The 142,345-nt window shown below is 40.7% G+C and overlaps 10 protein-coding genes and 1 non-coding gene across 16 annotated transcripts in view; 4 read left to right on the top strand and 7 right to left on the bottom strand.

The window, feature by feature from the left end:
• The window catches only part of car15 (carbonic anhydrase 15), a 7,259-nt gene extending 5,667 nt beyond the window's left edge, over positions 1-1,592 (bottom strand). The window contains exons 1-3 of the mRNA XM_066689182.1: positions 1,160-1,592; positions 605-634; positions 1-39 (exon numbers count right to left, since the gene is read on the bottom strand). The exon at positions 1-39 is cut by the window's left edge and continues 132 nt beyond it. Coding sequence (XP_066545279.1) covers positions 1-39; positions 605-634; positions 1,160-1,301 — 211 coding nt within the window. The 5' untranslated portion in view covers positions 1,302-1,592. The remainder of the gene's footprint in view (positions 40-604; positions 635-1,159) is intronic.
• A 3,475-nt stretch (positions 1,593-5,067) lies between these two features.
• On the bottom strand, positions 5,068-20,674 carry dgcr2 (DiGeorge syndrome critical region gene 2). 2 transcript variants are annotated; one of them, XM_066688888.1, is made up of 11 exons: positions 20,343-20,674; positions 16,404-16,436; positions 14,365-14,487; positions 11,188-11,277; positions 10,547-10,757; positions 9,991-10,067; positions 9,707-9,889; positions 9,133-9,336; positions 8,684-8,836; positions 8,224-8,460; positions 5,068-7,952 (listed from the first exon to the last, which is right to left on the bottom strand). In XM_066688888.1, the coding sequence occupies exons 1-11, from the start codon at positions 20,425-20,427 to the stop codon at positions 7,717-7,719; spliced, it is 1,632 nt and encodes a 543-aa protein (XP_066544985.1). In that variant the 5' UTR covers positions 20,428-20,674; the 3' UTR covers positions 5,068-7,716. The 2 variants fall into 2 exon arrangements, with proteins under 2 accessions (XP_066544985.1, XP_066544986.1); XM_066688889.1 differs by lacking the exon at positions 16,404-16,436.
• Positions 20,675-21,903: 1,229 nt separating this feature from the next.
• LOC136713052 (testis-specific serine/threonine-protein kinase 1-like) lies at positions 21,904-22,902 on the top strand. Its single transcript, XM_066689947.1, has one exon. It carries the CDS (start codon positions 21,904-21,906, stop codon positions 22,900-22,902), a length of 999 nt encoding a protein of 332 aa, XP_066546044.1.
• Positions 22,903-23,968: 1,066 nt separating this feature from the next.
• Positions 23,969-29,501, bottom strand: ess2 (ess-2 spliceosome associated protein). The gene is made up of 10 exons (XM_066689598.1): positions 29,112-29,501; positions 28,642-28,810; positions 28,024-28,122; positions 27,627-27,787; positions 27,147-27,264; positions 26,583-26,716; positions 26,244-26,346; positions 25,906-26,015; positions 25,076-25,191; positions 23,969-24,792 (listed from the first exon to the last, which is right to left on the bottom strand). The coding sequence occupies exons 1-10, from the start codon at positions 29,256-29,258 to the stop codon at positions 24,513-24,515; spliced, it is 1,437 nt and encodes a 478-aa protein (XP_066545695.1). The 5' UTR covers positions 29,259-29,501; the 3' UTR covers positions 23,969-24,512.
• Positions 29,502-30,327: 826 nt separating this feature from the next.
• On the bottom strand, positions 30,328-31,645 carry LOC136713051 (homeobox protein goosecoid-2). The gene is made up of 3 exons (XM_066689946.1): positions 31,381-31,645; positions 30,675-30,922; positions 30,328-30,423 (listed from the first exon to the last, which is right to left on the bottom strand). The coding sequence occupies exons 1-3, from the start codon at positions 31,643-31,645 to the stop codon at positions 30,328-30,330; spliced, it is 609 nt and encodes a 202-aa protein (XP_066546043.1).
• Positions 31,646-34,174: 2,529 nt separating this feature from the next.
• On the top strand, positions 34,175-54,657 carry LOC136712611 (tRNA (32-2'-O)-methyltransferase regulator THADA). Of its 2 annotated transcripts, XM_066689277.1 has the most exons (31): positions 34,175-34,391; positions 35,114-35,297; positions 35,559-35,645; positions 35,748-35,775; positions 35,962-36,110; positions 36,348-36,449; positions 36,678-36,798; positions 36,996-37,138; positions 37,311-37,395; positions 37,591-37,727; positions 37,806-38,003; positions 38,225-38,924; positions 40,212-40,364; positions 41,791-41,900; positions 42,025-42,185; positions 42,448-42,623; positions 42,720-42,905; positions 43,010-43,158; positions 43,506-43,652; positions 43,756-43,860; positions 44,406-44,606; positions 46,722-46,872; positions 47,326-47,572; positions 47,717-47,953; positions 48,108-48,312; positions 48,538-48,744; positions 49,542-49,780; positions 49,883-50,053; positions 50,926-51,183; positions 51,388-51,593; positions 52,330-54,657. In XM_066689277.1, exons 1-31 carry the CDS (start codon positions 34,261-34,263, stop codon positions 52,581-52,583), a joined length of 5,628 nt encoding a protein of 1,875 aa, XP_066545374.1. In that variant the 5' UTR covers positions 34,175-34,260; the 3' UTR covers positions 52,584-54,657. The 2 variants fall into 2 exon arrangements, with proteins under 2 accessions (XP_066545374.1, XP_066545375.1); XM_066689278.1 differs by lacking the exons at positions 51,388-51,593; positions 52,330-54,657 and having other exon boundaries at positions 50,957-51,071.
• A 7,707-nt stretch (positions 54,658-62,364) lies between these two features.
• pik3ip1 (phosphoinositide-3-kinase interacting protein 1) lies at positions 62,365-70,012 on the top strand. The gene is made up of 6 exons (XM_066689184.1): positions 62,365-62,653; positions 63,025-63,153; positions 64,264-64,380; positions 65,893-66,075; positions 66,196-66,274; positions 67,863-70,012. Exons 1-6 carry the CDS (start codon positions 62,587-62,589, stop codon positions 68,068-68,070), a joined length of 783 nt encoding a protein of 260 aa, XP_066545281.1. The 5' UTR covers positions 62,365-62,586; the 3' UTR covers positions 68,071-70,012.
• Positions 70,013-71,421: 1,409 nt separating this feature from the next.
• Positions 71,422-96,113, bottom strand: limk2 (LIM domain kinase 2). 2 transcript variants are annotated; one of them, XM_066689293.1, is made up of 16 exons: positions 95,854-96,113; positions 94,847-94,943; positions 84,883-85,018; positions 82,235-82,344; positions 79,993-80,175; positions 79,460-79,565; positions 78,371-78,579; positions 77,692-77,878; positions 77,517-77,603; positions 77,188-77,319; positions 76,695-76,751; positions 75,671-75,736; positions 74,972-75,146; positions 74,764-74,819; positions 73,630-73,787; positions 71,422-72,920 (listed from the first exon to the last, which is right to left on the bottom strand). In XM_066689293.1, exons 1-16 carry the CDS (start codon positions 95,867-95,869, stop codon positions 72,722-72,724), a joined length of 1,974 nt encoding a protein of 657 aa, XP_066545390.1. In that variant the 5' UTR covers positions 95,870-96,113; the 3' UTR covers positions 71,422-72,721. The 2 variants fall into 2 exon arrangements, with proteins under 2 accessions (XP_066545390.1, XP_066545391.1); XM_066689294.1 differs by lacking the exons at positions 94,847-94,943; positions 95,854-96,113 and adding an exon at positions 88,621-88,721.
• Positions 96,114-96,692: 579 nt separating this feature from the next.
• Positions 96,693-102,776, bottom strand: rnf185 (ring finger protein 185). 2 transcript variants are annotated; one of them, XM_066689413.1, is made up of 7 exons: positions 102,663-102,776; positions 101,621-101,853; positions 101,359-101,377; positions 100,947-101,059; positions 100,784-100,838; positions 99,442-99,559; positions 96,693-99,025 (listed from the first exon to the last, which is right to left on the bottom strand). In XM_066689413.1, exons 2-7 carry the CDS (start codon positions 101,794-101,796, stop codon positions 98,928-98,930), a joined length of 579 nt encoding a protein of 192 aa, XP_066545510.1. In that variant the 5' UTR covers positions 101,797-101,853; positions 102,663-102,776; the 3' UTR covers positions 96,693-98,927. The 2 variants fall into 2 exon arrangements, with proteins under 2 accessions (XP_066545510.1, XP_066545509.1); XM_066689412.1 differs by having other exon boundaries at positions 102,651-102,772.
• A 759-nt stretch (positions 102,777-103,535) lies between these two features.
• On the bottom strand, positions 103,536-103,643 carry trnal-caa (transfer RNA leucine (anticodon CAA)). Its single transcript has 2 exons — positions 103,606-103,643; positions 103,536-103,581 (listed from the first exon to the last, which is right to left on the bottom strand). It is a non-coding gene; the product is annotated as a tRNA-Leu (tRNA).
• Positions 103,644-105,826: 2,183 nt separating this feature from the next.
• Positions 105,827-128,433, top strand: LOC136712557 (sodium- and chloride-dependent GABA transporter 1). 2 transcript variants are annotated; one of them, XM_066689198.1, is made up of 13 exons: positions 105,827-106,622; positions 112,732-112,866; positions 119,707-119,917; positions 120,214-120,346; positions 121,165-121,299; positions 121,923-122,026; positions 122,812-122,936; positions 124,157-124,269; positions 126,182-126,322; positions 126,526-126,625; positions 126,798-126,898; positions 127,233-127,403; positions 127,741-128,433. In XM_066689198.1, the coding sequence occupies exons 1-13, from the start codon at positions 106,358-106,360 to the stop codon at positions 127,885-127,887; spliced, it is 1,881 nt and encodes a 626-aa protein (XP_066545295.1). In that variant the 5' UTR covers positions 105,827-106,357; the 3' UTR covers positions 127,888-128,433. The 2 variants fall into 2 exon arrangements, with proteins under 2 accessions (XP_066545295.1, XP_066545296.1); XM_066689199.1 differs by lacking the exon at positions 105,827-106,622 and adding an exon at positions 115,309-115,424 and having other exon boundaries at positions 112,731-112,866.
• The last annotated feature ends 13,912 nt before the right edge of the window (positions 128,434-142,345 follow it).

Genomic DNA, 142,345 nt, shown 5'->3' with positions numbered 1-142,345 from the left:
CGTCACATGTTGAGGAAAAATTCGCCCAGTTGGCAGGACCTGGGAATTTATGAAAAAAATACATGGACTCAAGTGAAGCAATGACAATGTTGTTGTTTATGGTTTGTTTGTTTTTTACAAGGAATGCTCCAGTGATATATATATATATATATATATATATATATATATATATATATATATATATATATATGACAGTTATACTGTTCTTTAATAATACTACAGTAACTCTACTACAAACTTTGCTTTTCCAGTACTGAGGACAGTTGACACATTAATATTAACAGTAAATACCTCAACCATTCAATTGTATTGCATAGTCATTCTCTGCAATTACAACAATAGCCTACTATTCATTTAAATGTATTCAATAAAGTAATTACAGGAGAAGCAGTTAACCCATGCCTAGTAGGATCTCAGTCCTCATATGAAATGGAACAAAGCTGCCAAGGTCTTCTGCTCCATTAGATTACTGACGAGTTTAAATGACTGTTATAAATAAATTGTTTTCAAGAGGGACATTCCCCAGAACAATAATAATAATAAAAAAAAATCTACCTAAGCAATATTCATAAAAGAAAGAAAAAGAAAAAAGAAACAGACTTACCACAACTGCTACTGATATCGTAGCAATATTCTAAAAGGAGGGGGGAAATGCAGTTAACATCTGAACCAAATTGAATTGCTCCCTGCATTAAATAGCATACATATTACAAAACCTAGTAAGAGTATGTATAAGCTTATATGTAACTTATATTGTAACACAGATCACTTTTAAGACTATTTTGTCAATTAAAATGTCTAAATATGTTAAGGTACACATCGCACGGTGAAACAGCAAAACAATGAATTACACTCTCCCTAAATCAGTTAAATATATGGTTTGTTCGTTTAAAATTTGTGTAAAGTTGTTTAGAAAGTCAATCATAATTAACTTAAACAATTATGCTAATTACATTCTAAATTCAAATAGATCTTTAGCATGGGTGGAACAGTGCCACCAAGTTGAATTCGAAATTCCAAAAAGTAACATCAATTAAATCAAATAAGCTTTGATGAGCTTAACTGCTGCAGAATAAGCCCACTACAACGAAGCAACAATCTACCGGCACCTAAAGTGGAAAGTTAACATGAATGTTTTAGTTGCGCCCCCCTAACTTACCAGCTGCTAGTGTTGTCCCAATAAAACAAAAAACGAAAACGGGTGTTATCAGGAGCATCGTTAACACGTCGTCCCAGTCTAAAAGGTGGTTGTATATGTTTCCACTGCTTGTCTTCAGAGGATTCCTCGACTTCAAAAACATATGAATAACAACGCCGGCGAGATGTAATGCATGGGATTCCCTTGTTAATCCCTTAGCCTTAGGAGGATCGGAATAATATATTTTATTTTACAAATCACCCGGCAGGTCTAAAAGCTGTCAAGTCCAGATGCCCACAAAAATGCAATTAGCTACCTGTTAAATAGTCTCTGCCACTTGATCCGTCCCCTTAACTTAAGACACATGGATTGTAAAACCTCCTCCGGCAATTGCTGGACCATTCAGGACAGCCCACTCAACTCGGGGTTTGAATGCCAGTTTCATAGCAAAGCTTCAGTGTTTGGTGCCTGAACCATAGGCGGACTGGCAATCGGGCAATTCTGGCAAATGGCAGGGGGACCGATCCATTTTTTGGTTCGGTGGACAGGTGTTCTGACAAACTGAGCGACAGGTCAGAATGAGCGACCTGGCTCAGTACGCATGCGCAGTGAACACGCCTATACATCTGCTGGTAATAAATATGCACATTAAAAATGATTTTGCTCCTGTTATTTCACATAGATGACAAGATGAGCTGCCTAGGTTTTGAAGGCTTCTACGGCAGTGTGAGTGTTGAAAAACAGAGAGTAGCCTATTCTGATGGGTCCCTTGTGTCCGACAGGATGAGCTGCCTCGGTTTTGAAGGGTTAAATACTGTAAGAGTCTTCAAAAGAGCCGGTCGCCCATTCTGCCAGCTCCTCTCTCTGACAGGATGAGCTGCCTAGTGTTTTCAGCCGGGGCAGCTCATTGTTATATAATCCAAGGGCCAATTATCCAACACCAACGTGCTGATTTCATATTCTTGACACCGTCTGAATGTGTTTGTAAGAGACAGCTTTTAAAATAAATTAATTAATACATACATGTTGGGCAATTTCAGCCATTGCAAAATAAATCTTGGTGATATCCAGATACATTAATATGCACTTGAGCACATGTGAATTCATCTTTTGTAAGTAATATGTAAAATACATATTAAGAACAGGGTAAATGTCTAGTTGGCAGCTCTTACAACTAATTTATTATTCTATATTTCTTGGCAGCCGCCCTTGCCCAGAGGGCGTTCAGTTTTCGCAATAAACACATAATATTACAACGTGCAGTAAATACAATCTGCACAAAAATACAATAATACATCCTAGTACGAATCAGTGTAACAAATTAGTGCTCCGATATATTTAATGTCTTTTGTGTTATTATTTTATACTCTGTAATCACAGGTATTGTCAGGAAGGCCTGTGGGGTTAGGGTTTCAGACAGTGAAAGCCTGTTTGCAGTGACTGGTCGGGGAGTACATGGAATTGTGCCATTGCTTCTTTTCTTTTAATGCTTATTTGCAATTAAAAAGACAAGCACACAGCTCAGGTTTTACTTTTACAACTGATCATGAGTGATGATGAAAACGATTTCAGTTAACATCTCATTAAGGCCAGTTTTAGAGCTCTGAGCATTCAAGGGCAAACAACTATGCATTGTGTAGGTATTTATTCAATGAATGTGTACAAAACAAATAATCTAGTATTGTGCATTCTGGGATTTTGTTTTCTTTTCTTTGGTACATACATTAAAATGTGCTTTTCAGTGTGCGCTACATGCCTGGACACTTGGCAGATGTCACATTTCATGCAAACTAATGAACTCTGTGTCAGGATGATGACCTTCTGCAGGAGGAAAAAAAACATTAATTCCAAAGGATTTGATCCATTGGTTTGTGCACAAAATGCAGAGAAATGATGGGAGAATAAACATAGCCCTGGTTCATACAGTGCGTTCACTTTGTAGCATCTACTACCCCCTGGAGGCAGACAGTGTGCATTACAAGAACTGACCAAGGTTCTGATATTTGAGGAACTTGGAAAGAATTTGAATTTGCCTCCCTGTCTGCAAAGCAATTTATTAGAGACCGCAAATAATCTATAACTATATGTAGTTAACTGTAACACACACTGATCAAAACCACTATCTCAAAACATTTACTGAAACTGCACACATTTTTGCATTTAACAATTAGGAACTGTGTGTGATTTAAAACTGGTCTACTAAGCTTTTCTGGAATTTTCTTTTGGTATTGCCTTACACTTTAATACTGAAAGAGGGGATTTCCTTGCTGGTGGGTAGTCTGAGGTGGGCCTACTTGGGTTACTCGAGTAATGCTGCTCAACACGTGCCAAGTAGGTCCTCTATGCGTTTCCATTCAGCGGAACAGAGCCTCCCAGTATGGAGAGGGATTTCCCGGCTGGACCGGAAGAAAGTGGGTGTAGGGGACCCAAGATCCAGCTACTTAAAAAAAACATAAACCCCTCTTAACATTTGCGATGTAGATTTCATAAAGAGGATTTCCAAGATCAGATGTTCAGTACCGGCGTTTTGAGTCCCCTGCCAAACACAGAACAAATTAAAACAGTTGGTCTCTGTCCCCGGCAACTGTGAACTGTTCAGCTACTAACCGATTTCATCATAACTACCTGACTCTGAACTTAGAGGCCTGAATGAAGGATAGGCCTACTGTCCGCCTATATTTTGGTTGTCAAACTTTTTAATCTCTATGTTTTAATCCACAGATGTTTTTTACATTTTTCATTTCAAATTTCAAAAGGTTAGTCTTGACTGAGGGTGTCTAGTCTGCCTTTTTGTATTGCCTATCAGGTGACATTCCCTCTGATGTAAAGATCTGTCATCTGTTGTCCCTGGAACAATGTAACTAGAACCTAACCAAAACCATCTCTGTAACGTTCCACGAATAACAGACACACAACCAAAGCAGGTTATGCAAAGCTTAAGACACTACTGCTATTGTAATACTGAAGGAGCACCCAATGCCTATGTATTAAAATTCAAAATTTAAAAAATAAAATGTATAGTGATATAGAGATAATGCTTATAGCAAACCGGATTGTGCACAGATTTTATCTAAAATCGTTACAAAAAGGGCTTTCCTTAAGCAAACAAACGCTAGCAGGACAGGATTAGTAAGTAATTCACAATCATACCTTCCTACACACTTATCTTGTAAGAGCTGTGGCAGGCAGCCAAGCAGGATCCTGGACAGAGATCATGTAAATTGGTTTCAGAGTCCTTGGCAAATGCTGGTTGCTTGAGGGTGCAAACCAGTATGGTAAGGTGGGACAGAAATCCATCCCACATTGTCTCAGATGCTGTTATAGATACAGAAATTAATTCAACAGCTTTTATGTTGTATAATATCATGGCGTGTCATTTTATCTATTTGGCACTCTAATGCAGTATCACAGTTCAGAATGCAGACAGAACATTATTTATTTTTTAGGCTAATAATTTAATTGAAATGTAGAATTCAATGTTTGGAAGAAACATTCCATCAGTCTAGAGGTCAAACAACTTCCTATTGTAAGAGAAATCTTTCACACGCAATTGCCAGACAATCTGCATTAGTTAACTTAAACTCACGTCAACATCTCTACAAGATTATTTTCACAGAGAACACAATAGTAACAGGTATGCAATGATTTATTCGGAAGACATTTAATGTAAAATTATTAGCATTTGATTATATTAATAAATCATGCAATATTAAGCTTCTGTTGAAATGCAGGAAAGGAACAGATATTACCTCTTCCTCTCTCTGCTCCACCAGACAGGTAACGTTTAGCCATCTTGGTTAACAGCAGGGAGCTCTGCTCCCCTTCTCTCCCTCTTTTCTCATCTTTCAGTCTCTCTAGCTGTAGACTTTTACAGAGTTTTATCTCAACCAATCATATTAAGGAAGAAAAATAAAAAGCCATACCCCATATTCTCCTTCATGGTACAATTTATTTGGCATTTAGATGAAATGTTACAGCTACTTCAGGAAAAACAAAAAAAAAACTATTTCTTAAGTGCTGCCTCAAAACAAATTAATAATAAAAAAAGAGACAAACCTAAGATGAATTCACAGGGATAGAATCAAAAGTATCAAATGCTGTCTACACAGAACTTCATTTAATATCAAAATCTGCGGTCCTTTTTACACCACTTTTTTAATTATTTATTTCATCACAAATTAACTACTTACAAATATTTCTGTAAACCCAACTGTTGTGGGGAAAACAAATCCCAGTAAATCAGTAAAAGTCAGTATAAGAAACATCGTTGGACTGTACAAAGAAAGCTAGGTTTTATTTATGGTAATCTTTTCGATGAGCAGCAGTCAGTTATACCTGAGTAAACAGGTTCACACAATGGTTTCTTGTTGAAAAGGGGGGAAATGCCCCACAAAACATACAGTATTTGCAGGCCTACTGAAATGACGACATGCATTACCTTAGTTCCTCAAATAGCCTGGATCTGCACTCAGACCACAAACAGAACGGACATTTTTTTCACAATACTGTATGATTTTTTTTGTAGTTTTAAAAGACAAGACAAAAAAACATGAAATACGCTTCTATTTCTAAGGTAGATTGTCTATGCGGAAAGCAATTCAAAAAATGAATCACTAGCAACAAAAGATTACTTATAATTACATAGGAATAACCATTGACTTGCTTTGAGTTTTTGTCCTTTATAAACACTCTGCCATTGCCTAGCGAAGATACGCTTTGTGGAAATAAACATATACTCATATCATAGAATTTGGAAATGGCTGGTCTTCAACATTGATCTCACAATGGCATGCGTCCATAAAACTCATGACAGTGTGATCGAATTGCGTTCCTTTTATCCAGCAGCGTATATGTCTTTAGCTGAAGCCTTTCAACTCCAGAGTTGAATTTGACCTGTAGGTGTGTCCGATAGACGTTGTGGACAAAAGCCAGTAGGTTAACTTACTTATCCAGAAGCAATGCAGCCTGGGCCCATCATCTTAGATTACCATTATGGTCTAAACTCTGTATAAAAACAAAAACAAAAAAAACACTGCAATGGCTGAACTATGGTACACCCACCAATATTGAATCCCCACCACTCTACAAAGAAAGAAATGTACAATTTATCTGAACCCTTACAAAATATAAAAGTGTGAAGATGCGTTTAGTCTTAAAGTTCTATTCGTATAATTCTTGACTTTACAAACCAGAAATGCACAGAACCCGCTTCACAAAACAGTGATGTGCAAAAACATTTACATTTTTAAGGTCTGCCGTAAGAAAAAAATGAAAAGTAACAGCCCCCCCAATTGACACGCACCCAAAACAAATGTTAATGAAGACATTTCTAATTTTTAAGCGATCTGAATGACTTACAGTTCCAAAAATATACTGTGCAAAAAAAAAAAAAAAAAAAAAGAATCACAAAACTGACTCGTAAAAATAGAAAATGTTGATTTAATGTACATTTTCCATTTAGAGCATTGCGTAAATTTCATTAGGGGAAATGAGCAGTAAAACTTTGCAAAACTGAAAACGTACAACATATAGTACCTCTCAGACTCATGGATGCATAGGTTATCATGACTTGCAAAGAAATATGAATTTGTTCTAAACCACTATAATGTAATCTAAAACAGAGAACATGTATTAATCCCAGATGTGGAGCTTGATTCTGTACAGAGATTTCAGCACAAAATATTCTGCTTGTTAATTTCTGTTGTGAATTACTCTTCACAGTCAGCAGTGACTGAATTTAATGATGAACACTGAACTGTGTGCACATCACACGCAAACTTAATCTCACTGCTGATCTGACAGTTGATGAACACACTTCCAGGACATATGTAAAACTATCTGCACAACGCACCGTTACAGCGTCAGTGCCCATATTCACCACAGCGCCGGGTATACGAAAGCTTTAACAGAGCTCATCATTTTCGTGTGTACTTTTTGTGGAATACAGCAAATTTGGAAGACTGAAATGTGCACATCAGCTTATTTTACCACCCCCCTATGGTAGGACTTAAGTCAATTGTGTACAGATTCATATTTACAACAACAAAAATTGTATTTTGAATCAAACAACACCTTTCACACATTTCAACAACCAACAAAAACAAAAAAAAGTAAAAGCATCCTCAAATGTTTAGACCTTGCTAACTACATGGTATACATAAAGTACACACTATCACCCTTTCTGTGCAGTTTCTCAGTTTTCAGCCCCCATTTCCACTAGATCAAGATAATTTTTATTCAGGTGCAGACAAACTATTGTATAATAAACAGTCCCAACTTTTTTTTTTTTTTCTAATTGGATAACAAATCCCTTTCTTTGTCTCCAAGTAAACACAGGGATGTCATTATTGGTATTAACATGACAACAACACAACCGTGAGTCTAAATTGAAATAAGAGTAGTGTGTCTGGAAATGAAACTAAAGCCTCTTTAGACAAGTGTGTAAAGTATGTCTCCTAGCTTATATGTCTTCAAACTAATAGCTCTTCTACTCATTTCAGTTGACTGTAAAACAATCTCTCTCTATATATATATATATCTGTGTCTCTCTCTCTCTCTCGCTCTCTCACGCCTCAGTTTTATACAACAGTGCTTAGTGAAGAGTTACTGGGGCAGCTGGTAACTGCAGTCTGTGTCATGGTGGTCTCGTCGCTGGGTGAGTCGGGGGGAACCAAAAGTGTGCTGCTGTCAATGGAGTCTTCGTGCTCCTCTGAGGAGTGTTCTAACGTTGAGGCCTCCTCGCTCGCCTGCTGGTGGAGATTAGTGGTTTCTAATGGTGGCTGAGTGTTCTCATTGGTTGGAGAAATGTTCTCTCCTACATCCCCACCAAATAAAAAGACCTATTAATACACACACACATACACAAAAATCCATGACCTATTAAATTGAAATACTACTTTGTTACTTTGTCTTGAAGGAGCAGAATTGACTCATAACTCAAATGTATTTAAGAAAACAAAAAAAGGTTTCTTGACTACAGGGAGTATCGAACGCCTACAGTCCTGTCCAAACAGGAGCTCTTGCTTTCCACGGTTGTCAGGAGACATACATGGGTACATGCCATCCAGGGAGCACGTCAGACCTACCTAGATCAACGTAGAGAATAGTGTCTGGATTGATGGAGGCTTCATAGGGTGGCGGGGGGTCATCCGGGTGATGTATATCTGGGTACTTGAAAGCTGCATATGGAGGGGGAGGCTCATGGAAATGAAAGGCCCCTCCCTCCCCATCGTCTGACAGATGTAGTGGAGTCAGGCCAGTGCCAAACGCATCGGGGCCGTAGTCAAAACCGGGCACCCTTCTGCCCAGGTTGAAGTGATGCACTGTGGGTAGGAGCGAAAACATCAATAAAAACCGAACCGTAAGGATAAAATCAACCCCCCCACCAAAAAAAAAAGAATTTAAGCTCTTAATCAAACCCTAATCATTGGTTCTAACACCAGGTTCTGACCCACAGCCTGTTTTGCAAGGTGCAGTCGGAAGGTGGGTTGAGGTTTTGAATCAGGCATCAGCTCTTATTTTACAATATGGGGGGGCGGTGCTCACAGTTGCCCCCAATGAGCGTCTCGATGCGCTCCCTGCGCCGCTGCCGCAGCCGGTGAACCATGAAGAGCAGCAGGGAGAGGATGAGGAAGGAGGAGATGCAGCTCACGATCAGACGCATCCCACTGGCCATGGAGTCGAACAGGCTGCTCCCATCTGGGCAGGGGGACAAAAACTGTCAATTGTGAGCCGAGCTGGGCTGTGTAGATTAGATTTCCTATTTAATTTTAAGACAGTCAATCAAATAATGGTTATTTCACTGCACCCAGATATATCTAGGAGTAGTACATCTTCCCTAAGGCAACTGATATGAAATTACTTGAGAGTTGGCACCTGAGCAAATGGACTACATATTAAATACTGGTATAACCATTCACCCGACACAAGAGGACGTGCAAGTAGGTTGGCAGTAGATGGCGTCCTGTGTCTTGGTAAGGAGAGCCGGGCCGTACCTGGGTCAAGGCAGGTGAACTTGCAGCACTCCTTGGGGTCCTTGCGGAAGTGCTGGCAGCCTTGTGGTCGCTCGCACAGTGCCGCCACGCACATCTCCGGCTCGCCATTGTGACACGTGCAGCTCAGGCAGGGGTCGTCGCCCTTGGGGGTGAAGTAGTAGCCCTCATTCACCACGTTGTCCTTGATGTCCACACACGTCTGCCCTGCGGTGTGAACAGAGGTGGGGACATTTTCATAATGCAGCCGTCAGACTGGACAAGCCTGACTAGACAAGACTGAAACCGCACACTCGCGCCCACGGTTCAATACGTCTGCGAAACATCAGCAGTACTGGAGAATAAACCATATTCACGAAGAGATAATCTCCTGTATTGTGAGCTACAGCAAAAATTACTGCTGGAAATGAGCCCGTCAGGATTCTGCCTGAAAATGATTAACAGCACAGCAGGGATATTAAATGTTTTTATGCCGCTGCTACAGCTCGGCTCAGCCCAGCAATGAAACATTGCTGTCATTATGCAATGCACAAATTTGCAACGTGTTTCCAAACAGAACAAATACATTTCAACTTACTTCTTTTACAGAGGAAAGGGAATTTCTTGTAGCAGTTCTCTGCATGCCAGCTGTGCAGGCCTCGTTCGTTCATGGTTTTGATTTGGAATCGCTGTAGCTGTGCGCAAAAAACATTCTCCTGATTTGGCATTGCCTCCCCAAAACTCGTTAATCCTTCAGGGGGTAAAAACACCTGCATGGAACCTAGAGTGAAAAAAAAAATGTTATAAAATAGTCAGGAAAAAACCAAACACTATTCTGTGCTGTGATTGTTTCTGATTCAATATCAATTTTAGATTTCTGACCTTTATATGCAACTTCCCAGCGTCCTTCGAGAGAATGGTTCTGGTTAGTGATGACATACTGGTAGCCAACCCAAAATCTGCAAAAAAAAATTTACATTACAACAGGTCTTGGAACAAAGTGATGATAAAAATAAAATATTTTGGATGCTCCAGTCATTATAACAGTGAGATATAGGAATTTAGCTTTTCAGATGCATCCTTCTAATTTTTTCAGGCAAATTACTAATTATAACTACCAATAACTCATGTATTCTTTCCTGTACAAGTTCTTTCCACTGTACAATTTCCTCTGCTTGAGGATGTCGTGGACACACAACAAAGCCTACATCACTTTTTCTATTGCACAAGGAAGTGCAAAACCCCTGGGTGTTAGGGTTCTTCCATAGGCCATTTTCCCTCAATGTAAATATTGCCATTACATCAATAAATTGCTATTTTCTAACTCAATTAGTCAATTTTTCCCATAATTGCAAGAGGAAATTGCCAATGAATAACATTTTCTCCAGTATTAAGAAACACCGTTGGTGAACCGGACGCCTCCCTGTGTTGTCCTTACTTGCATTGGTCCTTCCGTTCGCACACTTTCTCGTCGAAATCCACCTCTATCTTCAGAATGAACTGCAGCTCCTCGTTCGTGACGAAGGTGGCCAGGGAGCCATTGACTCTCTGGCATGTCTCCACCGCCTGCCAGTAGTTCTCGTTGTTCAGGTAAACCTTGTAACAACTGGCGGTCTTCTCATAGTGATGCCAGCCAGTGGGACACTTCTCTGAAGAATCAGAAAGAAAGTCAGAACAAACCCTGGAACACATATGGATTACAAAATTCATAGCCGAACATGGTTTTCCTTATTCCAGCCATTTCTAGACCAGGTGAGTAACAGGTGCCCGTCAAAACATACAATCAAAGATCTTGGTTGAATTATCACAGAAAAAAAAACAAAATCATAGGCATATTGCGCCATCTAGTGGCAAACTGCGAAATCGAAAACTTCCCTTCAAGCAGTATGAGTTGTGTTTGTTTTAACTTTTTTGTGTTTATTTACCAGTTATTCTGTGATTTTGTGTCTTATTCAAAACTTATGAGAAACCAATTAAACGGAATCGATTTAAATACTTTTCCACCGAGAATACACAAGACAAATTGGCCTAACAAGAAAATAGTACTAAAAACAAAGGAAATCATTGAAAGAGTCTTACTGTTGAAGCGCACTGGCTGAGCCACACCAATGATGTCCTCTACGTTGTCGTAGGCATTGCCGTAGTGGAATCGCTCATCCTTATTCACAGCTGGGGAGACAGCAGAACCAGGAACACGTTAGTAGTAAATTCAGCATGCTTAATGCAGTGGAAATAAAAAATTGGGCAGCCAGTCAGAGCTGGGAGACTGGGAGCCCTAACTGAAGGTGTGTTTTATGTATTCTGTCTTGTGTAGATAACTGCCTGCTCCCAAGGAAACCACAGACAAGATATTGATAGTATGCAACCATTATTTTGTAATAACCTTCTTTCCTGAGGCAAGGAAAGATGAAAAACACCATCCACTACAAAAGCAGTTGGCTTTGCAATCTCAAGCAAGAGGAGTAAACGGGTTATAAACCACGACAATCTGAAGCAGCAGCCCCATGCTACGATACTAACTCAGCAGTTCTTTGGGATTTCAGTATTGCTCGGGTTAGATGGATTCAATTTACATTTTTGACATGTACATGTAGCAAAGACTTAGAATCTATGAAGCTTGCATAGTTTGCTTTTGCTCTCAGGCATCCTGTGTAATCCATGGCTCATTAATCATTAATCCACATCTGCTTACAAACGAGTTCCCAGCACTTTAATGAGCACAGGCCCAACAAAGACACACATCATGAATGGTTTAGATTTACATTTCTGCCAAGAAAATAAAATCTCACTTCCTGACAATTTCTATTCTACTTAAAGTATTCTATCCATTAAATAATGAATACATGTTTTGGTTAGGAACCTTAATAAATGGAGCAATTTTCCAGTGAGTTTCATTACTAATGTGCGCACACAAGGACAGAGAGATCTCTGAGCAGCACCGTACACTAACTAAAGGGTTTTTACATCGCTTTGAAAACTGCTGGTAGACCCCTGGTGTGTTCCCATGCAGAACAGCAGCATTCTTACTGGGCCTGCTTTCACACAAACTTCCAACGACAAGATCTGGAAACTGCTCCTAAGTCATCACATGCATACAGGTATCCAGAAGCTATTCAAAGAAAGGCAGGTGTACTCAAGTATAGTTTCAGTACGAATACACATGAAATACACAACCAAATAATTAGTTTCAAGTAGGGCTGAACGATATATCGTTTCAGCATCGACATCGCATTGTGCGCAACCGCAATAGTCACATCACAGATCGTGCGATGTAGTAAGGTAAACATATCAGTCTACAATATTATAATTTTTTCAAAAGGAAAACTAGCATTATATCCGTCTGATATGACGTAATTGACTCCGATTGATGAGTTCTTGGATACACAGTTTGTTATTATTATTATTTTAAAATACCCTTTATTTTAGGGTAAGCAACATGCATTATTAATATCATAACATGTTAGATCATTGACTTTAGCCTGAATTGATAGAAGAGTATTACATGAATACAATGGGACCATGGCGAATTAAACAGTGTATTAATTATTATAATAAAATAAACTACCCAAAATAAGTCAAAAAGTCATTTTCAGTTTCATTTTTTAATTTTTATTTTCCATGAAGATGCAGTTCCCTACAAAATCACGCCAATCATTCTAGAACAATTAATTCTTCTGAAATAGAGCAATTCAAGTAATCTGGTGAAGTCATCCTGTATTTTTTCATATCACAATATATCGCAATAAAACTATAACAGGTGAGTTATGTAACCACGTGCCATCTTCAGATTACTTCTCTCTCATATTTCTGCATCAATATAATAAAAAGAAATGACAAATATGAGGCACGGATACCAGACATCCGAACCAAAGGGCTGCAGCCAGACTATTCTGGGAGTGCAAGCATGCGGATGTCTCAGTTATGCAGAAATGGTATTCACAACACTTCAAATACTTTGCCGTCTAGCATACTTAACCTAGAATCTATAATTAATCAATGTACAGAGAAATTCAATCACCAGAAATTTGTCACTGCGTTGTAAACGGCTTTCGATTTTAGCAGTTTCTTAAAAATATGTATTTATTATGTCCGTGTAATGATTACATAATTATTCTGTATGTACAAAATAGAATAACTGTAAATTACAGGAAATGTTATTTGAATAATTTCACAGTTTAAGCGTAGAATTAAATGTGTTATGTAATTGTTTAATCCTTCTAATGTGACATGCTATTCAGCAGCATGGCAATATGATTATATGCACTATTCTTATTTTGTATCTGCAATTGATTTGGTTAATTCATTAGGAGAACAGAGACTAAACCAAAAGTGTCAAATAACAATACATCCCAATTTACAAATACACACACAATGAATAAACAAATAAGGTAACACCATTGTCTCAGTCAGATGTGTGTAGTACCTGTAAGCCAAGCTGTGAAAGTCACATGTGGTGTAAATCCTGCCAGTTATTCCTGCTATGCAGTGAAGGATCAAAAGCAAAGCATTTCGACTCTTGAGATTTAGGAAGTGGCAACAATGGGATTTTCCTCAACTCCAACTGCAAGATCGGCTAAGCTTTTTGCTATGAGATCTGTACAATATCCCAGATAAACAGAATTGTAACTCTAAGCAAGTGACCTTGGATCAGCAGAGAGCAACACGATTGCACTCTTCTGCATAAAAATAGTACAAAATAAGACCTATTTTTAACTTTACTGAAGACAGAAAACTATCACTTAAATATTAAAGATTTCCAAGTCACAGACAACGCAATTCACATCAGATCTGAGCGACATTTGCAAAGGTTGTGTTCTGTGATCCTCTCTATGCACATAAAAAATGTTAGGTCTTCCAGAATGTCATTATTGAACAAACTCACAGTGTGTGTGACAAGGAATTTTCTTCCTAAATTTTAAAAATCAAAATAAAGATCAGATCATTTAAATGTAACTACTAATGTTGCATTCAAGTGCAAAATATAAAGACGAGGCAGTGAGAGCTTTCAGACACACCAAGCACAGTATTTCATATGCCCAAATGAAAATGTGCCTGTATACAAGACTATGGGCCAACACCCATTTTAACGGCTTTTTCTCTTGCCAAAATCATTCAATAAAATCTAAAAATACACCACTTTTGATCTAATTTTATTCAGACACTTCAATGGGTACACACCCAACAAATGAGCAAGAGGACTTCATAAATGTTAAAGGTAAAAAACAAAAAAAACAAAACACAAGACATTAGACTTACTAGGACAGTCCGTTTCATCGCTCTTGTCTTCACAAGCCGTCCAGCCGTCGCACTGCCAAGACAGGGGGATACACTGCAACTTTCCACTGCGGCAGGCAAACTGGCCTTGGCTGCACCGCATCTCTGAAACAACAAAGACACGGTGATCATCAAACCACACAAGTCCCGTGTCTCACAGGACTGACACAGCAGCATTGCTCAACTGGAACAGATGGCACAATCCTGACCAAAGAGTGTGGTGTTTACATTGCAAATGGCAAAAAAAAAACAATAAGGCCTTCCCAATCCCAGCAGTTACAAAAGGCTTTGTCCAGAGCAATGAAGTATTCTTATACATACTTTCAGCTTCCTAATGAGAGTGATAGAATGCAATTAACCTCCTTCCAATGGTCATTATGAGAAGCAACCATATTGTGGATGCAAACAGGAATACAGTGACTACATTAGTTGGACAAAGTCAAATTATTCACAATTTCAATTGACATTTTCAGTTAGATTTAAATTGCACAACACTAACACAAAAAACACTACAAATATCAAACTCAGAGTTACAGGTATTAAAGGTATGCAACTGCATATCAATATTGTAATAGTGAAACCAGCTGTGTGAATTAAAAAACAATTATATTTGAGACTGCACTTAATACACCATCATTTATAAAGAAATGTATTTAAAGGGCTGCCTGGCAATTTAATGTAGGCCCTAGTCATACTGGATGTAGCCTATGCATTCCTTTTCAGACTTTTACATCACCTGGTACGTGCATATACATCTATACATAAAAAAATAAAAAAATAATCTGATAAATGTCTTTGTATGCCAAGAACTTCTACTTTGACCACTTTAATAAATGACAGCACAAAATGGTGAAAAATGCTGCATTTCGGAATGCAGACCCACATTAAGCTAAAACCGGAGGGTAACAATAATACTTACTAACATCAGAATAGCTTCAAAGACAAATCTAACGCATATAGACACACAATAAAGATGCAGAGGGAGGAATAGAGGGAAATAACCGATTTCAGTAATTCCTCACAAAATATTCAGAGGCCATTGAAATGGCACAGCCCCACGATACAGCTGTTGTGGCCGAAATCTGTTCAGAAACCTTGAAATGCATGAAAGATTTACAAGGTCAATCCACTCTAATTAAATGCAGTTTATGAACAATTTGAAAGCTGCAACAATCTACAGTCAATTAATTTCGGCTCCTTTCGCTGCTTGGTAAAAAGGCTGTAATAGATCTCGTTTAATTGCTGCTTGTCACAGTATGGGCCACAAGCTCGACTAACCTTGAAAAATGCAACATGTGTGCCCTGCTCTAATTGCAAACCTGCACGGCCAAGCCTGTGCATTCAGAGCTGTTCATTAGAATTAATTAAGGTGGACGAAATTATTACTGTAATGAGGGAAGTGAAACATGATCAAATAAATGGCCGTCTGTAATGCAAAACTTAGGCCTTTCAATCTTAGAGCAAACAGTACGCACAATAAATCATTTTTAACCCCTTCTTCTTCTTCATCATCTTTCTGCAGCAGATCAATGGTTAATTCAATCATTTCCAACCACTATTAGGGAAACTTTGAACAGAAAAACTAAAAATGAGAACAAGGCTGTTGTTTCTTTTCCATCTTGGGAATGCTAATGGCATCCATGTTCTATAACGTCAGAGGAAACTTACAAATCATTCATCCCACATTTTCTCAGTTAATTTAGCTCAAAATAAATTTGCATAATTATAGTCATTACTATTGTTATAGAAACACCTTCCAAGTTACTTGAAGGAAGCTTCCACTAACTATGATTTCTTATATTATGGTTACATGAAAATGATTTACTCAAATCCATCTCCGAGAGACATGACCTATATTTGCAAGTTAATGTCTTCTTTGAAACACTTGATTTATAGTCTGTGATATGCAAACTGTGAATTCTACAGAATACTACAAAAAGCTCTGTGTTCTCTATACTCTGTCTTCTGCAGGGCATAGTGGTTTCAGGCGAAGATACAGCTAAGAGAATGTTACTGCTTACCTGACAACAATCGTGCCAGAGCTAGCCGTGGACCTAAAAAAAACAAAAACAAAAAAACAAAACAAAGAAAACAAAAAAGAAATGGATAACGTATCACATTTAAAATGTAGACAGTTACCTATCTCCATTTCAAAAACCAGAGTTCAATACTGAATGATCAACAGTTTCAGGCCAGGAATGCAAGCAAATCCTTTTTACAAAGTACAAGGAATCTAAGGTCCTAAGAACGGTCAGTGTTTTCAGGGGATCTTGAAAGCCAAGACATTTTCAATCAAATTATTAATAACAATGTTAATAATTTCTTCTTCATGTGGTATTTTTAAAATAGACATTTAGGCCAACCATGCTTCAGCATTAATACATATGTATATATTTTCAATATAGGATGCATGCACGGTTTCCAACCTGTGAAGAACTTTACAAAACAAAGTGGTGGTATGGCATAGCTGCCTGCTGCAGACTACTGCATAACCCTTACAAATGCACTGTAATACACATCTGTATTGATTTTCTGCATATCTGACTACATACGTTTATATTCTCTTTTGTTCCTTCTGTGTGGTCATTCAGGTCGACGTATTACGTATTTTTTACAGTAAAATAAGAAACCAAACCAGCAATACAGCACACCTGACTTCCACCCCCCGCGATCTTGTGTTATTTTTATTTTGCAAAGAACGGAGTATGAAGTGACACAGAACAACCCGGGAGTCAGCTGGCAGTAGCCAACCAGTGACCCCAATAGGGCCTCCCTCTGGGAAGAGGAATACCAACAGAGAGTTGATAGCATTAGTCTGAGGCCAGGAACAGCCATGCAGTGACAAACTGCAGCATCTATCTACTCTGAGCTCAGTCAATGAGCTGGCAGAACTCGCCATGTGATAAAAACCATGCATGTCAAAAGAACATACGATAAATTGATAGGCCTACATATATATTAGTGCAAACACTTTTCTTCAACCAGGATTTTACATTAGTCACCTAAAACCTACAATTGTACAGATTATGCATGCACTGGATTTAATGTTGAATAATCCTCTGCATTAGCTACATGAACTCAGGAAATGGCAGAGTACTCTCTGACTGCTTTGAATGCAATACTTAACAACTAGCCTAATTCACAAACTGTATAGAGAGCTTTTCTTTAATAGTGTCCTACCCATGAAAATGTATACAACCACAACAAACAAAACAACAAATCTATTACAAGAAAAACTAAATATACTCAATGTATAGGCTAAATGTTACTCAGTTGAATTTTCTTGTATAAACAAAAGAATATATACACTAAAGATTGCTACAGATTGATTTCCTTCTCTTTGCAAGTTTATATATTAACCAAGACTTATTGTGCAAAAGAGATAAGCTAACATAATAAGGTACTAATTTTCTTTTAAAATTACTTTATTGTGGCCGTGCATGTGGGCCACGATAAAGCCCCATCAGATTATTACAAGTTGCACATCTTCAACTGCAAAACAATTAGTAGGAGTATGAGCAGCATGAGAAAATACAGCTCTCCGTACATGTCTGAATTTATGAAAAAGAAGCGAGCCTACTGTAGTGTTGCCACAGACTAGCATGGACCATTAAAGCTACTGTCAGACTACTGCAGTCAACCCCCAGTTGACCCTGGCGTGCATTCACATTTACCGTGCTCTACAATCTGACATTGTCCAAAAATCTGTGAGGGGGAAGGTGCCCCAGGGCAACAAGGCAAGTAAAAACTAAACTGAGAAAGTGAGAGGAGTAGTAGTGGCGACTGCTTCAGACAGACATGACACAACTTGCACATTTAATTCAAGCGCTTACTGCCTGGGAGAAATGAGAGCAGGTGAAACAAGCACAATTACATAAGCAACAAGTGACATTAGGTTACCTGAGGAAAGAAGGCTGAGGAAATGTTTTTAGAATAGTTACAAATGTTGTGTTTGTAAGAGTGCTTCATACCTATTGGAGGACCTACACAAAATCACTTGTGAAACAGTTATTTCTGATGCTGGTGTGAAGTCAGCAGATACAAATGTTTCCAGACACTGAAACCCACTGAACTTCATAAAAATAAGAGCAAGGGCGTGAATGCACTTTTTATAGTCAAGCATGTATCAGATTCTACCGTAACTTAATCAAATAAGGATAAATGCCTGCAATTAATTGTGTAAAAGGAAATTAACAATTGCGCTGTTATTTCCTATTGACAGATTTACAATTATTAAAAATGTATGCACACACACACAAAAAAGTTTGTGTTGTTTTATAAATAAAGAAATAAGCTATCTGCACATTCGCTTTACCATCCACACTCCCTGACACTGCTGGAGATTACATTCTCCAGAACAACTACAGACATTAATCACCGAGACATACTGCCTTTGGTCCTTTGACACTGGGACACCTGTCATCATGCCAGACTTCATCTGCCTCTGTGAGCTGAAGACAAGCGAACTCATGCAAAGACAAAAACAGCCTTTCACAAGTCCCATTCCTCCACCACTCGGAATCCGAACTGCAGGTTTGTTCACTGTATTTCACATACGTATCATTTAATAATAATAATAATAATAATAATAATAATAATGTGTATATAAAGTATTTCATTTCACTCTCCAATTTTTTCTTCAGAAATGTCAGTTGTTTCCGCCCCCCCTAACTGTGTGTGCCTGGACTCCGACTGAACACAACAGGTGTACTGACTGCATACCTTGGCTTCTGTCCTGTGTAAATATACAGTCTTAAATCTTTTGGTCTGCCAAGCCACTTAGTACCGATAACCCACTGAAGTGTGCAGTGTGATAAAGGTTTGCCTTTTTTTGAAATGCAATGTGTGTTTTTTTTTTTTTTTTTTACTTCCATCAAAACAGCAAATCCAATAACATAAGGTCTTTTCTCAGTCTTAAACCAGTGATCTTTAACACAAGCCTTGTCAAGTCGTGGGGCCTCAATTAGGCAGATTCCATTGCCCTCTGACAAGCTTTCCTAAGTCTGCCAAAAGACCTTCTGAAATGGTTACAATCACATGCCTTTTCCTTAAGTCCTCCATTTAACTGCACCAGCGAGGCTGAGTTATGTTTTAAACTACAACACGCATTGTATTGATTTTGGAAACCCCCAATGCATTAAATATTACACAGACTGGAACATCCAAAAACTATTTTGCATGCGTGTATGATTTACAGTTAACCACTTAACAACACAACTACACGATAGGTTTGCGTGTGTGTGGAGAATAATATTATATTATTATAAGAATAATATTATTAAAAACAACAATAAAGGTTTTGAACACTTATTCAAGATATTCAGAACATAGCTAGTTCATACACATATGCTTCAACTGTTTTCTCAAAGTTAATTACAGGATTTTATTCTTGTGGGGGTTCATTCATCTGGCAGCTCTTAGTCTACAGTATAAATGTGGTGCTGATCTTCATTTTCTCATACTTCGACGAGACAACTTCTGTGAGTATAAGGAGCTAATTACCGTGCACAGCATCCATTAAAAAAAGCACACGATCTGCGTCGATGCAATGAGATTTGCTCGCCGTGCAAGACAGGCGTTGCAAATGCTGTGCAAACTGCGCTGCACAACAAACTTTTATCGTCCACCCTGCCAACTCCAACACGAACAAATCAAAGCAACCTCAATACCCGAATCAAATCATACTTATTACAAATCACCGTCACCATAATAATGAATACCACCCACTGCTGCACCATCCCAGGACAGGCACTGGCAGGCTGGCCCGGGGGCGGGAGACATAATAAAGATATCTAAATCCCGGCTGCCGGGGAAGGCCTCCGTGCTGCACCGTCCGGCCCCCCGGTCACTCCGCACCAGATCCCGCATTTCACTCGCCATCTGCAAAACCCCCTCCTTCACTACAGGTCGACGCGTTTCGGCCCCATTTTCTACCAGACACGATTTCCTGTCCCTCTTACCTGTCCGTGGAGGGTCTGTCAAAGTCAGGGCGAAGAGAAGAGAGAGGAGAAGGGCGAAACTGCTGCTGTCAGCTTTGGGCAACATTTATCCTCCATTCATCATCATACCCGACACAGAAATAAAATAAACCGACGAGAATGCAAACCCTTGAGCTCCCCGTTGCTCAATTCCCCATGAAGGTTGTGTGGATAAGAAGCGGCGAGGGCTTCGGGTTCACATGCACGTTGTATATTTCTCTAGATATATGGATATGTAGTATGCAATCACAATACCAATCCCCCTTCTCCCTCTTCACACTACAGTCTGTATTCCTGGTTCGTAAAAAAAAAAAAACAAGATGGCTTCCTCCTCCCCTCACAACAATCCCAAACACGCCACTCAGCCTATCAGCTTCAAGTCGAGGGGAGGGGCTTGGTGAGGGCATTACTGCATGGATGTCCGTACTTCTGCGCAGATCTGCATAATCCCACCGCTCCCATTGGTGGAGCAGCGCAGACCCGTCCACAACTGCAGAAAGCTGCGCTACACCAACACGAATAACCGAATAAATATTGGTTTTGGTATGGGTGATGAATGTAGGGACCATTTCCAAAAGCAAGAAAGTTCTAGGACAATCATACGAAATCATATACAACGGAAAGAGATTCACAAAAAGAAAATGAATGATTTAATGGGGGTTAGGTACATTATGGTTCATTGTTTTGACTTAATCTGTTCTAAACCAATAAACGGAAATCATTGATAAAAACAAAGTTATGTTTTGTTGCGGGTTGATGTCGCATCTTTTATTTCCTATTGTTTGCAATTTGAATGTTGATGTACATCACCAACATCATCATCATACGTCTGTGTAGTTCATGTGGAATTGTGTATTAATGATTTTACACACAGGAAAATTCCTCAAGACTGAGTTTTCCCCAATGTTTGACAGCTAAGCACTGTGAAGCACTGTTCTGGGAAATCCCAATGTTAGTTTAGGACCAACAGTCACTGATAATTGCTAATCGAGATTATACGAACACTTTTAAAACAATATAGCCATCAAGGCAAATTTGCAGTTTGTAACGTGTGGTGTACTTATTATGTACTTATTTGCAAACACACATTTATACCACTTCAATTTATTTGACTGGGTACTTCTCTGGAGTAACAGGTTTACTACCTCATAAACATGTTTCCTATGCACTTGTCTAATTGTGGACTTGTAATTATATTAGGTTTTGAACTGTACTGTATTATTGCACTTTTGTAATGCTGTTATATTTTATAAGTTGCCCTGGATAAGGGCGTCTGCTAAAACATTATTATTATTATTATTATTATTATTATTATTATTATTATTATAATAATAATAATAATAATAATAATAATAATAATAATAATAACATATTCGTAATTGTGACGAAATAATGCAGCATGGAACGTTACTGCAGGGCAAACTTAAATACGTCATATAATAGTAATTGCCTTCGAAATTAAGTATATCGAAGTCAGCATCTGGACTGGATGTGTGATAAATCGCAAAGAAATAAAACATTGAAACCACGGGGACATTTTGCCATGGTTGACGCCATGGTGCTAGAGAAACATGGCTACACGCTGGGTAGCACTTTAGGAGAGGGATCTTATGCCAAAGTCAAATTGGCTTACTCTGCCAGGCTGAAGACCAACGTTGCTGTCAAAGTCGTCAACCGAAATAAAGCACCTGAGGACTTCTTGAAAAGGTTTCTTCCTCGAGAATTGGAGATCCTCCTCGTCCTCGACCACCCTAACATCGTAAAGACTTTCGACATTATTCACACATGCTTCGCAAGGGTCTACGTGGTCATGGAGCTTGGTGTCCAGGGAGACTTGCTGCAGTGGCTAAAGCACCACGGGGCTTTGGCCGAGGACTTCTCCAGAAAACTGTTCCACCAATTGTCACTGGCCATTAAGTACCTCCACGACCTGGACATCGTCCACAGGGATCTGAAATGCGAGAATCTTCTCCTGGATCAAGATCTGAATCTGAAAGTCACGGATTTTGGTTTTAGCAAGAGGTGTACCTACGAGGAGGGTACAATCCGGCTGAGTAACACGTTCTGCGGGTCAGCGGTTTACGCGGCGCCCGAGGTTTTGAGAGCCATCCCGTACAATCCCAAAGCGTCCGACGTGTGGAGCATGGGAGTGGTGCTGTACGTCATGGTGTTGGGATCCATGCCCTACGATGACTCCAACATTAAAAAGATGGTTAAAATGCAAAGGGCGCACCGAATGCGTTTCCCCAAAAGGAAACCTGTGGCACCAGCATGTAAAGACCTCATATGCCGCATTCTCAATCCCAGCGCTGCGAGCCGGATTGGAGTTGATGGCATACTGGCTCATGCTTGGCTACAGCAAGGAGCAAAAACGCAAATGGACGGACCTTCCACTTCAGTAGGGCAGACAAAAGAGGAGCCGGAGGGAGAGCAAGTCGAAACTTCACAGGGGAACAAACGAGACAAAGAAACCGAAGACCAGGGCAATGAGCAAGACTCAGGAAAAGAGGACAAGCAGCCACTGGAGAAAGCCAAGTGCTGAACTAAGACACACGGACAACGCAGAAGAATACGAATTACAGCACCTTTGATTTACACAAACACACAATAATTGCACCTTTGATTTAAATGAACAAAAAATAAAAATATTTCAAAAAACTAAAAGAATGATACAATATGGTCAGTGAATTCACTTTTTCATTTTTTTAAATGCAATGGAAATGGCACAGTATTCAAAATACAGTGTTCAGATGTTCAAGAAAAGATAATATGCTATGCTCAAATTTGTCTTAGTTTTGGTTGAGGTTAGCAAAACCTCTTCACTTTTAAATCGCAGGCTAAGGACATTCATTGATCTTACATACGAGACTTCTTTTATTCATTGAATTCAAGGTTAGCATACTTTTTAGCAACCACAACAGAAAAACGTTTTGATCAGTCTTGTGATTAGTGACAGCCATTACACAACAATAATGATCCAATCACCTACAGTTCACCAGTGTCCTGATTCTTATGTTACTTTTACAAGCTAGTGAATGTCCTGAATTGTCTACATATAATTTGTATGTGTAATGTTATGAATGCATTAGATCAATAGATTTAATCTTTAAAAAATGTGGCACCCAGTTCTACACTATTGTAAATCAATGTAACTAAAATATGTACACCTATTAAATTCCACTACTATTAAGTTTAATATTAGTAAACAATAGAAACATATCTGGGAAGAATTACATTCCCAATAAAACCAGGCCTTCATTTACAGATTAAAACCTCTTGCAGAATGTATTGTGTAAATCACCTCAATCTGCGTGACTCTGACCAGAACACAATGTGAAATTAGAATAAATAGGCTCATGAAGCTCTACTGCTTATTTTGTAAAGTGTTAGTAGCCTTTAAATCACCATGAATCATAGCAGGCTGACAACATGGCATTTTCCCCAAGTTCAAATACTAATTGAGGGACGGCTGATTTTGTCATAAGGTTGTTGAAGGACAAGAACAAATCATTTATTTGGCATGCACTTGGGAAAGCGGGCAAAATAACTGATTATTATTTTATTTACATTTTGGGAACACAATTATTTTGACATCGAACACAAATAGCTTCTTCAAATATAAAGTAATGGTTTTATTTCAACCTGGTCAGTTAAAGATGCATGTACATTTACTTTCATATAAATCTCTAACAATTAAATAAAAATACAAAAAAAACCCAATGTGAATGTTTCGTTATCTTTTGACCCCACTAGCTAAGAAACTAGGTTTAATGTGAATTTAACATAACAGACACATTACAAATGTAAGGGATAAAAAAAATATTCCCATTAACTGTACAACATGTTTTAATGCCTGATTAAAACAAAGTCCCATTTGAGTTTTAATTCCAGATCAAAACAATCTTCCACTTTACAGAAGGGTTAGTTTTTTCACATTCTTTTTGAAAAAGCAAAGTTCTGCACAATGAAAAGCAACATACCATCACCACATTGATTCTAGTTGGACTGCTCAGAGTCCATCCACTGAAATATCCTTGTTTTAGCGCAAAAATATGTTCCAGGCATTCAAAGTTATCCGCCTCAGAGTTCATTGGCAGGTAACACATCGCAGGCAGCTCACACTGTAACACTGAGTCTGTTTTCAAATAAAAGTCAAAAGAAATCAGAGGCTTTCTTTCTCTTGGGTAGTTGTAGGAGGTTATCGGTAATGGAGGCTGGGTCCTGAGACGTTGGGGTCCTGGCACTGCTGGGTGTGGGGGTGCCTGTTGGGGTCTGCACCCCTCCCATGGGTGTTTTGCAGCCGGTGCTGCTGTGTGCAGGTGAGGGGGTATAGCTGGCCCTCAGAGCCTTATCTGTATACTTGCTTGATGTCCTATTCACGAGTCTCTGCAAAGCTGGTGACAAGGCTGGGCTCAAACCTTTCGGAGTCAGGCTGTTAACAGAACAGACAACATCACAATGCATGAACTGTAATTAATACAAATAAATTAAATCAAATAGAAAATGAACTACAAAGGCCTAATTAGAGAATGCCTTAAGCTGTTGCCTACCACCTATGATGTAAATGAACCCTAGTCAACATTTTCCAGACTATCTGTAGATTACGTACAGAATCCTATTATGAAGTTGGGCTTTATTCTTCAGGATCAGAATACAATAATGAATGGATTTGTTTTTGTTGCATTATGTCATGTCAATAAAAATGCTTCTCTCACCTCGCCAGATTCTCTGTGACTTTACGTATTGCTTCTTGTTTCTTTGCCCTGTTTTTAGCTGCTGCTTCATTTGCCATTTTTAACCCCAGCCTCTCACGTCTCCCTGGTTCAGGAATCTGCAATGGAAACAAACATTCAGTTCGGTTAGTGAAAACTGCTCATTTCCTATCCAATAGATGCCTGGTTTGAATACTCACAGATGGAAACACTACATTAAATGTGCTGGATCATTATTCACAGAAAATTATTAATTGAATGTGTACCATGTTGGATGCATGTTCTCAAGCAATAAAATAAAAACACTGTAGGGTCATGGAAGACGATGTGTGGTTATAGTTATTGAGAATTCATCACAGGATCTGTATGTACCTTGACATAATGCAGTACCGCATTTCTTGAGGATAATAGAACTGTATTATTCTTCCACTTATTTATGGTAACAATAGGTAAATACAGTTCAGTTTGGCAACGTATATTTATTTTAATATGTTGTTAAAGGTATAGCATGTGATTTAAGACCAGTTCTCAAGTTCCCTGCACCTGGAGCTGTGATCCTGTAATCTTTCTCAATTTTAGAAAGTTGAGTCAGGTTCTTGTTACTGCTTGTACATATGACAAGCTGAAACGTTTTCCAGCTGCCCGCATTTTCTTGCTTCTTGAAGAGTATGTTGCAAGATCAGTATCCCACTTTTACTTTAAACAAAAGTTAATACACAACCAAAATTTCCAAGGAACATCTGGAAATATTTTTACCCCTTTAGCCTTTCTCTGAATAACATTCCCAGAAGCATGAGTAAGGGGTGAGGAGGAGTGGTCTGTGAGATCTCTACCTTAAATGAAGGCCCGTGGTTCCTCTCTATATGTGGCGAGTCAGAGGCGTCCAGTCGGAATGGAGTGCTTTCGATTTCTCCCCAGGTCATGAGAGGAGAATCGGCTACACCTGCAAGAGCAAAAGCACTTTAAGTAGAGCGGCTTGCAGTTAATGGGGACACATTTTGTAATTAGAGTACATAACATTTATGGTAGTAGACTGAATCCTCCAAAGGTTAGCAAGTTTATCTCTTGATATTGTTGCGTTTTAACAATATTAATTCTCTCTTAAAAACAACATAGCAAAAAAGCAATACTATGAACTTCAAAGTAAGCACTAATTGATTGATTGGTTTACCGGGTGCTGGAGATGGACTGCCTTCAAATCCATATCCATTCACTTTGGGTGATTCCTGGGGGATCAACTCTTTGCCGTCTGGACCAACTTTTCCCTGTTTGAACTAGAAAAATAAAATGCGCGTGTTAAAATCTGTAACCACAATGGTCTAGGACACAAAAAAGGCTTGAGTGATGCAGGAACATACATTATAAAAGACACATTTTCATCGTTTAAATTATATTGATAGATGTTCATTGGACCGAAAAAAATTGAGAAGAACTGATCCAATTGACATAGTACAGCTTATCCACTGACACATAGATATGAACCCATTCAAAAAGCAGTATATACACCTACCTGTGCATTAAGTGCGGCAGCCTGTTGCAACTGTGTTTTATTCAGAGCTTTGCTAAAGGGATCTCCAATAAAGCGCGTGTTTTTATGGACAACCTCTCGTGGCTTCTTGAAGATGGCTTCATCGTCCTTCACACCTATTTCAAATACAAAATTACAGGGCAGCTTTAATCACAAATACCTTTATAATGATACTAAAGCCATTAAAAATATATACTGATCAAATATGTAAAACATTTATTCCACTGTTCAATTTATATTCCCCTTAATCATATACATTTCTTGAGGTGTTTATATTTCAATAACTGAATGCAACTGTACATGCAGAATAGATACAATTTTCCCTGAATATCCTTATATTAATAATGAATAATAGTAGTTTGCAAACGCTAGTCTGTAACAAACATGGGAGCCTAGCCACTGACCCATTTCTGTCAGCTGTTCCACTCCCTGCTGCTCAGGACCATGACAAATCATGTGCTGTTCCAGACAGCCCAGCGACCAGATACCCTTGAAACTACAACGCCACAAAACATATTTTACTTTTTCCATGAGAACTCTACTAACCTTCAGGATAATACATCAATGCATTCTTTGCTTTATACTCCCAGGTTTCAACTCCGGCCTTCCCAGACTCAATAGCTTGCTTTTCTGAAGATGGCAGAGCGAGATTTTCATCATGACGCTGTAACAACAAAACAAACGATGACCTCCTTATTTTTATTGTTACTACAGTTTATGAAGAAGAAGAATTTCTTAGTAGACACCCTTACCCAGGGTGACACGCTGTACAAACAGATACTTTCTACAAAGCATTTCATATTACATTATGTGCAATTATGAACACTATACAGCATACGTCCTACTTAAACACAGTGTAATAATTACAACAATGCAGTGGGATCAAAGCAGATTTTTTTTTTCATTTGCCAGAAATGTGAACTAAAATCTAAATTAAATTATACAAAGTATGCTTTGCACAGTGTGTACACAGAGACAGTGGTATGATTGATGTGTTTTTAATTGTTAAATGACATCATAGTTTACCTGTTTGTACTCCACCTCTGCTTCATAAAGCCACGAGTGTCTAACTTTCTCCTTGTCTTCTGCCAGCTCCATGATCTGTTCAAAGGAAGCATTGTCTTCACTGGTGTTTTTTGCAAGGAAAGAGTCTAAAGTGGGCAACTCTTTCTCCTCTTCTTTATCCCCTGAGAGAAATACATATTTGCAATGGGGTAAATATGTGCAGAGTTTTTTCACAATCATAGAACATTCCTAAAACCATCTTGTACGATGACCTTAAGATTCACATGAGCGCTTTCTATTTGAATAATTAAGATATGTAAAAGAGCAAAAACACTGACTGTCAGCGCACCATGTCAAAAACAAGTCAGGAAGACCAAAACTTCCACTAAACTTCAAAACTTCTCATGTTGTTGCTTACCTTCTTCTGGAACTCTCGATGCATATTTGGATTTGAGCGCTGATGATAACGGAGATCCTGGGCGAACCTCTGGGGTCTCAAATGAAGCTGGAGTGACGTCTAATATAGCCAAAAAAAAAAAAAAAAATACAAATATTGATTGATACAGACAAATGAAAGCACTTATTCTGTGAAAGCCAAACATGTAATACTATATCAGTGACTGTATAATGGATGGAGATAAAATGAATACTTGTCCCTGCATGTAACTTACAGCACTTCATGCAATAAAATGAAGAAAATAAAGAAAAAGCATACTTTAATTGCAAAATCCTAGTTCGCAATCTCTTTTCGAATTTCGAACATGGTTTCAGGAAAATGTTGGTAAATTGTGCTTAAAACAAAACAAAAAACTATTATCTAATTGTTCTGAAGGCTTTAAGATCTGAAGCAAATACTCAATAATACAAAGTATACCTTTCAACAACCTGATTAAATCACGTGACTTTAATCTTTCACAATTACAAATGTGGGGACAAACTACAAATAGTTATTAACGATGATCAGCAACTATTACGGTTCTGTAACATGACACAATTAAAGAAAACAGTGCCCTGACAGATGCCACAGCCCACTTACACGGTGCCGTTGAGCGTGGCGTAGATTTAGACATGGATGAGCCAAATCTGATCGCAATGTCTCGCATCTTCTGTAGGTCTCCATTTTCCTCTGCTTCCAAATACTCCCTTTGGGCTCGCAGTTTCTCCACGTCTGGGAAGAAGTCCCTCTGAATGATCTTTTCCAAGCTCTGTGTGCAAAAGTGAAAAGGATATATTAAAATTATTATCTGAATAGACTGAATATGGGCTTTATACACATGTGTATATATATATGTACACACACACATATACACATGTATACATACATATATACCCACATATACATATATATATACACATATATATTTATAAAAATAGATAAACACCTATAACGTTACAATTGTATAAATATAGATCCACAACACATACACCTGAAGCACCCGTCTCTAATGGATTATTAAGGAGCTGCATTACAAACTGAATGGACAATAGATCAATTGACCGACATACCTCGATATAGTTTTCTTCGTCAAGCACTTTCCTTTTCAGATTAGTTCCTTCTCCGGGTTGCGGTTGTTTGTTTAAAGCGAGCGCCGTCTCCGATCTCACAGGCACAAGCGATCCAGCAACCGAGTCATTATCCTGGAAAGCTGCCATCACTCGAACACGGGGACCCGAAAAACTTCTCGGCCTGCTTGCGGTCGTGTTATTTTGTGGGGTTATTGTTATTTGTCGAATGTAATTTAAACAGACAGACCTAACCGCTCAATACCTATGACAATTATTTACCATGGTACGGTTAAAGACTAAAATATGTAAACAAGGAACGGCTCACTTCTATATTCATGGAAAAACATCACACAAGAAACGCATTTCCACTGTTTTGACCGCTGAGATAGACGCACGAATGACGTAAAAGGAAACCAAGTGGCGGATTCTGGCACTATGGGAGATGTAGTTTTTCATCTGATTAAATCTGATCAAAAACTACAATTAAACTGTGCATTGAAGAAATTAAGAAGGGGAATTAATTTAAATACCTAAAACATGTTGGTCTGTACGTTTTATTTCGAAATTTATTTGTAAATGAAGATTGTAATACTAATTATAAAACTAATATAATAGTAATATTTCTACTACTACTACTACTATTATTATTAATAATAACTATAATTTAAAGTATCTAAAGGTACGTTGTTTGCATGTAACAGTACTTATTGCGTAATATATTTTTTTAAATGGAGATAATTCATATTTTATTTGATCATCATCATTTTAATAATACTAATAATACTAACAATAATAATGTGTGCTCGTTGCTTCTGCTTTGAGAATGACGTTTATTATGTTATTATCGACAATAAAATAATAATTTCGGATAATATCATCTAAAAAACAAAAACAAAACACAAGCAACCTATTATGTATGAGACAGAATCACTGTACATAGTTTCCTTGGGTGGTGCAGGGTTTCCTAAAAGTTAAATAAATGTTTTGTTCCAAAGTTAATTTCACGATAGGCAACGTGTTGGCTTATTTTATTAAATCGACAGGTCAAAAGAAAACATTGAATTGAATAGAATACGTTTATAAATAATTGCAAACAAACAATCAAACAAACAATACAAGTATTGTGACAGTATAAAATACCTAAATAAATACAGTGATCTTTATATCGGGAAAGTATAAATGATCTCGAAACGACTCCAGTGTTTGCTATTCACATTCAATCTTCCATTATCTTCCATTGTTCTGGGTCGCCCGGAGCCAAAGTCACCCTTTTTTGTCTCCTCCACTTGGCCCTCCGATTCTTAAACCACACCTGCAAATGTAAAAAAAAAATAAGAAAAAGAAAAATGTTATAAAAATAATAACCGAGATGCCAGAAAATAAAGTCCAGTTATACATCTATGGCACATGTGTTTGAATGTAATTGTACAGCGTCTATCCTACTGGACTCCCAACAAAGTGACTCAGTTGTAAACGTCCATACATTGCAACAGAGTTACAAATACAGGAAACCTAAAGACCCTTGGCATTATATTGGCACTATATAAAGTCCAGAGCCCCTACCTCCACCCTCTCCTCTCGCAGGTGGGTGCGCACTGCCAGCTGTTCCCTGGTGGTGACGTCAGGGTACTGGTTCTGCCGGAACAGGTCCTCCAGCGCTTCCAGCTGCTCCTCGGTGAAGATGGTCCGGTGGCGCCGCGTCCGCCTCTGGATCTGGCTGAAGAAGATCTCCTCGATGTGACTGGGGGAGCGGGGGTCTCCACCTTGGTCTGGGTCAGAGAAGAGTCTTCTGGACCACAGCACCTGGCAACCTGCAGCCAGCAAATACACATTTTATGAAGAGAGTGTGTGAGGAGAGACATCTGACCCCAGTATCAGCATTTGATCATCAATGGACAGTGTTGAGCACGGATTTTGCTTTAAATACTGTACTAATACTAATAACAATCGTTAATTCAATATCACATTAATTTGTTTTCTCTCCTGTCATCAAACTGTAATTTAACTCAAGACAAAAACAACTGTAAGAGGTTTTTAAAGTAACAAAAGGGCATATGAATATTATTTCCTTGCTTAAGTATGTTATTTTCCGCATGTTTAATAATTTTTCATAAAAAAAAAGGTTTAGCATTAGAAAAAACTACAATGGCACCCCAGCCCAGCCTTGTAGTCACAAACAATGAGTCTTTTATTGTATGTGAACACAACTTTACAAAGTGGAGAGGAAAGAAAAGTTTCTAGTTTCCAAGCATATTGTAAAAACACTTACTGGTCACTGGTGGGTATTCTGGGACGCGCATGTCACTACAGTGGATGCAGCAGCAGCAGCAGTAACAAGGGTTGTCCTGAGGTTCTGGAGATGGCACAGGACCGACCTTGAGGACCACGTCTTCCTTGGATTGTTCCCCAGACATGCACACAAGGGACAGAGGGACACCGGGGGCCTCCCTGTCTTCATCACCCTCTGGGAGCTTGGCGAGAATGTCTTCGATGGTGAATGAGAACTTCTTCTTCGTTGACTTCCCGACTTCCATATCAGCGCCACAGAGCACCCCCAAACTGGCTTCATAAAGGGGCCACTGGTGCTCAGTTACGCTATCACCCATGAAGAGAAATAACACAGATTTTTGGTCGCATTAGGCATATCCTTTAAAGCAATACACGAGGTGAAAAGCAGACCAGTTCTCTATCCTTTTGTGTGCCGGGCTTTCTGCAGTCAGCTGGAGCCCCGACTCCTTTTATAACTGAAGTTGACTTGAGAAAAGGAGAGAAAAAAATCATAATCCTCCTGCTTTAAAAACATAAAGCAGTTGAAAATAAATTCCAGCTAATCTGGCCAGTTTTGTTAAGGGGTTAGCGAGGATGGGAGATTTCGCTAATCCTGCTCCATTGCTTTCCAGAAGGAAATCTGATTTCTCCCTCTTAAATTAGGATAGAAAACTACTAAGATCCTTATTGTGGAGGTGTTAGAAAGAGAGAGAGAGAGAGAGAGAGAGAGAGAGAGAGAGAGAGAGAGAGAGAGAGACTGTCTGAGAAAAATGGGCATTAGTAGGAACACTGGAGATGAACCCTTTCATTTTAAAGGTGTATATTAATAGTCTGTGGCAGTGATATTGAGAAGTGGGAATATTACATTTTTATTCTGCACCTACACTAGTTCTTTGTGTTTTTCTGTAAGGTACAAATAAAGACACCAATACCATAGAATTCAAACTGTCATTAAATTAAACCATATTAAGTCTTCAGCAACCTAGTAAGCTTGTCCCAGTGCACAATAACAGGATATCTAAATAAACATTACATATTTAATTATCCCACAGACCATTCAATTATGTCTTGACTAAATTACAGCAATAACCTTTTTAATTTACAACCAGGGGTGGTCAGTCAGTAACAGAAAACAAATGGTTCCAAGTGTAAAAATGCATGTGTAGTTTTACACACAGTTTGCACAGCCAGCTTGTGGCTGGTTAATATGGAAATCTGCAACAACCTCAAGATCAATGTCATTAGTAGAGCAATTCCAATAGCTTGTTTAATTCTCTACCCCCACATGCATACATGAATCCATACATATAAATATTCCCACTAAACTGTAACATGTTGTTAATATCACCTGATTTAAAAAAATACTTTTCAACTGCAAATCGGTTGTTTCACAAATACCGCAAGGAGCATCTAGCGCCTGCAGGGATTAAAACCATTCTATTGTAATAAGGAGAGGATTAATCACACTGCTTTAATGCATTGCACTTTAAACTTTGCATCCCGGTCTCAAGACACATAGAATCTATATCCACATATAACATGCTCTGCATCCACAATGTTCACGGTTCAAAGAGATAATTGCTCTGGACCTGAAGCAGGGTCTGTATAGAGCTATATTGCAGAGTCCTGTTAATGCAAGGGCCGTGTGTTTTAACTGGGGAAATTACTTCTACTCACCATCACTGTTTAAAATGTTTTAATTAGAATGGTGAACATCGTATTTGATTTTTCTTTGTTCTTTAGGCTGAAACAACAGAAGGAAAGGCAGACACTGTTTTGAATCCAGTTGATAGCCACACATGCATGATGTTTTCCGAGTTCTTATTTTTGAATTTCAAGTCCATACAGATGGAACATAGTCATTCATTTTTTATTTATTTTTTCTGAAACTATAATGGCACTCCAGTGTAACCTGCCATGGCTGTTACAAAGCCCTTTATTTCATAAAAGCAATACACCTCTTTTTTTTATCAAAGAATTATTGGGATTTAGAAAATCTGTCCCTAAGCTCTTCAGATAAGGGGTTTCAAAAACCTGATAACAATAAACATCTTTTCACTCCATTCACTGGGTTTTAATAGCCAAAGGATTGCTGATGTAAAAGTCACCCAGGCTGTGTAGATGCTATCTAAACCCTTCGTGATTTATAAAGGCAAGCGTCTGATCATTTCTGTATTGGTTCAAATGGTGGTAAAACCATTACAGGGGATTAATATCAACTAATCTCCTTTGGCTCTGCTTTCTACAAAAGCATATTTGAGGTCTTAAGAAATACAATCCTTTGGCCAAAATAAAAAAGCAGTCTTTTCTATTGTCCTCTAGAAAAATCTGTATACCATATCTCAGTTGGCCCGGTGATATGTTTTGCCATTTTAAACAGAATTTTTTACAAAAAGCTGGACCCAAGTACCCAACCATATGTACAGGACAGATCTTATTTTTTTATGATAAGAAACTTTGAACACTAACTTTGCATATTTCATGTTTATTCACTGGACCTAGATGTTAGCAACAACAGGTTAACCATTTACAATAACAAAGAGCTACAATTTCTAACGTGAAGGATTCATTTTAAGTTGGCTTGCTCTTGCAGACTATATTAGAGGCAGTCGTGACTTTCTAACCCCTACAGACAAAGGGATAAATTGCTGCATCTTGATTTCTGTGTCCCATACTGTCAAGCACACACAGAGAGGTACCTGGCAGGAGACCGCCACACCGACAGGGGGCGCAAGTTCATTCATGGATGAGGCGCGGATAAATTTCTATGGCAGGCTGCAGAGGAAAGCGTGGTTTAGTGACAGCGGTGTTTACATGGTCGCAACGTGTGCATGGCTGATATTTCTCTGTCATCTATGATTTTATATTTATATCAGCAAACATGTTTCTGGACGAATCGGCTCAGAAACAAGCTGACGCCTGTGTGACCTTCTACAGGAGCATAGAGAAACTACCTGTAGATGTTAAGAATAAACTGCTTGAATTCATTGCAAAACTGCAAGAATCCACCAGGTAAGAATGACGATTGCACTATTGCTATTTTAATATAGAAATGTTCTTTTCAGTGAGTATACACAGTTTAACCTCGTTTAATTAACTGACATATCAGTGTTATTTTTTCTGCTGTGATGGTACAATTTTCAGCCTGGCAGCTGAATCAACCTACCTCTGCCGTGAGAAAACACATCTCAGGCAAATTAAAAAAGTAGCAATGACACTAAATAAAGAAACAGAAAGTTAAAACAAATTGTCGTTTCATATTTAAAGTGCAAACTCAGATTGTGTTACTCACGTTTTTTGGGTTTTTTATTTCTCTCCCTGCATGGGATGTTTCCTTCTAATTATGGATCTAATTATGAGATCACTGGACGGCAAAGCAAATCCACAACATTTAAAATGCCCCTATTATCTCAAAAGCCAGGACTACTGCCCTCTGTGTACACTGGGCAAATGATTCAGTACGTACAACTGATCTGGAATCTGAGTGTTTTAAACTGCTTCAATTCTTCAAGATGGTAACTCCTTGAATGTCCACACATTTCTCCACACAACTCCAACTCTAGCTGGAGTTAAATCCCTTCCACAAACCCTAACTGTAACCCTAATATTCCTCTTGATCTTAACTCTAGCCCTTAAAGGCAGTAGTTGTGTGGGCAGACCTTTTGAGAAGGTTGTTGTGTTGGTTATAATTTGATGGGAGCAGTGTCTGAGTTGCATTGGTTGTGTTTGTGCAGGAGCTCCGGGAAGCGCTGCAAAGAAAGACGTCTGGAGGAGGCCCTGGAGAAGCTGAGGGCTGCCTGTGAGCTGGACTGTTGCAGCTTGCTCCAGGTCCGGCACGTTCTCCCGTTGGTGCGGCTGGTCCTTGCCTTCCAGCTGGAAACACTCGGCAACTCCACTGCCTTCCGCAAGCTCGACCAGGTACCTCCCAGACCGACCAGACTCCTAACCCCCGAGTCCGTGTTAATGGACAATTTTACCAGCATGGGTTCACTGTGAACTGTCCACACTAGAGATTCACAAAGTCCATTTCTGAGCCGTGTGTAGGTTTGTTTGGTTTCTGGCGACCTGGAAGATGAGATGGATGGATTAGGACTACCCATTTCATTGCCCAGAGACTGCACTTTCCTGCACGTTTAAAGCTGCATGCTGCGCTGAAGTGTTTTATTGGTTGTATTCCAGATGATGATTAAGCTGTCAGAGATCAACCAGACCCTCGTTTTTGAGGAGGTCCAGAAGTGTCTGAGAAGCACAGTAGACAAGGATGAGGTAAGACTAATGGTGCTCTACTGTTTTACTACACCAGTCAGAGGATGAAAATACAGATTTTTGAGTTTGTTTATTTTTATTGTTTTGTTTTGTCTCTTTCAGATTTTATCATTTAAGGACCTCCAAATAGGTTTGTGTCAGATAATTTCTATTCTAATATGCAATACATTATTATTTTTATTATTATTATTATTATTTTTTTATCTTAGTCATGGTGTATCTGAAATGTCTGCCTGTTACAATAAGCATCTAATAGGTGTTCAACCTCTTTGTGATTGTCTGTTGGCTCTGAGTTACTGTGTTATTCTCCCGGCAGTATCCATGTTTCTGGAGGACAGCTCTGTGGGCCGTCAGTTGTTTAGACAAGCCTTTCCATCGCTGCTGTCCAAAGTAGCCGAGACCTTCCCAGTCATCATGGACCAGGAAGCAGCTAGAAATGGGGAGTGGTGCTATCTCACAGTGAAGGTTGGGCTTCATCATCTTACTGTGATCAGATTTGAATTTCTTAGGTACCCAGTGGTGGAGGATGCTCTTGGATTGGTCGTTTATGTGTATCTGTTGCATAAGTTCTTAAACGGTTGTGTCAGAGGCCTTAGTTTTGATGGTACAAAACCCAATTCTGTAAAAAAAAAAAAAAAAAAAAAAGTATTTATTTGCCCTGAATCATGACTTATGGGAAATTGACCGTTCAGCTGTTCACAGGTTTGCCTACAGATTTTCCAGCTGTTGCCCACTGGTTATAATGAGAGTAACGCAGCTACGGAGGTCATTCTGCAACATCTGCTGCTCATCATCCTGGGGCAGGTACTTCCTCTTTTGTCTCTGTCTTTTAGAGCCAATTAAATCTAGATTGAAGCAGTGAATTGAAGGAAAACCATAGAAAAAGACAGACGCTGAATCACTTAAAGTGAACAAGTAAAAAAAAATGTGTATTATCCAGCCTTCCATATTTGTGTTACTTTGCGTAATCTCATCCCCTGTTCCCCTTCAAGAGACAGTGTTAGTGGCTAAGGCTATAGTGTTTCTCCTCAGAGCTCTAACCGGGACACTCGGCTGCTGGCCGGCACTGCTTCTACAATGGCGATTAACACCGCACCGCAGCCCCTGGATGGCGTGGAGGCCGTGCTGAGTTTCCTAGAGGTAGCCAGCACAGGTGAGTGGCGGCAGCTGTCTCTACTGCTCCTAAGTAAAGGATAACGATGCCCGAGCTTTAACCATGAGCAAGGAAAGAGCCTCATCTCTTGTGGTTTACGTAAAGGACCTTTAGATGTTATGGGAATCAGACCCTGGGATTGTTTTTGTCTAGTTGATCAGCAGTTATTCACCCTGTTCTGTGTCTGTGGGCCTCAGGACCGTCTCGGCTGTGCACGGGCAGTGTGACCGTGGCCTGTGGGGTTCCGAGCCGGGACGGGGTGAACACGCTGGCGGTGACCAGGGGACTCCTGACCTGCTGCAGGAAGGACATCCTACTCAGCCCAATGGACAGGGAAGGGGTACGACCATCTTGGCAAACTCGGTGACGTTAGAGGAGCTTCTCATTGAAGCTGAAGTGGTCTAGTTCTAAGGGCTTGCTTTGTGAAAGAAGGGCCTCATGTGAAAGCATGTCTTAGGTAAAAAGTGATTTTAATTTTATAGTACAAGTGAGTCTCCTTTTTCCTGTGCCAGACCTGCCTGTTGTTAGATGGTGTGTTTCCTGTTGTCTCTGCCTTGTGTGAGGAGAGCCTGGACTGCCATTATTACATCTTCCAAGGTAATGGGTCTTCTAGGGTGTGTGTGTGTGAGAGGATAAATACAAATATGTTGTCGTGGTGTGCTGACATTAGTGGACCCGCTTAATGTACATACGGGGAGCTGGGGGGTTTCCTTAATGGCTCTCTGGCGCTTGTGATCGGTGTCGCTGCGGCCAGGTTTGCTAACCCCAGCCTTTTGCACGTGTCTGTCGCAGTGCTTGCCCTGTGGCTGAAGTGTGTGCGGGAGAATCTGGAGGAGGTGTGGGCAGTGACAGGAGTACCCCTGCTCTCTGACCGCTACCGCCTGAAGCAGCGCCTCACCCAGCTCATCTGGAACAGTGCAGAGAGCCCAGTAAGGTTGCTGCCAAATTTGTGTGTCGGTGTCTACTATTTTAACGATGAAATGTATTGACTTGTGATATTGTTGCAGGTGGAAGGCGTCTCTGAGTTTGTGCACAGCCTGTTCCGTCTGCTCTTGGAGATTTACGAACTGGAGTGCGAGCGCTTTCAAGACCCAGAGAGGCCTCTTTACATGTCCTTGCTGCACAGAGTCACTGCTCTGCCCTGGGAGGCCAAATCAAAGTACTTCCCCCTGTGTGCTCTGCTCCCCTACATTGGCACAGACAAGGTAAAGGTGACCCTCTGAACTGAAGATCTAGAATAAGGCTGAATGTAGAACTTAAGTGTTACAGCCTCAGTCTAGCAGCATTTGTCAGAGTCTATGAATAAGCAGGTAGGCGTAGCATCTGGCCTGGATATGCACCATTGCTCAAAACTCCCTTTGAGTCCAGAGGTGTTGGTATGTGCCCGCTCTGAGGACCAATCATCAGTCTGTCTGTCTGTCATCAGGTGCTGGAACATTTCCCCATGCTCCCCTGCCACCTCCTAAGCTGCCTCTCCACCAATCACCTCTCTCCCTGCGCCTCTGAGGCCTACAAGTGCATCATCAAGCACCAGAGACGGGAACTGTGTGCCAGGGCTGCCCTCTCGGAGACGGAGCTGGCGGAGCAGTGGGCCCGATGGTGGTATCCCACCCTGCTGGAAGCCCTGACCTCGGACGTGACCCTCCTGCAGAACAATGCCTGCAGCTACCTCCTGCCCTGGACCCTGCGCACCTTCCCAGCTGCCTTCGAGCTCCTTCAACACCAGGTCTGCCTCTCCGGCCCGAGGCAGCTCCGAGCCTGGGCCAGCATCCTGGGCGCCCAGAGGACAGTGACTGGGTCTTCGCCCCTGCAGAGCAGCCAGCTGGGCCCGCTGCGCCTGTCTCTGGGCTCTCTGGATGACAGCGTGCGGCTGGCAGCCCTCAGCCTCCTCTGCTGCAGCCCCAAGACCAACCAGCCTCCCACGGAGCTGGAGCTCGCCGAGATGAGGGCCTTCATACCCCTGAACCTCAACTGCGACTCCTCCCCTTTCCGGCAGCACCTCCAGGCCGGGGTGAAGAAATTCCTTGTCCGAATCCGGGACAGCTGCCTGGCCTGCCTCAGAGCCAGGAAGGGCAAGATCGAGGGAGAACAGGAGGAGAAGAACTCTCTGGTGGCCCAGGGAGTAGGTGAGAATTCAGCACGGGCTTTGCATTTTTGGGCAGCCAAAGGAAGTGTATTTATTCTTTTTTTTCCACCACCACTGTCATTGTTCACAGAATAACAGATTGTTGTATTTTTTTGTCACACGATTCTAGAATGATAATGATTGATTTAATTAAAATGAACAAGATCTTCAGGCTGTTGGTGGTGTCTGCTTTAGGTTTAGGGATCCGCACCTTGTGTTTTTCCAGTCATCCTTAAAAAGCTAACATTTCATAAGATTTATTTTCACTACAGGCCGTGGGTTGTTTGGGAGCCTTTTAGTGTATTGCTAATGAGCCCTGCTTTTTCAGATTTATTTATTTTGTTCATTAAGGTTTTTTTTTTAATGGTTTGCTCTCCTTTGCCTGTGCAATTAAATCTGCTTGAGTTTAATTTAATTTGAAGGATAGATCCCTGTACCTTCTTGGTAGGTGTGCATTCTTCCAGAGGGGACAAAATCTTTCCTGGTAAAGCTCTCTGAAGACATCACACAGATAACCTCTGATACTAAGACCTGTTGTCAGCAGGAGAGTAAAACAGCACCCGGGAGATTCTGCATGCCGTCTGCATACCGAAACAGAAAAAAAAAGAAAACGGCCTTTGAGTCTCTTAGCTACTTAAGCTAATCATTTGGGCATTCTGTAGAAATTCTCGAGGAATGAGTGCGTTATAGATCGTTTGTGGGGTCTCCAAGCCGATTACTGATAAGCAGGGCTTTTTTAGCTGCAAAGTATCCAGCAGCAGCTGTTAAGTGGATCAGCTTGCCGAGCGTTCAACCACTGCTTGTTCTGTCTGGCCAACTGTGACGCAGGCTTTTATTAGGCCTCTCTGAAGCGGGCAGGTTGTTGTGCCTGCGGGGGAAGTGGGTGTGTACGGCGTGGACCCATCAGTTCAGTTCATCAGAGGGTAGAGAGAGAGAGGGCTGTTATGGTTCTGGGAAAGGGATGTTTACGACAATTTTTCTTCAACGATTTTCTAAAGCTTGATAGGCATGTAAGTGCCTTCTCTTTTTAATGACATGGAAAGGGAAAACATATCCTGCCCCTCCCCCTATGTACAGTTTTTAAACACTAAATGGTCAATTTGCTTTAGGAATTCCTAATCAAATGGAAGAAACGTTTCCCCTGCAAATAAATATTCCAGATGAAGATGCTGCGCTTCAGCTGCACCTCTTAGTGGTACAACTGCCATCTGATGGGTGACTAGACCTCAGGAAGGCACAGAGGTGTTGAGCAGGAACTGCTAACAGCTGGTGCTGTTCGTGTTTTCAGCTTTTGTAGATTGGCTGGCACAGTTGCCCTTTTACTACCTGGCCCCGGGGCTCACCTACCAGAGAAAGAAGACTGCTCTTCTCCTGTTGTCTGCGGTGTTGGAGACATGCACCGACAGCTGGAGCCCAGACAAGAAGAAAGGCCAGCCACCAGGTCAGTGGGGGTGAGACACAGCTGTAGAACAGGTTGGGGCAGCTCTGTTTTCCACCTCAGTTGTTCATATCTTACTTTAACACATGCCTGGCTAAAAGGGTCAGATTTAAACATTTCTGTTCCAGGTTTTGAAGTATTTGGGTATTGACTTTTATGTAGAGAGGAGTCCATGCCCTTTAGGACCCGCCCCCTCCTCCTTGTTTTGGAGAGAGGTAGCAGTCTATAATCACAGATCTCCTTGAGTGATTCAACCTTCAGCAAGGGACATAGCCTTATCAGTCTGTAGAATGCTTGCTATAAACTAGAAATTGTTCTCTAATGCAAGTATTTATATATATATATATATATATATATATATATATATATATATATATACCGATCAGCCATAACATTATGACCACCTGCCTAATATTGTGTAGGTCCCCTTTTTGCGGCCAAAACAGCCCTGACCCGTCGAGGCATGAACTCCACTAGACCTCTGAAGGTGTGCTGTGGTATCTGGCACCAAGACGTTAGCAGCAGATCCTTTAAGTCCTGTAAGTTGCGAGGTGGGGCCTCCATGGATTGGACTTGTTTGTCCAGCACATCCCTCAGATGCTCGACTGGATTTAGATCTGGGGAATTTGGAGGCCAAGTCAACACTTTGAACTCGTGATTCATCAGACCAGGCCACCTTCTTCCATTGCTCCGTGGTCCAGTTCTGATGCTCACGTGCCCATTGTAGGTGCTTTTGGCAGTGGACAGAGGTCAGCATGGGCACCCTGACTGGTCTGCGGCTACGCAGCCCCATATGCAACAAACTGCGATGCACTGTGTGTTCTGACACCTTTCTATCAGAACCAGCATTCACTTTTTCAGCAATTTGAGCTACAGTAGCTCGTCTGTTGGATCGGACCACACGGGCCAGCCTTCGCTCCCCACGTACATCAATGAGCCTTGGCCGCCCATGACCCTGTTGCCGGTTCACCGCTTTTCCTTCCTTGGACCACTTTTGATAGGTACTGACCACTGCAGACCAGGAACACCCCACAAGAGCTGCAGTTTTGGAGATGCTCTGACCCAGTCGTCTAGCCATCACAATTTGGCCCGTGTCAAAGTCGCTCAGATCCTTACGCTTGCCCATTTTTCAACTTTGAGGACAAAATGTTCACTTGCTGCCTAATATATCCCACCCACTGACAGGTGCCAAGATAACGAGATTATCAGTGTTATTCACTTCACCTGTCAGTGGTCATAATGTTACGGCTGATCGGTGTATATATACAGATCATATATATATATATATATATATATATATCAATGTTCCCCAGCTTTTAAAATCCCCTCCTGATAGAATCTGGTTGTGTTTTTGTGAGGATTTTTTATATTTCATGCTGACTGAAGGTTTCTTTCTCCCGTGTGTGTCTTTTTTTTCTTTTTCTGGAAGTGAACATGTCTGCTCTGATAGGCTGGGCGAGGCAGAGAGGACAATGGGATTTCTTCTCCAGGACCAATCTGCTGGTTCTCCTCCGCTGCTTGGAAGACGGCACCAACGAGGTAATGAGGTCACCGCTGGCCTGGACGAGATGATGAGCTCCAGCCATGTCATGGACTGAAGGAGAACATGAAAAGTTGGCTGAGAGCTGGGCTGTGTGTTGACCGGCACTGTGTTCATCTGTAGATCCGCGACTTGGGCTCCGAGCTGCTGCTGCGATTCTTCCCGCCTCTGCTGCCACAAGACCTGCGCCCCGGCCTGTTCGAGCGTGCACAGAAGCTCATATGCTGCCCTCGTGTGCAGGATGCTCAGGCAGGGGCACTGATGATGAAGATGGTCCTCCAGACGTAAGGGGGAGCATTCTAGGAGAACACCCAGCTCTGCAAAACCAGATCATAGCTTCCCAATAGGCAGCAGATTCAACTGCACAATTATCATCCCAAAAAACTGCATTAGGTGAAGTGTAATGCACGAAAACAATGCAATATTTTAACACTGCCTGTTGTGAACAACCAGAATACAGGACCTGGTTCTGGTTCGGCTGTAATGCAGGGATACTTTCTTTGTTGTTTTTGGTTGGCCATCCCTTTTTCCCCTCCCTGTTTTAAGGTCAGAGGATCTTTCTTCAATCTTGAAGATCGACTGCAAGGCAGAGAGTGACCAGGTGCCCATGCAGGACGTGAATACAGTGTCTCTGGTCCTGTTTCTGCTCCAGGAGCTCCAGCAACACCACCTAGCTGCTGAGGAGGACATGCTGAACGCTGCCAGAACCAAACCAATCCATGGTAAGACCCAGTGCTTGATTAAATGAACGTTTCAGGTCAGATTGGAGTCATTAGCACTTCCTTCCTAATCTTGGGGTTTATGTTTGTCTCTTGAAGGGGTTCTCGTGGCTCTGCAGAGGTGTCTCCTGGATGTCCCAAATGCTTGGATTTCAATGCAGACAGCTGACATCAGCCCCCGTGGGTCAGAGGTGATTCCCAGGCTGGTGGAGACCTTGGAGAAGATTAGCATGTTCCTCCTGGGGGTGCTGTATGGAAACCAGGGGGGATCTTGTGAGGAGCAAGGTAAAGGACAGATGGGCTAACAGACTGGCCAACATTTCACAGCATTTCACTTGCTGTAATATATGGGGAGACGCATGACCCTGTCTTTCCGTGTGCCTTTTCAGAAACGCCCCCATCGTTCTGTGACATGGGGAACGCTATCAACTGGGTGATCGCGCAGGGTGGGGGGCTGGCGGATGGAGAGGGGGACGACTGTGTGCTGCTGTCAGAGGAACACAGCCTCATTATGACTTGCTGTTGGGTCTCCTTGAAGGTAGGCACCTTTTGTGTCAGTAAGGCCCCTTGCAATGGTCACAGGTGTGGCAGCAGTGAGAAGTGACTTGTACATGTTTGGATTTCTACATTGCTTAACCCTCATGCTTATAACATGTCGAAGTTTGGTCTTTTTTTTTTTTTCTCTTTCACCTAAAACATCTCCTTTGATAGTTCCCAGCATGGCTTTACAACAAGGTAACATATATTGTATTGACATGATAACTGAATTTATCAAATCAGTTACATTTTCCTCTGACACATGCTTAAAAGGCTTCAATGTCCACTTCTTGGTAATATACTCTCCGTTTTAAGGGGCAGCAATTGGTCATTTTGGTGTCTTTCTAGGAAATTGGCATTTTTCTGGGCTCACTGGTGGAGAAGGTGTTCTTGGTGGCGCCCTCTGGTGCTGCGACACAGTCCCTGCTCACCATTGAAGATCTGAAGAAGATTGCCAAAGTGTTCAAGGATATTCTTCTCAAGTGTCGCCACTGGGTATGGAGCAAATGTCCATCCAGACTAGTTTTTATAACCCCATATGATTCACACTTCCAGTAGGAAATAATTGTAGTTTTTGCTGTTTGCTCTTTGTTGGCAGGGAGCTGTGGAGGGGTGCTGCGCCGGCTTCACTAAATTTTGTGCTGTTCTTCTGAATAACCCGAACCCAGAGCTACAGGCGATCCCTACAAGCATGCTGGAGCAGGTAGCCTTTGCTTCGCCGCCAAAGGGCTCTTCACGGCATCACAGTTTGTTTGTGTTCCAAATCTGTACATAATGGTTATTATTCGGTAAGCAATTCCATGAAAAGCACTGGGTCTGCTTTTGTTTTTGTCCTTCCAGCCCCAGCACTGTGCTTTTACCAGACTGATTCTTCTCCTTTTGGCAGATGGAGGTTTTTTTTTTTTTTGTGTGGCAGCAGTTCCTAGAAATTGCCATTTAAACATCTGCAGTGTCCCGTCTCAATTCCCAGCTGAGTGGCAGACCGAGCGGCCGAGAAACCTCAGAGAAGCGACACGTTTGCAGAGTGGAATGTGTCCGCATGCTCCTTTACCACATGCCACTTCCATGTGGTTCTCTGAGAATGCTACCAAAAATGGATGAGATACTGAAAGCTCCAATGACATACTTGTAAACATAGAGGATCCCAAAATCCCAAATACCTGGGCTGCCACCTCTTTCATATTCTGAAACACGTGCTTTTTCTGGCTGTCATGTGAGACTCTCTTTGCTCCTCTGCTCTCCTCTCAGGGGTTGTTGGTGCTGCAGACGCCCCGCAGCACGTCGGTGACCCGGCGGGCAGCAGGGCTCCCCATGCTCATCCTCTGTATCGTAGCGGCAGAGAACGCCAGCAAAGCCCGGCCGCTGCTGGCCCACAGCATGAAGACCCTGCTGGACACGGCCAGAGCGCCTCTGCCACTGCACTGGGACCAGACCCTTGACCTGCCACAGGTACACAAACACACGTGTGTGTATATATACATCTATACACAAATGCGTGAGCACAAGTGCATATATACACCTCTACCCCGATATAATGTGGTCCGTGGGAGCCAAAAAATCTTAGTGTTACAGGTTTTATCAAACTTGCTTTGGTCTTGAGCATTGATTAATAGTCAGCAAATCATTTTTGTTACAGCTGACAAGGCTGTTTGCAGTAAATAAATCTGCTGTATAATGGTTAAATTATATCTCCTTTATTTAATTACAACCCTTGTTTAATAAGCTTACTTAAAAGATACAGTGTATTAACAACACAGGTACTAAACACTGCTAAATATAACCATGTGGGCTCTGTTTCATCAGACATCAATCAGTTGGTCTGTGTGTAATGTGTTTAGGAAAATGATAAATTCACACAAAATACCAGAAAACCCTTTTAATTGTACATCCTTAAAAATTGTTGTATGAAAGGATTTTGGTATTTTAGCAATTAGGGGTGTGGGCCACTTTGTCATTTAGCCAACTATGTTATACATTGATTGTTCAGTAATATGAAGCATTTTGGAGTTGGGAATTTTTACTGACAGAAAATATTAAAATTAAGCTAAAAAAGGTAACGTAAGCAATGGTTTTAAACTGTCAACGATATAACTTGAATTAAGACTTGCAGACGATGTTTTTTATTCAATGAAGATTGTAGTGAAAGTTTGTAAATGCTGTAAATGTGCTCTGCTTTGTGTTTTGACACTCATGACCATTTGTGTATATATATACACTCACCTAAAGGATTATTAGGAACACCATACTAATACTGTGTTTGACCCCCTTTCACCTTCAGAACTGCCTTAATTCTACGTGGCATTGATTCAACAAGGTGCTGAAAGCATTCTTTAGAAATGTTGGCCCATATTGATAGGATAGCATCTTGCAGTTGATGGAGATTTGTGGGATGCACATCCAGGGCACGAAGCTCCCGTTCCACCACATCCCAAAGATGCTTTATTGGGTTGAGATCTGGTGACTGTGGGGGCCACTTTAGTACAGTGAACTCATTGTCATGTTCAAGAAACCAATTTGAAATGATTCGACCTTTGTGACATGGTGCATTATCCTGCTGGAAGTAGCCATCAGAGGATGGGTACATGGTGGTCATAAAGGGATGGACATGGTCAGAAACAATGCTCAGGTAGGCCGTGGCATTTAAACGATGCCCAATTGGCACTAAGGGGCCTAAAGTGTGCCAAGAAAACATCCCCCACACCATTACACCACCACCACCAGCCTGCACAGTGGTAACAAGGCATGATGGGTCCATGTTCTCATTCTGTTTACGCCAAATTCTGACTCTACCATCCGAATGTCTCAACAGAAATCGAGACTCATCAGACCAGGCAACATTTTTCCAGTCTTCAACTGTCCAATTTTGGTGAGCTTGTGCAAATTGTAGCCTCTTTTTCCTATTTGTAGTGGAGATGAGTGGTACCCGGTGGGGTCTTCTGCTGTTGTAGCCCATCTGCCTCAAGGTTGTACATGTTGTGGCTTCACAAATGCTTTGCTGCATACCTCGGTTGTAACGAGTGGTTATTTCAGTCAAAGTTGCTCTTCTATCAGCTTGAATCAGTCGGCCCATTCTCCTCTGACCTCCAGCATCAACAAAGCATTTTCGCCCACAGGACTGCCGCATACTGGATGTTTTTCCCTTTTCACACCATTCTTTGTAAACCCTAGAAATAGTTGTGCGTGAAAATCCCAGTAACTGAGCAGATTGTGAAATACTCAGACCGGCCCGTCTGGCACCAACAACCACGCCACGCTCAAAATTGCTTAAATCACCTTTCTTTCCCATTCAGACATTCAGTTTGGAGTTCAGGAGATTGTCTTGACCAGGACCACACCCCTAAATGCATTGAAGCAACTGCCATGTGATTGGTTGGTTAGATAATTGCATTAATGAGAAATTGAACAGGTGTTCCTAATAATCCTTTAGGTGAGTGTATATATATATATATACACACACACAAAGATGCACACAAGTACATGTGGCAAAAGTAAGTTCATATAATGATCATATAAGCCCTTAAACTACTGGTCCACTGGTCTACTCTCTCCTGCTCCTCCTCACAGGTGTGTGCAGTCCATGCCCTCCAGGCCGTGGTGCGATGCTCTGGGCTGGGCGTGGCCGTGTTACAGTTTGCTCCTGCCATGACCATGCTGTCTCTGAACGCCCTGAGTTCCCCCTGCTGGGCAATGAGGAATGCAGCCCTCCAGCTCTTCAGTAAGAACTGCTCCACTCACCAGTTTATATGTGCTGTCCTTTTGAGATCAGGAGTCATTTTTGGTTGCTCCTGCCGTCCTCCCCCTATGCACCAACTTCAGAAACAACATCTCCTCCTCCAGGCATATATATTGCTGTTTTCATTATAATGGTGTGTTTTATTAAGTTTTCTATATTCATATTCACACTCAGCATAGAAATAAAGGCTTAATTTAGATGAATAAGCGTTTACATTGCCGAAAGTACTCTTGATTGACACTAGGTGGCGCAAAGTCTTAACTTTCAATACTAAAGCAAGATGAGGGTACATAAGATGATTTTTAAAGCATTGGCAGCAATGGTAAAATGAAGAGAACCACAACTAGCACAATGTGTGCAATGTTTGTGTGTCTTCTCTTCTCCCAGGTGTGATTGCCACTGGCATGCTCTCAGTCAGTGTCTTTGTTCCTCCAGGTTCTCTGTGCTCTCGGATGCTGGGCCAGCGGCCGAGTGGAGGGGACGGCTCTGTGCGGCACACCATGTCCCCCCCTGCCTTCTTCACAAACTACCCCGCGCTGCAGGCCTTCCTCCTGGGACAGCTAGAGGGCGCCGCCGAGTCCCTGGGCTCACCAGGAGAGGGGAGACTCCACCTCCACCCCTCCCTGCATTCTGTCCTCGCCCTGCTGGCAAAACTGCAGCCTGGAGTCCACGATGAAACTGGGTACAGCAGACAAGCCAAGGCTGCTGGCTGGCTACACATCTGACAGTGGAAATCATATGAATTATGGAGCTATAAATGGATTATACGCTGCAGTTTATGCTGTGTCTTGACAAGGTGTCCCCTCTCGCTCTGTGCTTCTCCCAGGTCTCTGTCCACTTTCCAGGCCCCTCTGCTCCAGCTGGCTGCCAGTCCAGTCTATGCCATGAGAGAGATGGCCTCAAAGGCTTTGCTCGCCATGACGCCCCCTTCTGAGTACATGAGCACTTTACTCCAATTGGCGGGAGAATTACCGGAAACCCGAGTGCCCTTCTGTCACAATCGCCTGCATGGGCAGCTGCTGCAGATACGGGCTCTGCTGGGTAGGACTTTGGGCACTGATGGGTGAGTTTCCGTTGAGCAGAATGTGGTGCCTCAGTGCCGTGTGGACAACGATGTCCAGAACTGTGTGTGATTGGAATAAAAGTAAAAATCCCAGATAGACCTCACTCAATTTAGGAGGGCAGAAGAGTGACATGTAGGGTTGGGTGTCTTCCAGATTGGCAGTGGATACAGTGAATGTCTTGGTGGAGAAGTTTGAATCCAGGCTGTGGTTGATCACATCGACCCCCAAGTGCCCCTTAATCGGGTCGGCCTACTTGTGTGTTGCGGCCCAGCTGGCGAGATTCTGCACTCGCAGCTTCCTGGATCAGCTGCACACCAGCCTAATGATGGAGCTGCATGGCCCAAGGAACAGGCTGCAGGTACAGCATCGTAGTGTTCTTGTCAGTCACTGCCACAGGGAATGAACACAGTAGCAATCATCTCTCTCTGCCTTGAACCCTGTAAACTGCTATCACCAGCACTGTGCCTCAGTCCAGAAGATCAGAACACAAGCTCCTTTTGTTATCCCGCTTTCTTCTTTTACTTTGTACTAGCCACCTTGTGTTGTGTTAATGGTTACTCAGTCACCTTTGCTGCCTGTACAGGTGGGCTTGGCAGTATTCTCCCAGAATGCTGTGCGCTTCCTCTGTGATGAAGCCGTGAGAGCCGGAGACCCTGAGATGGGGGAGCAGGTGTGGCGGCTGCTTTCTGTGGGAGACCCTGACGTGCAGTTGGCTCTGGTCCGCTGGGCAGGGGATGGACAGAGCTGGAAGGACACTGACCTGCAGCCAGTTCTGGACAAAGCTCTGAGGGTGAGATATTTATTATAGTGGGCCGTCTTCCAGTGTTAAAAGTGGGTCTCTCTCTCCTACCTGAATGCTAACATATTGGATCTGTCAGATGCCATTTAAGTAATGGCTGGTAAAGTTATGTTCTTTGTGTGTGAAGTGTGAATGAATACAATGTAAGGAAGTTGAATGAGGTCAAGATAAAGTTAATTTCCACTTGTGAGGTTTAAGACAAAGAACAACACTTTTTTTTTTTCCCCTATTCTCACAAAGAGAGCTTGCAGGCTGCAGTTTTAATAAGGACTGTATTCTGGGAGTTTTTTGTTTAACTCCATACGTGTGGCAAGACTTGAAGTTCCTTCCTCTGAAAAAGTTGCTTTTCAAACACAGTCCCTGTGGACCCGTGCAAGCATAACGAATCTAACTCTAATCAAATCTGCGCACTGGCTTTATTTTCCCATATCCTCTTTTGATGTTTTACCGAATAATTACGAGCAATATGCTGAAAATATTTCCTGTGAGCCGTGCTGATAAGAGTTGAAAATCGCTCTCTGTTGCCAAGACATTGTAAAAAAAGTATTACTTGGCTTTTGTTATTGCTTTGTTAATAGGGAGTTTCATACTGTGGATAAATAAATGATGCTTGGCTTACAAAGGCATTCAAAAAACACAATTTAAGGGCAAACTGTTTTGAGAAACAACCCTGTTCTGTGTAAATGTGTAAAACATTGTTTTGTGACCTCTTCATTCTCAGGAATCCTACCTCACCTGTTTTCTCTGGTTTAATCAGCAATACCTTTGTTACCATTCTGTCTGTCCAGGACAATCTGAAGGCCTTGCTGGAGAGAGGTAGTGTGGAGTACAGGAGAGCGTACCTGGAGGCTTTTGTGGCTGTGGTGACCACAGGTGCAGACAGCCCAGACCCCCAGGCTGCCCTTCCCCCCGGCCCGACCCAGTGGATCTGCACTGAGCTGCTATTGGACCTTCTAGAGAGCCGGTCTGGTGGGCCTGAGCTCCTCTCTCAGCTTCTCTGTGCTGTTGGTCTTCTACTGAGTGACAGGTGGGCCCCTATTCAGAGACAGCAGTGCTGGAGCACAAGGGCAGTCTAGTTGAAGGTCCAGATGTCTAACCAAGCAACCCCTCCCCACCTCTCCTTGTCCAGCCCCGCAGATTCCCTGACCGAGCGCTGGTGCGGGCTGCTGGAGACTCACAGGACCCCTGAGACCTCCGACTCCCTAAGGCTGGGCTGTGCGAAGGCCCTGCGGCTGGGGGGGGCTCCCCTGGTGCGCAGGGCACTGGCAGGCCGGGCCCCGTGCCCCGCTCTCTGCGCCAGGTACTGCTGCTGTCAGTGTTTGTACAGGTGGAGAAACCGAGCCACACTGCGTTTCTCTTCTCTATAGCCGGACATTTTACGCTGAAAACACTGTGCCTGCTTTTGTAGTGCAAACCTCCAGCCTTTCACAAGCACAGTAAGCGCTGTGTTGGAGACGGCACTATAAGGGGTGTATATTCATAGACAGATTAAATTTCATGTTTTGCAAAACGAATACACTTGACTGCCTAAATATCTCCGATAACCAACAATCCACACTGGTCAGAGACATTGATCAGAAAGCCATCAAACAAGTTTAACTGCATATTCTGCTTGTTGTGTGAAAGTTTAGTATAGGATATTCAGTCTAAACAGTTTATAAACCTTTATAATAATACAGTTTTGACATTTTAGGCAGCTGTAGTTCTCGTTTAGCGTACAGTGTGTCGATAGATTGAGGGACAGTCTTGTCTTGTGTTTAAAGAGATGCGTAACGTCCGTAAGCAGGCGGAGAGTTCCACCTACACAGCATTTTACACCCCGCTAGCTTTGCCATGGTAACTGCCTTTATTTGGGTTCTGTTTGCCAAAGCTCTTAAGATGCTAGATGTTATTTCTGCATGTAGAACAAGGTGTAGCCAGGCATAATCCCAGGTAATGTTATTACTTAGAAGTGCTAGTCTGTCATTAAAACCAGCAGGTTTACTAATTAACCCTTCTGAACCCAGCATGACATGTATGACCCATTTAACACAGCCCTGGTGAATTGGCATAATATATTTTGTCAAGCCTGTTCGATGTTTCTGACATCTACATCCCACTGGGCTCTCAATGGATTAAAAATCTAATCCTGACAGGAGCGACTGCCAGATTTGGTCTGTGTTTTTCTTGCAGGTTGATCAATACTGGCCTCTACCTGTTGCAGGACGAGGATCAGCAGGTGAGGACGGAGGCCGCTAGGTTCGGCTCCATGGTGACATTCACCAAAGACGGGCAGCCCTGCTTTGAGATGCAGGCGAACCAGGTGCTGCTCTCCCTCCTAGACCTGCTTCTGGAGGAATTCTGGGATAGGCCGGACAGCCTGGAGGCCTTGCTGTCTCACCTCCCACCACCAGACTTGGACGCAGTGCTGAGGGACACCCAGGACACGCAGTGAGTCGATGGAACTTCCTGCAGACACCTTAACATCCCCTCCAATCACAGGCCACGGGCTCTCTTTTTATGTCAATACCCTGTAACGAGGCCTAATCGATGAGATATATACGTTTCATGGTTATTTACCTGTTTCAAACCCCCTAGATGATATTCTTTGAATGGTTTTGTAAGTGGTTACTGAAGGGTACTTCTCTGTTCCAGGAGCCTCAGTCTGTATGAGCAAGACGAGCCCAACGTGTTTGCAGAACCAGCCGTGATGTCGCAGGTCCTGCTGCCCTATCTCCTCCGGCTGGCTGACCGGGCGCGCACCTCCGCCTGTGTCAGGGAGCAGCTGAGCCGCTGGGCGACGGACAGTACGGCACAAATAATGACCAGCTTTCACCGCTGCCAGGAGCTGCTCACTGCAGGTACTCTGATCTTTTAAATTGGGGGCGGGGGGGAAATTGGATCCTTTGTCTTTACTGGTGCCATCTCCTATTAAGGTAGCTATGGTACTTTTTAATTATGTATTTCCTTATCGAAGACAATAAAAAAACGTTAGATCCCTCACACAGAATAGCACAAACTTCACCATCTTCAAAATGTAAACCACTACAGACCTTCACAGACAGAACAAATATACAGACCTTTTTTTATAGGTTGAAAATGTGTGGTGAGACTAATTTCTACAATATTTAATCAACCTATACATTAAATACATGGATTATAGGCTAAAATACATTTAACAATAGATCCCATATATCTTAAATACACCAACAATAGTGCAGTGTTGCAATTTGCATAAATCTAAAAATTACAAATTTCTGCCATTATATTTAAAGTGTATATTTGTTTCGTGTGGGATAGCTGGGTCCCATCCCTCAACCTAAATTGTTTCCAGTTTTACCTGAATTGTCAGTCTGAGTGTCTGTATCCAGGCAGTAGTGGAGATTGTGGAGCCAGTTGCACAATACAGCCTCTATTTACTCTGTTTCCTTTAACTCTTTGTTGAGTTGAAGCGTTTCCCACACAGAGCCTCCTCTCATCGCAGTCAGTGTGCTAGTTAAGGGCGAAGCTGCTATATTCAATACTTAAGATACTTTATAGGTAATGGTATTTTAAGCAATTGGGCTGAGAGTGGTTGTTTTGGTTGTCCTGTTCCAGGCTGCGTGGAAGTGCAGCACAGGCCCCATTTCCATGGCGTCCTAGCTGGCCTTTTCACGAGGGCTGCTCTCCTCCTGCGCTTCCTGGAGTCCGTGGAAGACCCCCGGCTTCCCTGCCCAGCCCCGTTCCTGCGGTCCCAGCTGCAGGACACTCACAGGCTGCTCTCTCGGTACGGCATCCTCACTCCCGTGGAACTGACTTCACTCTTACTGACACCAGTCAAACTCCCCCTGGAAAATCTGCAGATCTGGTGATTAAATAATACTATATACAAGAATTATGGCATGATATTCCAGGGACTAAACGCTTCTGGAAGAAAAAACGGACCTTTCCCAATGTGTTATGATTCGATTGAAGAAACACATTGACAATTCATGTTTTCTACTGCGCCTCCTGCGTAGGACAGCCTGCCGTCGAGTTATTACGCAATACAACAAGCCCGGCCGTTATTGAAACACATTGAGGAATAGGTGTTTCCCACACAGCTCTTTGAATGTGTTTTAAATGATTCTATTAGATTAATTTGACATCTGCCTGGCCAGTCGAAGGTTTTGAAGTATTTCAATGTAAATAAAAACAATTCACAACAGCTATTTTGAAGTGGGCCTGCAATTAATCTTTATGCCTTCACTTAACGCCGTTCCACTTTCCCCATGTTGTGTTTACTGCTCTGAATTGGCTCTTTGTACACATGTTGTGAACAATTAGTTGTCCGGGGAGCTTTTTAATGTGTGCCAACAAAAAGCCACTTTTTATTTTATGTTGTGTTTTCTTCGCTTCGCACAAAAGCCCCTGTTTATGTGAGCGAATATGTAAATGAGCTGCTCGGAGGATGGGGGTGGTGTGGGAAAGCTCGTGACTAATTGACTAAGGGAGTTATATATTTCGACCGGGGGCTACAGATTCCAAGGAATGGTGGAGAAGCATCCAGAAACAAAACTAAAGCAGCCCTCTTATCTCCTGCTGTAGGATTTTAGTACAACAAAGATGTTTTTTTTTCCTGTTTCCACAGCCTACAGCCGCTCACGATGAGCAGATGCATACAAAAAAATAGGCAGAAACTGCCGGGGACTGGTTTGAACTGCTTTTCAGATCAATATCGTTCTCCTCAGTAGAGCTCTTCAGAGGCTGTTGCTGTCCCCCAACAGTAGCTCACACAGGCCAGGAGAGGGAGCCTGCCCTCAAGACCACCCTCTTGCTAATGAATAATTCAGCCGATCCCCATCCACTTGATCGGTCATTACTGTGCATAAATAATGTCTTGTGCTGCCAAACCTGGATGGTGATGTAATGCATTTGGTGCCTGATGCAGGACGGGTCCTAACTGGCCTGGGAATGGGTTTCTTGTAATCCATTAGATACCTCAACCCTGTTTCATTAGAGGCCATTGTCTGAGTGGGAGAGATGCTCTGAGTCTCCACTGCTGTCCTAAAGAATTAAGACTTTTGAATCACAACAGCAGCAAAGTGTCTGTGTATAAAAGCCCATTGTGGGCCGCTAACTCAAGGCCTTCAATTAAAAGGAAATTTAGATCCTAGAAACAAAACGACATCTGTGATGAAATGTACATCTAGATTTGCTGTGGCTCTCACAGTTTTATCTTTGCTTTATAAATTAGGACTTTTTAAACTGTAAAACTAGTCTGCAAATCTGTTCGTTTTTTTAAAGCAAGTTTTAAGTTAGCATGACACAAATTCCCAGAAATGACTTATTCTCTTTAACTGCTTCTTAAAAATGAGATTTAACAGTGCTGCCTGAAAAAAAACAGTATCCTAGTAAATCTATGCAGACATCTGTGTAGTGTTTAGGCCTTGCAGTGTGCAGTGCTGGTTTACAAAACTGCAAACTCCTCTGGTGTGATTGTGTGACACTCCTAGGTTTCCCCCCCCTTGCGTTTGATGTTGTGGTTTTACTGTGAACTCCGTCCTGTCTCCCTCCCTGAGCTCAGCCTTGCAGGCAGCCTGGGTGCTGTTTACAAGTCTCAAGAAATGGGCTGAGGAGCACGTGGCTTGTCTGAATGCCAGCAACCAGGCCTTATTATGGCAGTTAGTGGAAGACGGGAGAGGTTAGCCGTGCTTTTTTACATTTTTGTTTGTTTTGGGTTATGAAAACAAGTTGCAGCTCCCAGCCCTTTTGCAAATCAGTTTCCACAGCCAGCTTCCTATCAGGGGTTTCCCACTCCAGGCCTCAGGGACCCTCATTGGTCCTGATTTGTATCCACCCATTTATTTGTTTGCATCAGAAATACCTGTATTGAAGTCTCTGCCATTATTGTGACTGACAGAAGTGAGACGTTAAAATAAATAAATAAATGCAAAATAAAAACAATATTAATGGGTGGGGGGTGTGTGTTTTGGATGTCTGATGTACAGCTAAAGAAAAGTGTGAAACCATGACTTCCTGCACCTGCTACTCTTAAGAAGCATGCCTCCCCTGTGAAGTGAACAGTATGTACCAACACATCCGATGGAAGAAAACCCCCACACACGGTCACATGGTTTTTTAAAGAGCACACTGCTAACCACAGATCTTATGCAGTGTTATACGTCAGACAGGGGAAAGCATGTGCAGTTAAAACATGCAACAAATATCTGGACTGATGCTGTGCAGTGGCCGAAACGAAAAAGGGAAAAAAGCCTTGTTGTTTTATACGTGTTCGTGTGTTTCAATCAACAAGAATGGAGACATCACTCTTTTGTATGTTTGACAGTTGATCTTTCTCTGCTGTTTATATTGCTACACAAAGGGACATGCATTAACATATTTTGTCAGTGTTCTCTAGCAGGAAAACAAATTAAAATGCAAATGAGAGCACACAGCTTGCTTTTTAACTTCATGTGCATCTGTTGTGGTGTACCTGCAAAAGCAGAACTAAGCCAACTTTGGTATTGTGCCTGTAGGAGAATACTCAATATGGACTATAAGCTACTGCAACAGCAGTGGGGAATGATCTCTGTTTTTTCTGGCATTTTGAGCCACGGACCGTTTACATTCCTACTTTCCTCGCATTTATATGTATAAAATGGAAGGACTTTTTTACCCTGCTGAAGTTAGCAGGATTTAGACTGGGAAAGTGTAAAGCAACATGGCAAAAGGTTACTTCAGCTTGGGATGCCATTCGAGAAGATAGCAAAGGGGAATCTTTCAAGTATTTTTCAGTGTCTGTTGTTGTTGGTTGGTGTTTGTTTGACTGCTACATAGCTGTGGTGCGTGTTATCCTCTCATTCCCTGCTTGAAATAAACTAGGAAAACATCTCTTCACATCCCAGCAAGTCTTATTGAAGACAGTCATCGGGGAGAGAGAAGAACTTGTAGTTTTCTTTTGATCTACACCATATTCTTGCTCTATTTGATGAATGCGTGAAAAGGACACGACAACATGTTAACTCTAATCAGTGTCAAGTTTTCCAGGGATAAAATAGCCCCTTGGTGGTTGCAGCACAGCCATCCAAAAAACCTGCGCTAGCAAACGATAGATACATAAATAAATAAGCAACACCTCACATGAAACCTGCACTGACCAGCACTCTCTGCCTGTGCTTGAAGCAAATCCTCAAACACTCTGGCTTTCAGAGTGTAGTATTAATAATGCACTTCAGTAGAAACTGCATTACAATGTAGCCCGAAGCAGACCTTGTGACTAGTTCATTACAGCACCCTTAATGACTGTTGTGGGAGTGATTAAACCCTGGTGAACACACCCTGCCTATTCTGTTTTTCTCAAACTGACAGTGTTATATAGCTGGGATAGCTGTTCTATTATTATTATTATTATTATTTATTTATTAGCAGACGCCCTAATCCAAAATATAAGCACAATACAAAGTGCAAAAATACAGTGCAGTTCAAGGCATAAAACATATTACAAATTCCAATTTACATAACTGCAATTCAAAGCATAATACATTTTACGAATTCCAATTTACACAAGTGTATACAATATACACTCACCTAAAGGATTATTAGGAACACCTGTTCAATTTCTCATTAATGCAATTATCTAACCAACCAATCACATGGCAGTTGCTTGAATGCATTTAGGGGTGTGGTCCTGGTCAAGACCATCTCCTGAACTCCAAACTGAATGTCTGAATGGGAAAGAAAGGTGATTTAAGCAATTTTGAGCGTGGCATGGTTGTTGGTGCCAGACGGGCCGGTCTGAGTGTTTCACAATCTGCTCAGTTACTGGGATTTTCACGCACAACCATTTCTAGGGTTTACAAAGAATGGTGTGAAAAGGGAAAAACATCCAGTATGCGGCAGTCCTGTGGGCGAAAATGCCTTGTTGATGCTAGAGGTCAGAGGAGAATGGGCCGACTGATTCAAGCTGATAGAAGAGCAACTTTGACTGAAATAACCACTCGTTACAACCGAGGTATGCAGCAAAGCATTTGTGAAGCCACAACACGTACAACCTTGAGGCGGATGGGCTACAACAGCAGAAGACCCCACCGGGTACCACTCATCTCCACTACAAATAGGAAAAAGAGGCTACAATTTGCACAAGCTCACCAAAATTGGACAGTTGAAGACTGGAAAAATGTTGCCTGATCTGATGAGTCTCGATTTCTGTTGAGACATTCAGATGGTAGAGTCAGAATTTGGCGTAAACAGAATGAGAACATGGATCCATCATGCCTTGTTACCACTGTGCAGGCTGGTGGTGGTGGTGTAATGGTGTGGGGGATGTTTTCTTGGCACACTTTAGGCCCCTTAGTGCCAATTGGGCATCGTTTAAATGCCACGGCCTACCTGAGCATTGTTTCTGACCATGTCCATCCCTTTATGACCACCATTTACCCATCCTCTGATGGCTACTTCCAGCAGGATAATGCACCATGTCACAAAGGTCACATCATTTCAAATTGGTTTCTTGAACATGACAATGAGTTCACTGTACTAAACTGGCCCCCACAGTCACCAGATCTCAACCCAATGGAGCATCTTGTTGAATCAATGCCACGTAGAATTAAGGCAGTTCTGAAGGCGAAAGGGGGTCAAACACAGTATTAGTATGGTGTTCCTAATAATCCTTTAGGTGAGTGTATTAGGTCTTACATCCTGGATTGTAATAGCTGAGTGCAGACAAGATGTTAGGTCACAGTCGAGGACCAAGGGAAAGGGAGAATAGGGGAAATTAAAATAAACAATACGAGTACCAGTAAAGTGAAGCAAAAGTATTACGAAACGTTGTATAAGTGCAATCTTACAGGAGAGCAAATGGCTCAATTACAAGTACTGTCTGAAAAGATGTGTTTTGAGTAAATGCCAGAAGGAAGTCAAGGACTCTGCTGTTGTAACAACACAAGCGTCCAACAGCTCTTCCCGTTGTCCCTCTCCAGTGAGACGAGGGACCAAACCGCTAGTCCAACCTCGCCCCCAATGCTGGAGAGGGACAGCTGTTGCCTGGCAGCCACAAGAGCCCAGAGAGGACACGTGTGAGGGTGACGTAACGGAGGCACTCGTGACACAGGCCCGTCACCCTTTCATCCTCACAAACGGCTGCAACAAAAGAGGCAGCCCGGCCTTTGAAAGTCCAGCTGTTAACGGTCTGAAGACAGCAGTCCGCGGCGGCCCGATCCGAGGAAAGCAGGGGATGCTCCCTGAGTCAGATGTTGTCAGTATGGATCACTGACCATCAACAACTGCTGAGAGAAAGCAGGCATCTTTGCTGACTCCGGGGTTTACAAATTTGTATTCACACCTGCCTGGCTTTGTCCGCTGTTGTGAACTTACTCATGACGTTTTGTTTGCTTGGAAACAATGTGGACACAAGAAGGTCGTCTTTCTCTCTGTACTTAAGTCATGTGTTATGTGATTATGACAGAAATCCAAGGAATTGTGTTTAGAGATAGGATATATATATATATATATATATATATAATTTTGCCTTTATTATACATGAAACGCTATAACATTCCCCCTCAAAAGTGCTCTCGGTTCTTTACTCAGGGATTTGAGGCATTGCAGAGGTCTGTTTCTCTGGCACAGTTTGTGTAACAAGACCAGGTGATGGAACGGCGCCAGTGGGCGACTAATCCTAGACGCCACTGCAGTAACACACCAGGCGATGAGTTGTATTCGGAAGACGTGAAAACAAAATAATTTTTCTGTCCTCTGGTAAACAGAAAGCCCTTTCCAGCAGTTATAGCCTGAAGGCTGGAAACTTAGTCAAACAGGTCGGGGTTGGAGCAGAGGAAGTCAGCTGCACTCATATCTTCGAGATTTAGTTATCGAGGTTAGCGTTTCTAGGATAATAACAATCCAAATAATGAGTGACTTCACTTTCAAAAGTTAGCCAGAGGCAGGGCTGGCAAAACAAAACCAAACAATGAGATTGAACAGGTCTTAGGGTCGGCACATTGGGGTGCAGGAGGACTTCAGAGCTCCGTCCCCCAGCGATGAGGTAATGTGCTCTTTGTCTGCAACAGGAGAGCATATGTGCGGCCGAGTCTGCCTGCTGTGCTATAGAACGCACAAAGCGGGGAGGAGAGTGTGTGTTTGGACAGGCGGGGGAAGGGAGTTAAGTGGGATCTGGTTAGTGTCTCCACTCTTCTGGTGCTGCAGTTTGAAGAGCCTGGACAATAAAGGACAGCGGGACAAAACTCTATTCCATGACGTGGCTAGCTTGGCAGAGTATGAGGGTGGAAGAGCTGGAGAGGACCTTGTCAGGGAAAACATGAATTGGCACAAAATGAAAATAGGACTAGTATATTGTTGGTGAGCTGTAGATTTGTTTTGGATTGTGTATTTTTTTGTGTCAAGTTCTGAGCTGTTGTAAAATGATGCAGTGTAACTTATGTACTTCTTTACATGAGACAGAGTTATGGGGTTATTTTCAAAGCTCATAGCCCCGCAATAACATTTGCTCCTCATTATCTGAGATCAACTGTAAGCCTCCCAAGATAAACCACACAGGCATATAAAAGACACCCATAGCTTTGTAAAAAAGTAGTCTCCTTGGAATTAGAAAATGGGACCAATTTTCTTCTGAAGTTAAAAAGTCTTTTTGTCAGTGTGTATTTGCAGAAACAGTGGCAGCATCAAACTACAAAATGCTGTTTTTACAATGTGGATTGGGTTCATCAAGTTGATAGCTGGTTTTACTCTCCCACGAGGCGTCCTCTGTGTGCTGACATGTCTACCACTCTGCTCATCTCTCCCTTTTACCTAGTTGGCGGACACCTTATTTTCAGTTCCTAGAGTTGATAAACAACAGTCATTAAAGTACTCCTTAGCCACAGACATGTTATATTTAAACAACAAGTATAATTAGATGTATTTCAAGGTTTCAACAGCCTCTCTCACTTATCTCACTGCTCTGAATAAGTGCTGCACTTTAGGTTTCTAAACAACACTTTCACTCTCAGAGAAGTCCGGAGTCTTGCGTTACTTTTATTCAGTTTTTCAGTGGAATCTGTGTCAAAATCCCATGGTATATAATCTACTTGGACCCAATCCCACAGGGACAATTATGGAAATTTCCCATTTCCCAAAGTTAGCTTCTGTTTTTCCAATGGTCGTCTCTAGGTGAGGTATAATAATAGAAGAGTTGTAATCATTTTGTGGTCATTACATGTTGTGGGATTTTTTCCCTATTTGGTTTTGTTTTCCTGTGGTATCTTGTCCAAAAACATTATTTAGGACCATGGGATAAGTCCTGTGGGATTTTGACTGTGTAGATTGTGTGATTTTGTCCTGATCAGAAGCAGCAAAAACCTACTTACATATTAATCTCCAGACTCAGTCCAGCGAAAGGACAAGCTGAAATAAGAAGTATTTTTCAAGAACAAAAGCCAAAAAATAACCTTGACATGCAGGTCATATGATAAGAAGAATGAAATATATTTTCATTGGAATTGTTTTTCTAAACACAGATAAAAAATAAAATAAAATAATGTAAAATAAGCTCAGTTATTGTTTCAAGTATATATATATAAATATAAATATATATTTATCACTAACCACATACCGCTGTATGGGTTTCTTTCACTCAGCAGACATTTTTAGGACAATTGCTTTAGATTTTATAATGGACTTTTGTTTTGAGAGTGTCCTGCTGCCCCACTGAGCTGCTGAAAGACATGAATGAATGTAGGTCACAGAGGCCTAAGTATCAATAGGGGTCAAAGAAGCATTCAAATGAGATTGCACACGAAATGTTAGTTTTACTGCTTTAAGTCCGAGTTTTTGTTTCAGCTGTGTGTGCCTCCTCTCGCTGTATAGTTCCTACATAAATTCCTGCTGCTGGTGAATGAACTCAGGACCCCTGCACTCAAGAAACTGTTCTGGTTGTCCTTCCACTGGCTGTCATTTCCCAGGTTTTTCCCCGTGAGAAATAACACAAAACAGTTAAAAACATGAAGTTTGATCTCACTTTCATTTTGTTGATAAGAATAATAAATAAGATTTGGGATGTTTCACTTTTGCACTATTCCCAGATAGTTTCCAAAACATGTAATTATGCTTTTGTTTAGTTTTTGTTCTACTAAAAATCAAATTATATTTAAAAATGTGTTGTTCTTTCTATACTTATGTATATGTTTTCCAAACCCAATTTTACTGCTTAATGTTGCAAACTAGACTTCAATGTAGGCAACTGAAGCATCTGAAGACCTTCAGTTCTGGCACATTACTAAATAAGATACTTAAAGGACCGTGACCTTCAAAGACGTGGATATCAGAGTTGCACAGGCCTGATTATTTTGTTTTCTACTGCAAGATGAAAAGAGGGAATTTGGGTAGCAATCTTAAATACAGAAGTGATGAGTTGGGGATAAAAACATTGTTAGCATAAAGACAATGTGAACAATATGCTCTATAAAACTGCAAAGGCCTAGAGATTAAATATGTTTTTGAAAGCTCTGCGTGGAAGAGAAATGGATTCTGGGAGTTCAGCTCAGGACTACATATCCTTAATAATAGTATCAAACAACTTTCCTCACATCTTTATCTGGCCTGTTTGTTCCAAATGTAGGGATATCTGAATTGTTTCTGTTTATTTCTTTTCTGTCCACTTTCTGCTCTGGTTGCGGTGAAACTGTGATGAAAGGGCGAGAAGCAAGAATGAAATCTGAATGTGTCGCTCTTTACTGTACACCCAGCCCCTGTAAAACAAAAAGCAGGCACAGGGACGGATGTGCTTTTGATACAGAAGGCAAACCTGGCTTTTGTTTGAATTAGTGTCGCGCTGTTATGCTGTAGCAGCTAAATAAGGCTCGGCACACATAATGATTATTATGCGCTGTCAGGTTCAAACCCAGGGTAAACACAGCTCCAGATAAAGTGTACCTTGGCTAATCTCGTTATGTACGCCTCATTCATTGTGCAGTCATTGTGCAGCTCTTTGGCTCAGGCTAACTAACACGCACAGCAGCTGCACGTCTCTCTGCCAACGTCTAATTGTTGGAGATGGGTCAGACAGCTACCCCGGATGAAGCGGTTCCAACATTTACATGCTCTAAAAAAAAATCACATTGTGGTCAAGTGTTCCCTTAAAATAAAAATGTTCATAAATCCCCCATTCTTGTAGGTTCCAAATACTAAATATCAATACTCAACAGTCCTATGTGTGCACTCCCCAGAGCCTTTCATTTTTATTATGTTGTATTACTTTTGTCTTGTATTCCAAATCAACTATAAAGGCCAGTCATTTCTAATGCATTAAATACTCAATTGAACCTAGTCCTGCGTTTTTAATTGCATTATAAATAAAATCACCACAGAAACAAAAAGACATTAAATTAAATTAAATTAAATTAAATTAAAATAGGTCATGTGGCCACAACTGACAACCCTCCCCACCCCCTCGCCCCGTACATTGGCCAGACGAGGGGAAGCATGGTTGCGCTGGTGTTGCGCACACTGCCGCAGTTCTGCGCCGCTCCACCAACGCGATCCGCGGGATTCCGCAGACCTGCGCAGAACGGCGGAACCCTGCGCTACATCACCGCGACGCAGGCGCCGAGCCGCCGACAGGGTCACAGGTTCGCGCAACAGCTGGTTTGCAGTCACACGGCCCTCTGTTGTGCAGCTCGCCTGGCGGGGAGGGGGCGGCGCCTCTAGGACCCGGAGGACGCGGCGCAAAGGGGAGTTTCCTCCTCCCGCAAAACTGAGGCTGTTTACCAAGATCCCACCAAAACAAGGGCTGGACGGCAGCGAGAGAAGCAGCAGTGTGCGCACAGGCTCGGCACAGGCTCTTCTGCACAGACACCGTTCTCTTTGATTCTTGTTTTTTTAAGCCGCACATCGGACACAATGCTGTTTTCCGCGCCTGTGATGGTGCTGCTGGTCTCCTGTGCGGGGGCTGCATCACGCAGTGAAGGTAAGCGCGAGCGGAAAGTGCCGGGTCTGTGGCTGGGAGATGTCTCGCGCTGCTGGAGATGTGGCCATCTAGAAACAAAAAGATAGAAACACATGCACATGCATCCATGTTTTGAATGCAAGACATCAACGGAGTGTACATCGTTTGTAAATACTGCATCACCAAAATAAAATAAATCGCATGCATTGCAAACATGCTCGTGTGTATATGTAAACACACAAGATGTATATAAATTAAGTGTATGTGCGTGATGATGTATGCATGGGTGTGTATGTACGGTGCATCACACACACAAAATAAATCAGTACTGTGTTTTAATTGCATGGCAATGGCCGCGCTCTTTGTGAACACGCGTTTGCTGTCTTGCTCAGACTGTTTTAGGTCTAATGGCGCTGAGTACAGAGGAGACGAGCAGATCACGGCCACAGGAATGAAGTGTCTCAACTGGATGAACACAACGAGAGACTACAACACCACGGTGCTCCCAGATAGCGAGACTGGTGAGACTGCATGGGTTGTTGCCATGTTGAACTGCTTTCCAAAACCCAGTAAATCAAATGTTTGTCCAGTAGTAGGAGCTTGGTTGGGTTATTCCCAAGTCTGTAAACACCCATGAAGTAACCTGAGAGGCTTCAGGAATATGTGCATGCTACCACAGTAAATAAGAGGATATGTAATATATATTTTCAGTCCTGGAGCTAAGATCTGAGCTCCATAATCTTGACATTAGTTAGTATTCTGCCCCTCGGAAATGTAACAGTGATGTAACTAAAGGCTGTTACTGTACTAAGCATGTTCAGTGGAAAAAGATCTCTGCACCTGTCTTACTGAATGTCAACGCAAGGATAGTCTTATTTTGCTCCATGCCAGCAGTGCGCAAGGCTTCAATCTTGTCATCATCGTCCAGCCGATTACTTTCTGCAGACACTGACATGATTATCTGCCATGCAGCCCAACTTGCACAAGCTTTAGGATGGATAGTGGAGCAGATGAGAGTTTGCGTTATAAGATGGAGCTTTTCTTATTGGGTGCACAACAGCGCTGTAGCCAGCATAGGTGCCCATAAGGAATACAATTCTTGAAAACCGAAAAATTAAAACAATGGCTACAAAGTCTTAATGTGGCAGATGAACTAGCAAGTTGCAACGAGTCAGGAACAGAAGGACGACTGAGTTTCACAATCGAATGAGATGAGATGAGCATGTTAGATGGAGGTTTTTGGTCAAAGCAAGTTCAGTTACTTCTGTATTTAGAAGGAGATAAGAAAAAATCTGGGCAGAGTGACAAAACAACAGAAAACAGGATGGCAAATTCATTCTTCAGGTTATATTTGTCGTTCATTGTGCTGAGAAGCCTGGGATTGTTTTGCACCTGGCTTTTATTTGCTGTTATTTTAGAGACCGACTTCATAATAGATTGAGGTGCAATTCCCCGTGCAGTTTATTCACTGTGCCACGAAGAGTAAATAATGAATAAGCCTCTTCTTGTTCACAGTAACACTTAATTCGTTCAGGATAATGTCTGATGAAAGGGGCTGATGGCTCACGGCTGAACCAGAAGCAGAAACACGAGTGGGGGAATTCATATCGATTTCTTTCCCTCTGCCTCAGGCGTGGGGGACCACAGCTACTGCCGAAATCCGGACAGTTCACCCAAGCCCTGGTGCTACGTGACTGGCAAAGACGACGGGTTCCAGAGGCAAGACTGTGTAATTGATGTCTGTGAAGGTAGTCCCAGCTTCTCTCTCATAACTGACAGACACCCACGCATACACAGTAAAAGTCACAATTATCTGGACAAAGGGTGACATGTACAAGTGTCCCTCTAATAGTAAAAACAGTGTCTGTGCAGATGGACACCAGTATAAATAGCATCCTCAGGTTCTTACCTGCCCACAATGCGTGCCACTGAAAATATTTGCTATTTGTCACCATCCAACACTACTGTAACTTACAATGCAAGTGATTGGGTGTTTGTCGTCTTAGTTACGACAGGTCATGATATGGCCATCAAAAGCATCGCTCTCCACACAGCTGGTCCTGGTAGCAAAGCTGCCGCCACCTGCTCACAAACAGGCCTGTGGTGCGAGCTGGAGAGCGGAGCAGTAACGCAGTAACACAAACCAAGAGATGAGCCTGATTGATCTGACCAGAAGAAACACATTTGGAAAACTGTAATTGGTAAACATGAGCTGTTAATCACAGAAGAAGCATGCAAAATACACTATTCCCCCCTGTTTTTTATAGATTCCTTGTAGTGTTCAGAGAAAGGGTCATTTATTGTCACACATCGAAGAGTGACCAAAGCATTTATTTTTAAATAAAATGGCTGCAAATGAAAATGTTTAATTTATTTTATAATATGCATTCTAGTTGCGAATTACATATAGAGAGCACCTAAACTGCACAGTGTGGGGGCTTATGAATTGTAGAAAGTCTTCTACTTTGACCCACTTTATTTTGACATTGGTTTAAGATGCTTTGCTTGTAAAGAGAAGGTTTATGTTTTAGGGATTAGTGTGGCGTTCAGTCAGAGGATATCCCATGCAGGGCTTTCCAAAGCAGCCATTGTCTTTTAAAACGTTAGGTAGAAGAGACCAGTAAAACAACAACAAAGGATGTGCGCATTTAAACGCCCACAGAGCACGGTACTTTCAGAAACAAAAACATGAATAACTAGCAGTGCAGCTGCCACAGGGTATGTAGAAACCACACCCTTTCTGCAGCCTCATTGGCTACAGTTGGTTAATTTCCTCACAGAGACAGGCGCCCTATTGGTTGATGTAGAGGCATGATCTCATTCCCTTTAACTCCGGCACTCTTGGTAAACAACTTTTTTTTGAGAGGGGGTTGAGTAGGCCCCTCCATCTGCAGGCAAGCAGATGTTGAGGTATTTAATAACCTAAATCGGCTTCCTTCCCCTGACACCGCAGTGCTACAGTCAGTTCAGTTTTTTTTTGTTTTTTTCCCCTCCATTAAATCAAACCTTTTAACGAGATAAATAGTTTTGGCTGGGACTTAAACTCTGGGGGTCTGTGTTACAGTAAGGCTAGGCCTGCACAGCTTACACAGTCATGCCCTGTCTTCCCACCCCTCCCCCCAATATCGTTTGTCCATACTATGCCAACTTTAAACCGACAGCTGATGCACGATAGGTTTTTAAAACAAACACCCCATGAGCAGCACAGGTAGAAATGCATTCTCTTTTATGACGCGGATGTTGTGGTTGTTCCCGTGCAGACCGGGCGCCCGTGGCATCGGCGACAGAGGGTTCCCTGGCATCCACCTCGGGCGAGACGCAGATCTTCGAGCCGGCCGAGGCCCTGCCAGCGCAGAGTGAGAGCGCCGCCGTGCAGCCGGTCATCGGGATCAGCCAGCGTGTCCGCACCCGGCCCAAGCTGAAGAAAGACCTGGGCACCCCGGGTATGGATCAGATCATACACCATACACCGTACCTCTAATGCGGTCGATCAATTGTCTCGCTTGGCACGAATTAGTGAAGGAGGCGTGAATGATTGATGGTGTCGGTCCATTCCGTTTCAGGCTATGTGATGGCGATCCTTCTGATGACTGTCATCATTGTCCTGGGAGTGGGAATCACTCTGGGATACTTCTACAAGAGGTAAGTCGCAGCATTTCTGTAAGATTGTGATAAAGACAGTGCACAGCAGAGTTTGGCTTCCTCTGTCCTAACCTCATCGCGGGACAGTGACGTTACGTTGAAATGGTGGTGACCTTGAAAAACCAACTGTTTTTCATTCCTAAAAACCTACCTGGTTGTTCTCTTTTAGTCGATGAAACATGACCACAAATGAGTACGTGCCACTTTGTTTCATGAATTTCTTTGAACTGACTTGTTTTGACGTCTCTACCGAGCTGCTGATAGGAGTGTGGGCTCATAGTCACAGCACATTAGAGGGAATCAGAGCTGCTGTCAGATGGATAATCCTTCTGATATGAGACTATAATAAATGGCTTTATTTAACATTAAAACGCTTTTCCAAATGCAGTGGTACACAGTTATTTTTGGAGCCAGCTTTGCAGTTTATAAAGGGAAAGCTGGCCCCTCAGGTTATAGATGTCTCTGTGGGGAAATAGGCTCTCGAGTAGGGAAGGCTGCTTGGCTCAGTATGGCGAATCCTGTAGATGTTTTTATATCTTTGATGGAAGCACCAGATGCCCCTAGTAAGAACGGATGTCTAAGCGTGGCAGATATAAAGTCTGATTAGAAGCTTTGTGCTATTAAGGCTCATTGTGCCTCAATAATGACATAATTAAGTGGCTTACGTCTTTGAGTTGGCCATGTTGGCGTGACGGTTACACTGGGAAAGCTGCTAGCTCGGCATCTTCTCTCCGATTTGCCTGCGGAGGCTGGCTCTTGGTGTTAATCTGTCCCGTTTTTTGTGGTATCAGCAGGGCTTCTATAAATGGCAGTGTGGTATGAGAGGGACTAAGCGGGGTTGTGCTGTTCGACAGAGACTCTGCAGTGCTTTTTGTGAGAACCGCCTCCGGTGTGCGGGAGTGTCACAGGAACAGGGATATCGACCTGCTGGCAGGACGCAGAGAACACTGCGGAGATCTGGTGTCGTAGAATTGCATAATGTATAGAAAAGTGCTAGGGCAGGACTGTGGAGATGGCAAGGTCCTCTCCCAGAGCCAGATTCGATTTCAAATTCACTGGAACTCCATTGGCAAGGTATGGCATTTGGGCCACGTCCAGCAGCTCCATTTTATATCTATTTTAGATACCTGGCAAGATTTATGGCAGGGACTGAGATACATACATTAACAAAGTGCAAATCTATTTCTGTTGGGGTTTAAAAACATTACATTTATTTTAAAGGTCAGCAATGAATCCCACATCTAATTATAGGTTGGAAAGGCTTACTTGGTGCCACGAGTGAAGATCACAGAGGTTTGCCTGCTGTAATCAGGTGGATTTCTGCTCTATTTGATTCTGAAGGATGTGAAGAGGGGACTGTAATCAATGGAATAGAAATGAAAACTGAATGCTTTGTCCGCATGCAGTGAACACATCCAATGGAAAAAATATATTTTTAAACAAATGTAAATATAAACTGATCTTTGATGAATAATACTTACTGGGGCAGGCAGTGGAAGATAGCGGTCTGGGTTTGTGCCCAGAGATGTGTCAATAGGAAAGACAAAGGGGACCCATTGGCAGTGAGTGTGATTTCCTGTGTTTCCAGGGGCCGGGACCTGAAGAAACAGCACGACCAGCGGGTGTACGAGAGAGAGATGCAGAGGATCACCCTCCCGCTGTCCGCCTTCACCAACCCCACCTGCGAGATTATGGACGAGAACACCATCGTCATCAGCACGAACCAGACCCCGGTGGAGGACATCACTGAGGGCAGCGACCCTCTCATGGGCCAGGCTGGTACGCCAGGGGCTTGAGTTGCCAGCATAACCCGGACGTGAGAGTTCGGAATTTACTCTTAATCTTTAAAAAGGCCCTGGATTGTGTGGGTTAAGACTGAAAGCCATACTTAGAAGAAAAAATTCCAATGTAAAATGTTTGAATTTTATTTTAAAAGTTGATGTGTGTTCAACTTTGTGTGGTGGGGGGGGGAAACCGACAGCCTCTTCTATTGAACCATCAGGGATGGAGCCCACAGCGTAGGGTTGTATAAAAAAGCATGCCAGACATTTAGTGCAAGTCATTAATTTTGTAAAAGAGAAGGTGATGTTCTATGATTTTTTTAATTCACTGGCTGAAGAGTTATGATTCTTATATTTGCAAATGATATTGTAATCAATGGCAAAGATGGTCAGATCAAGGTTTTTGTAGACTGTAAAGGAAAGTTGCTTTTTAAAAAAAAATCTGTCCTAATGGTTCTACTCTTTGTTGTGTTAATGAAGAAAGGACAGGTGCAATTCTTCATGTTCACAAACCAGGGGAAATGTAGAAATTCTCCCGTAATCTAGAACGCGGCAGTTGTCACGACTGGAGGGGGAGTTGCTCCCGTCCTGTGAGAAACCGAGAGGAGGGTTGGGCTGGTATAGGACGCCCATGAGGTGCTGTTTGTGACTTTGTTGAATAAGCTATTAAGGCTGTCCCAATGAAAACATTCTTAGATTTTGTACTTTGGAAACTTAATTCCAAAACATAAAAGAAAAAAACAAAAACTGCCAACTGGTGCACAGAAGCAAAAACAGGAACTGGATTTCTGCTGTGGAAGTTGGGGAAAATGGGATGTTTCAAAAATGAAACTAAACAGCCTTTCAAAAATCAGTCCCGAGGAGAAATGCTTTAAATGGCAAAATCCTTTAAGGGATTGACCACAAACATTGCAGTATTTCAAAGTAGAAATTAAATAAAATTTGATGCTACATTTCCCCAGTTCTTGGATTTTAAGTATTCTTAATCAAATGTATTTTTTCTTATTTTATAGTGTGAGAATTTATCAAGCACAGAGGTCTCCTCTGCTATCTCCATTAATAAGAAGCATTTGTTCGTTCACAGAAGAATGGATTGGAGTGCAACTTGTTTCATTTATATAACAATACAATGAGGAAAAAAATAGTCCATCGGTCACTCATGCACAGTGGGCTCGAGAACAACTGAACACAACATGGAACAAGCCAGACTGTGCCTTTTATAATAAGTAGAAAGCATAATGTAGTTAGAGCTCATTTCCACTGGAGCTGGAAATGTAATTAGAATGATAAGATTACATGTGAGAACCTCAGGAAAAACAAGGATTATGGAAAGGGGGCTGGGGGTAAAATCTGTATAACGGCAAGTGACCTACCTCCTGCAAAACGAGATCTGTTCAGTCAGTACAAAGCGAGAACTCGATCAGGTTTTAAAACCGACGTTAAGCATTTTTAATTTTCAACCCATGCTCTCTGGAATACTCCTGTCCTTATTTCAATATTCCCATTGTTAACAGACCAAAAGATTTCAAATATTTTCAGGAAGCACCATTTTCATCAGTTTTATTCATTATCCAAAGATTTTTTTTTTTTTTATGTGTACATGTATTACAACGTGCAACCCAATGCATTGATTGATTGTCTCCTCCATGAACAGGACTGCTTTTTTCTGTGAACTTAACAAAATACTGCTTCTTAAACCAACTGTGACACATTCATGATTTTTGTGTTGGGAAAAACCAAGAAACCGAACACTGAAGGGCTGGCAAACCGTTTATCGGAGCGGTTTGTCATCTTTGGAACAGTCTGTAAATATTTTGATTTCTTATGATGCACATACATATGAGTACTGTTGCTTATTTTTTTAATGTTTAAAATTTACCTCAGTACTTTGCATTTGTATATTTGGCAGTTTGTACTGCTGGGACACAAAATAAAAGCATTTACAAAAAAACAAAAAGTGCATTTAGTCTTGTTTTTTTACAGGGCTGAAGAAAATCTCTCCATGAAAGCTTCACATAGATCTGAGCGCTTTTAAAACAGTCTTGTGAGGCACTGTGAACTCTTATTTCTAAAATAGTGTCCAGGAGAAATATTCCAAGCATTACATACAATTACTGTATATCATTTCTCATTCCATTTGCAGTGCCAAATCAAGGCCATGTCTCATATGCATTTGTACACATCCTGAAGTAAGTAATGCTTTACATAAACCTTGTAGAAATAACAATGCAAATGGCAGTGAATGCCAACCCCTACATAAATTAAAAGGAAACAATCCCGGCTGCAATTGCCTTCAAGCAAAACAGAAAAGGGTAACAATTGCACCAAACTGAAAACGTCCCCACGGCTGCTTTAGAACGATATTACTTAATGTAAGTGCCAGTTAACCTTAATTTAAAAGCTAGGCTGTGAGGAGGGGTGCTGTGTTCAGGCTGAACAATGCATTTACCTCCCTGGGTCAGAGTCACGGTCATGCAAGTCTCCAGTTTCTTAGAAAGCATTCAGTATCTTAAAAACTAGAAGCACGGAGAATAACTTCAGGGGATTTTGTAAGAAAGCCGTTGACAGGAGATGCAAGATGCACACCCCACTTTATTTTTCACAATTCAACAAATGGGCTTCAGCTTCCCCTTTCAGTAGCATTTCTGAGAAGTGCCCGAGTGGGCACTGATCCAAGACAAACCAACTCCTTCACAACACGGCTCTGTGGATTTTCCCATTTCACTGCAGAAAGATCGGCGAACACAACAATTCTGTAATCTTCATGCTGCAGTGCACCTATTTTATTACACTGTAATTCATAGATATTATAATTTTAAGGTTAAGGGTATCTAAGCAAGATTACCCCAATTCTAATACAACATTGAAAATGTTCACTGGCTTTAAAGGACACTGCAGTTGATCTGTGTGATATTAGCTCCCCCTGGTGGTGAGCCACTAAAACAAACCATTTCAAAACAATGTCAGCTCTCTGATCGGACTTCTAATTGGGAGTCCTGAATTCCAGCACTCTGGAGTAATTAAAACTCAAACATTCCTCATGATAAAGGGAAGGAAGAATGTCAGACTCGGAAAGCACAAACGGTCAGAGTGTGCTCTGGGAATTTGTGCAATCAGTCATTTTCACATTCAAAAATCTCTTGCTCCTGCATTTTCCACGCTTCTCGTGAAAGCTTATGAAAGACATTGAGAAACATAAAAAAGCCACATGGATAATATTCAGTTGCACAAAAAGGCGATAATTTCCTTTTGGAGAAACCTTGATGAATTTTCACTTCCTTTCATAATTCTAAATGCCGTCAATTTATACTATACTTCTTCACCTCAACCCTAAACAAATACCAACATCAAAACATGTAAACAAGCCACTTTCAACCTTTTATTACATGTACACATTTTCTCTTAATGTGGGCAACACAATTATACACATAGTAGTGGTTACTATTATTTTACATGTCAGTACCTTAGAAACAGAAAATCTAACTTCTTCACATTATATACATTTCATATTCTACATTCTAAGTTTGTATTTTGTGTTTGTTATAGAAAACAATGAACCCCCAGAAAACAAAATTACAAATACACAGTCTACATACATATATGTATGTATATTACACACAATCACACACACACTGTGTATATAAAGAAATTCAATTCTATTTTACAGACAGCTTTTTAAACAAAAATAAATCCTCCAGTTTTATACAAGTCTCTTATGAGGGACGTTCATGCGATTTAAATTATACATACTATAGTAGGATGCATTTTATTCCTTATTCACAAGACATGGCTGCCCACTAAAGGGGAGCTTTTTTCGTCCCCCTAACATTCATTATGGCGTGTAACCCTGCTCCGAAACTGTCACACTTACTGACTTTAGTTTGTTTTTTTAAAATACAACAGGCAGGTTAATCCGAGATGAGCAGATAAAACTAATGCAGGCATTAGCAAAACAGAGATCAGGAACGTTCTGTGGTACCAGCAATTTTGGTATTATGTGCGTTTCTGTCTAGGCCACTAGCCAACATGTTAAGTCTCCCTATATTTTTTTCTTCAGATAATGATTTGTGTTTCCAGGGCAACTATCTCTAGCTTTAGTGTTGGGTTCTAATCGCCCTGGCTTTAACGAGTTCAGGATTCCAAGCACTCCCAAGAAGCTCCGCCCACTTCAGGGCTTTTCTGCAAGTTAAGCATTACCAGATTGTCCGAGCACGGAGGAGGACTCTCACCGTGTTCAACTACACAGTTTGTACACAGCAAGCCCCACTGAAACCAACCAGTTGAGGCACAGAGAGAAACACTAAAGGGTATCAAAGAAGGAGAGAATTCATTATCAGCAAATCATTATTGCGCTAATCATCCAAAACAAGGAGAAGTGTGGTGTTCTGTTCATTTAAACCTATGCCCTTAGAGGTTAGACTTTGATGTGGTGCCTGAATGTTGCATAAGGCGTCTGTGCTCTGAAATGCTACTTTTCTGATTGTTAAGGGTGGATTTCTGAAAGTCTTCCCTTCCCTCAGAGTTGCATATTTTAACACAATACAGAGAGCTGGATCTACACTAGGAGTAATCCCATTAGTACAAGGGTTGAGTCCAGTTTTAGCGGTGGAATCCCAGAGAGTGTAGTGCATATCGACGTGCCGCTCCCAGCAGCCCCAGGCAGCAGCTAGGCTCTGTTCTCGGCCAGCGGGGCGTCCCCGGAGTGCAGCAGCGCCGGGCCGGTCCCAGGCAGGCCCGTGCCGTTGGGGCTGGGCGGCCTGCAGAGGCTGTTGTGCAGCTCCTCCAGCTCATTGGGCAGCGGGATGCCCAGCTCCAGGTACAGGGCCAGGGCCTCGAAACAGTCCTCCAGTTTGTTAAAGTCAGGCCTTGGAAAAAGGAAACGTAGGAGAGGAGGAATTAAGTCATCTTCAGGGAAAAAAAAAAAGAGGAAACATAAGAAAGCAATTTGGTTCCAGACGCGTCTCTCTCGAAAGCCAAAATGAGATGATCTCTGGGTCATTTTTTCAACAGATTTGTGGTTTACACAAGGACTGAAAATAGCGGGTATCTTTGGGCATTGGTTTCAGGTCTTTCCCACACTTGGCACTTCCAGCTGGCTGGCGAGGCTCGTGCTCGAGAGCTTGTCACTACAGCAGCTTCACAATATTAAGAGCTCTTGGCCGGGGTTCCTCTGTGATCCAAATTAGTTTTTAATTTGTTATTACATTGTGCCTGCAATTGCATTAAGCTGATCCATCGTAATCCACTGGCAATAGAACTTCAGTGAAAGACTCGATACAGTTTTCCTGTCACCTAAAACAATCCAGTGTTGAACTTACAAAAGCACCAAGATAAACGGGTGACTTTAAAAGTGTAACCACAACAAACATATAAACCTGCAGTACAGGATAGGATTTCATTTCTCTGTCAAACAATTAGCAACTAAGATTCAAACAATCCAGCAGCAGACTGACTGACTGACTGACTGTGAAAACGCTGATGTGTAGTTTGACCCTCAGATTCTTAAAATCACTATAAAACAGGTGGGCCAAGTTGTCGATTAAATCAAAGACAACCCATATAGCAAAGACCTACCTGCTGTCGGGGGTGAGATCACAGCAGGCGACAGCCAGGGGGAAGAAGGCCGGCGGGCAATCTTCAGGGAGGAACTTTTCAGAAAACTTCTCCACGTTCAGCCCAAAATCAAACGTCCTGGGCAGACATTCTGGATCTGCATATACCTGTCCAATAATCTGAGAACAAAATTTGCTTTTATAGTATAAGCTCTATGGTTTAGAACCCATGTGATCTTTTGAGATGTGCGTTTCTCCAATTAATCCATCACTGAGCTGTCATATGTATAATTCAGTAAAGCCTCGACCCATTAAGGGGACCCCAGTAACCCCCAGCCATCCGAATAGTTTCGACAACTAAATTGCAGGGCAGAAACCCATAAGCACTGGTGGTCACAACGGAGGTCTCAAATGACTGTCAGTTACACATCAGGATTTTTTATATATATATTTTAATATAAAATCCTATTGGGGGCAAGGATTGAATTCTCTTCCAATTCTTGGACTGCAGCAGCAGCAAAACCCCCGATCCTCAGCTGGTATAAATGGAAAGACCTCGCAGTTTAGGGGAGGGATACGATAATTGCAGTTTTATAGGCTACAGAGCTTGGAGGCAGCCTGGACGTGGACCCTTTAATTATCTCCATTTCCTTCCATATTAGAGAATTTCAGAGGCTGCATGGTTCTTTGCAAATAAATGTCTATGTTGTCCTTTAAGAAAACTCTTGATAATTGAGCACATTTTCATTGTCAAAGGGAACATTCACTTCCACAATCTCTCCGACAACCAAAAGACAAGGACGTGCTCTTTTACTCAAATACGCTGCCACACTGCAGGCATTACACACTAGAACAGCGAACATGGGGAAAAGGCTGAGAGGAGAGGTGAAGCCACCCACACTCACAAAACACAGGGTCCGTACTATAAATACACAGACTATTATGAAAATGTGAAGAGTTTTGGTGATGATCTCTCTACATAAGTTACTCAATATTTAGTGCAGGTTCATTAAGCCAAAATATCCATACGTCCTCCACTTAGTCTTAAAAGCTTAAAACGCTACAGTCTGTTGTAATGATATTCCAATGATAAGGTTCTAAGTTCTATCCAGCTCAAAGGATTATGGGAAGACGGGAGTAAAAATGGGGCACTTACCTCACACAGCATAATCCCAAAAGAGAAAACGTCCACTTTCTCATCGTAGCGTTTACCTGCAAACCAGAACAAAACAACAATACCATGAAATACCAGTGAAGAACCACATCACTCAGCATTTGTGAAGGTCGGCAAACCATCTCATAAAAGCTCTGCATCAACACAAGCACAAGAGACTGGGACACTGAGAGAAGGGCCCTGCGCTCACCATTGAGCATCTCTGGTGCCATCCAGTATGGGTTTCCCACCACGGTGTAGCGCTTCTTGCGGTCCACTCTCCTCAAAGTCCTCCTTCTAGCAGTGGGCTTCTCTGGCGGGCTTCTGGTCTTGTTCTCAACAATCAGACGGGACAGTCCAAAATCCGCCACCACCACCGTGTTGTCCTGAGTAAACGCCACAAGGACATGTTACCACATGTCTCTCTGCAGCTTTTACTACAGTTCTTATACATACACTTGGATCTGTTCTGGGAAAGCAACGGCTATATACCCCCTCCCCCACTCATGATGCTGAAAAACTAATTGATATTGTCAGAAACTTTAAACAATGTGAAAGATCTGCAGGAGGTATCTATTTTTCCTTCAGTGTTGTTTTATCAACTTTGAGGGAATGTCAGTCTCAAAATGCACTCTGGTTTTATCTGGAAAAACTACATTAACAGATTTGAACAAACAGAATGACACAAACATTAAAAAAAGCAGCATTTTAAAGAGGAAATCCCCCCCCATGAATGTTAAATGGCAATGTTTACATCATTGGCTCCCAAATAAAAAAGCTTTTCTAAAAGATAAACAAAAACAAGCACGGACAGCTCACTCTCAGACACGTTTTATATTCCTCCAAGCATGTCTTGCCCTGGGGGCTTTTTGAAACATTATTCTTCAGAAATCCTGCAAGAGACACATACCAGTTTGACCAGGCAGTTGTGAGAGTTTAGGTCTCTGTGGACGATACTCATCGAGTGGAGGTAAGCCTGCAACAACAACAACGACAAACAAAAAAAAAGGGAAAAGCACACTTTGATGGTTATGTTCAATTCATCAGTTAAATAAAACCCACAACATTGCCTATTGCACATGGTACTGCGATATGACTGAACAAGGGCACTGGTGCAGTCACATCCCCGCCACCTCCGTGCCCCTGGGCCTGGCAGCACTTTAGCAGCAGGAGGGGGGTAAGGAGTAGGGGTAGGGCATTTAAACTCCTGTTTATTTCCATTTTGGATACACCAATGTTTATTCTTTCCACAAACACACAACGTAGGTGGTTATATATACAGTGCGTCTGCAGGAGTATTTCAGTGCTGGAGACACTACAGCTCTTGTGTCTAAAGTAGTAGAAGTGAAGACCCTGGATGAATAGGCCCAGAGTCCAGCATAACTTGAGCTGAAGGGGCATCTCCCTGGAGACCAATAGGGCTCTCCAAGGAAGGCTGAAGGTTTACCTCTCCTCTGGCCCCTTGGGGCTTCATAGCGGAGGACAGGGAACGTGGGAGCAAGACCCAGTGTACTGGGAATGTGCCCCTTCTTCTACAGTTCTTTTAGAGTCAATCGAACAGGGCATTAGTCTTCGGCTGTGGCGTTGACTTCACGGAACATAAAATTAAATCTAAAAATATATTCCATGTCAAAGAAAGCCGGATCCTTTACCAAAGTTTCTACACAGTACAAAAAGCTTTTGGACTTGCGACTGAATTAAAATAAATCACGCTGTGCTCCAGGGACTATTAACAAGCATCAGGAACTCCAAATGTCCATAAATTTGATTCGGCGGCAAACAAAAAGCATAATATAATTTAATAATAATAAATCTGAAGGGAAAAAAATAAAAAATAAAAATAAAATTAATATTGATTTTGCACACGTTCATCTGAAAGCAAGATCAGATATCCAAAATAAATGAAAAACAGAATTAAAACTGTAAACACGCACCATTCCAGAAGCAATGCCCTTGGCGAAACTGATCCTCTGTTCCCATGGGAACGGATCCTGTTATTTAGGAGAAGACAAACAACAATTATAAAAAGTGCAAGTGCTTTCTTTCTTTCCTATTTTCCTTCCCCCGTTACACAACCTCCAAATCCTTCCCCATGATAAGCTGCGACTCAGATGTCATCTCTGTAAGAACAGGGTGTTACTTCTGCTCCAGCACAAACGATTAAGTGCCTAAGACCAGGAAAGTCTCCCTTCTAAATCGTTAAATCAGGAGGCTTGTGCGCTACCTTGCTCTCCCATTCTGCATGCTAACTATCCTGAGCCTTAGCACCAGCCAAAAAAATCACAAGCTATTTTCTATTTCAGGTGACCCAGTAAGCAGTTAGTATCTTAACTACAAAACAGGAAATTTAAAAAGGACTAAAAATGGCCGAAGGGTACTTTATTGTATGTGCCAGCTTAAGGGAAAGCAACAGACGGCGATACGCACCATGTCTCTGATGAAATCCTTTAGTGTCCCCCCTTCGATAAATTCCGTTATTAAATTCAGTCTCTTGTCCTTGTATAAGACTCCAATAAATTTCAAGACATTGGGATGTTCCAGGCTGCGCATTACTTTCACCTGAGGGAAGGGTTGGAGGAGATTGAGGTTAAAGGGATATTCATAACTTTATTGCACTGCAAATTACCCATGATGCCTCTTTTCACATCCAATATGCTTCCAAAAGACCATCTCAATTGTTAATATAACCCATCTAAAACCCTTTCTACAGAAAAACTATACCCCCACAGTGCTGGGCAAAGAACCTGGAAACGAACCTCCTTCAGGAATGTTTTTTGAGTTTCCTCGTCACAACGAATCAGCTCCTTCATCACCATCACCTCTCCGGTGGCTTTGTGTGTAACCTGAACCAAAAGTGCAAAGGCCGGATTAACATCACCTTATTGAGGGACCCGAGGTATCAAGATGCATGCTAAAAGCCATTCGTTCTACCTTGATGGCCTGGCCGAAGAAGCCCTTTCCCAGCACCTCCCCGTGGATGAGGTCGCAGGGGCGGAAGATGCGGTGGGAAAAGCTGGAGGACGAGCGCAGGGATTCGGAGCGGCTGATGTCCCGCGTCAGGGTGGGGTGCTCCTTTGGAGAAGCAGGGCCGGGCGATTTACAAATACTATTACTGCGCCTGAAAAAAAAAAAAAGTCGTAAAAACCCAAGTACACATGCTTACCCGTTAGGGAGTGGTGAACGAGAGTCGGAGAGCTCCACCCCCCGTTTTCGTTCACCACTCCCTAACAGGTAAACTTTCCGGTTTGTGGCACTAAGAGAAACTTCCAAATATATCTTTATTTAGTTTACTGGAAATCCTAAGGAGTGTTCTGGACTTAACACAGTAGTCTGAAACTAACTGGTCCCATATTGGAGATTTCTGGTGACTTCAGAACGCACGTTGGCCTGGGGTTTCAATTGAACCATTTTCCTGCTCTGGAAAGTCCCTTGTTTGGAAGAAACCTCCATTATTACTGTGCAGGGAATGCCCAGAGCTGATCAAGGACTTACCAAAGCACAGTTTAAAATGATCAAATGAAATCTTACAGATGTTTGAAGAGTTCTGCAGAAATTACCATAAGAGCTACATGGTTTACAGTGGGATGGTCTAACCAATAATCTTCTGTACCTCAGAGATTTCCTTTTCAGCGTGCCGTCATCAATGGTGTCCCTGCCTTCCAGGACCGAGGGTGGGGACAGCCTCAGCGGAGAGGGGACAGGCACCCCCAGGCGGTTGCGCGAGGACCCCAGTTGAAGCCTGTCCAGACGCTGCCTGACTGGGTCGTACTCGATCAGCAGCTGCAGGGTCTGGTTTGTCCGATGAATCAAATCTTTTACCTACACATCAGGTAGTTGAAAAAGAAAAACGAGAGAAAGGCAACTGACTAATAAGATACAATTTTCAACAGATGGAGCGAGAGACAGAGGGACAGAAAGAAGGCAGTTATATTTGAACACTTTTGTTGTAATGGTATTTAACATCAGCAAGCAAACATCTAATTAGAAGATCCCAGAGATCAGAGATCTTAAATATACACACACATATACATACGGCAAGGACTGTCTATGATTCACCATCTCAATTTCTCAATAGAAGTCTTTTCATAAATAACTGGGCAGGGAAGAGATGATGCTCACATTTTTGTGCATAAATCAAATATGGAATGCATACAAAATTGTATTACAATGCAACTAAAACATTCTCCCAAACCAAATGGACACCACACCTTCCTGTGTTAAAGAAGCACAGGAATGTGTTAAGAATGGAGAATAAAATCCAAACATTTAGAGCATTTCAGCAGCAGTGACTTAAAATGAGCCAGAGCAACCAACATGGGAACGATCCACTACAATCTTATCACAGTTTGTCAATTAAACTGGCGTACATTCAGGGATGGAAATGATATACGTGCAAAAACTGGCAGTATATATCTTGTGTAGCTGGGGTGCAAACACTAAGCTAAATAGTAGAGTAACTAACAAAGCTTTATTTGTGGTTTGTGTTTTGCGGCTAAAAATGAGGATCGGATGTTGGTCCATTGAGAAGCTCAGGAAGGAGGGCCGATTGTAAGACCACAGTGAACTCAATCCTTGGGAAAATTGTTGATCTGCAACCCATTAGTGTCCGTTTAGAGAAGCGCCTTTTCATATGCTTTTCACATCTGCAGCGCTAGATTAATTATTGTGCTGGATTTCACCACTGGAACAAAATAAGTACCTCGTCTTCCATCAGGGCTCCCACTTGGATTCCATTGATCTCCAGGATCCTGTCACCAGCGTGGATAGCATTCCGCACCTCTGGACTGATGTGCATTTCGAGAACTCTGGAGCACAGACACCAAAATAAATAAATACTGACATCAGAAAATATACTGCAAGAGTTATTATGAAAACCTCCAATCTCCCAATTTACTTCTGTGCTATGGCTGAACCACTTTTAGATTTAGATTTTTTGTAAGGCATTAACATTAATTAAAGTATATATTTAAGCTTGATTTAGTACAGTGCCTTGAGGTAGTCTTTACAAAAAGTCTGCATGGAAGCAGAGACAATAAAGCAATAAGAGTACATCTGTTTTTCTACAACAATTAGGCACGCTATTGGTATATCATTGTGGGATCAGGTGATATTGAACATTCATTATGTAACACATTACAGTGTAGTCAGGCAGCACTCATGAATGTCAACCTCCAATTGTGACAATTCCTTCACCCCATTCTATCCTTGAGTCTCAAATCAAGGAAAGCTCACTCTTTGACTTGGACGCTGGTGATGCTGCAGTCTCGGACGATGGACACGGAGAAGCCCCTCTTGCCGTTGGTGGCCGCGGGCACCGAGAGGAGGGTGAACGTGTGAGGTAAGGAGTCCCGGGCCGTGTCTGGAGAGCGCTTCTGGAACACGGGGGTGAGGACAATCTGCTTGTGACACTTCCCACTGCGGAGGAAAGACATCCGTCAACTCCCTGCGCTGGCTCTGCTTCGGGACTAGGGTTGTCACGATACCAGAATTTTGAACTTCGATACGATACCAGATCAATTTCAAGGTACTCGATACCAATTCGATACCACACACACGATCTGTACACACAACATGCATTAGCATTCCATTCATAAAGATGCACAATCTTCACTCCAGATCAAAAGGTCTGGAGCAGTAAACACAAGTATCATAGTATAGTGCGGGGAGCTAATAACGCTCATGTATATTTTGGTAATTTCTTTGGCCAAAATAACAGAGTATTCTATGACTGGTTTAATCTGGCTTGTTGTAGTAACAGTCAATAGGCACATTCATGTTTATGTTTTACTGCATTATTATTGCACAGATTTATTATATATTGAAAATATGTCCCATATGGGAATTGAATGTCCTTTTATTTGATATAAAGAATATGCATGTAACACACACCAGTCCTTATACAGACCAGAAAATAATACACAAATGTAATAAGTTATAAATGCTTAAATACAATAAAGCCGACAATCTGAGCTTTGTAATTAAATCATTTGTATCGTGTTGGGAGCTGAAACGCGTAAATGTCGACACGTATATTCATATATTAATCATAATTATTTTATTAGCAGATGACACAAAATATACACAATTGAAGAATCACACCTGATCTCTCTCTCATCTGCCCGTCTTCTCGGCTCAGCGAGTTTCTAACGTTGCGTTGGTTATTCACTCTTGGTCTCGTTGCAGACCCAGGTCTCAGGATTAATGCCTTGATCAGCCACGGTCAGATCATGCGCTAATTATTTAGTATCACATGCGGCTGGCGATAGATGCCGCTCACCAGCGCTGCACAGCAGTAAAGACACTGCCGGGTCTGGATGCACAGACAGCTGCTGAAACGCAGTCTGTGGCAAATGCACTGCAATGTACGCAGCTGTATACAGACAGTCAAACCATCTCAAAGCGCTTTCACATTGCATGTTATATTTTAATTTGCTATGCTATTTATAACTGGTTGTTTATGTTTTTCAATTGTGTATTTGCTAGCATATATGCATAGGGATTTCTACTCCAGTTTACACACTTTGTGTAAAATGTGTGTTTATGTTTATGTAGCCTATATGCGCTCGTTTTGAAAAATGCGCCGTGAAAATGTTGTGATGGTTCAGATGTAAAAATACTACATTTAATTTTTAGTTTTCGTCACACACTTGTTTCATAGGAGAGACGCATTCTGTGGGTGCGGTGGTATTTCATCCGAAATCTCGGCGGTTCTAGTGTTAAAAGCTCAGTCCAATCAATACCAAATTGAACAAAAATACTACAGAAAAGTGGTGCAATGTCTCGGCGAATTGTGACTATCCAGTCTTTCCTTTTCTTTGTCTACTTGAAATCTTTGAAACGACAGGGCTGTGCCGGTGTTGTGACAAACTGAGCTACTTTGTCAGAATGAGCTGCCTAGCGAAAGTACGCGTGCGCAGTGAACAGGCCCAGAAATCTGCCGGTAATAATGATGCACATTTAAAATGATTTTGACCGTGTTTTCAGTCGGGGCAGCTCATTGCAGACGGTAGCCCACTGTTTTCAGATACCGGGCAGCCCATCCTGATAGGGAAGCGCAGTTTGTCATAAAGTAAACCACTCACACGGCCAGGAACACAACAGGGATGCGCGTTTGTTTATCGCACTGATGCGGAACAGATGCGTTGAGAGCCCCGTTTTCGCTGGGACCGTGAATAAAGTCCATTGGTTACAACATCGGCTGGCTCTTGTTTGTTTCCCCCTGAGGTGTATGGTGTCACTGCGAGGTCAAAAATACCTTTTTCCCGTTAAATGAAAGACGCAATCACCCAATTTTCATTATAAAAGTAGAGTGCTCCGATGCTTCGATATTACCGAATACATAGCTCCGAACCGTTTCTGAAATTTGGTATCGCGGTAGTATCGACACTACCACATCACAGAAAACAAGCTCCACCTACAGCAAGGAATCCCAAAATGGACTTTTCTACTCTTGCAAGGGCATGGGTGAACTTACCAGTACAGTTTGGAGCGCTCTACCAGTGCATATGTATCTTGTTCTTCAATCACCACCTTGCAGCTCAGGCAAACAAAGCACTCGGGATGATATTTGTACTCCCCTGCCACCTATAGATACATAGACAAAAAAAAAAACTAAATTCAATGTCCGAAGCACAGCAATCTGAACATTTAAAAGTAAAGCACTAGCCAGAATAATCATTACAATATATTTCACCTCTTCAGAGCCCTGCTTCACCATTCCAGTGAGGTTCCAGTGCGTGTGTGACAAGAGCAACACCTGGTTGAGGTTTGAGCCCCAAGCACTGTGGCCGTTAGTGTAATCAGGCCTGTAAAGACGCCTCCCTGTTCCCATGACCCGCCCTACCACTTACACCTCACACAGTCGCCTCATTGCTCGTCTGACTGGAGAGGATCCAAGGTGGGATCACTCACGCTTCATGTGGCTTTGGGGGTCATTTCTGTGTGCTGAGTAAGTGCACGAAACCCTCACGATGACATCACTGTTTGACTCCAGGGAGAACTACAGAACGTTTCAAAGGCAGCATCAAAGAAAAGAAAAATCCAGCGAAGAATGTACACAGCTGAGTACTAGAAATGTGATCTTGTTCCAGTGTGATTCTTAAAGGACGATAAGGATATTGAACATTACTCACTAAGTACTGTGGACACCTTGTAGCATACCAAACCCATTTCTGTTTCAGCCATGTTTTCTTTGGGGTTTAAAAGTCTGTACATTTCCCTAAACTGATTTCAATACAGAGCCTCAAAAGCCACACACTGCCCATATACCTTATTCTAGTGATTATTTAATTACAATGTAATGAGAAAGTATTAAAAAAAAAAAGTTCCTAATATTTTTACGTTTTATTCACTACTGGAGTAAAACTGAAAGAGTGCTTCAGTGACATTCAGAAAAAGGAGTCATTCTCACACGGTTTTATGGATGGCGGGGCTTGTTTAAGGCTATTGATGACCTCGGGGAAATTGAACTCGATTTGATAAATGCCTTTGATAAAACTATAATTTAGAGTTTACTTTAGAGTGTATATGGCCAATTCAACAATCAGTGTTGCTTGTATACAGGAGAAGAATGATGTAATGCATACTTTGCAGTAGCGCCACAAGCATCTCGGAGGAACTAACGTTATGCCTGAGGTTGCCGTGGCAGCCCACAGCGAAGCACAGAGACAGGAAATATGCAAATTGGCATCTGTACAATGCTCCTCAGTGTACTTATTACTGTATGGATGCTATTGTCAAAGGTACTAAAAGATGCATTTATTTGAAAAGGTATGTGAAGGATGTAGCTCTACAGCATCACTCTACATACTAGGAATAAGGGGCCAAATTCATTTACATTCCCTAAAACCTCCCAATTGAAATCTTCATGTTTTAAATGTTTTCAACCGTTTGTTTACATTTTTAATTTGGTACATCTGCATTGAGGTTCTTTGACTTTTTAGACATACAATTTGCTGCCAAAATAAATACATTTCTAAATATAGAAACTTTACTAGCACATCAAAGCACAGAGATCAGAAATACTGAAGACACTATACAGTACTCTGATGAATAAGGACTCATTAAAAAGCATGCCCCATTAACTAATTACCTTATTAAAAGTACTAAATGAGCTACTCCTTCTACCCAAACATACCAGGTACAGCTTTAAATACGAGCAGTTACTCCAAGCAACTCCCTTAAGCCAAGTGCTGTGACATTTTATGTCAAGTTAGCTCTGGATTAGGGCATGATGCCATGAAGAAAAAAAACTGCCAAAAATACTTGGCAGAGCTCTTTACATAAGCTGCCAAAATAAAAAGGTTTATTTTTTAGCTTTGTTATCGACATAGCACTTTGTCCTTTGTTTTTTTTAAACAATATTTTAAAAATCTACTTTAAGAGGGGAAAAAGCTCCTCAAGTAAGGTCCCGTACACCCTATTTTATCACAAAGAAGGAGGATTTTTACATAGGGCAGTAAGGTTCACAACTAAAGTTCCTTCAAATGCACAAACATTCAGTTTTGTGGTACTGCATAGTGTTGCAGTGATGACAAAACCACAGCTTAATCCCCTGCAGCTTCACTTTCCACACAATCGCTTTATGAGGTCGTCAGCGCTGCTATGAAATAAAAATCCATTTAGTGGCCATTAACAACGTACATGCATCTCAACTTTTGTAGATCTTCAAACTGTCCCTGTGAAACCCAGATACAGTTCTGCCAGATTGGAATGGGCCAGACCTGGACACAACACTCCTCCAAACCTCTGATTTCCTTTAAATAAAAACTGAGTCGTGTGGCCATGAGGTTGGAAACCTGAGAGCTGGCTACAGCACATTGCTAGTCTTGGCTGGGCAATCGAGGGATAACCACATTGCTTTAATGCTCTCATGAGCCGAGGCACACGCGATGACTGCTCCCCAAGCAGGAGCCTGACGAGAGACACAGCAGGGCCACAAATGAACCCTTTGCTTATGCAATATGTCCAACAGCTCGGTAACAACTAATGTAGAGGGGAAGAAGGGCTCTGGATATAAGAGTGGACCAGAATTGTTGGTGGAATTACTTTTACTCTTAGAATTACTCTAAACCTTTCGGCAAAGGCCATTCAAGTGTGAAATCGATGTCCCTATGAACTCACCATCGCTGGCCCAGTCATGAGCAGAGTGCAGCCGTGACAGGACTCCCCGAAGTTCTCCCAGTAATGCTTGTGGCAGTACAGTTTGCCATCTTTCTCATAGTACCAGTTATTCAACAGGTCACAGCACTGCGAGCACCTAAAGAGGAAAAATATAGGTACAATTAAAATTAAGAATACAAATAAATAAAAAAAGACCCCAAACTTCTGGTCCTCTGGATTTTCCAGGTAAAACACTTAACCTTTTAAACAAGAACAAATTAACGAAAATGGAGACAAATGCACTGAACACCTGTTGATCTAGAGATGCCTTAAAGCCAGGCGCTACATCTCATACAAGACCGGGAATAGAAATCAGAGGTGGTGGTACAGCTAGGACCAACCTTCAGCGACAGATATCTGACAATGGAAAACGAGATTCAATCGTTTGCAGGTATACAAGAATTATTGGATGTCTGCCTAGTCCACAGTGGGATTACTGTTCTAGCACACATTGTTTAGTTTTTTCCTGCCTCAAAAGAAGGGGATTTTCTTGAAATGCGGAGACAAAGAAGATGGATGCTCATTTCACAGATGCTGCATGATTGGAAAAGAAATTACAGCTTCACAGAAAAGCACACACTCCATACCTCCAAGCAGCCTAGAAATTTGTGTGAGAGAGAGTGGGAACATCCTGAACCTCAAGAAATACATTCCTTGGTGTGTTTTCTACCCGTTTAATACAACAGGACTGCTTCATTCTTCATACGTGTGCCAGCTTGTCCAACCCGCAGGGTAGGCCTGGGAGATTTGCTAAGAGGAGAACAATGCTGCAAGCTGAAAATGACTTCAGAGAGGCTAGTTTAGACGTGGGAGTGAATTTTTAAACTAATTGTAAATGTTAATGTGAACTGATGGGCAGCTCAGAGTTGACCAGCCTGGCCATTAGGCCGTGTCACTGGAGTTTGTTAATTTATGACACTGATTTGCAGTAAGGCATGTAAAAGCAGCCTCACTTGGCCCCCAGAGAACAAACGTCTTCATCAAAAGCACATTTAGCGTTTCCAAGATTCAGATTTGCCGTTAGTCTTCGTTAAATTTAATCCCATTCTATGCTTAAAAAAAACACTGCAGTTCCAATACAGTACATTCCAAAAGAACTGCTTCATGTAATTTATTTTTTTGGTAGATGAAACTATGAGAATACCACAAATCAATCCATGCAGAAAGTAATTTTGGAAAGGAAAAAAAAGTTGACATTTCCAGTACAGATCACTATACTATTTAAAATGAATACTTCAATAATTCTTAGTGGTTTTTTTTTTTTTTTTTAAGAAAATTGAGAGGGACAAATTACTAGTTAGTCAGGATGTTGTGAAGAATAAAGTTTCCCTATATGAATTATTGAGGACTATTCTAATGATGTATTAATAGACTGAAGCAAGCAAACTAAAATTAAAATAAAGCAAAAGATAGAAACAACTTTTCGCTGTTTCATTGTACTACTCTGTAGCCCTACCACTATAGCAGGGAGAACCGATACTTCATTCTCATAACTTCAGGACAGTTCACAGGTCAAGAGTTATGTAACGCTCTTGAAATTAATATACATCACCAGAAAGTGAGTCTTAACATTCCCTTTAGTTTCCTGTAATGATTCTAATCACTTCAATTTTAATTTCCTGCCATTTAGACACCAGCAGGGAGTTACTCGACATTATTCTAGAGATGGAAGGCTGTTAACGTTTAAAAACCCTTACACTGCCGAGTTTTATTGAAGGACTGCTACACTCAGAAGAGCTTCAGAAAATCAGCCATTGTTCCCTTTGTTACGCTGCGCTCCTGATACAGTGGTTACTAAACAAGCTAGATTATCACAGGAAAGCAAATCAAGGCCAATCAAAACAACACATGCTGTAATCCAGATTTGTACAGAACGCAGCACAATTACAGGTTCACATCGTCTCGTTTCGATTCCGTCCACTCCCTCCGTTTTAACAAGAGCTGGCCAACCTCAGAGAATTTAACATCTGCAGCCTGAAAGATGAAAATAAACATACTCGGAGGTCAGAAATCAAACTGTGCTGAAAACAAAAATGAACACCTGTAAGCTATGCTGGTCATTCTCCATATACAGATTTGGACAGTGCAAGACAAAAAAAGCTTCAAAGGCCTGGAAACAATTTCACCTTTTTTATTTTTCCCTTCAAGGGGGATGAAAAGCACATGGTGCACTATATGCTGCAGCTTAACTCGTACTGAACAATTTGTGCAAAGCGTCGTCTCAGTAGGTGCTGCACATTGCGGCGGTCTAGTGGAGCTCAGACAGACACAGCTCACTGAATACAGACACAGAAGAGGCTCAACGGAGTCTGTCTGAAAGGCTGCCTCCTGCGTATGTGGAGCCTTGATATTGGGTCTTAAGCAATAGGAATCACACGGCTGGTTACTGGCAAGAACCTGTGCTTTTGCAAGGCTTGAGGGATCACAGCAATATCTTGCGATGACAGTGCCGGTGATCCTAGCTAATCGGCCAAAAAAATAAAAACTTGCTAGAAAATTCTTGCCCCATGATTCATAGCATTTCTTTCACTGACAATAAGAAAAAAAAAAAGAAGATTCAGGGAATTGTTTAAAGTCAAAAACACCTCTGACGGTGCTTCAGATGTACTAGGCCTACATCTTTTAGAAATATTAGGTTAATGCAGTCCAGGAACATCGCATTGTTTACAGTGTGTGGCCAATGTTTTAAGTTTTTTTTTGCACAGAAGATGAAAGCAACTGAAAATAACTTATAATAGCTCCGTTGCCTGGACCTTCGATCAATAGGAAATCTCTCTGTGGTCCTGAGAGCAAGCGCTGATAACAATCACATTAAGGCAGTGGCTACATTGGAGGAATGCCAAATTAACTCTTAGTTCAGAGATGAATTGCAGTCCAAGAAAAAAAAATAAAACAAAGAAACATTAAGTGCAACTAAACAACACAAATTAATCAGTTTCCTTTCTTGTAAGCGACCTGGCCATAAACAAAATGCCACTGGAGTCAAACAGGCAGGAGGTGACAATGAAATCTCTTCGTAGCTGCACCACCCAGGACTTCCAGGTGTGCATAGCATTATTTCACTACAGATACCGTCTCCATACAATCCACAGCAATACTTTTTTTTTCCATTTCATATTTCAAAGTTGCAAGAAAAGCACTATTCCATTTAAAACAATGTGGATATTTCACAAGCTCCCCCTTTCCTTTTTGGGGAATGTATTTTTTTTTATTGTAGAGGACGAGACCTTCAAGGTAGTGGTAACTGTAACTCTCATATATAGCACAACATTTCAATTGTCAATAAGACTTACTGCATATGCTTCACCAACGTATTTAAGTCAACCCAAATATACCTACATTTCAACGTAAAACATGAAACATCTTTGCACAAAGGATGTTGAACACACCATAGCATGTGCCAGCCTGTAAGACACTTCACACAGTTGCTCAGTACAATGACTTCACATGCGCAGACTCAACATCTGCTCCGTTTCCATCAACAGGCGTAAAATATCAATCAGCTTTTCAAAGTCTCCGTCAGTCAGGAATGATCATTTCAGGTGATAAAGGGAGAAGAGTTTGGATTTATTTTCTTTGATACAGTGACTCAAACTACAACATACCAGTGATACAGGTTATAAAAAAAGTAAACTCCAAAAACCAATGAAGACCCAAAGAAACTGAAAACAAAATCAAAATCACACTTCAGCAACGTACCTTAACTTTCCTTTAAGCTTGACGTATGCCTGAGAGGGAACATAATTTCCCATCTTCAGTCTCCTAGACCTTATATCTGTTTGTGTGGCCTTCTCCTTGTACACTCCTGTTGCTGGTGTTGAAATGAAGTGTGATGAAATTAAATGCCTTCTGTATTCAGTGTGAGTAACGAGCAGGTTTGTGTGTGGGGGGGGGGGATGTTAAAAAGTGTTAGTAAAGACTTCCATCTGTGCTAGAAGAATAGCGATCAGTCACACTGCTGAAAGTGCAAGTTCAGTCACAATGCTGCAGGGTCTGTTGGCTGAGCTGGATTTACAGTAATTCTCCTGATGAACCGCTGCTCTCAAATCATAGCAGGAAATGACAGCAAGGCTTTCTGTGCCATGTCAGATTCTTAATTGCTGACAATCCCATTCCTTGTTAGCTTCTTTTTATCAACACCTCAGTCCATTATAAACTAAACTACTTGTGAATCACTGTGTGGGTGTGTCTTTATATCTTGTTCCTTGGGTGTTGGCAAAATATACATTTGTATTCCGAGTAAATGAAAGGGAAAGATGCTGATTATAATTGTAATTACAGATAAAACATTCTAGAGAATGGCATCTGTTTAAAACACAATGGCAGTGCTCACATCAGAGAAAACATTGGTTTATTTAAAAGCATCTTAGAAATCACAGGGATGGTTTCAAAGACCAAGAATAGGAGGTGAACAGAAGTACAGTTAAAGCCTTGTTCATGTGGATGAACTATGATCTGCCTTCCTGTGCTCTCCTATAAAGGTCCAGGGCCCATAACACTGAATCGGCGTCTGGGAATGCAGTAGCACAACCCACAAAGCTCTGGAGTGTGCTTGTGAAATACACAATCCGTAAATTGGTAGAGGGTCACGTCAACATTTTAGAATGTCAGACGACAATGGGATAAATCAAGGTAGACAATGGATGGAGGAAAGGAAAACCTACAACAGATGGGAGGTTCTAGAATGTTTTGTTTTCTATGCACTACACAAAGATATCTGCATATTTTACCCTGGTTGGTTTCAAACTGCAGGACACCCTATTAATGTGTCCAAAACCGCATTATATATATACAGTGGGGGGAAAAAAGTATTTGATCCCCTGCTGATTTTGTACGTTTGCCCACTGACAAAGAAATGATCAGTCTATAAATTTTAATGGTAGGTGTATTTTAACAGTGAGAGACAGAATAACAACAAAAAAATCCAGAAAAACGCATTTCAAAAGAGTTATAAATTGATTTGCATGTTAATGAGGGAAATAAGCATTTGACCCCTTCAACTTAGTACTTGGTGGCAAAACCCTTGTTGGCAATCACAGAGGTCAGACATTTCTTGTAGTTGGCCACCAGGTTTGCACACATCTCAGGAGGGATTTTGTCCCACTCCTCTTTGCAGATCCTCTCCAAGTCATTAAGGTTTTGAGGCTGACGTTTGGCAACTCGAACCTTCAGCTCCCTCCACAGATTTTCTATGGGATTAAGGTCTGGAGACTGGCTAGGCCACTCCAGGACCTTAATGTGCTTCTTCTTGAGCCACTCCTTTGTTGCCTTGGCTGTGTGTTTTGGGTCATTGTCATGCTGGAATACCCATCCACGACCCATTTTCAATGCCCTGGCTGAGGGAAGGAGGTTCTCACCCAAGATTTGACGGTACATGGCCCCGTCCATCGTCCCTTTGATGCGGTGCAGTTGTCCTGTCCCCTTAGCAGAAAAACACCCCAAAGCATAATGTTTCCACCTCCATGTTTGACGGTGGGGATGGTGTTCTTGGGGTCATTCCCCCTCCTCCAAACACGGTGAGTTGAGTTGATGCCAAGGAGCTCGATTTTGGTCTCATCTGACCACAACACTTTCAGCCAGTTCTCCTCTGAATCATTCAGATGTTCATTGGCAAACTTCAGACGGGCCTGTACATGTGCTTTCTTGAGCAGGGGGACCTTGCGGGCGCTGCAGGATTTCAGTCCTTCACGGCGTAGTGTGTTACCAATTGTTTTCTTGGTGACTATGGTCCCAGCTGCCTTGAGATCATTAACAAGATCCTCCTGTGTAGTTCTGGGCGGATTCCTCACCGTTCTCATGATCATTGAAACTCCACGAGGTGAGATCTTGCATGGAGCCCCAGACCGAGGGAGACTGACAGTGATTTTGTGTTTCTTCCATTTGCGAATAATCGCACCAACTGTTGTCACCTTCTCACCAAGCTGCTTGGCGATGGTCTTGTAGCCCATTCCAGCCTTGTGTAGGTCTACAATCTTGTCCCTGACATCCTTGGACAGCTCTTTGGTCTTGGCCATGGTGGAGAGTTTGGAATCTGATTGATTGATTGCTTCTGTGGACAGGTGTCTTTTATACAGGTAACGAGCTGAGATTAGGAGCACTCCCTTTCAGAGAGTGGTCCTAATTTCAGCTCGTTACCTGTATAAAAGACACCTGGGAGCCAGAAATCGTGCTGATTGATAGGGGATCAAATACTTATTTCCCTCATTAACATGCAAATCAATTTATAACTTTTTTGAAATGCGTTTTTCTGGATTTTTTTTGTTGTTATTCTGTCTCTCACTGTGAAAATACACCTACCATTAAAATTATAGACTGATCATTTCTTTGTCAGTGGGCAAATGTACAAAATCAGCAGGGGATCAAATACTTTTTTCCCTCACTGTGTATGTATATATATATATATATATATATATATATATATATATATTATACACACACACACACACACACACACACACACACACACACACATTAAAAAAAAAAAAAAAACAGTGCAGAGTGATTTGTTTTTTTCCTCTCTCCTTTTTCCATTTGCCTCACTCTGCCGGAAGAATTGCTTTATTGTATTCAGGAAAAACCTGTTACTCATAATCGGCCTATTAGAAAAAGACTGGGCTGCTTTGCAATTGGCTGCTTGACATTTCAGTGGCTGCCTTGAGAACATTTTTTGAAAAGCTGACAGTGAAATATAAAACCATGTATAATTATCCAAGGAACGCTTATATTACATCGCAGAAAGCCTACACACGGATTGCAAATGCTACCGGTAGTAATGGCCCTATGGCAGTGAGACGAGACTGTAAAAAATGTATTAGGACAACAAAGTATGAAGTCTCGCTAAATGCTGGGTGACTTAAGGACAAAGCAAGAAAATTCTGCAAGTGCCCATTAAACCGGCTAATCCCTTGAAAACATCCTTTATAACATTATGCAATACCTGTTTTAGAAAGGCATCTTGCGTCGTCTCCACAAAGAAATAGCTACACACCACAAATGCTGTGTTTGTAATGTGTAGAAAGCCAAATCACACTCCATGGAGAACATTCTATTTATCACACTGATTCAATCAACTCCTCCCCTTCGGTTTCTCTGAGGAGCAAATGAGTGCCAAAGATGAACTATTAAGAGCAGCGGTTAAACAAACTAGTAAGCAGTCATTGAGTCTCAGTTTAACGAACGAAAATGCATTGTGCTGTGCATCAAGATTTAAAGATCTTTAAAAGTGGTTCTCAGTGAAGCACAGATTTCTTCTTCTTTGCAGTCCACTGACCCATTTGTGAAAAATTAGTCAAAAATCAAAACATTACGAATCTCTTTACCCTTTGTATTCTACAGTGAGAAGGCTGACAAGGGGAAATACCTCCGTGTATAACAAACCGTTCAAGGAAAAACAGAACTTCAAAAGGAACTTACACAAGCTTCAGGACATAACCTGACACACTGTTTCCAGAAATTATTTGGTACTGCTTTACAAATTATTAAACCTGTAGATCTCTGTGATTTCTGGAGTACAAAGTGTAAATCTCCCACACAGATTCCTGAGGCATAACAAGGGAGGTAGATTTGTAAGGGACCTGAAAACCATGCCAAACCCACAACTGTAATTCTAATGAAACTGAAAAACATCCTTGTTGTATACAATTGTGTAATAAATAAGATGACTTGTTCTTAACCTCAATTAAACATCTTTTTGGGCCGTAAAAACTAAACTAAACATCCACCATGTGCACAAGTTGTTTTAACAGCTACAATGAGCATCCATTAAGAAAAATGTTTTTGTTGAAGGGGCAATTCCACTAGTTGATAATCCTGGTCCTGGGGACCCTGCCCAGGTGGTTTTGGTTCCAGCTGAGCTTTCAATTACTTAATTGAACCATCAATTGAACTAATTTGCTTCATTTCACTTTTTAAATTGTGTAGCTTATATAAAAAAAAAAAAAAAAAAAAAAAAAAGTTGGAGATTTCAAGCTCCATCTACAGTTTCATACTTAACATGAAATCTACAACTGTTTAGAGTACCCCCTGCCCTGCTGGTTTTTGTTCCAACCTAGGTCTTAATTACTTGATTTAATGGTATTATTGCTTTGTTAGGTCAATTAAGGTTTCAATTAAGCAATTAAGACCTCAGTTGGAACACAAACCAGCAGGGCAGGGAGTACTCCAGGACTGGTTTGAAAACCCCTGATCTAAACACTACTCTGTAGTATATGGCTCCTGCTACCTATACATCTTAGGCTACATCTTATTTTCGCTATTAAAAAAAAAAGATTTTCTTACTTGTAAAAAACAATAATCTCTGTCTTCTAGTATATGGTTAAGCTAAACTTATTTTTGAACCTGCAGTGAAATGTAGATTAACTTTCCCAAACTTTGGGGAGTAAAAATGTTTGTCACGTTAGAGTGAGATATTTCAATATATTTCTATGGTTACAGGTGCAAAAGTAAATTTCCTACCAATAAATATTTCACCCACAAAGTGCAAAGGGAGTGAAAATGTTTGCTCATAATGGCAGCCACTACAAAATAATGTGTGGAAAATGTGAATACTTTGTATATTGTTATCCTGTGCAATTCACCAAATAAAATTAGCACTAGTCTAGACTACCTTATGAACAAGCCAATTCTGTTTCAATCTCCTTTCCTTTAACCCTTTCCTACAGTTTTCCTGACTATGTATTGACATTTCTAATCCACCCAAAGAGAGATTGTAATGATTAGATTTTATTCATCAATGCAGCCTGCCCTTTTTCACTGGAAGTGAATGTAAAGGTGCTGTCACAATCTCCAGATACGTGCATTGGAATTCTACGAAAATAGATCTGCAATGTTTGGATCTGAATGCATAAGATGAAGGTCTAGTCTGGTGTCTCAGTTTTCATTCCACACACAAGTATTGACTGAAAACTGAGACATCTAACTATTCTCTGAAAACTTCTAAAGTCATGAACTAATCAGGAGAATACATAACAGTAAAGCTGATTTTGTAAAATGTGAAATACACAATAGGCAAGAAGGTTAGGATACACGTTTTCTTTCAAACCTGGGAGATAAAGAACATTTGATTCGTTACATTTGAAGTTCACAGCTGTCAAGAAAACCAAAAGCACCCATAGGAAAGAATAATGCCAATATGCCTTTCCAACACCAACATTTTTAGGAAATAGATATTTTCTGAGTTATGACCTTAAAATTCATGACCTGCTTGCATGTGGATTACCATCAGTATTGTTACAAGATAGGCATTTAATCTGTGATCTGTGCAAACAAAATCACTAGCAAGGGGGAAAAATAAGAATACAGTCTCTCCACCCTTGCTGGCATGCATACAAAAACAGAGTATAGCACTCAGACTAAACACAAGGAACTGAACAGTGGAAAGCAATTAATAATATTGAAAACAAAAAACAAGTTCGTTTTCCGGATGCATTCTTAAAAGCCAAATCCAATACAGGAAACCACACAGACAATTAATATGACTTTAATTACTATCCATGATTATGAAAACCATGATAAATTATGAAACACGATTCAGAATTGTTTGAAAAGTTAAACTTTTGCTCCACGCGAGACTTCAGGCTTTGTTCTGTATAGGCATTTCCTTTTAAACTCCTGGAGATTTAATTGAGCTGAGGAGATTAAAGGTTGTGCATTGTCTTCAACAGACACACAGATACGAATTAAGATATATGCCAAGACATGTCAGATTACAATTTATAAGGTCTGCAAGTACATTAGTTCTTTTAATTTGGGAAAAGCTGTAGCATAAATTGGATAACACTACAATGATATGCGTCACAACGCCAAGATGCGTCCTGGGGCAGTTTCTCATGGTTAAAACAAAGGCAGAGCATAACTGGTTGTATACATATTGACTTCTCAAATCAGGCATTAATAATCTATAGTGAAGGGCAGGCAATGAACTTACTGGAAGCAGGAATTGTGCCAAATGTCTTGGAGCACTTGAATGTAGAAAGCGTCCTGGATCCTGTCCCCACACCCAGCACAGCGACACTCCTTCTTACCTGGAGAGGCGTAAAGCATAGTAAACACATGAACAATACCAACACTCCCTGAGCCACTGATACTGGTCCCTCCAACAAAGAAATACAAGAAGGGAAATCAAAAGGTAATTTTGTGCTCAAGACAGGACATTTCCTAACTCACACATCACATTGTGCATTTCATATAACATGGATTTCACATTTAAACATGATAGCTTTACTTGTATGAATAAAAGCACTCAAAGAAACCAACAGGAACTTCTCCTTATGTAACCCAAGCTTAGGTTGATCAGCATCCAAACAATCACAGCCTAAATATGGTTTGCTTTATTATGTTCCATCAAGAGTTATTTTTAGCAAGGAGAAAAGTATAGAAGTATCTTTACAGAGACTTTTGTGGCAAAAAACGAATAGAAGGACAATAATAACCAAAATGTCACCACTATTGTCTGAGATTCACAAAGCCTTTTGTTAGCAAGCAGAAAAGCAGCAAATGCTCAAAGTGTACAAATGGACACTTCACAAAACGTCCTATCAATTTCCTCTCTAAAAAAGGTAAACGGACACCTTTTAGGAGCTACACCCGTGTGTGTGTTTTGTGGCAACGCACTGCTGGAGTGGATGTGGATTCAGGTCAACTATAACAATGGCAGATGCTTTTAATAAGTGAAGCAGCTTCTGGTCACAAAAGAGATGTGGATCTGTGATGTCGTTTGTTTGACTGATTTAACACCAGACTGAACTTGTTCTCGCACCTTTGCATTTGCCCCGGTTCAAACGAGTGTAACTTAAAGCTAGTCAAACCTAATGGTAATTATTCTTCACGACACACTGAACCGACGTTAAAGTATTCAACTTAATTGATGAGTGAATAAAGAAACACGCTGTCAGGTCGTATCGTAAAGCCAGTCAGTTCAAATGAACAGCTCACCTTCCAGTTCGTCCATCTAGCTGCTGGTCGAGATTGGTTTTGCTGAAGTTCACATGATTCTCCGGGGCCCCGCAGTATCGTCGGGGGAAAGAGATGCACCGCCGCGTTACGTAACGCTTTTCTGTGACTGAGATTTGGGCTTTAAATTCCTCTTCTTCACAGACAAGCGAAACAGCTCTGCCGGGAGTTTGCTGGAGTTTCTTGTTGGCAGGGTGAATGACGTCATGCACTTGACATTCCAGTACGGAGACCTGTAGGGATCAAACGGCAACACCTGGAACAGGAGTTGCAGCTGAAACAGTCCCGTCGCCAGGCGGTCGGTCGGTCAATAAGCTGCAGCCCCACCAGTCACCAATAGGGACCGAGTAGACATATGCAAAAAAATGCACGCTATCCCATAGACATCGTGGATATCCTGCTTTACATCCCTTAGCCACGCAAGTGTCTGTATTATCTACCCATCCCTTATACACCGGCACTTCACCTGTGCTTTACCACTAAACTTGAGCACTTTTAGCATTTTTAAAACGCCGATGTTTTTTTAGACAGTTGGAAAAATATACATTATTATTATAGTTTAATGTACAGACATTTTCCAGGTTTCGACCTCTAAAGCACAATGTTAAGTCATGTATATACATGTACACAAGCCTGAACAGCGTCCTTAATTAGTTTACACTACTTCACTCTAGCTGTGGATCAGTTTAGTTGGTCCTTTAAGCAGCAGGACCATTTTCACGGAGCAATACTGACATCTAGCACATTTAGTATAGCCTTGCATTAGATTGGTTTGTTCTGAGCATAATCAGGGTGTTTTGGAGACCAGTGTTCATCCAAAATACTTTGACCCATTTTTATTGCATAATGGCACTAAACACACAATAAAAAGTGGTGATAAAAAATATACATATTCTTATAGACATTAAGCTTTCAGTGCACTGTCACATGTACACTCCTTAAGCTTTTATGACATTAATATAACTAAGCTTGAAAGAGTTTTTTCAAAAATACATTTATTTAGAAGTACAGTATTGCACACAGAAGAGTTAAAATCGGCGAGGCAGTGAATAAATGTTACTTTTAACAAAAAATCTTATACTGTTCATGTTAATATCCATTGGTTAATTAAAAATTCAAAGGTAAGAAACAACTAGGTGAACATTGATGACCTCCACTAAAGCTCGTTTGTTATTTACATACCAGAAGTGTGACAAAACCCTAATCTAAGAAATGTCTAAATGGAACCAGTTTTCAATTCTTTCTAAAATCAAAACAAGACATAGAAAAAACTGCTCAAAGCTGGTGGAGAACAAAACTAAATCAAAATGTAATTATACAATATGAAAAGAAAAGAACAAACAAAAAGTGTACAATGGTGAAGCAAGTCACTGTTATTGCATAAATGTTACAGTGTAGAAAATACTATAATCCTTCCCATGTCGTTGTGTATGGTGTCAACCATAGAGGCTTCGAGTGGGCCCACCATTTTGGAATTAAAACCTTGAGATGTAACATAATAAAAAACAAACAAAAATTTCAGCATCAATTCAACATAAAAGAGCCAAATGGTACCAAGTCAAGCAAATGAAATGCTGCTGCTGAGTTTCCACATATTGCAGAGAACACAATGAAAGCCCTTTCCATCTTTGCTGCCACCAGAATGGCCAAAGTCAGTGGGGAGGCGTTGCTTTTTAAATATTATTAAATTATTATTATTAAATATTCATTTTATGCTGATGTCATGGTTTCATATTTTCCACTTTACTGTACCGAGTTGCACACTCACAGAGGTCACTCTTGAATTTTGATTTTGTAAGATGACAAAGTTCAGCCTATGGTTCTAAGCAGAAATTTCCATCCAGCTTCAGCTAAATATTATATTACAACTAGAATAATCCTGTAACTCAGACACTCAGTGGAAGGGTAATGGTTAACGAAGTACATGAAGCTAAATTTAGAAACGTATTCATATACCTGGCGGTTCATTTGACCACCTCACTATGTTTAAAGTAATGACTAAGAGCACTATAACAATATATTGTCCCACTGAACACTTAGCCCTGAAAAGCAGCTCAACATTGACCTCTGTCTATGGCAGTGCATAACCCTTCTTGTTGAAAGCAGTGGGCATTAGGTTCATACCAACAAATCATCTCTCAATGCTCTTTTAACAATTCTTTAAAGAGGGGTGTTCCACACACTAGCAGGTATTCTCCAATTTACATGAACAGTTTTAAAAAGAGGAAGGCGATTTATTTAGTTGGATAATTTTGGCTTGAACTCATACATCTCTGTCGAGACATTTATTTATTATTATTATTATTTTTAACAATACAATTATTCCACAGCTCCAAAAAGACATATACCATTAATGTGTCCAGCAGTGAAGTGAAACTTTCAATTGGAACTTGAAAAGGCAGGGTTATAGTAATTAATAATAGAAATAATAATAATACAAAAAAAATTCTAAAACATTTTTACACAATCCATTTTTTAGTTAAATGTAAATGAAAAGACAATGCATTATTGTACCTAATGCATACAATGTTTTATATAGATATCCTCTTTCAAGTTCAACATCTCTTTCAAGAACATTAAAATATTTGCATTAACATGAAAACAATTAGTGCCAACATATTAAAATGCAGATCTAAATAAATACTGGCTTATTTTTGTTAAAAGTACATTGTTTAACCATTCAAAATGAATGTAAAATATTTATATTTAAGTCCCCTCCTCCCGCCATTGTCTAGTCAGGTCCAGTAGCTTAGTATTTATACAAACATCCATTGTCATGAAAAGGACAGTATATTGAAAAGGGCACGTATGCTATAGTGCACCCTCTTTATTAAGCTGTAATGTCCACAGATGATTAAGGGCTGAACATTCCATTCTTATGTTGCCATTCTTTTTCATTACAATTGTCTACTGAATTCTCATTTGTAACCCCTCTGCCCAATCACAAATGAAAAAGCTGTATTGAAAAACTATTGTTTTAATTATTCAGATGTTTTCTTGTTATACTTCCTGGAAATGTAAAGATTGCCATAGTATCTGCACTACCCTCTTTCCTTCTATGCGATGAGGAGCCAAAACATGATCACAAGGGCCACAAACAGGAAGAGGCGGGACAGGAACTGCTCATCCATGTACTGTGGGGTGCCTGGGACAGCTTGACAAGGAACAACACAAATATAAATTAATTATCTTTTCATGTTCTGGTGGTGTTTACAACCTGTTTGTTTTATGAAAATGAATAGGAAGACACTAAAGATACACTTATTCTACATTACTGTTCATGGGAAATGAACACACTGAAGTTTGTAAATCCATATTGTAATGAAATTAACATTTAACAATTTAAATCTAAATGTTGCAACTACATTTCCTGTAGTAGTAAACCAAATATCTTCCAAAATACAGGTTTCAGGCCGTATACACATTCCTGTTTTAGGCTTTGTTCCATAATTTATCATGTTGCGTTCATGTAGATTAAATCAAAAATATGACAGTTTTTTTTAAGTTTTCATTTAACCCAGGCCTCTGTAAAATCATAATAAATGATTAACACAGAGTTTATTTATTTACCTGGTGGTGGCCTCCCATCATTAATATTAAAGGCTGTGGCGAAAATGCCAAACGGAAAAGCTCCTATTCCAAAGGACATCTGGAATCCTCCATCTCCAAAACCAAACCCCTGAAAACCCTATAAAAACAGATTTTGAAAGAATTATATATATATATACACATACACACACATTTAAAATAAAATAATGGGGGGGGGGGAGGCAACAGGTTGAGGAGAGAGGAAGGAGAGAAATATATATATGTGCTAGATTAATGAAATGGTTATCAAGGTTTCAAACAACTGGAAATAGCATAGCAGTGTACTGCTCGAACCATGAAGATCGATTTGGTTCCCTGAGCTGTATCGTGTGGCACTTCTATAATTAAGCAGGCACCCCACAGAAGTACTGAAATTGTGCAAAATAATGAAGAATAACATTACTGCAGGAAGTGTCAATTGTCTGTGCTGAAATGAGAGCTGGAGATTGGCATCAGTGACACCATCTCTGCAAGCAGTGAACATGAACTCCAGCTGCCACCAGTGAATTTGCATCTCTCTAAAACATCAAAAGCTGAGCTTTACAATGCAAAAGACTCATCGGCTCAGACAGCCGATTCATTAATTGTATATATGAAAATGTATCGTTAAGACTCCAACATATGTACTTTAAATTAGGTTTACATTTGAACAATGTAATTATACTGATTTTTGTCAAAGATTTTGTCAAAGCATAAATCCTTTTCGGGCAGATGATAAAAGGACACAGAATATATTTTTATTATTAACAGTCTACCACAAATCACATGGCTAGGTCAATTCTTACATGCTGCAAATTCACATCATTAAAGGTCATAAGAAGGCAAAATGTAAAGTCACACAATAAACAAAATTAAAAACAGGTAAAGGAAGATCAAAGCTGACAGCAGAAGGAAAAAATATGTATGATGCAATATAAGGACAAAAATGATGGAAGGCTTCGAGACACTAAAGAAAGCCTTCCCGAAGGGGCTTTAAGAAACATACCATAATAAGTCCCTAAAGGATAGTACTTTTCTTAATGAATAGTGCAACTGTCTGGCAACTGCTATGATCCATGCAATTGTTTCATCAGATACTGCATTTGTAATGAAGGGTACTCTATTACAAATGTCTGTGTATTTTAGTGACATTGCACAAGAAAACATCTGAAAATATACAAAAGGCTTTTTTTTTTAATCATATTATCTTTTTCATTTAATCTGCTAATCAGGCAAAAAAACAACAAGAATTGCACATGAATGAAAGCAGCTTCTATGGAATACAAGTGTGTGCAACTACAGGGAGCCCCTATAGAAGAAAAATAAATGATTCCCTTTAACTTACCCCTCGGTTTTCTGGTTCGGGTCTCTGTCCTTGAGGTCTTGGGGGGGTTCTCTCCCTAAGGGGACAAATACATCAATGACTAAAAAAAGGCATGTGAACAAATCATCTTTATTTTAGTTTTGAATGTGAGAAAACATTTAAGTGTTTTTTTTGTTTTGCCTACCGTGGATCTTGCTGGCCTGTACTCCCTCTGCCATACAATGGGATAACTTTGTCACGACTAATTCCTGCTTTGCAAACTGGGCATACTTGTCTGTTTGGCCTGGTTTCTAACCACTGTAAGCAGCAAAAGAAAAAAAACATTTAAGAATGAAATTGCAGTCATAAAAACAAAGTGTTGAGACCAAGCACAATGTGTACAGTGAAAGTAGAGCATACTGTTCATTCACAGCATACCAGGGCACTCTCATTGGTATATTGTATATTTTCAGACCGATTGACGACTGAACCACATGCCAGTGCTACAACCAACACAACAGTCCAAAATAAGGACAACGTTCCATTGAAACATGTCCTCCAGGGATTTATGTAACAAAAGCTGATGAAACTAAATGACAACTTTAAATGCGTCTCACCTGGTGTAAACAGGGCCAGCTGTCAGTGTTCCCATGGCGTTACAAAGATAAAGTGACGGGGAGAGAAGGAAAAAAAAAAAAAACACTTATTGTTCAAGAATTCCACATACAAACTCAATATTAGGTCAATTCAGTCAGACTTCACAAATAAAGCACTTATAAACTCAGATGGCCAACCTCTGCATTCAATTTGAGCGCTATAAACTACATGGCACACAAACTGAAGCACCTACAAGGGATTCTTAGTGACCGGCTAACATACCAGAAGAGATGCCCACACAGGCTAATGACGGCATCCTTGGCTGTGTCCAGGCAGATGTTACACTCGAATGTGCTGTCCTGGTTAGTGCCCTCTCCAGTGGCTGTGCCACTGGTGCCCCCCGCACTGGCGCTGTCTGTGGAGGCCGAGGCCGAGGCTGTTGGGGCTGCACTGGCCATGTCCAGCACCACTCAGCGAAACCGCAAATCGAAAAGCTTGCCCTCTGCTGATGTGTCCTAAAGTAGAGAAACAAGTATAATCTGATCAGGCTAGTTTTATTAACATACCTGTACATGCACAATCAAACACATGAATTATAATTGAGAGTCCTTTATATTTAAAAAGACAAAACACAATTCAATTGCCCTACTTTAGTACATGCATCTACAGAATATCCAAAAATGCAACATACACAAAACATCAATAATGGTTTACACCACACACACACACACACACACACACACACACACACTCACACTCACACACACACACACTCACACACCAGCCTAAGTTCATGTTTACCTGCCTGACGTTATTCTTTCCCAGCTTACGCTCTTAAAAAGCCCGGCTTTCCCATTGCTGACTCGTACAGTAATGATCCGAGTTAAAGCACAAATGCTCTCTGAACCACTTACGTGCATGTCTAATTTGAAATACCTAGACACCTTTGGCAATAACAGCAATACGGCCAAGTCTACACGGGGAGCCGGGTCCCAGAGGGCCTACTAGTTGCACGGTGTGTAACTCAAGTCTTAAGTGAATAACTTCCAAATGTACGCTCACAGTAAAGTGACAAATTAAACAGATCAAATCATCTATTTCGGCTTTTGGATGTCTATACTGCAGCAAGGGTATCTTTTTAAAAAGGTTCAGCGCCCAGGTGTACCACAGTGCAGGCATTTCCAAACAGTAGCGTTGTCTGTGTAATTTGAAGAGCAGCTCGCTGTACTAATACAAGCAGGTGACAAAAAACACCACCAGAGCGAACAAGCAAAACAAGACCGCGTAAAGCAAACCCGTGTTAACACCTTACCGCTGTCTGTACCATTAGAGAGCCCGTGTGTTTCTTGTTAACACAATGCAATGTCTCCGGCTGTGTGGCCGCAGTCCTCAGATCAGCTGAACGTCTCCGCGATTGCAACAGCACCCGGATGCAGACGCGCTCTGAAAAGCCGGAAACTGAGCTCAGCAACAAATCGGCTCAGCCAATCACGGGTCGCCTTCTTGTCGCGCACACATCTGCATTTCTGCGCAGATCTGCTGAATCCCGGCGATCCCATTGGAGAAGCGGCGCAGACCCGCGCACAACTGTGTGAAACAAGAACGCGACCAGTGAGACGCTGACTCTACGGCCTATACAGTTAGAGGCGAACAGCAGATCTAAATGATGCACTTTTATGTATTTTATGAATGCTTGGAGTGGAAGCAGATGTTTTTCATAATATTGTGATTCTTTTCTGGTTCACATGCTGTGTTGGAAAGGTGGTCGATTCTGTCAAAATGTGCGTGCAGTAATATCACATTGGGACCATGTTGGATTCTGAAACGGAACGCTTAGGTTTAGAAACATGATCACTTAATCGTGTAGCTGCAAAAAAAGAATATCACAATGACAGTAACGTCGATGTTTTTATAAAGCTAATAACAGTGTTTCTATATCGGATTACACAACCATTTGCAACGCAACATACGCAAGAGCAGCACCCCCTCGTGTATTTTCTGCTCATTAACTGATGTAGTCGCTAAGCTCACACTAACATGGTGCAATAGGTAGAATCTATAGTCGTGCATAAAGGGGGGAAATACTGAAATACGTCCGTTTTTCAGTCGTGCTCACTCCTTATGACACGGTATGATATCAAATAAATGTCACCTTCCTGCGTTTATTTGTTTCAGTTCACGTCTCATCAAAAGGTGATGTCAGAAGTGGGATTCGAACCCACGCCTCCATTCGGAGACCAGAATTCCCTGCGGGAAGGATTCGAAACCTTGAGTCTGGCGCCTTAGACCACTCGGCCATCCTGACACTAACGTTTATGTGGATTCTTGACTGGACTTTTAAATCAATATGGCAGTTTTATGCTCTATATTATTTCAATTTTTGAGTCTTACCATCTCACACTTTCCAGATATAGTGTGATTTATGGTCTTTCACCAAAAAAAAAAAAAAAAAAAGACAATGTGTATTAATTAAACGGTTTATAATATATATTTATTCAAAAATAAGTCAAACAAACGTGTTGCGTAGGCCCATATGGATCTTGATTTCATGTTAACATCTTGCTCAAAGCAGATAGTAAACGTATTTTTGATATCGACGTGTTATATTTGTCAATTGAAATAGTGTACAAATTAATAGTTGACATTTGAATAGTCTGTCTGGACCACTAGAGGTCGCGTTTGCTCCTACCAGTCTAGAACATTCCTGGTACACGAACCCAAGGAGTGTACAGTGTGAGAACTTGCGAGCTTGTTCTTGTGTAACATTTCTTCTTCGACTTCTTCTTCTGCTGCCACTTCTTTTTCTTCTGCCACTTCTTCTGCTTCTCCTTACGTTCAGATCAGAGCACAGTGCACTGTAGTTTACTGTGGTAACAACACAGCAAAATGGAATGAGCTGCGGTAAAAACAGTCCATTGTAAAGTGGTCTACTGTGGAAAAAAACCCAAAGTTGTGTTGGGTAGTTTATTGAGCTAGCCTATTAACACAGTATCGTGTCAGGCGGTGTCCTTCGATGGATATAGCAGTGATCTGATATACATGATTAGGGTATAGAAAAAGGGAGACATGAAAGAGATATAGAGGCAGAGACATGCCATGCGGTAATTGTAAGCTCTGGGTCTCTGCTTTCTGGAATGTTTTTACCACATTTGTACCTTGATTTGACCAGTTTGTACCATGATGTTTCCATCCTCCCTTGTACAGCTTTAAAACATGTCAGGTCATGAATTCAAGAAAAGTTCAGTAGTTCAGACCTACAGAAGTCAATGGATGACAGTAGTGATTGGAGTAATGGAGTGTGTTTGGCTTTAACCAAGTTGGCAGAGGGAGCGATGACCTGGTCATGAGGACAAGGCCATTCAACACCCCCACCACCCCCCACATGGTGCATGGAGCCGGCCTGTGCTGCATAGCGGAGACTGGGGAAGCGGAGAAATGTTGTTCTGGATTTGTTTTCACGCCAGAGGGATTACTGCGCCATGTGAAGCAAATGACTGGTGCTGAGGAAGGAAACTGGTTATTGTGATTGGAGCAAGAGGGATGTCAGACTGGGGATTGTCCTCCTCCCGAACTTTACTTTAGAAGTCCATATTGTATTACAGAGTGGAAAGAATACACCATGCATCTAAATATCTCCCCTTTAAAAAGAGAGCAGAAAATGTAGTCCCTGAACTGGTGGAAAGACATTTTATTTCAATTAATAATAGATTTTGCTCAGATAACCCTTACGAGAGCTTACCATAGTCAGTTTTGTGGTGCAGATGTCTACATTGAAGGTGAAACAATAAGATCTATTATATAATGGTAATAAAATAATATGGAGAAACAGGTGTCAGAGCTATGGACAATCCCCAAACTCAGCGCAAGTTCTGAGCCCTGAGAAAAATAGGTAAATAAGCGAACAAAGCAAAGTCTATAAATGGGAATAATTAGCAAGAATCAATGAATATACATTAAATCCAAATTATAATGCAAACCTAATCCATAACATTGGCTACTGAATAATCAACAATATAGCTAATGTGTAGATATGTCCCAGCCTCAGTGGTACATTCCCACCACTCCCGTAACCTTGTGGACCACTCTCAGAAACAACAGGAAGGTTCGTTATCAATACAGCCCCGTTGACCTCGTCCCCTGAAAGAATCAAGGCAGGGCAAGCAGATGTTTTGAGTGTTAACCGCTGTTCTCCTCTCCAGACACAGAAAGAAAGGCAGACGCACACAGGCTGGTTAACCATAATCTGCTGCGGTAGTAGATGAACAAGTTTTCTAGAGCATTTAGAGCAGTGCAAGCAGGTTCTGCAAATCCAGATGTTTCTTCCCAGCGTCTTGTTATAATAGGGGAAGCGCCTATGAACGAACTGAATGCGCAATTCTGCTTCACTGGCACTAGACACTAGTAGAAGGAACAGTAGCGCCAGTCTTGCGTGTCTTGTAGTAGGTGATACCCGTCTGCCTGCCCTGAATGACACAGCAAAGTTCAGCACCCCAGCCAGTGCGCCAGCTGTGCGGGGATGTGACGTCGGGTAGCGGCTGCACTGACAGCACGCTGCCTGCAGACTAAAGGCAGTGGGATGTATTACAGCCAGGAAGCAATGGCTCTATGATGGGAGGCTGTGATGACTTCCACCTTGTGCAACTCACCGATATATAAGCAGGGACATGTCATGCAGGCTATATAATTAGCAGGTCCAACTTCCACCTTGTGTAGTGCCTCATGTAGTGCCTCATGTGATTTTTGAAACCCAGTTGCGGAGACTGTTTTGTAGCGCACATTGAAGCCGGGTAATCATTCGATTAATTTGTATAGCTTGACGTTTCCTTGCAGGTGACAATGTCGCGCTTTTATAGCGATCGCGAATGAGCTGCATCGGATATTCGTTGTGTAATCTTTTCGAAACATCAGTCTGTCTATATGTATATGTATGTTTTGTTGTTTGTGAGATCGGTAAGGTTTGTATTGTAGTGTGGTTATTTCATCGTATTTCAAAGTAGTCTGCATCGTATTTGGAAAAGCATGGGAGTAGGGACCGAAAATATGGACTCACGCCGCAAAGCGTTCATTGAAAGCGGAGGGAAAGCGAGCGAGGAGGAGGATGCTTCCATCTCCACGTCGGATTTCATGTTGAAGGTGAAGGAGCCTGCGGGCCAAAGCGGGTCCCCGCATCCCGACAGAGGCACCTGGGGGCGGCGGGTCGAGTTCATCCTGGCCAGTGTGGGGTACGCGGTCGGACTGGGCAACATCTGGCGATTCCCGTATCTGTGCTACAGGAGTGGAGCGGGTAAGCACAAGCGCCCGCATGCATGCATACATACAGACTTACTGACATGCATGCGTGCATACACACATGAAGTGAAAGTAAACATGGCAGTAGTGACTGAGAGTGTGCACGGTTAAAGTCTGATCTGAAACGTCTGCACACATTAGTAAAGCATGGACAGCAGGCAAATGCGCTCCTCTGGCCAGGACGAATTTCATGACCAGACTGCAAACATGCACTAATGCCAAAGTACTATAAAGTTACCTACGCTGCCTGTATTAGGACGCCAACAGACAAGTGTACATGTGGTGCTGTTGTGTGACTATTTATAAACAGTGCATTCCCAATTAAAACACTTTTATAAATAGCCTGCTACAAAGTAGATGAAATGCAAACACACCGTACTTGCACTGCTCTTAGGTTTGCAGATGCACACGCTTTATTTCTTTATTTACTGAGCATCTTCTCCAACTAAAACGGTGGCATTGGCCTCATTGTATTTTTCATTCATGTGTAAATTATCCGAAATTCACCGCTTTAATCCCGGTCCTTCAGTCACATGCTTTTAAATGTTGCACTCCACCAAGTAAGAACAGCTACATAAGTACAGCATTGTTGGTATATTTTGAAATCCTCTTCATTTGTAATATAAATTACAATACACTGACATGAACAGATCATGACATTCAGTGTAAACACTTTGAAGATTTAATAATTTATCAATTTAATAACACAGCCATTGTGGTGGAAGCTACCCCTCCTTCCAGCTTGTTGTAGGGTTAGGGTTAGGGGTTTTTTGAAAAAAAAATTAAACCTGAGTTTTTTTTTTTTTTGGTCAAACACCTACTTGCATATCTTGTTTAGTCACCAACTTAAAGTATGGCTTTGTTATGTTGGGAGTGTCACAGGGTGGTTCCACCAAGGCAAAGTTGTCCATGAGAAAGAAGCATCACTGCAAGGTTGGATGCATTAGCTCCCCAAAAAAGATTTCTGTGATAAAACTTGCTCACACATAAAATATCTCTTTACCATTATTTGATCCAGAATCCTACAGGCATCAGTTTTAATGGAATGATTAGTAGTGGCTTTAGATTAACTGATTGGATCAGCATGAGTTAGTCAACACAACTCACGGATTTGTCTTTCCCCCTGAGTTGTTTAATTAAATGACATGCACATGAGCTTGATACAATAAAAGTTTATTTGAACCAAAAGCACTGGAAGTGTGCCCAGACACTGCTGTGATTCTTACAGTTGCAACTACCCACAGTTTTGTTTGTGATCTCCTTCGAGTTGCCAGACTTTCTGAAATCAACTGGTGTTACTGTACAGGGTTGCATAATGTAAAAATTCCTATTGTTGGGCTTTAAATATATATAAATATATATAAATATATATGATATTTTTGATATTTGAATGCTCTTACTTAAATTACCACCGGACAGTATTTAATTAAAAACAATTATATTAACCATACACAATATTAACATTAAGTACTCTATTAGTATTAAATGTATGTGTGGTTTGCTTTATTGTGGTTTTGTTGCTCTAGGCAGACACACATCCCCCCACTAAAATAACTCTCTCTCTGTATACACTATAGAGTCTCAGATGTAAAATAGGGTGGGATGATTAGCAAACCCTTCCCAAATGTATTTAGTCTGGTTAATATATCACAGGGAATATCTAAACCTGGAAGTTGGACTAAACGTTAGTGATAAACAAGAAAAACAGAGCTTAACAGTTAAAGTAAAGCTCATTTGTGAATGTATATATATATATATATATATATATATATATGTATATATATATATATATATATATATATGTATATATATATATATATATATATATATACACACACACACACACACACACACAATCACTTAACATGCTAATAAAGTTTATTATGATGACCCAAAATGCTAACATAGCGACGTGTTATCAAGACATAGCTTCACACTGTATAGTATAGGTAATACAGAGAGAAGTACAGAAATACAACACACAGGGAAAACCTGAATTTGCCTTTATTTTGTCTGAGGCCTCAGGCCACCACTCCCACCTGCCGGAAACACAATGTACCACAATATACCAAGCTCGGGGGAGGGGACAAAGTTCATTTCAATCCTGTTTAAAACAAAATGGGTAATTGCAATGCAGTTCCACTTTTCTGCTTTAGAAAGATTGTTGCTCCATCACTAAAGATTGTGTCAAATTAGATCAAAGGACAGTGGGACATCATTTACAGATGAGTTTTGTGACACCAAACATGCTCATATTATCCACGTGGATGATTTTGGAGAAATAGAAGCATTATAGTAATTCCATATTAATGAATTTCTAACATATTTGTCTACAAGAGAGAAAATAACAACTGGATTCAGCAGAACAAAATTTGAACATGGTAATGGTCCTTGCCAAATTAAAATTGTTTTCACTCATCAGTTTGTTTCTACATCTATTCTAAATTACTTTTCAAAATGAAAGCTTGACTCTAGACTTTCAGGTCATTGAAAATCTGCCCATAATAATAAAAGACCCCTCGGTTTGATTAGAATGAACAGCTTATATATCAGCTCCATTGGCAGCCATAACAAGATGTATGCTTTCCCAATCTAGTTCTTATTAGACAGCGCTCTGAGGCATATTTACTGTTGGTATGCATTTTAATAAAGTCAGTTTGTTTTTATTGCCATGTTATTATGTATTTATGTCCAGCTTAAAAGCTCTCCGTGTAAGTTATATATCCTGTGTGTTCATATTGTTAACTATTTGTAGAACATAATCAATCATTCAAGATGCTTGGATAATTGCTTTGAATCAGAAAAGTAGAGCTGAAAATATAAAATGTACCTGAATAACCAACATTTGACGTCTTCTTTATTTACTATCTGTAAAAGCCTATATAATATCCTGTTGCTGTATGACATCAACTTATACACTCACAATAATAAGTTCATATTTTTATTTTACTTATAACAATTAAAACATTTACTTGCATATTACTACAAATTACTATAATTTACTTTTCAATACTTTTCTTAACTGCAAATGCACTTGGATTTACCTGTTCTATGAGGATTGCTTAAACCAAGTAACTGGATTACATTGATTTCTTGTCAGCTATTAATTAAAATTACTTGTGGAGTGCCTTTTTGTTTTCTACGTAACTTCACTTATTATATTAAACAATAACAAGTATTATTATTGAACATAAGTAATAGATGTATTTACATTTTACAGTTCTTGCAATTGCTTCCAAATATTGTACATTGCTAAGAATTACTTGTTGAATGGTGTGAATGATTTATTTACTAGTTTCAAGTAATTGTGTTAATTTATTTAAGAACAAACACATTTGGAAATGCCTGTATAGATTTCAGTACTTGATAGGTGAAATCTTTAACAAGAGGAATGTGAAGCTAGTGATTCAATAAGAATCTTTGTTTGGCACCATAACCAACACGATAATGTGAATTACAGTTGTAGTAGCATGTCTACAGCGTCAGACGTGCTGTCTAAGTATGACACAGCAAAACATGTTTCCTAGCAACTGACAGTTTCTGTGGCAAGCGTATGAATAGCATTGATCTTCCTGTGTTTACAGTTCTTCTTCCCACTGCTTGGTTGTTCCCATATCTCCCACTTACTGAAACACAATATAAATCTTGTGTTTATAAACACAATAAGCAAAGTAAAAAAAAACAAAAAAAAACTAATCTCGCTTCAGTAGTATAATGATGGTACTGATGTCATACCTGTCAGTCAGAATTTGACATCCCTTATAGGCAGCCATAGGGAACATCTGAAACATATTTTTCAGTTTTTTTAATCTAAGCTGAGATGCTGTTTTCCCATGAAAAACAGAGGGCTTTAAAAAGACCTTGGCAGAAAACAGGGAGGGCTATCATTTAATTCCACAGGGAACACAATCTCATTGTTTTGATAAACTGGCTCCAAGTTGTATATATGAATGGAAAATAGCTGAGAAGTTGTATTGCTTGGTTATAAAAGAAGGAAAGTATCAATGCACCTAAAGGTTTTGATCATAGGAGTTCAATTTGTTGTCATTTCACACTGCCGGTGGAATAGCTTTGGGCTATTGTATTTTACTGCCTAGGAATATGTTAAAACACTGTGAAAAGAGAGGGCAAGGAGCCACGTGCATCTGAAATAACAGGACTGAACAGAAATCAAAAGAGGGAGAAATACCAGTTTCAGGTTTGGATCAACACTACAAAAGAAATAAATAGATGATATCAGGTTTAAATGTTTGACAAAATCACCATTTACATGACACACCTACAGCAATAGTCAGCCTAAGTGCAGCCTGAAATGTGGTTTCACAGTGAAGAATGGGCTAGAGGGGCTTTAAAAAGACCTTGTCAGAAAACAGGGAGGGCTATCATTTCATTCCACAGGGAACACAATCTCATTGTTTTGGTAAACTGGCTCCAAGTTGTATATATGAATGGAAAATAGCTGAGAAGTTGTATTGCTTGGTTATAAAAGAAGGAAAGTATCAATGCACCTAATGGTTTTGATTATAGGAGTTCAATTTGTCGTCAACACAATTCTTCTCATGAAAATTAGCAAAGATGACTGTTCCCCTATTTCCTAAAACTATTTTTGTATTAAAATGGTTGTTTGGAGATCTCCTGCTCCATGTTTTATATGGAATTTAACTTCCTCGTTGACCAATAAAGTAGTAACTTTGGAAACAAATAAGGTAAATATTTGATTTAATTTAGTCATTATGGATAGAATCAACCAGATGTTCAGGTCTGTAGAGCCACTAGTATGTTTTAATCTTAACTGTGTTTTGTCCAATGCTATTTAATAATGTAAGAAAACCTGTCTTTTATTATTTCCTTAAACAAACCGGACTGAACTGAACTTTCACCTAACTTCACACTGAAAGTGGAATAGCTTTGGGCTATTGTATTTTACTGCCAGAAATATGTTAAAACACTGTGAAAAGAGAGGGCAAGGACTGAACAGAAATCAAAAAGAGGGAGAAATACCAGTTTCAGTTTTGGATCAACACTACAAAAGAAAGAAATAGATGATATCAGGTTTAAATGTTTGACAAAATCACCATTTACATGACACACCTACAGCAAATGCCCACAAGCAGGAACTAAAGACAGCTGCAGGACAGGCCTGGCAGAGCATCACCAGGGAAGAAACCCAGCATCTGGTGATGTCTATGGGTTCCAGACTTCAGGCAGTCATTGACTGCTAAGGATTTGCAACCAAGTATTGAAACACACAATTTAATTCATGATTATGTTAGTTTGTCCAAATACTTTTGAGCCCCTAAAATTGGGGGGACCACATATAAAAATGGGTGTAATTCCTACACCGTTCACCCAATTTGGATACACTTAAAACACATCTTGATTGTTTCCTTTCAAATCCATTGTGGTGGCGTACAGATCCAAAATGATGACAATTGTGTCACTGTCCCAATATTTATGGATCTAACTATGTTTCCAGTAAAAGATTGAAGTCTAACTCCCTTTTCAAGATGTTCTGTGTTTTCAGTGGCCAGGTACTGTAAACGATGCCAATGATTCATTCCAGAAGAAAGCTAAAATAAGAAATAAGAGCTTTGGTTTATTATTTTTGCCTAGATCCCCGAATTAGTTACTAAGACATCGACCCATGCAGCCAGAGGACAGAAAGTCAAAGCTCTTGTTACTTTGTAAAATGGTTCCTGTCCAAAACAAATACATGACATCAAGTAAAATCTACTGATACTGACTTCAAATGTTTGCTATAAAAACAATTCAAGTGTATTACATTGTAGTACACAGGGAGGAACAAGCTGATTTGGTGTTTCATCACTGCACAGTTCCAAACCATACTTTCCAAAATGTATGTTGGTGAAGATAGCTAACAGTCAAATGATATCTGTGCAAAAAGGACAGGGTGCTACTGTGGTGTTGCCTTGTTTTCTCTCTTATCTGGACCTTCAGAGACAGATCCACATATCAGTCTTACCAGATAGAGGCTTGACAGATTAGTCCAGTCCAATGTGTTGCTGTTTTGAGGTGATGCTGGCTTCAATAACAAAGACCTGGTTAACCTCTCTTCCCCTCTCTCTCACTGTTTCTCTCCCCAGGGGCATTTCTCATTCCATACTTTATCATGCTGTTTTTGTGTGGGGTTCCTCTGCTCTTCATGGAGTTTGCGGTTGGACAGTACACCCGCTTGGGACCAGTACTTGCCTTGGCTAAAATGTGTCCTCTGTTGAAAGGTTAGTGACCTCTGACGGGTATGTATGGGTCAAAGGTGACAGACAGCGACTCATGTAGGCCCTGCTTCTGTTTTCTCTCGTCACAGTCACGTGATGTGTTATTTAAAAAATAAATGCGTTCTTGTTCTCAAAATACAGTCCAGCAAACAGGCAATGGTGTTGTATTTGAGTGCTCTGTAATTTCATCAGGTTCACAGTACAGTCCAATATCTGGGGTGCATGCATAAAAAGTTTGCGAAATATATCTTGTTTTAAATGTTGTAGTCATGTATTCAGACTGTCTTATGTCAACTTAAATGTCCCGTTTTGGGAGGTGTCACAAAATACACATGTGAAGTAAAGCATTTAAAAAAGCAATAAGAAATAAAAACAGAACATGAATGTATGTGAATATATTGTGTTGTACACGGTCTTCTCAAAATCAAGGTGACTTGGATAAAGGCAGGATTCTTTTTAGCTTTTTTATCATGCTGTGAAAGCCCTATCAAGGTCATTGTAAAGTTTGAGCAACTCAGTGTTTTGAAATTATCTTGCCTTTCCTAATTAATTTCTTCCAAAAGTCACGGCTGAATTCCAATAGTCTGAACGCCTTCATCAGCCCTCCCCAATGAATGGGATCTAAAGATTAACCAAGTCTTAAATAAACTCCCCCTTACTGGCTTATTCGCCGTCTCTGCTTGTATAAGTGGTAAATTGTAGTCACTGTGTGTTCAAAGGCAAAGCTTAACATCCGCAAAGTGGACTTGGCAAATAACAAATACTGTCTTGTATCATCTCCCATTAATAAAAACAAAGGAAGATAGGTAAGCAGACTAGCCTTGAAGGAAGTTAGAAATTAATAAATTGATCAGTAGACAAAATAAAAATTTGAAATGACTGGAATTCTCAAAAATATTTTGTTTTATTCAATCTAATCAAAACATCAGTTGTTTATGGAATCAATAGCTACAATAACATAAAACTGACATTATCATATACAGCATGTTATAGAGCTGTCAGATGATCTAAATAATACTATTTTTGCATTACAGGGCAGGGGCAATTTTGGAAAAGCTTTTGGCTTTAGTTTGATAATTTGTATTGATTATTGCAGCGCAATCTAAATATTGTTGGAGTATCTTGATAGAAGACTGCAGATGGGCATTTCCCAGCGAGTGTTCTGGCATGTTTTTTTCTTGAATATGTATATATTATGAGGATTGTGTGTTTCCTACAGAGCACTAAGACCCCCGTTGCCAGTTTGCTGGTATGTGGTTGCAGGGGTCGGTTCCCAGCATGCCCCTGGCTACAGGTTTTACTGAAGTCCTCACTTTGAAACCCCTATAGTTCTTATAATTTCAGATGAAATTGAATGTGATTTTTTTTTTTATTGTTGGTTTTGCATTTTATTCTTTTGAAATTTCTTTCTGGCACTAAACCCAATAATTTCTGATAATCTGTTGATGGCTGCCCTGTGAAAAGATGTTTCCAATTGCATTGTAATTTCCCCCAAAATAATTTACACTGTCTTCTAGAATAGGGCTTCAATAATTATTCTAGCACTTCAATTGTGCCAAGGGTTCCCTGCAGATGATAGAAGTTTGCGTCACTCTATTTTAAGAAACATAACCCTGCAGAAATTAGGAAAATAGGACCCAAAAGAATATTGTAGGATCATTGCTTTAAAATAGCTTTGGTGAACTGACTTTCAATGTCAGAAAAGAGACCCCTTTAATTAAATACTTGTTTCCCAAAAACCCCATCAAAACAAAAACATTATACCCTATTGTGCATCTCAATTCAAAAATAATATATACCAAATGAAAAGTTTCTGATTTTTCACGTTATTAATTCTAGACATCCACAATATATTTAAACGTATATTTCATGCTATTTCTTTACTCAGTCACGCAGAAGAAAATGAATTCACAAAATCCCAGTAAATTCCTTCCTTCCTTTCTTTGTAAATTCATCGCACAAAAATCACAGAAATATATTCTATAAAGATGAATGCATTTAACGAGTTTACCTTTTTGTTCACCAGTTTGCAAAGTCTTAGATTTATTCTGCCGTTCATTTGTGTTCTGTATTTTTTGTTTTTGGTGACGAATTGTAGCACCAACCTAAGTGTTTTTATTTCAGTCCAGTTAACGTAGGCAGAACATACTTGATCTAGTGGCAACCATCTTTTTAACATGTATCACACGGTACTTTTTCTGCTACGTGAATTTGGGAATAGAAAAACAAGTGTTTGATAAAATTGTGGGTGTACAGAATATAACAAAGCCAGAAAAGAATAGTCCTAAACAAGTCATCTTATCAAGGTGAATGAATTGAGATGTTGTCACTTTTGAGTAAGTCCAGCGTGCATCAAAGCAGGAGCCCAGCCATCAACAGCCGACTTTCTTGGGCTGCGGTATTTGGTTCTGAAACCTGTTCTAACCTAAAGACTTTTCTCCTTAGTTTTTTTATCTCCTCTGAGACAGAGATAGTCTACCCGGTCAAACCGTTTGGCTCCGTCACTTGCTTTATCACTCGTGCCTGATTATGGCTCAGTGCTTAACGAGGGCCTGACTCAGGTAGTAGTTTCTGTATATTCTTTGAATTATGATGTCACATGGTATTTGTCATGTCTTTTATTACAATACAAGTTATCAGTTCCTAATCCCCTGGATCCCTTTCCCATTGTAACCTTTTCCCTCAATGCTTCTCTTAATTTGACAGTTTCTTACAAATCTAAATATCTTGAAATATGGTTTAGCACAGCATGGAGTATAGGTCAAAATAACTGCTTTTGGTTTCTTAATCCATTGGTATTATGGTATTAAAAATAATATTGTATTAGCGGGTGTTTAGGCTACATTATATAGAACCCATTTATTTAATTTAATTTTATTTTATTTGGGGTGGAGTACTAACTTACACAAATGTAACAAATCATCTTTTGCCATTCTGTATTTCTAAACAACATTGCTCAGTTTCTCTATCTCTTTCTTTATTAAACCAATAAGCATTTCATATTTTATATTTGACTTTTTCTCTGCATCCTGAGATATCCTTTGAGCTGATTATTATGCTCAGCAAGCATATTATCTTGCTTGTCAGATCCAGTGTTTGTTCCCCATTCGTTATGTATTTCTATACATTCCTGTGTTTTTTATTTATACATTCTGTTTGTACTGTTTGTTGTCTTATTCTCATGAATTAAGGCCTATAACAACAGCCATAAGTGCCGTTTGTCACACAACAAAGCCTATAACAAGGCAGCTTGTTAGCAAAAAGCATTGCCTACTTAAAAGATGAAAATTTAAAGGGGAACTCCACCGAAAATCCATAAATTCTCAGGTTATTCTGTAAGTAGAAGCATTTATTCTTTTAGTATCTGTCGCTATTATTTTATTCGTGGACAGTTCGCACTCCGCTGTAGTCAACACGGCAGGCCCCGAATAAAATAATCATGTAAAATAATAGCGACAGTTCTGGGTGTTGAAAAATACTTTTTATGACTACTTTATGAGTTCCCCTTTAAAAAGCAGACACAGAGCCATGCAGTAAATGCAGTCGAATGTATGTAAAAGTTTGTCCCTTTATTTCTAAAAGAGTTGTGGCCAGGCTACATTAATCCTTATCTTAAAAAGTATAGAGACTTGTAAATGCACACAACACCGATTTTTAAAATGCTAGCCAGTTTAAACTTTTTTTTTCTTTCCTTAGAGTACTAAGTAGTCTACTATTGTTTTAATTTCACCTGAGCTCTTCAGTAGGTTTGTGTCCGAATGATTACATTAACTGGGAAAGTTCAGCTCTTTTCCAAGGTCTAGGCGACATTTAGAGAGCTGCTGGACTGTGAATGTCACAGAGATGACCAGAGTTGGGAGGCACTTTTGACACAGAAATTGGCCAGATTAAGAAAATGAAGACTCTTAAGCTTCCTGCCCTAGAGTATTTCTCTCTCGCAGTCGGTTTATAAAGTGTTTTGTAATGCCATAGAAGGAACAGATAAAAAGTAGAATCTCACCTTGGTTTGGAGAGATGTGTTTTTTTTTGTCCTTATCTGTCAGACTCAACCCACAGATAAATCTGAAGTTGCATGAAAAGGTCTTTATTCATAAACAGGTTTAGCTTGTGAGTCTCCTTTAAATTGACAATGAAAAGCATGGTTGGATTTTACACATTGAACAAAACCAGACCAGTGTGCTAATGGATTATGAAGTGCACAAAGTGACAGAGGAGAAAAAATTCCAAACAATGGATGCATGAGATCACAGGGACCCGTTTCTACTGAGCTGGGCCATTAACACAGGCAAATAAACTGGCCAGTGAATGCTTCCCTTCTGGGTTAAAATAGCATTGTTCACCATATCTCTTAATCTGGTTTCCACAGTTTGTCCACTGGACATCTGGGAAACCACAAAAAAGTGGGTAAGACTCAGTCTACAGACTGGCAGAACCTGCACACTGTCCACAAGCTGCAAGCCTGACATTGTCCAGTCTAGCACTTATCACTGGTTTATTATTGAGCATAACTAGAAAGTTACATAGACCTGTTAGAAACCCATTTATATTCTGTTTTGGTTCAAGTTTTCTTCAAATCATGAGGTACTAGTGTTACCTTTCTTCATTAGCAGGAAAGTCTGATGAATCATTCACCTTAATCAAAGGCAGTTTCGTAGGGTACACTGTCAAACCTGTTGCTTTGAGGTATCTTACACACCTTTCTTCAATTACTGGTGGATTTCTGTCCAAATTACAGCAGTGTGATTATCACTATCACAATCAGCCTAAATCGATCCACTGCTGCATGAAGATCTCCCCAAGATGTATATATATTATATACACATACAAAGACATACATGCATACATACATATACATAAATACACACACACATATTTACAGACGGGTGATAAATTAAAGGAAAAACCAACATAAAGTGTCTCAGTAAGGTGTTGGCACCACGAGCTGCCAGAACAGCTTCAATGCTCTTGGCACAGATTCTATGAGTCTCTGGACTCTACTGGAGGGATGAACACCATTCTTCCAAAAGATATTCCCTCATTTGGTGTTTTGATGATGGTGGAGAGTGCTGTCTAACACTTCAGTCCAATATCTCCCATAGGTTTTCAATTGGGTCAAGCAGTCAGGCCTGTACTGTTCTCTTGGTGTCGCCACACATCCACTCACCCACTCGTTGAGAACACTAGCACTAGTCTTTAAAAGTCACTTAGATCCTTTCCTCTTGCCATCTTGATCCAAAATCGAGGTCAACTGGGCCTGCTCAGCATTTTTATACAGGCCACAGAGCATGATAGGATGTTAATTTCTTAATTGTATCATGCAGTACACCTGTTTGGAGGCATCTGCATTCATTATGTTCCTCCACTCATTTATTCAGGTTTTTCCTTTAATTTGTCACTTGTTTGTATATACACAGTGGGTATATGAAGTATTCACCCCCCTTGGACCTTTTAACATTCTATTGTGTTACAACCTGAAATTTTGATGCATTTCAATGTTGTTTCTCAATTTACACAACCTAATCAACACTTTGAAGTCACAAAATATTGTTTTTATTGTGAAACTGTTATTCTGAATACTTTTGCAAGGCACTGTGTATGTATATATATATATATATATATATAAAGAAGCAAGTAGTAAATTAATAAAAACATAAATACAGGTCAACCCGTAAGCCTTTTTAAATCCCCAGATAGACACAATTGCAGTCTTATCTATCAGTGATTATACAGTATAAAATAGATTTACCACATGCATAATAATTAACATAGACTTAAGTTTACTCCTGTTATCGTGTTTAATGAGTTGATTGGTGCTGGTCAGTGTTCTTCAGGCTGCAGATATTTTAAGTTTACTAAACCAAATACCTGTGCCCCAAAACACAACACATTTATATGGTTTAACTGATTTAGCTCATTGAATAACCTAGAAAGCAGTAGCTGATTGAAAGATCAAAAGACAATAGTTATAACAGAACTCCAGGAAATTAATAATTAAAGTAGTCCCTAGAAAGGAGTAAATACAAACTGATGATTGCGTTACTGACAAAACCAAATTAACAAATTACACCATTAACAATATAAAGAAAATAAAAGTTAATTGTCCTACTACTAATTGTATTCTTTCTGGTCAGTGTTGTGGTTTGCAGCTCTCACAAATGTCACAGGCATAAAAATTCCCAAATGTATGACAAATGCAACTGTCCATTCTTTTTTTAGGCAGGGTTTAACCTACTTTGCTGATATTGCCCTACTTTATTTTGATGTTATCTTATTGATGTAAATGCCTTGGGTGTTATTTATTTATTTATTTATTTATTTACATGAAGTGATGCTTTAAGTGTTTTAAAGTGTAAAGTGTATTGACCACTATTCATGAGCGTTGGCTTGTGGTAGAGACTGGATGCCTTTTTGGATCTTGAGGCAGGTGTGTTTCTCTCAGGTTGTTTTTACGTGAATGGTTTGTGTAAGCCACAAAAAGTAGAGATTGTGGTTCTGCGTTTTTAAAACCTAGTGCTCTGGATTGGTCCTAACCAGGCCTTTGGAATCCTTTTAATTTTTACAATATTTCAACAGGAACAGACTGTGAAAGGTCACATTGTCACCTAACTTTCTAGTGTATCCAGTGAAGTATTTACTTAATTATTTATACGCTTTTGAAGGGGTTTACTCTGTAAGCTGTTAAAGATTATATATTATTGTAGTGTAGTTAACATTATGAAGGAGTTTATTTGAATGCATGCCTGGAAAAAAAAGATAATCATAAAAGAAACAGACAGCAGAGGGTGTAAACACAAACAAAACAGACCAGACTTTCATTTTTGTTTTCTCTGTGTCGCTCTCCAGGTGTAGGCCTGTCCACGGTTGTCATCTCCTTCGTGCTCTGTACCTATTACAACGTTCTCATGGCCTGGGCCCTGTATTACCTCTTCCACTCCTTTCGGTCCACACTTCCTTGGCAGAGCTGCAACAGCACGTGGAACATTCCCCAAAATTGCTCCAGTGGTTTTCCTGGCAACGCCACGCATCTCCAGTCCGCCAGTCAGCAGTTCTTTGAGTGAGTTAATCAGAGCTTGGGTAATACTCTTATATTTGCTAATGTAATCTAACTACTATGTAAACTATGATGACTCATATTCTACTTGCCAATAGAAATATGGAGGTTTATGAGCTCCATAAGTTGCATGTGTCAGAAAAAAAAAACAATAGAAGCTTTTCCAGGCATCACATCAACCCGTGGAGTTGTGACAGATGGTCTTTGGGTACCTTGCTTTGGTGCACTAACTTGTGTTACCCTCTATTATTTCAGCAGTGGTGCCCACTTGTAACCCTGTGCCTCTGTATCTTTTACAGCCATAAGTTACTGGAGAAAACTGGGGGGATTGACCAGCCGGGGAGCATGCGTTGGGAGCTGTTTGGCGTACTCCTCCTGGCCTGGGTCATTGTTTACCTGTGTATCTTCAAAGGCGTCAAATCCACTGGGAAGGTGAGCATCTGTGAGTTCAGGACAGCTCAGGCAATATTGGCAGCTGGGAGGAATGCTGAGGGATGGAACTTGCTCTACAATGAGTCTGAACTTCTCATGAGATAAAAAGGTGTCTTATTTAATTTGTGTTTACTTCCCCACTAAATAAAAGCAATACAAAAAGCTTATACAGGTTGTGACTTGGGCTGCATATTTCCAGCTCTCATGGGAAATGAATATCTCAAGAACCTAATGCACAGATAGTAACACTAATTCTGCTCACACCTATTTCAAGACATTGCCTGCTTTCTGACTAGATATTGAATTTATATCCTTTTATCACCATGTATTGCTTACAATAAACATGCACACGTTCAATCAGAAAACGAATATCCAAGATATCATGAAATAATAAATAGAATAGATTAGGAAACTTCGGTAACTGCCATCTCAAACATATAGATATATTTCACATTTACGTCATTGAACTCTTAAGTCATAAGATATTGTTGCCCTCTTGTGGAGAGAGATGCAAATAAAGCTTTAGTTAACACAGCAGTGAATTTTTTAGACCATGCCGAGCTCGCTCTCCCTGTGACAGAGGTCATGTGACCCTGGCAGCCAGCATCAAGCAAAGGCTAAACTGTGTTGTGGCTATGTTTAAAACTCCTCTATCCACAGGGTGCTACATACGCAGACACAAATCAATAGAACGTAAATTGGGTTTTGTGCAGGCATATGGTACATACCGTGTGTCTCCTGTGGCCTTAGCTCATGACAAAACCATTGCATTAACTGTGAATGAGTCAATGCTTTAATTTGCTTTTCCTTTGCTGTAGGTGGTGTACTTCACTGCCACTTTCCCATACCTCATCCTGACTGCTTTACTCATCAACAACGTTCAGTTGCCTGGAGCCAAGAACGGCATCCTGTACTTCGTGACACCCGTCTGGAGCAAGCTGCTGGACGTGCAGGTAACCAGAGCACACTGGACACAGCCACATCTACAATTTGTATAACCACCATTTTGTACCCATGGTTAGAGGGCCAACGTGTCTGATTCTACACTGCTTTCCCGAAACGAATAGGAAAGACATGCACAATTTAATTCTGGTGATTTTTTACAAGGATTTGTACACCAAAGGGAATTTATTTAGTTGCTGTTCTTGTGTCTTCTGTGTTTGTTTAGTAGACGTGTGACCAGACACCTTGTTATTCATCACACGCTTATTGTTAATTATTCAGAGCAGGTTACTGGACTGTATCTATATTTGAGTTAAGATTAACCTGAGTACAGATGGTTTGGCTCCTCGAGGGTTTTGTAAAAGAATACATAGGCGATTGTGAGAGTGAAATAAAGTCATTATCTTTTTTTTTTCATGCTCTGTTCTGTACAATCCATCCCAGGGAGTTTTGCTGCTGATGTGTTGAAATCTGACCCTTTGTTCATGGAGGAAGATAGTGGAGTGTATTAACACCCACGCGTGAATTGGATCTCATATTCTGAGCCTGGGCGTCAAGGTCCAGGTTCACTTGTCTCTGAGGCGCAGCTAACAGGCCTGCCTTGCTCTGCCTCTCCCTCTCCCTCTCCTCGCAGGTGTGGGTGAATGCTGCTGCTCAGATTTTCAATTCCATTGGGATTGGCTTCGGCTCCATGATGTCCTTGGCGAGCTACAATAAGTTCAATAACAACATTCTCCGGTAAGCCATCTTTGTTGGTCACAGGATTCGCTGAGATAACTTTTGACATGCCTGACAAAATCTCACTTCCATTCAACTCACTCAGTGGTAATAAAACCTTGAAGAAAAGTAAAATCTAATCCCAGTATTTTATCTTTAACGGGGTACAGAGCTGAGGATGCCAAGTTTTTCTTACCCAGAATCATAACACAAATTGTGTTGCGTGCTTCTGCTGGTAAATTCGTATTTTATGGTGGTTGATTGCCCTGTTGACTTTTTGTAGAGACCTATAGTCATATAGTAACCCTATGCATATGCGTACCTCACAGCATGGGACTGTAAATTGCTTACTGGGCTCAGTAACAGCGCCCCCTGTGGCTAGCCATGTACCCATGAGCCTCCAGTCAAATTTTTGCGAGCTGCACTAGTTTTCCTTACAAAGCCTCAGTTTAACAGATTGCATGTCTTTGGAAAATGCATGTGTCACGTCTTCTCTACGGTACCAAGTGGAGAGCCAAGTTGATTTACAATATCATATTGGATGTTTTATTTTAAAAAGATATGATTCCTAATGGAAAAAACAAAAAGAAACTGGGGTGTCGGATATTATGCAGCCATGCTGGGCGGTGTGAATGTGGCATTCATTAGAATTAATCAACTGAGCTGGGAATTGCTAATGAATGTGCAACTTAAATGCATCGTCACACACACACACACACGCACACACACGCACACACAGACCGTGAATAATGTCCTTATCTACACCGCTTTTCTCATCTTAATTTGATCTATTTTCTCCCTCACAGAGATACGTTAATTGTCTCCTTGGCCAATTCTGCCACCAGTATATTAGCGGGGTTTGTGATTTTCTCCGCTATTGGATACATGGCCCACTTACACAATCTGCCGGTGGATGATATAGCTACTGATGGTAACTATACTGTGGCAGGGGTGAGGTCTAAAGCAGCGGTTAATGGATATGACTTTTACACACAGCTAATAGTTTTAAAGGACTTGACACAATTGACATGTCTAATTTTAGAATAGATAATTCCTGAAATGCTTGGAAAGTTGTTGTTTTTGATGTCTCCCCTTCTCTCTATGTTTTCCTCACAACTCCACTCTCTCAGTCTTTCTCCTACTCACTCTCTCTCTCTTTCCTGTCCCCCCCAAGATTGAGAGATCATCAATTTGTCTCCCCCACCACTCAACAACTAGATAGCACCCCCACCCCCACCGTCAGACTGCCCTCCCCTTCTGAAACTAAAGTTACACCACTGTAAATGTGTGAATGTATGTGTAATATGAAGACGTACACAAAAGAAAACATATAATAGTCTAAGTACAAGAGTAATGAGTGTAAATGGGATTCTAAGGCAGCCACAACCACCCTGCACTTGCGAGAGGTCTGATCTACTCGCCTTACTGGGTCACTAAATACTGAGGGAATAATCAGAGGGGGGCAGTAATTAGTAGAAAGATTAGATAAACAATCTGCAACTCCATATTTTACACTGCAGGCTTGTCTATAATTAATCACTAAGCAATTTGTGGTACAGTGCTGCCAAGGGAAGTCAGAGACGATGAAGCCACATATAATCCAATTCACTAACCACGGCGGCTGAAAGGGGAATCTGAAGTGTTAGCAATTGGAAACACTCGCCAGGCCTGACATGAGATACTGTTTCAAATATCAAACACTCTAAGATGTGTTTATAATTGTTGGCTAAAGTCATTTTGGGTGTCTAACCAGTCTAGCAGAGTCTAAAAAAAGTCCTTGTCTCCAAGTAAAGCCTCTAGCCACCAATTTCCATCTATGTCCCATAGTTCTGCCAGCTCAGCACTCTTCCAGTTTTGTTATTTGGTGTTAACCAATAGCTGCACACTCTCAGCGACCTTGCTAGAAAAAATCTGACAAAAAACAAGCTTTTCAGGTCTAACAGGAATAGACAGGTAGAGGGGGAGATTACAGCTTTCAAGAGCATCAGGCAAGATGATCTAGGGGCAGGAGTGAGATGGATTGATCCCTGTCAGTTCTGTTATATCACGTCTTTTATGTGGCAGTTGTCCTGCTGATTGTCCGTATTGTAGACGCTGTGCTTTCAGTCATACAACTCGTGTGTGTGTGGTGGTGTCTTCCTTGCTCTCTAGGTCCTGGCCTGGTGTTTGTTGTGTACCCAGAGGTTTTCTCCACCATGCCCGTGTCCCAGCTGTGGGCCTTCCTGTTCTTCCTCATGCTGCTCTGCTTGGGCCTGGACAGCCAGGTAAGGGGTTGCCCGTAACCAGCGATCCCAACAGCCTTCTGAAATGAGGGTCTGTGTGGGGATCCTGGGGTCATCAACGGTACCCTGGTGCCACTGTAACGTGCCATGCAGGTTGAGGCAAGGTGACGGAAAGACAGCATTTACAATATCAGAGTTCTATTGTGGTTGACTCATTTCTGACTTCAGTCCCAACCGATCTTTCTCAGATCTCGGCTTTGGGAAGGGAGCTTTTATTGTGTTCACAGGCTTTGGGGAGAAGACAGAACAAACAGCAGGGCTTTAGAGGAAGTGCCTAATCTCTGTGTCATTTTAGAGCTGTACATGAATCTGAATCCCACCCTTTGAAAACAGAAGGGTTTCAGCCTATGCTGAATTACACCCGGCAGGCTGGGCCGTGATGATCTGGTGTAGAGTAACGAGTACATGGACACTTTGTGACATAGTTTGGGAGCTCTCACCCTCAGCCTCTATTAATAGTCTCATGAACCACATGGTGCAAGATGTAATCCACACGGGTGTGTCGCTTTTAAATATTCAGGTGTGCTTGGGTTCTGCTTTGGAAATACTAGAAGCCTATGTCGACAGCAGAGCGGGATTTAAACAGGCGTGTCAGTTTTCAGGGGGATCTCAAATGAGCCCCTTTACATTTACAATTAATGCGATCATAATTAGCGGCACTGTATAGCGTTACTACATGAAACGTGAGGTCACCTTTTGAGCACAGAAGAGCTCAGTTTAATGTCATGCAATTTTATAACATTAATCACGGATGGTCCTTAAATCTCCATTTATGACTCAATAAGAATATTATACAATTTCCTGTAGAAATCTACCTTTTAATATACACCTCTACCATGATTTGACATGAGAGCCAAAAACTCTTTCTGCTCATCAAACTTGCCTCAAGCATTTCTGTTATTAATAGTGAGCAAATCGTTTTTGTTGGAGCTGACACGGTGTATGCAGTTAATAAATCTGCTCTACAATGGTTAAATCTCCTGTCTTTAATTACAACACTTATTTTATAAGCTTACTTAAAAGATACAGTGTATTACCAACACCTGTACTAAACACTGCTAAATGCAGGGCTCAGTCTCATCAACGCCAATCATTTGGTCTGCATGTGATGCTGAGGAAAAAAGGATTTGGGTATTTTAATAAAAAGCAGCATGGGCCAGTTTGTCACTTAGCCAACTATGTTTTACGTAGAATGTTAAGTAATATGAACTGTTAACTATTAAACAGTTTGAAAACATTTTGGAGATGGGAGTTTTTAATGATAGAAATGATTAAAATTAAGCTTAAAAGGTAAAGATTGCAGTGAAAGTTAAAAAATGTAAATGCGCTCAGCTTTGTCAACTTTCACAACCATGTTTGCTTTACTGTGTTATATCAGAATTCACACTGTATCAGATCGCGTTACTTTGGGGTGGAGGTGTAGATATATTTTTGTACGCAAATATATTTTTGGATGTATTTGTAATTTGAAAAAAAAAGAAGTGGAGAGATTGTTAGAATGTAACAAAAAACATTCCTCTCTCTCTCTCTCTCTCTCTCTCTGATATTGTGAGAACAAAAGAGATGTGTTCCTTTACAGTTCCTCAGCCTGTGAAGGGTCCATTCAACCAACGGCCTGCTGTGCAGTTTCTCTAATCATGGCGAAGTGCATCAAATCTGCACAGCTGCACCCCCTCCACACAAAAAACATCTTTGAGGTTGACAACGGGAGTACTGTGAACTCAGCATCCTTCAGATACAATTTCGAGAGTTTTCATTTCACATTCCCAAGGGTGCAAGAATTTCTACCCTGTAGTTCAAGGCCCTGAGAAGAGAGACGTAGGAAAGAAAAAAAAATGTCCATGTGGTGGTCATTTATCTTTTTCTTCTTGTGGCTGTTGTTGTGTCTGTCCAGTTCGCGATGGTGGAAGTCATGGTGACGTGCGTGATGGATGGGTTCGGCCCCAGGCTGCTCCGGGTCCTGAAACGGAAGGAGTTTGTGGTGTTGGTTGTGTGCTTTGTCGGCTTCCTTTTCGGACTCCCCGACATAACTCAGGTGGGCTGATCAAATTGAATACAATTCATGGTTCCAGGGGTGAAATAAAATGAAATCGGTCCATTTAAGACAGTGGGAGTTCAGTTAGCTAGATCCCTGCACAGGGTGAATGCTGACTGCACCGCTCTGGGACTGGTTTTGTTCTGCCTATGATGTTAAGTGTGCTGAAAAACTGACTGTGGGCTCTCCCTGCGTTGGCCCAGGGAGGGATTTTTGTCTTCCAGCTCATGGACCACTACACTGCCGTTGTGTCTCTCATGTTCTTGGCTTTTTTTGAAGTGGTCGCAGTCTGTTGGATTTTTGGTAAACCCTTTTAACTTTGTGTACATGTATATATCAAAGACAAAGAAAGAACATATTGGTAAAGAAAGAAAACGTATTGGTGTACCTTCGGACGCCATGTTGTGTTGCTTATGTTTGTGTTATTAATGCACCGTGCTTATTGCTTCCTGGTGGGTGATCCTCTGTGTTGCAGGAGTGGGGAGGATTTCCAAAATGGTGACTAAAATGTTGGGAAAGCCTCCCAACATTTTCTTCAGAGTCTGCTGGATGGTATTCTCTCCCACGCTGGTCATGGTGTGTATTGAGTAGACGGCTGTTGTTTTGATGCCCTCGATAACGTAACAACTGGAGATCAATCAGATTTAAGAACATCTTTCAATTACAGAGGCTGTCTATGTATGTATGTATTTATTTATATATGAATAGCATTTGAGGCATTACTTCAGATATTCAAATGGCTTTAATTTAATGCGGCACCTTTTGAAAGTAGACCTCAGCCTCTGTAATATGTTAAAATGTATTGCTCTTTGTGTTAGGGTCCCTTGCCAGTTAATGAGACACCTGTAACCATATCTTCGTAGACAGGTATTGTGTGTGAAAGCTGTTGACACTGTCTTTTTACTTGCAGTGCATTTTGATCTCCAGCATAGTCCATTACAAACCGGCTCGCTACGGGAAGACCTACACCTACCCAGCATGGGCTGAAGGGGTGGGCTGGTTCATTTCTCTCATCTCCATTATATGGATTCCTCTTGGAGCCGTGCACACCCTCTCTTACAGTAAAGGGACATTGATGCAGGTGCGTCACACAGTGCAATCCACTGCAACGTGGTTAGAAGAGTTAAAAAGTTACGGCTGGCTGGTGTCTGGAAATCAAAAGTTATCCCGTTACCTGCTTTCAATTTGATTATAAGCAGGAAGGAATAAGTCACACACACGTCTATTCAAGAACAATTAAGAAAATGCTATTGCCCACACTAACCACAATCAAATATATTCTAGCTTGGAATGGGAAATCAATATCTCGGTTTCTTTTTTCACCCTGGTTGCAGCACCTCTGTGATTATCTTGAGCTGTGCACTTCTACTCGGCTGCCGCAGTGTGTGATGCTTTGCTTGTTGTTGTGTTCTCTGCAGCGACTGAAGGCTTCATTGTTACCCTGTGATGAATTGGCCAACATTGACGTCCTGCCTGAAGAAAACCAACCCCATTCATCCCAGTCACAGTCCTTGGATATGATTCCTGAAAAAGCTCCTCTAAATGACAGTGAAAGCAGCCTCTAACCACGAGCAAACATCTATCTTTGGCCGACCCATGAAGATGATATACTGTACATTATATTGAAGTACACACTTATTAAGTATATATATATATATATATATATATATATATATATATATATATATATATATATATATATATATATATAACACTCTATATATTTATATATAGTATTATTATTATTGCATTTTTCTTGGCTTTGTTATCAGAATGACTTGTTATTTAACCCTTTTAAACCCATTCATTTCACCCTGGCACTGGATTGGACATCTCTTCAGTTTTATTCACTGTTATGGCTAGCTATGTGGACTCTCTGGAAGAAACTAGGGATTGCAAAAACAAAAAGCAAGCTGACGTTCCAGCTGGTGTGGGCTGTCTGAACTTGAGGTTTTGACTAATTCAGAATAATGTGGGTCTGACAAGGACTCCAAACACCTCCAGGCTATAGAGATGTATTTGAGTATATTTCTGTATACAGTGAGGGAAAAAAGTATTTGATCCCCTGCTGATTTTGTACGTTTGCCCACTGACAAAGAAATGATCAGTCTATAATTTTAATGGTAGGTGTATTTTAACAGTGAGAGACAGAATAACAACAACAAAATCCAGAAACATGCATTTCAAAAAAGTTATACATTGATTTGCATGTTAATGAGGGAAATAAGTATTTGATCCCCTATCAATCAGCAAGATTTCTGGCTCCCAGGTGTCTTTTATACAGGTAACGAGCTGAGATTAGGAGCACTCTCTTAAAGGGAGTGCTCCTAATCTCAGCTCGTTACCTGTATAAAAGACACCTGTCCACAGAAGCAATCAATCAATCAGATTCCAAACTCTCCACCATGGCCAAGACCAAAGAGCTGTCCAAGGATGTCAGGGACAAGATTGTAGACCTACACAAGGCTGGAATGGGCTACAAGACCATCGCCAAGCAGCTTGGTGAGAAGGTGACAACAGTTGGTGCGATTATTCGCAAATGGAAGAAACACAAAATCACTGTCAGTCTCCCTCGGTCTGGGGCTCCATGCAAGATCTCACCTCGTGGAGTTTCAATGATCATGAGAACGGTGAGGAATCAGCCCAGAACTACACGGGAGGATCTTGTTAATGATCTCAAGGCAACTGGGACCATAGTCACCAAGAAAACAATTGGTAACACACTACGCCGTGAAGGACTGAAATCCTGCAGTGCCCGCAAGGTCCCCCTGCTCAAGAAAGCACATGTACAGGCCCGTCTGAAGTTTGCCAATGAACATCTGAATGATTCAGAGGAGAACTGGGTGAAAGTGTTGTGGTCAGATGAGACCAAAATCGAGCTCTTTGGCATCAACTTAACTCACCGTGTTTGGAGGAGGAGGAATGACCCCAAGAACACCATCCCCACCATCAAACATGGAGGTGGAAACATTATGCTTTTGGGTGTTTTTCTGCTAAGGGGACAGGACAACTGCACCGCATCAAAGGGACGATGGACGGGGCCATGTACCGTCAAATCTTGGGTGAGAACCTCCTTCCCTCAGCCAGGGCATTGAAAATGGGTCGTGGATGGGTATTCCAGCATGACAATGACCCAAAACACACAGCCAAGGCAACAAAGGAGTGGCTCAAGAAGAAGCACATTAAGGTCCTGGAGTGGCCTAGCCAGTCTCCAGACCTTAATCCCATAGAAAATCTGTGGAGGGAGCTGAAGGTTCGAGTTGCCAAACGTCAGCCTCGAAACCTTAATGACTTGGAGAGGATCTGCAAAGAGGAGTGGGACAAAATCCCTCCTGAGATGTGTGCAAACCTGGTGGCCAACTACAAGAAACGTCTGACCTCTGTGATTGCCAACAAGGGTTTTGCCACCAAGTACTAAGTCGAAGGGGTCAAATACTTATTTCCCTCATTAACATGCAAATCAATTTATAACTTTTTTGAAATGCGTTTTTCTGGATTTTTTTGTTGTTATTCTGTATGTCACTGTTAAAATACACCTACCATTAAAATTATAGACTGATAATTTCTTTGTCAGTGGGCAAACGTACAAAATCAGCAGGGGATCAAATACTTTTTTCCCTCACCGTATGTGCACATACACATGGGCCAAAGAAGAGTGGGCATTGTGGATCACGTGATCACATTAATGTATCATGTATTCCTCTGAACTTCTATCCTCTAACACTGGAGGCTTCCGTCAGTAGTGTGCGTGATCTGTCCCAAGAACATGGCAGAACTGAAGTATCTTCCCGGTCAGCAGATCTCAGTCCTGTTCAGATTCTGGAACAGAAACCACTGCATTGCTCTTTTGAGGGAATCCATCTTTTGTGGCCAGCAATTGCACTGATACTTGCTCAGTTAAGTCATGTGCATTAGTTTCCTGTGGATGCTCTACTGACACTAAAGTTAGGATACATTTCTTTTTGTGCTACTGTACCATTTTTTCAAAGTATTTATTTACAGCCGATTATGTTAAATATGTCATGGATGTTTTTGCTTTACACAGTTTTGATTTTATAAACCATGGAATAGATCTCATTTTAGAATAATTCAAAACAATAAATGAAGGTCTTAAACCGTTAATGTAGACGATTAGGGATCATGTGTTGATAACAAGCTGTTTAGTGCATCTTAAAGTTGTTATACATTGAGAGTTAATGAAATACAGTTAATGAGAGGAAAAGGTCAAAACTTCTATATATTGTATCATGTACAGAATGTCACGTTGGGTTAGTTTGGGTATGAGAAAAGCTAATGAAAATTCCTACAGATATTTTAATTTAGCGCTATGCTGCTCAAAATTAAAATATCTGTAGGAATTTCAACGATGTTGAAATGTGTTTTACACGGACAGAAAGTTCTCCTCTCCACCACGAATGCCTTCAGTCTTATTGATGGTTCTCTTAAAGTAATATTTGACTCCCAGTGAGGGGTCAGAGCGCATGGAGAACCACATAACCTTTTCAGTTTAATTCAAAAGGCGTTTGACTAATGAGCTCTTTCTGACCTGACCTATTTGTCTCGCTATGAAATTGAAATGAAGTATCTCTCCTCTATACCTCGAGTGCCTCAAGTGCCCAATTTTAAATAGCTTTATTAAAATCTATATGGAGATGATTGACATTTTTTTTATTGTCTCTCCTGTCAGAACAAAATCACGTCAGGGTAAGCGGAAAAACAAAACGATGTGAGAGTAGTGCTTTACTTTGTGGAATACATTTGCACTTTATTACAGATTAACGGCACAGTTCTTACTAACAGAACATAATGTCTTTATTCTGCCGAAAGCTAGTTAATGCCAGTATGGGAATTAGCATTGATTCAGTCTCATAGACACAGAACACCTCATTCTCCACAGGGGAAAGGAGGAAACCCATTCAGAGGAAACTGGGGATGAAGTGATTCGTACAATCACAGTGGTGGGAACGATGCATTCCTGAGCAGGAGAACAGAGCTGGCCTCAAGCACTGCTGTCAGCTCGGCACACACCGTCAAGGGTATTGCCGTCACTAGGGCTGTGGATCAAAAAAATGGAAAGATGAATGCACTGATGTCCTACGCAGGTTGCTCTCTGTCTCCCCCAAATCAGCCATCTTTTCTCACTTAGGTTTCAATTTGTAAAGGGAGCCAACATACTAGAAGTCAATTACAAAGGAGAGCAGAGCAAACAAGGAGATAAAACACCCTGCAAAACATCCCAGCCTCGGTACAGCCGTGATTCCTTGCACTGAGGTTTTCGATTTACAGAATTGCAGTCATGGAAAAAGGAATGTACATCGATATATTTTAAGTTGCCGAAGACTGGTTGGTAAATGTATAAATATATTGTTTTGTAATTTGAATGGAAACAAGCCTATCTATATTTTTAGAGTAAAATCTTTATTATTATTATGTTTGTTTTGTTGTTGAGCAATTATGTTTAGCTGCTTTGTCTATATATGTCAAGTACTGAGCTCACTGCTTTGATAGTATTTATATTGAATATGACACAAGTATTGAACTCCTTTATACACATTTTGACTTTTTGATGAAAAACAGAAACATCATTGACTAACTAATGTTTAGTTGATAGCACTAATGTGAAATTAGCTTTGATCAGATGTGTTTTTACTTGACAATTCATGTAGGAGGAAAAAAAAAAAGAATGACATGACTGCTTTTGGAATCTATTCTTCAATAAAAATAGAACAAACCAAAATAACTGTCCGCTTTGCTGAGTATTATTGTTTTAAGGTTTACAAATAGTGACGAAAGCGACTTCGAGTGTTTCAATATTTGTCTAAATCCTTAAAAAAATGGTGGGCAGTAATTTGACAATGGACAGCACTGGGGAAATCAAATAATATCTTGTACAAGTTAATTCTGACAGAATGAGTAATTTACTGCAGCGATTTCAACTAGCACTGCATGACTTCATTATATTTTAAAGTGTGTTTATTTTTGGACTTGAATAACAATTTGCTAACTAGTTATTTCAGACATAATTTGACTTATGGCTACATTTTGGAATGTATTATACTCTTATTTTCTCATTTGATTTCAATTACTTGGGTAATGCAGTTAATAAGAATACTTTATTGTTAAAATATCACAGTACATTTCCGTGCTGGCTGTATTCACACTGCCATACCAGCAGATGGCAGTGTGACACAGAATCAGATTAAAATACTGTTCATTGTCTGCTTTCCAGGAGCGCTTTTTCACAAGAAAGCGTCAGAATTGGCAGATCGGTTCCAGAATTAATATAGTGGAAAAAAATGTTGTGTTCAGATTATTGGAAATAAGGTGTAAACTTCTTAAAGTAGCAGAATAAAGCATGCAGTCCCAGTTTGTTACTGATGGGGAGAGTCGTTCACTGTGCAAATAAATCGCAGAAAGTCTAGAAAGAAAAAATAATTACAATAAAGGTGCTGTACTTACATTTCAGAAGCTTTGTTGACATGATTTGTATATACTGAAAAGTGATTTTGCCACCAATATGACAAACAAAAACAAAAAAACAATTTATAATCTGAATTATAATATAATCTGATCTGGAAAAAGAAACAGAGATGACGGCTTTTACAAAATCATGCACATCCATAACTGATCAACTGCAAATGCTGTTTTGTTTTATTTGTTTCATTTTTTTGTCTTGTAGCCTTCCTTTACTTCAGACTTCTTAAGTGGAAGTGACTTAAAAATGACTTTGAAATGAGTTAGCATCACAATCTCACCAGTCTTTCAATCCCATTTGATTTATTATTCAAGTAAAGGCCCTTGGGCTCCTGTACAATTGCTTTTTGATTGCTTTTTTTTTTCATTAATAATAGCAGGTGTGCTGGAGTCAAACAGTGTAGCGGCTTCACATTTCAGAGACAAGAGGAACTCTGCAGAAACTTTTTTCTTACTGACTCCTTTGAGTGGAAACCCGCGATGGCAGTCTCTCCAGGCACAGTCGTCACATTGCCGAGATTTCAGCTGGATCACGTTTCACTTTATCTGTCGTGTTTAAATATGTTTTGTCCTACTGTTTTTTTTTTCCCTCCGTGCTTTCTTTCTGCTACACTAAAGTGATTGATTTATACAAAAAAGTTGTTGAAAACGGCACACTTTCCTTTACTTGCGAGTTATTATTCTTGGAGGAGGTCCTATCTATGCCTGGCTTTTATAAACAATGCCAGCACTGTTCCCAGTCCCCTCTTCCCCACATTACAAGAGTCACTGCTCGAGTCTTGGTCTCACTCAGGCTCCCAGGGGACGCCAGTCAATTAACGGTCGTGTGGTACAAAATGTACCATTCAGACGATCCATCAAAAAGTAATTTAACTAACCATACAATAATAATTCTGTGCAACACCTAATACAATGATACAATTACGGAGTGATTGAGAGCTACGGGCTGGGGACTGAGACGTTAAACTGATTCGTTGCTGCAGAGGCTTTCAAATGAAGTGACGGAGCTCTCCAACAGGTTTAGGCCTCTTACTGCAAAGTGGATTTTTATCAAATGTTATTTGGACTGCAGAACAGGGCACAGTGGTTCAGTCAGCTGCATCTGCTTTTAACCCAAGACAGCTTACTCTCCTAGCTCCTTCCTTTACTAATATTTAGTCGATCCCACAATTTCATCCAGACATTCGGAGAGTGATTTTCAGTTCTGAATATGGTTGCTCTCCATTAATACTCAGATTTCCCTTGATGACTTCCACTGCTTAGTTTAAAGTAGGCCCTCGTGCTGGCATTAGCAGTACCCTTGATAGTTTTTAACTCTTGAATCAAATACCTTCACAATTAACACTGAAGAGATTCAGTTCTCTAAGAAGTGCATTTTAGACTGGAAATCTTGTGGTACATCTGCTTTATCTTCTAACCCACTAAATAACAAACACAGAGCCTTTTACAGTGCTGTGTAGTGATTTCTTTATTCCCTCTGATTTCCAGACCCGGTGGATTATTTGATTGTACAGTTCTTAAGCAGTACTTAACTTAAGCTTTTCCACTGTACCTTCACCATGACCTCTCTGAGCACGACACATTGCAAAGTGCTTTAAGAGAATGCTACTGTGGAAAAAAGTCTCTATAAAATAAAATAGATAAATATAATACATTATAGACTGAATATGGAATCTGTATGGAATATGCATTGAACAGAAGAGGCCTCTTTTTTCATAACATATCTAACATTAATACTATAAAACAGAAGCTACAAATAAACCTATTAAAGATAGAATTCCTTCAGATTAAGCTCAAGCTTTTGTTTTTGCTCTTGTGCTTTGTATGGATTTTCCCCTCCCGTTCACTAATTAGATTTTGGGTCCCCAGAGCGGGCCTGTATTCTGATCAATATGCTTCCCTGTTCCAATATGACAAAATGTGTCATGGCCAGTAATTTACAGCTGGCATTGCTTTAAAATCAATAGAGATTTACTCTTCACTGAGTGGTCAGTAAAACAACACAGACAGGCAGAGCCGGTACAGGCTGCCCTGAAAATGAGTCCTTTTCTCTCCTTTTTGCTCTGATTACTGTTGACAACAAGGAGTGGAGGAACCTTGTGACCAGTAGGCTACGTGACAGATGATGCTCTTTAATGAGGCTAGTGCCATACTTCTGAGACGCTCAGCTGTAGATAAAGTAATAAGCAGAAAATGAGTGACTCATTAAAAAATCCATAACAATGAATTCTACCTTTCCTCTGCAAATAATGTCTCAGTCTTTCTTGTACTGTAAGATCTGCCCTCCTTTAAGTACACTAACAGGACTGCGATGGCCATAGCATATGATTCACATCATTTTCATACTCATCACGCCATTCAGTGACCCCTCGTGTCCTGTGGATGGGGCATTGTCATCCTGGAAGAGACCACTCCCATCAGGATAGAAATGTTTCACTATAGGATAAAAGGGGATCACTCAGAATAACTTTGTAATGATTTGCATTGACCATCTATAGGGGACAAGTGGACCCAAACCGTGCCAGGAAAATGCCCCCCACAGCATAACAAGGCCTCTGGACCCCTTCACTGTAGGGGTCCAGCAGTCAGGCCTGTACCGTTCTCTTGGTGTCGCCACACTTGCACTTGCCCACTTGTCCAGAACACTAGCCAGCTGAGCGTCTGTGACTGAAGCTCCTGCCATTCCTGCCCCAATAATAACCCCTCTTTCATAGTCACTTGGATCCTTTCCTCTTGCCATCTTGATCCAAACGCGAGGTCAACTGGGCCTGCTCAGCATTTTTATACATGCCACAGAGCATGATAGGATGTTGATTGCTTAATTGTATCATGAAGCAGACCTGTTTGGAGGCATCTGCATTCGTTATGTTCCTCCACTCATTTATTCAGGGTTTTCCTTTGTCACCTGCCTGTAAATTATTTGTTTGACTGATCATTATTTACAGAGCAGTTTCCTTGTTTGTTTTCATATCCTGTAAAACTCGTGAGCTTTGCATCTGTCTCAGGTACAGCATTTTTAATCACATTAGTTACATAGAGCAGTTTAACATTAAATGATTACTCATGCTCTCAATCTTAAGGTGAGATTAAACCACCTGCTAATAAAAAAATGTGTACTTAAACATGGTTGTTTGGTTTTTTGAGTAGAGGAAAAAAGCATCTGACAAAAAATAGAGTGGCAGCCGTGTACAGGTTGTACTTTTCTATTCGCAGTTCATTAAAGGTAGAAAACAGAACCCACTGAAATCAATCAGCAACTTTACAGTCCCAACACGATGTGCAGCTTCCACAATCACAATTACAGTCATCAACAACAGTTACTTTGAGAACCCAATCAGCAGCATTGAGAACAATCAAACCATACGAAGCAAGGCTTGGGGATTGTCATTGCAATTCACATCGCACCTTTTGCAAGAGCATAAGCTGTGGCTATGATGCATAATACTTGTGCAGGAACATACATGTAAAAATGCTGTGTTCACTTCTTGAAGCCAACAGGTTTGTATTGCAACGGATTCAACAAAAGTCTTTTGGAACTGCTACCGACACCGTGGGCTTCTGAAGAGACGAGATGTTATATAAAGGAAATTACAAGAAGACATTTACTTCCATTTCTATTATGTCTGGACCTGACATCCCTCACAAGTGGTCTTTGATACCAATCAAGTTCCTGTTTCTCTCCTGATGGGGTTGTGTATGAAAGATGAGAGATGAGACAGACGTCCTGGTCATTGGGAAACCAAAGAACATGTCCTTCAGCAACGGAAACAGGCAAGTGAAGCGACCCTCTAATAAACTACTGTAATTCTGTCATTCTTACAAGAGGATAACATTCTGAAACAATACACTTGGCTCTTTCCCAGTGCCTTTTATACCAAGCCTCTCTGTCTTTAGGGAAAACACGACACAGACCTCATGTCCATCAGTCCATTGACCTATAAGCAGACTAATTTGTAATAGAAAACTCCAATACTAGCTGAAGGTCAATCGGTGATACAAAAAATATATATTTTTTTAAAAATCCAAAGAAACCTCTGGCCACAGTTAAGTTACGTTAATGTAGTTCTCTTCTTAAAACCCTCAAGCTAAGAACACAAAGCTCAGGCCCATCCACTGGTATAGTCCACATATTGGTCTGGTATAGTGAAGAGAGCTTAAAACAATCTATTCAAAATTTTAGGAGAGAACAGGAATACAACAGTTTTTAAGTGCAGCACAGAGCTACAGTGAGGGAAAAAAGTATTTGATCCCCTGCTGATTTTGTACGTTTGCCCACTGACAAAGAAATGATCAGTCTATAATGTTAATGGTAGGTGTATTTTAACGGTGAGAGACAGAATAACAACAAAAAAATCCTGAAAAACGCATTTCAAAAAAGTTATACATTGATTTGCATGTTAATGAGTGAAATAAGTTTTTGACCCCTTCGACTTTGTACTTGGTGGCAAAACCCTTGTTTGCAATCACAGAGGTCAGACGTTTCTTGTAGTTGGCCACCAGGTTTGCACACATCTCAGGAGGGATTTTGTCCCACTCCTCTTTGCAGATCCTCTCCAAGTCATTAAGGTTTCAAGGCTGATGTTTGGCAACTCGAACCTTCAGCTCCCTCCACAGATTTTCTATGGGATTAAGGTCTGGAGACTGGCTAGGCCACTCCAGGACCTTAATGTGCTTCTTCTTGAGCCACTCCTTTGTTGCCTTGGCTGTGTGTTTTGGGTCATTGTCATGCTGGAATACCCATCCACGACCCATTTTCAATGCCCTGGCTGAGGGAAGGAGGTTCTCACCCAAGATTTGACGGTACATGGCCCCGTCCATCGTCCCTTTGATGCGGTGCAGTTGTCCTGTCCCCTTAGCAGAAAAACACCCCCAAAGCATAATGTTTCCACCTCCATGTTTGACGGTGGGGATGGTGTTCTTGGGGTCATAGGCAGCATTCCTCCTCCTCCAAACATTGATGCCAAAGAGCTCGATTTTGGTCTCATCTGACCACAACACTTTCACCCAGTTAAAATTATAGACTGATCATTTCTTTGTCAGTGGGCAAACATACAAAATCAGCAGGGGATACATTTTTCCCTCACTGTATGTGGTTCAACTTGACAGCTCTTTATTTTGTAATTGGGATACCAGCTCACTGACCCTGGACAGTGAAAAAGAAGCAAAAATCAAAGTGATGGTTTGGAGCTACTCTGTTCTTTTGTGATTCAGTTGTATTCTACAATTTAAACAAGCTTTCCGGACAGCTAGATCTATAAGAGCATATACGCTTTTAAACAAAAATTTGTAAACAACAATCACAATGGACAGAATGGACAGTTTCTGCCTCAAGGATGCATTACACATAAAATAGAATACCCCAAATTAAAGCACATGAAAAAATTACAATTATTTAAAAAGGGGAGAAACTCCACAGAGTAAAAACCTACAACAATGCTTACTCTCTTGTTTGGTTAAAGCCCATGTCTGTTGGAAATCTACCAAACAACAAACTGCATTGAATGCCTGCGATGACAATAAATGACAAACCCAATGACAGTAAGTAAATAAATAAATAAATCATGGAAACATTGTCTTCTTCAAGTACATTTCCACAAAGCACAAAATCACACCAACAAGAGAAAGACATGCAACAGTATTAATTTGCATGTATCTTTAAAAAGGGATTTGCATTGCAGGCGTGTATTACAGTTTTCTCCTAGTTATGCACTTGCATTTCTGTGGCCGAATTGCTCCCTTCACCGCACAAGATCCGGCATAATCCCAACATATCTGAACGCTTTGCAATCGCTTGAGAAACTCTGCTCTTTAAGCAGCATCCTTGGCTAAATCCAACGTGATTAATCCTTTTCCTTCCACAGTCGATGAACGTACTTATTTTTATACCCAACCAACCCATACCACTTGCACTTGTCAAGGCCTTTGTACATGTTTTTATGCATTTTCCCTTCACCCCCTCTCAAAGGTTTTAATTTACTGTACGCTTGTGTTTGTTGTGCTGGAAAAGAGTTGGGGTAAATTAGAACAAAGTCCAATTAGAGAATGGAAATAGTACAATATTAAACTGTTTATTTATAGCCCTCTAGCCAATTAGTGTGGCAATGAATTTGATATGCTTGATTTACACCCCTCCCTTCCCTCTCTCACCCAATGTTGTTTTTGCTGCCTGAGTAGAATTAATGTTCTTTGCTATCTACTTGCTTTGACAAATGTTTGCTAAATGCGCATGTGGCACCACTGATTGCGTTGTAGACTTAACGACTATCCCTGATTTTTGTCTCAACACTTGGGATCAGTACGGGGCTGGCGTATTTGTTTTCGCTTCAGAACGGATCCCACTCAGGAGATAAGCACATGACTGGTGATGGCAGATCCATCATATTCCAAGCCACGGCCTCAGCAAGGACATCCGGTTTTTGGGGTAATCTGTAGGAGTTGTGTCATCCTCCTAGCCCGAATGGCACGAATGTAGATTCATTAAGATGCATATCCAACTCAGGACGGCCTTTCGAAACATACAGGGATTTGAAATGCGTTTTTATGAGGGCAGAAAAAAAACAGTTCTTTCTCCCACTCTTATCTGTACAAAGGATGTGCAATAACAATGTACTGACGTGAATCCAATGCTTAAATTCCATTTATCTCAGTGAAGTCAAACAGGGTTTATAATCCACCCACTTCTCTCAACAATTGATGACAGGAAAGCTTTTGTTATAGACCATTTCTATTCAGCTGTAAGCAGAGAAACAGTTTGGAGAAGCAGTTGTTTGTATTCTGTTCACATTTGTGTATTGTAATTAAGAGCAATGCTTATTGGTCTGTTACCTTTACAAAAAGTTTCCTTTTGATAGAAACAGTCAGATGCCTTCCTACAAACCATGCTATTACCAAATGCTCTTTGTTACAAGCTTATTATTACTATTTTTCTGTTTGCCAAGATTTTAAATGTTAATACTTTTATTTTCTCATCAATGTATTATTTTCAGTCTCAACCACTCTGGTGCAGTCAGAATACAAGCAAAATAAGCCATTACTGAAACTGAGTTTGAGCTGTCTTTGGTTGACAGACCCAACAGAAAGCCAGGCCAATAAATTGCATAGATTGAAATGTGCTTATCCCTGTTGATTTCAAGGCCTCTTCAGTGAATCTAAATAAATAAATAAATAGCTACACCGAGCATCACATCTCTGGCTTAGTAATGAAATACATTAAAATAAAAATAATAATAAAAAAACATCTCACAGGCAGATAAAATGTCACCTTGATAATTGTCTGAACAAAGGACACAGGATGTAACCAGCAAACTGGCACTGCATTGAAATAATCGTAAGGTTAAAGGTCAAAGAAGGGGCTGTGTGCTTTGCTGTGAAGTGCACTTTACATTCTGCCCGTGTGACGTCAGCCCACTATCATTGAAACATACTGTGCACAGTTCCAGCTAATCCACGGATGCTGTCAGATGAAATAAAAATGTCTCGCCGCTGCACTTTTGAGAAGAGCCAGGCAATTTTTTCAAACCGCTATTAAAATGCTAATAAGGGCGGGCAGACAGTTATTCATATGTAGATGCTTGCTTTTGATAGCTTTAGATCTTGATGCTTTTTCTTCTTTCTGCTTCTTCAAAATTAACAAGGGTGTATTTCCTTGTGGCAGGCCGCTGGGATCAGCCTGTTTGCTCGCGTGAAGGACGGTAGGGTCAGCTGATCAACAGGGGCCCTTCCCAAAATAACTTCGCAGATTCTTATGAGAACTGACAGAGGTGCTGCGACAAAAGTGGCACTCCAGGCTGAATGAGCTACTGGGTAATTAAGAGACGACAAGAGATGTGGTGAAATCGTGCTGGATTCTCTTTTTCTTTTTTTGACGAAAAAGCCTTTGGCTGCCTGGGAAGGTTAACGCAGTTGAACTGTATTTATTTATTTTGATTTAGTTTCCAGTTAATTCTTTAGTGATGTCACTATATATATTTTATACGCCTGTCTATAAATAAGATCCTGTCCATTCACAGATTAAAAGGATGCATGGTATGGGAGGATTGTTTATCCTCTCGCTGTGCTTCTTCATTGCAGATGAAAGAGTCTGGCCTATGTTTATTTAATTATTTTTTAAAGAAGGATAACAACTTCTGAAATCGCAGTTGTTTTTCTTCATATCCATTTCTCATTAATTGTAGCTCATCTCGGTACTGCACTCAGGGTGATTTGGGATAACCCCATACTCATTTTATAAATGCTTTTATTTCCTCCCCCCTTAACACGCAGAATTAGTTTTTTCCACAGTGGCTTCTGTTTGGGGTATTACTGTTAAATTAACAAATTGCCTTGTTAACTTTGGAACTAATGTGATGAATACACATACATTCCCCTTTTGAATACACTTACCCTTTGGTTATAAATGTCTAATGGGTGAAACGCTTGTTTATTTTCCTGAGTTTGGCATGCTAATTACAGGTAATTGTGTCTTTCTACTTTCTTTTCAGCTGTGCTCATTAAATGGTGTGCCCTATGTGTAAATGCTATGGTGTCAGCTCAATGAAGGATACAGTGACGACTGGCTACATTTGAAGCAATTAAAACCTTCTGTGACTGTGATGAAAAGGCATTACAAAGAGATTCACAAAACTTTTGCTAAAGTAAGGTTACAGAAAAGACCTTACTTACAATCAGAAGGATGATTGCAAGAGTCTAAAGAGAGTCCCTTTTGATTTATCTGTTTTTCTTCTCCTTTGCTGATTTCAATTTAGCTACAGGCCTGGGCAATATTTTGTATGAAGTCATGCGCTGTCGGCACTGGATTCTCCTGCTGAATATTTATGAGCTCTGTTAGGATTGATGATTCTAAAATAATGAGAATTTACAGAAGCGTTCTTCATAAAACTCAGGCTGATTTCATGGAAAACTGACCAGAACCCATAACAATCAAAGTGAGTTTGAATGTGTGTTTTATGTGTGTTTTCCAAAAAACAACCCACACATTTTCAGATTCAGCTCAGGTACAAACCTCTGTTCCTTCTCTTTCCAAGGCGATCATGGCTGAGTGATGGAAGCAGAAGGTGACGTGCTAACAAAGCCTTTCTCCGACCTTTCTCCTCGCCCAGTTGACTGTTTTGCTTCCAGTCAGGCCTGTAGAGCTCAGCAAGAAACCCTTCCCGGGCTTTCATGTTTTAGTCGCCTTTAAGGAGAAGATGCAAAGAAGAAAAAGAGAGATCAGCATTGCAGATTGTAGAGCACGTGGGGTTGTAAATACAACCAACCCTGCCCAAGTTTGTGTGTAAATAATAGCCTCAGAAGCTTAATCGGATTACCAGAAGTTATCTCAACCGCGTAACACTTTGACTGGAATCACAGGGTTGAAATTATAAACTGCAAATTCTTATGGAAATACAAAAAAATCCTCATACATATCAACAGGCTTTGTCATGTTTCAGGAAATAGGACAACATTTCAGTGTAATTTAGTGGGCAAGGGGGTGAAGCATAACTGTTGCTAAGCATAGGCAGAGTAGAGAGAAGTGAGATTGCCTGGCGAGGCTGCCATTACATGGATAGA

Source organism: Amia ocellicauda, chromosome 17, assembly GCF_036373705.1.
Source record: "Amia ocellicauda isolate fAmiCal2 chromosome 17, fAmiCal2.hap1, whole genome shotgun sequence".
Classification (NCBI taxonomy): Eukaryota; Metazoa; Chordata; class Actinopteri; order Amiiformes; family Amiidae; genus Amia; species Amia ocellicauda.
This window is presented reverse-complemented; position numbering and strand designations above follow the sequence as displayed.

Excerpts from the sequence above, each read along its gene's own strand:
- LOC136712557 (XM_066689198.1), top strand. The coding sequence starts at position 106,358 with ATGGGAGTAGGGACCGAAAATATGGACTCACGCCGCAAAGCGTTCATT. Across the intron at positions 121,300-121,922 it reads GCAAGCTGCTGGACGTGCAG|GTGTGGGTGAATGCTGCTGC; the intron begins GTAACCAGAGCA and ends CTCTCCTCGCAG. Across the intron at positions 127,404-127,740 it reads GTAAAGGGACATTGATGCAG|CGACTGAAGGCTTCATTGTT; the intron begins GTGCGTCACACA and ends TGTTCTCTGCAG.
- dgcr2 (XM_066688888.1), bottom strand. The coding sequence starts at position 20,427 with ATGTTGCCCAAAGCTGACAGCAGCAGTTTCGCCCTTCTCCTCTCTCTT. Across the intron at positions 16,437-20,342 it reads GACAGACCCTCCACGGACAG|GTCCACGGCTAGCTCTGGCA; the intron begins GTAAGAGGGACA and ends TGTTTTTTTTAG. Across the intron at positions 9,337-9,706 it reads CCCTTTCCTCTGTAAAAGAA|GGCAGACGTGTGTGGACATC; the intron begins GTAAGTTGAAAT and ends TTCACACCGCAG.
- LOC136713052 (XM_066689947.1), top strand. The coding sequence starts at position 21,904 with ATGGTTGACGCCATGGTGCTAGAGAAACATGGCTACACGCTGGGTAGC.
- pik3ip1 (XM_066689184.1), top strand. The coding sequence starts at position 62,587 with ATGCTGTTTTCCGCGCCTGTGATGGTGCTGCTGGTCTCCTGTGCGGGG. Across the intron at positions 63,154-64,263 it reads GCTCCCAGATAGCGAGACTG|GCGTGGGGGACCACAGCTAC; the intron begins GTGAGACTGCAT and ends CCTCTGCCTCAG. Across the intron at positions 66,076-66,195 it reads GAAAGACCTGGGCACCCCGG|GCTATGTGATGGCGATCCTT; the intron begins GTATGGATCAGA and ends ATTCCGTTTCAG.
- ess2 (XM_066689598.1), bottom strand. The coding sequence starts at position 29,258 with ATGGCAGCTTTCCAGGATAATGACTCGGTTGCTGGATCGCTTGTGCCT. Across the intron at positions 28,811-29,111 it reads ACGAAGAAAACTATATCGAG|AGCTTGGAAAAGATCATTCA; the intron begins GTATGTCGGTCA and ends TTTTGCACACAG. Across the intron at positions 25,192-25,905 it reads ACCACGGGCCTTCATTTAAG|ATTCCTGAACCAGGGAGACG; the intron begins GTAGAGATCTCA and ends TTTCCATTGCAG.
- LOC136713051 (XM_066689946.1), bottom strand. The coding sequence starts at position 31,645 with ATGGAAGTCGGGAAGTCAACGAAGAAGAAGTTCTCATTCACCATCGAA. Across the intron at positions 30,923-31,380 it reads AGAATACCCACCAGTGACCA|GTTGCCAGGTGCTGTGGTCC; the intron begins GTAAGTGTTTTT and ends TGCTGGCTGCAG. Across the intron at positions 30,424-30,674 it reads TGCGAGAGGAGAGGGTGGAG|GTGTGGTTTAAGAATCGGAG; the intron begins GTAGGGGCTCTG and ends TTACATTTGCAG.
- rnf185 (XM_066689413.1), bottom strand. The coding sequence starts at position 101,796 with ATGGCCAGTGCAGCCCCAACAGCCTCGGCCTCGGCCTCCACAGACAGC. Across the intron at positions 100,839-100,946 it reads ACAGGCCAGCAAGATCCACG|GGAGAGAACCCCCCCAAGAC; the intron begins GTAGGCAAAACA and ends TTGTCCCCTTAG. Across the intron at positions 99,560-100,783 it reads CCGAACCAGAAAACCGAGGG|GGTTTTCAGGGGTTTGGTTT; the intron begins GTAAGTTAAAGG and ends CTGTTTTTATAG.
- limk2 (XM_066689293.1), bottom strand. Across the intron at positions 82,345-84,882 it reads TCATGACTGGGCCAGCGATG|GTGGCAGGGGAGTACAAATA; the intron begins GTGAGTTCATAG and ends ATGTATCTATAG. Across the intron at positions 79,566-79,992 it reads ACCAGCGTCCAAGTCAAAGA|AGTTCTCGAAATGCACATCA; the intron begins GTGAGCTTTCCT and ends TCTGTGCTCCAG.
- LOC136712611 (XM_066689277.1), top strand. The coding sequence starts at position 34,261 with ATGTTTCTGGACGAATCGGCTCAGAAACAAGCTGACGCCTGTGTGACC. Across the intron at positions 43,861-44,405 it reads CTACAAGCATGCTGGAGCAG|GGGTTGTTGGTGCTGCAGAC; the intron begins GTAGCCTTTGCT and ends CTCTCCTCTCAG. Across the intron at positions 48,313-48,537 it reads GCCCAAGGAACAGGCTGCAG|GTGGGCTTGGCAGTATTCTC; the intron begins GTACAGCATCGT and ends CTGCCTGTACAG.